This window comes from Myxocyprinus asiaticus, chromosome 39 (genome assembly GCF_019703515.2).
Source record: "Myxocyprinus asiaticus isolate MX2 ecotype Aquarium Trade chromosome 39, UBuf_Myxa_2, whole genome shotgun sequence".
Lineage (NCBI taxonomy): Eukaryota > Metazoa > Chordata > Actinopteri > Cypriniformes > Catostomidae > Myxocyprinus > Myxocyprinus asiaticus.
The window spans coordinates 4,099,052-4,243,230 of NC_059382.1; the positions used below are offsets into that span (position 1 = coordinate 4,099,052).

At 38.6% G+C, this 144,179-nt stretch overlaps 1 protein-coding gene and 1 pseudogene across 2 annotated transcripts; both read right to left on the minus strand.

Annotated features, from left to right (window-relative positions):
- Positions 1-2,329: 2,329 nt before the first annotated feature.
- On the minus strand, positions 2,330-112,206 carry LOC127429883 (sodium/calcium exchanger 2-like). 2 transcript variants are annotated; one of them, XM_051679215.1, is made up of 13 exons: positions 111,940-112,206; positions 34,244-34,713; positions 27,512-27,649; positions 24,238-24,465; positions 23,514-23,855; positions 22,397-22,852; positions 19,556-19,932; positions 16,903-17,006; positions 14,345-14,362; positions 13,542-13,666; positions 11,431-11,530; positions 11,043-11,321; positions 2,330-10,040 (listed from the first exon to the last, which is right to left on the minus strand). In XM_051679215.1, exons 2-13 carry the CDS (start codon positions 34,619-34,621, stop codon positions 9,664-9,666), a joined length of 2,922 nt encoding a protein of 973 aa, XP_051535175.1. In that variant the 5' UTR covers positions 34,622-34,713; positions 111,940-112,206; the 3' UTR covers positions 2,330-9,663. The 2 variants fall into 2 exon arrangements, with proteins under 2 accessions (XP_051535175.1, XP_051535176.1); XM_051679216.1 differs by lacking the exon at positions 14,345-14,362.
- A 20,867-nt stretch (positions 112,207-133,073) lies between these two features.
- Positions 133,074-144,179, minus strand: part of LOC127429885 (glutamate receptor ionotropic, kainate 1-like) — a 48,541-nt pseudogene continuing 37,435 nt past the window's right edge.

The following is a 144,179-nucleotide window of genomic DNA, read 5'->3' on the forward strand; positions in this document are numbered from 1 at the left end:
ATTTCCAATGAGAAAACAGGAGAATCTGTGTCTTTTTGTTCACATAAAGTTAGAAAAAAACAACATATGAATCCAAATTAACATGTATTTATACTAAAGTAATACAAAAATGACTACAAAAGATTTAGAAGTGAGTAGTTTTTCGAGATTTACGATTATACTGTAAATCACTTTCACAAATCAGCCCCCAAATGTAGTCTCCCATCATGTTCTCGTTATACTGTCCTTGGTAGCGGCGTTCAAAATCCAGTATATCCTGATGGAAGCGCTCGCCTTGCTCCTCCGAGTACGCTCCCATGTTCTCCTTGAATTTATCAAGATGAGCATCAAGGATATGGACTCTGAGGGACATCCTACAGCCCATTGTGCCATAGTTCTTCACCAGAGTCTCAACCAGCTCCACATAGTTTTCGGCCTTGTGATTGCCCAGGAAGCCCCGAGCCACTGCGACAAAGCTGTTCCAAGCCGCTTTCTCCTTACTAGTGAGCTTCTTGGGGAATTCATTGCACTCCAGGATCTTCTTTATCTGTGGTCCGACAAAGACACCGGCTTTGACCTTTGCCTCAGACAGCTTAGGGAAGAAGTCTTGAAGGTACTTGAAGGCTGCTGACTCCTTATCTAGAGCGCTGATAAATTGTTTCATAAGGCCCAATTTGATGTGCAGTGGTGGCATCAACACCTTCTGGGGGTCCAACAGTGGCTCCCACTTGACGTTGTTCCTCCCCACTTCAAGGCATCCAGCAAGGTCTTGATATGTATCCACTTAGGCAGCTGAAACTAAACTGAACTGGTGGGCTTAAGGCCCCTGTATTTATACTATTATTTATATTACTGGAACGTTCTAGAATGTTCTAGAAGTTACTCCAAGTTTACTCAGCACTGAATCTATCTGGAACGTTCTGGAAAATAGGTACATTTCAAAATATCATTGTCCTGGTCACAAAAGCAAATTTTGAGGGGAGTAATAGCCATTTTCTATACTTTTGAGACATAAGCAATTAGGAAATAACACTTACTACCCAGGAACCAAAATAATAATAATAATAATAAAAAATAATAATGTGTTACACGGTGTAATGATTGGTTATTCATGCGGAAGAAGGCAAATGTTATGCTCGAAAGGTGATATATTTGTCAATAAATATATTGACTTTAGTGCAAGTAAATGTTTAATGCAACCACCCAGCAAACACAGAACGTTCCCCTAACGTTAGCATGTGGTTCCCGTTTGGTTATTTTTTTGGGAACCAAATAATAATGTTCTAGGAACATTCTCTGAAGTTTCTTCTTCTTCTTTTTTTTTTTTTTTTTTTTTTTGTTTGTTTTTTTTTTTTACCAAAAACTTACATTACCAGAACGTTCTGGGAACCAAAAATTGTTAGCTGGGCCCTTCAAATAAAAATACAAAAAGATGAATGGTGTTGCATCATTTGAATATCCATTTTGGTCTGTCAGCCTTCTTCAGCATTCATGCAGTAATTCAATTTGCCTGGGCTACTCGGCGTGTATTATTATTATTGTAATTATATGCATCTAAATTATGCACATTATTATTAGCTAGCTAGGGCATGCTACATTTTGAATATGGGGTTAAAAGTGAAATAAGCACAGTCTTGGTGGCCATCTAGTGACTGATATATAGAATTACATCGGATCCCTTCAGATCAACGTGCGCAAAAATATATATATTTGTATTAATAGCGGAAAATTGATCCCGTTATAAATTTAACACAGGCTTCACATAGGCAACATGATATCACACCTCAGTATTTTACTGATACATATTTTCCAATGATTTCAGAGAACAGCCACTGAAGCACCAGATCATTCCTGTCACCTCGCGATTGTCGTCATATTGCCGCCTATTTTCATTTTTGGCGCGAACTGGCATACAATAACCTACACACGGAGACAAACCCAAATTAAAGACTTACGATTAAAACTTTAAGGATTTTGTGTCATTATGCAACATCTGGAGGTAAGCAACTAAAATCTTTCTTGCAGTTAAATGTGTCAGAATATTTTCTGATTTGGTGAAAATGTTCATGTGGACATTGTATTTTATCATAACACTGGTATTAGGAAAACACGAATTTCACTCAGAAATGAAATCTTTAATAAAAATAAAACACTCAAGGACAGGAAATGTTTAAAATAAATAAACTATATTCAGTAAGGTCTGCTTGAGCATAAGTGTTTTTTCTTCTTGAGACACACTACAGTAAGCATCATGCCATGTTCTTCAAAACACATCTCATCCACCATTTAGTTTCCTTTAGACTTTTTCTTCCATAAAAATAAACAAACAGAATGAAAACATACAAACATGAAAACTAAAATATTAGGTATAATTCTAGTGATTACAGTATTTGATATTAATATCTCATCTTATTTTTTTTTCCAATTCTGACGGTAAATCAGTCATTATTTAAAGTAATATATAAGAGAGGGAAATGGTCACCGATAAAGGTGCACCAAAACAAGGCAGGGAACAAGACCAGTTTGGTAGGATGCAAACAACATACAAACCTGTTAGGACAAGACAGAAATTCACAACAAGAAAAGTAAAAACTTTTGTTCACATTTCTTTAGGCAAAAAGGAAATGAAGTTGTAACAACCTTTTTGTCAACAGGTTACCTTCCTCGCTTCTAATTCTGTCCCAACACGAGAAAGATGAACTTCGTACAAACAGGTACATCATGCGTTTTGCACATTAAAGGCACATGTACAAAAAAAAAACAAACAAAAAAAAAAAAAAACAGCAGAGCTTCACATTTACAGTAATGAACACAGTCCAACAGCTGGTTGACAGCAGAAATGCAACATCACCACCAGAACACATGAAGACGTGTATCAGAGAATGCCACGGTGGCATTTCCTCAATTAACATGCCTTTCACAAACAAGACAGTTACAACTAGAGTGTAATTTATTCAGTTATCATGAGTTATTAGTTAAAGACAAAGTCTTTTTTAAATAAATTAATAAATAAAATAGCCTTTGGCCCAGTGCACAAGAAACTGTTTCACAGGGAATACATATTTGTAATTCATTATAGACAGACAGACAGATAAACAGATAGACAGATAGATAGACAGACAGACAGACAGACAGACATACAGATAGATAGATAGACAGACAGACAGACAGACAGACAGACAGATAGATAGATAGATAGACAGACAGACAGACAGACAGATAGACAGACAGACAGACAGACAGACAGACAGATAGATAGATAGATAGATAGATAGATGAGTGACAGATTGCCTAATTAAAGTGAGCAGCATTGAGACCAAATATGCTGCAACTAACAAAAACTGCCAGTGGAGTCTGAATTATCGTACAACATATGGCGATTTCTTTCAATCCAATTTAACCTACCAAGGATAGTTAAAGATCTTGGAAACAGTTATCAAAAACCATTACTTCAACAAATATTGAGGTTATTATCAATTTCAGTACACTTGGAAGTAGAAAAATCACCTACTGAAAATGTCTCAAAGTCGTATTCCAAAAAGTTGTACAAATCTTTCGACATTAACAGAGTCATAAAAACAGTAAACATCTGACATTCAGGGCAATAGGTGATTTCGATAAACTGACTCCAACTAAGTTCCTACAGTAGTTACCGTTGGAGAACATTAAAATAACATTGACGATTAAACTAAGAATCAGTTTGGACTATCACAAAATTGCTCCACCCCACAAACTCAAGACTCTCCGTTTCATTTTTCGGATTTATTGCACTTTCTATTTGTAGTGTTGAGAACACGCCCCCATGCACTAAAGGAACCTTAAAGCAACTGGGTCTAGATAGGCACCAAGTATAAGTCAAGGGTTCAATGCAACACCAGTGCATGCACGATATCGCGTGCAAAGGGGATGTTAGCATATTGCATGCTTTGTCTCAATCATTTTGGTTTCTGTTGAAAATATAAACATTATTAACACTTAACACGATACAGTTACAATGGTAATTCAATTATGTCTCTTAAGGCAATAATTGGGTGAAACAGGAAACAAGGAAACAAAAGACGTAACAAGTTTATTATTCTAATGATCTAGGTTCTAGGATATACCCCTACTTTAGGTTTTTAGATATCGAGATAAGTATGAAAATCTCATTTAAAGTTATACCCCCACTCAACAATTTTATATAGATGCTTTGTCTACTTATAAACTAATGATTTAACAGTCCGTTTAAGTTAGAGAATTTCTGATGGCTGAGTTGAGCATACATAAAACAAAAACGTATGCTTCATTCTTGCCAATCAAAATCAAATTTCATGCTTGCCAACGTCTAACTTCTCTCTGTTGAATTGTAAACAAAGGCGCGAACAGTGTTCAGCGTAAAAAAAACAAAAAACACGAAAATGTGAGGCAAAGCAATTCACTGTTGCTGTAATCCTTTTCAGCAAAAGCATTTTCCGTCTTAAAAATTATGAAAATAAAATAAACAGATCACGGAGGAATTTTTATCACAAGACATTCTTGAAAAGAATGAGACATCCTGATCTGCTTTTAAATACATAAATTCTGTTAACTGGATTACTGACAAAATACCACAAAAGAGATTTATAGGCAGCAGAATCTGTCGTCCAATGTAAGTTAGCACACACACTGTCCCTTTTAGTAACGTAAACATCACATGAGCATTCATGCATGTCTTCCGAGTCAAAGCATGCCGTTATAGTTCTGCCAATATGTACTCCATTATGCAGTTCGATTGACTAGACCACAGACAAGTCCAGCCATGAAGTATAGCAGAAGAAAACAGGTTGTACCAAGAAGAACGACACACTGCACATCTTTATACAAACATCTACACAGCGGACAGATGAGTTGCCAACATAAAAATGTTTAGAATCCCCTTAACGTACACATACATACAATCCTGAGTGCTCAACAAGTAGACAACATTTTATTGTGAATCTATCAGGGACCAGCTTTCAGATTTAGGCATAACGAGGACCAATCAACATTCAGCCCCAAGTGTAATTAGTCTGTCATGGACTAATCAGCTTCATTTAATTAGATTATTAATATGTTCTACAACAAGAGGCCCCAGACAGGTTTACACAATGTCAAGAGAAACTGTACAGTAACATTTTGGGATGAATCTCATGGTAAGAACATGTCCGGGACATATTTCACTCCGAAATAAAGAAATGAAAAATTACATTTCGCAATGGCCTATTCATATTTTTGAATTGTGACAATATTTTCATGACAAATTCATTGAAATTGCAATAAGTATATTTTCCCCCACCTGTAAAAATATAATTAATTCCGAGTGGAATAAAAAAGCATATGAATTAATTTGTTACATATTTATAATGATACTATTTGATGTATTGCCTTTAATTTATGCTGATTTAAATATAGAATCATTGTATTACAGTAATTTTTGGCTGTAATATATTGTAGTTAAAATGTTACTGTAGTCATATTAGATTTTAGATATATATGAAGGCATTATCTAATGAGAATATCCATTAAAATAATTGGAATTACAAAAAAACAAAACTTTAGGACGCAATATAGTCATGAGAATTTGGGTGGAAAATGTCATGAAAAGAATAAAATATTAATGGTCCTAAAAATTATTTCTTATTTTGTTCCTTTTAATTTTGGGGTAAAATGTGGCCTGGACATGTTTTTCATGAGATTTATTCTTTGACTGTAGTGTTTTGTAATGAGAACTGTAAAAGTCACTGGATGCATAAATGAAAGTGTACACTTCAATTGTTGGACCGTAATAAAGTTTACACTTAAATCATTTTTCTTCCTATTAAACTGCTAGTCACACAGACTAAGACGATAAGCTCTCACAGTTTGTTTGAATGAGAATGAACCCCATTCAGCCACTGCAAGCAAAGATGGAGACATTATTTGTAATATACTTCGAACAGCAGTAGGAGGTGGTGATTTTTATAACAATGCTGTGGTTACATACTAAGAGAGGAAAAGAGTTTCACATTAATTCCCAATAGGCACACCTGACCGTTGGACAGTCTCCGAGTGAGAAATATGGAAATGACAGTCAGTGTTTTCCTGTGGACTCTTTATAGCCAGACTTTTAAAAGTGGACAGAGAAATAGCTCCATTGTCTTTTGGCAACAGGAGGTGTATAGAATGAATTTTGCGATGACAAATGCATGTCAAAAAGAGATGTGTTCCATTTCAAGAGATCCAAGTTATCATTGTAATGTCATAAAGAGAAGAATTCTATTGTGTGAGATGTTTTCTTTTTGTTTAATTACAAAGAAGTGTAGTGTGCGCATTCATGTAAAATTAGGCGAAATATCATCTTTGGACATGATTTCTCTAAACTAGCAGAGTTTCAAGAGTCTCAACATTTAATTAAATATGCCAAGTTTCTTTTCAATCATGTAATACTTTTTAACACTTCTGTTCATTAGCTATTGCTGCCTCAATCCCATTCTAGCCTAAAGGCAGTTGCACACTGTGCGATTTAATTTTTTCCCGCAATTTTACCTTCCAAGACAAATTTTGTGGATCGTAAAAGATTTGTCATCATAGGGCAAAACGGGAAGTCTTGGATTGCTTAGTGTGTCACATTTAATGATTAATTGCTTGTGCAATGAGTCTTAGCCTTTAACTGACTTCTGGTAATGACAATATTTATGCAACACAAAGATCTTATATATCATTCCCTTCACGTTATGATCTTACTATCAAAATTTTTTGATCAGGCCACAAAATTCCCTTTCACGCAGCCGCAATGAGCGCATTTTCAAGTACAATCTTAAACCGATTATGCTTAATAAGCCAGCACCGTATGTGATCATCTAAACGCCTTCAAAGGTTTTCTTTTATCGGGGTAAGGCCATAAATGGTTTAAGCAAAAACCAATCGAAACAGGTAGATTTGTGCTAATTACCCCGATTTTCCATCACATGGGAAAACCTTTACCAGCTTATCCAATGTGCACAACTGTTGTGCGCATGCCTGTGTACGTTTTGATGTCAAAACAGAGAAAAACCCGATGATTTCAAGTCTCAGGCAAATGCGTTTTTTTACGTTGTCTGATTTTTTTGAATAAGCTCATTTTTGGTAGTTGTCAGCTTATTGTGTGCATGTCCTGGACAAATTTGTCCATTGGCCTGTATCCCTCCTGGCTTCCTAATAATCCCATGTATATATGAATTGGCTACATTACTGTACTCTCCTCTCCACCAATAGTGTGTTGGGTGTTCAGTCGCACTATGGCTGCCGTTGCATCATTCAGGCAGATGCTGCACACTGGTGGTGGTTGAGGAGATTCCCCCAATACTATGTAAAGACAGCGCTTTGAGTGCCTAGAAAAGCGCTATATAAAAGTATCAAATTATTATTTTTATTACCTAATAAATGCGCACTTTGAGTGCGTTTACATGCACAGTCTAACACGGACTATGCTTAATGAGTCGACAACATGTTTGGTCATGTAAACGCCTTAAACGATCTTCCTTTATTGGAGTAAGGTCATAAACCGATAGGCATGTCAATTTTTGCCCATTGCCTCAATAACGAGTTGCATGTAAACACCTTTACCAGAGTTCTGACTGGCTTATCCAATGTGCGCAAGTGTACTGCGCATGAAAGTTAACGCTTTGACGGCAAAAGCAAATAATAATCCGAAGAGTTAAAATCTCATGTAAACACGTTTTTCTTGCATTATCTGATTTTTTAAAATAAGCTCATTATTGGTAGTTATCAGCAGGGACTAAAAACGGTTCAAGGAACGAAAACGAAAGCCGAAATGTTTAGCAGAACGTAACTGAAAATGGGAACAAAGTGATTTTCAATTGTTCCAGAGTGAAAACATTATTTTTAAATGCTGATAACCAGTTATAACAGGTTAATTTTGTTCCGATATTTTTTTCATGAAACTAAAGGCTAAAGGATTTATCACAGTACATTTTTGGAACTACACCACTTCACGTTGCCCAAAAAATGAAAAATGTGCTTTGATATTGAAGGAAACTGCTGCATCACACATTTCTTTGACTAATTTTCCATTGTGGATGTCGCATTCTGTGAATGAAGATCTTTTTCACAGCTTTACAATTACTACATATACATGCACAGCTAATCCAGTTACAAGGAAAACATTATTAGAGGTAAAAAGTAGGCTGCATTTCTCAGTGGTTTACAATAATTCTTCACAAATTATTGTTAGATATGATGAATTAATACAGATTTGATGCTGCCTGGTTTTGACTGAGAAGCAGATCTGTAAAAAAATTATACTTAACTGTTAATTAACTGCTTGTTATGATTTCTATGCCGATCACCACACAGGAAAAAAATTAATTGCTTATTTTCACTTATTTCGGTGTGGCAAGTGTCTTATTTTAGGCATGTTTTTCCAGACCAGGTCGCTTGTTTCTCTTGCGAGATCTGGCAACACTGCAACTGGTGTTTCACCCAACCCTTAGTGCAGAGTACTGTCATTTTAAAAAGAACGTTATTAACCGTTCTTTTATTTTGTTCTAACCGGGTAACCTTTTGGAAAGGAGGCTGCGGAACTTCTGAACCGGAATGAAAAAATACAGTTTTTGCTCAGAATGAACTGAAATGAATTTAATTTTTTGTCCCTGGTTATCAGACCATTGGTGAGCATGGAAACACTCTCATTGCCAACATCAGCGCAACAAGTGCTTGCTATGGTTTGTACGGTACCATTTCAATTTCATGTGTCAATAAGGATGTCAGAACCGTGACACGTCTTGATGAGGTAAAGCGCCCGGTCAATGCTGTCAATCGTGACCAAAGTTAGGCAAGATGTATATCGTGCAGTCTGACATTGATGATGTGACAAAAGAAGATGATATTGTGCAGTCTTTCTTAGCTTTTACCCAAGATCTCAATAGAATCATATTGTATATTGGTAGGCAACAATTGTAAATTGCACAGTGTACACCTGGCTTTAGTGCAGTAATACTAAAACACCTTTGACAACTTTGAAGTGTTTGATATAGCCTTCAAGGTCTGGCCAAAACTACTGATCTGTTATGTTATGCAGCATTTTTCTTTAAAGCATTTTAAATGCTGCACACCTCAAATTTCGCCATCATAATAGTTTGTCTGTTTGTTCTAATTAAAACTTTTTTCTTAACTCTGATTTATTGTGTCCTTGAACCATGCAAAGCTCTGTAATATAACAATGTACAAAATGAGTGCCCACCTTTGTACGGGAAACAAAAGTCGTCTATTAATCGTCTAAAATGTAACTATTTTACAGCATTGCCCTCTCTTTTGTTTTAGTACATTACACTGCCTTTTGGCCTCCTTTGCTACATACTTTGCTTATTTTTTCATAAGCTCCTCTATCCAACACAATCTCTTATCTTATCTCTGTTCCACCTCTGTCCGTGAACCAACCTCTCCTTGTTGGTTTCGACCGGGGTTCTTGGTCACCTCAAGTTGAGTTCTCTCTTTATTAGTGCATTCAACGATTCACTAAAGACATGTTGTGTTTAAATTTGTGTCTGTGTTTGTGTGTACTTAGCTTCTGAAACACGTACCGCAAAACTAAGACCCTCACACTGGCTTCCAGCTTTAAAATCACCCTAAATTTGTTTGGAAATATCAGTATGTTATGTAACAAGTGTTTGCTGTAGTTGCAGCTTCCATTTCTCCTCTGAGTGGTTTTCAGAAGCCCTCGATGTGGCAATAGGCCTCTAGGCTGGAGAAGAGAATATAGAGGAACCAAAGACCCAGAAAGAGGAGGCTAGTAAGGAGGCGTGGGACACGTGGGCCACCCAGTTCTCCGCCAATAGATGGTCGACGGCGGAAGAGTAGTACCGCCATGCTGATGAAGGCAAAAATAGTGAATAGGGTGACGGAGAAGGCCAGCGACCCAGGGTCCACATAAAATCGCTTGCCTTGGACGGCCCAGTAGATGGCCGCTACGGACCAGGCCACGCCAATACCCAGAAACACGTTAACGGCATTGCTGCCAGTGACATTTCCAACGGAGGCGTCTGCGTACTGATCCTGAGTAGCAGCGGCTTTACTGGCGAATGTGTCTGAAAAAGGGAGATAGGGAAGGGAAGAAAATTTAGAGATTAGTGGTAAACCGGTATTTTGAAATGTAATTTTTAGTAAATTTGTGTCATTTACTATTAGTGTCTGATATATAGGCTACAGCAGGGATTTTCAGACTGGGGTCAAGATGCCACAAGGGGGCACTTGGGGGTCTGGAGAAAATTTGAAAGAAAAAGAACATTTTACTAGTGTTAAAGTTAACTTGTTAACCTAAGAAATTAATTATGTTTAGCATGTTCATTTTTAACAGAGTTTTACCAAATTTGACATTATTACCATTCCATTATTTGTTCTAAAGACTGGTCAAAAATCATGAGATTGATTGTGATTGTTCTATAAAAGATACACTGTCAATTTTATACAAAGTAAATATCATCCAGATAATATTTTTATTTAATTTAATATGTTTTGGCTTTAGTAGTACAGTGACAATATTAAAGGCAATTATTGAAAAACAACATGTTTTAGTTATAATATCATGGTAACTATTTTTCTCACACAGTAAATTTGGGTCTTAATACCTGAAAATATATAGCTGCCTTTATAGTTTAGGAAGGGGGTTCCCGCAAGGGGATCATAATTGTTTTGTGGTCCTTGGCATCAAAAGTTTGAAAACCTCTGGGCTACAGTAAAAGTCAAAAGTTTGTACAGGCTACTCATTCTTTATTATTATTATTATTATTATTATTATTATTATTCACATTTTAAAATAATAGTAAAGCCATAAAACTATGAAATAATGTAAATGGAAGTGTGGAAATTATTTAGTGGTCAAATGTTATACAAATAAAAACTATGTAAATTTTTTGTTTTGTTTGAATTGTAACTTTATTCAAGTGTGCTAAAACTTTTGTCTGGTAGTGTATATATGGGTCAACGCCCACTATGGTCTCCAGATATTAACATTGACCATTAAAAACCCCATATTGGTCAACCACTAATAGAGATAATTATACATCATCCAGCACAAGCTCGGTACATACCTGGGATAGAGGTGCCCAGAGCCACAAACACCACCGCAGTGACAGTGTCGCGCAGGCCTACAGTGCAGCCGAAGTGAGATGCCACATCCCCGATGATTGCAGTGAGGATCCCAATTACAGTGATGGACACAAGGAAGCAGGCCCAACCGTTCCAGTATTCTGTGGGTGGAACGAACGCAAACAGAACCTTCCAGAAGACTGTCAGGAAATGCATGGCATAATCGTAGCAGGACGGGAGACGTTCCTCACGACCCTCCTCTTCATCTTCATCACCGTCACCTGAGGAAGCCACACACAATTAACACACTAGCTGTAACCACACTTTCTTTAATACCATAGCACACATGCACACAATCACAAAAAATACAAGAAGGTGTGTTAGACAGACCTGCACTGACGGTCACAGCCTCGACGAACTGTTCTCTCCAAGAATGAGTGCCGATGACCAGCGCCAGGTTAGTCTTCTTGATCAATTTATCAACGGTACTCTGAAACACAACACAGATCACAAACTGTGTCTCTTGCTCTCTTTCCAACGTGCACAATACACTTCTAAAGCATTGGAAGACTTTAACACATTGCCCTTTAAAGCACAGGCATTGAATTTATTTCCATGCTTTCACTAGTCTTGATATTATCATCATGACAAATCTAATAAGCTTGAGAACTGTTCTTCTAGCACCATTGATTTGATAAATAGCACTCTGAAAAAAATTCATTAAGCCCGAAGGGAAGCAATCTTCCCACACTAAGCATAACCCAAAGAAAGCATAGTGGATATAATGTACATTTCAAATTTACAATGGTTTACAAGTTGCCTTAAGCATGGTTCAAACCAGGCTGATCTCAAGTCCAGCACACCTGCCACTGTGCCACACTGCTACAAGCTTCATAGGTCTTAAAGAGACACACCAAGCTGAGACCACATGCAAAATCATTGCTGAGACGTTGCTGTTGTTCTTGCAGGATTGAATGAAAAACTAACTATTTTAAAATTTCTCTCTGGTATTGTCTGATGACTTAGGATAAGGAAGCAATTAATAAATAAAAATGTAGGTTAAATTGACTAAAGCATTTTAAACACTATGTGGCGTTGTCTCCGGACTGTTCAGGTGTCCTCAGGACATGGTTTTGTTGATGCCTCTTTAAATTATGTTTTGATGTGACAATGCATTGTAAATTCAAAATGGTGGACAGGAAAAATGTCTGACCTTGGAAAAATGTATATTGTTGGACTCTGCATGACCCAAGAAATCCAAAGAGAGCTCAATCATTATTTTAGGCCCAATTATTTGAAAAGTTGTAAGCATAAATGTCAATTTTTTATATTTCTTGACCAATAGGTGGTGCTGTCACCAAACTTGGCATGCACCCTCATATCTAATGAAGCATACCAAGTTTTGTTTCAACAATACAAAGCATCTCAGAGATATAGCCTGAAATATGGTTTTGCTTTGACAGTGTTAACTTGGACTGGACAACATTTGTAGAAGAAGAAGTGAAAAAGTGGTTAACAATGTATTTTATGAAATCGCATGAACATAAATTGAAAATACTGGGTTCAATCAATTCAGCAGGAGGAGCAAAACCAAAAGAAAAAACATTTATTTTAGGTCACCGGGTTTAAAATTTGAGGGCAAAGGAAAAGTGAAATTTTGAGCTCATGGTGGCGCCATAGAGTTTGACTGTGAGGCTGCAAAATTGGCCAGATGACTTTTCAGACCACCCCTAATAATCCATTTTCATCCACTGCAATATAAAAATAACATCATGAAGGAGCAATATGCAACTCTTATCTGCACCTGGGAATCTGAGCAGGCCCAGACAAAATCTGTAGCCTTTTTCACATTTTCTGTGCTGAGGGAATTTTGTTTTCTACATTGTCTGTACTTACATTCTGCAGAATGCATATAAATACTGTAGGTTAAAATGTATTAAACTGAGTCAATAGTACTACACTCTTACTGATAGTTGAAAGCATGATCAAAATATTTAATAAAACACATGGGCTTGGGGGATTTTCTGAATTTTATGAATTACAACGTTCCAATTCTGCGAAAATCTGGGATTAAGGAATTTTTTTAAATCTTTTTAAGGAATTTTGTGGCTGCATATTCCATGTGGGCCTACCTATGGGCCAATATCACCGATGGACATGCATTTATCATGCCGTATACCACATGACCTTTATATAGTGCTCTGTAATGCCTCCGCTGAACACTGTTCATGGAGTTCAAATCAGCATGCATGATTTCACCATATAGCCACATGTCAAGCTTTTTCTAAGGCTAGAGAACAGATGGAATAAAGGTTGGGCATCTTAATTTTGTTCAGCCTTTTGGCAATATTTAATATACTGCATATAGTTTCTCTGAAATGGCTTTTATGGGGGTTTTTTAATCAGAGGGACCATCATTTCGACCAAATAACCATTTTAGCAAATTAGATTCAAAGCATATCTACTTTTCACCATAGAATTGAAGTTTTCAGATGCGATACCTTAAATTCGTAGGATTCTTCGATCACCACCTCGAGTCGGCTGTGCTCCCCCAGAATGGGTTTCCCCATCTCTGCTATCTTCCTCGCCTCCTCCTCCTCTGCACTCAGATGTCCCTCTGGATCCTCTGAGAGAGACAGAGATGACACAGGAATAGAGGCAGACAGAAGAGACAGGATGAGATATAACAGGCAGGAAATGGAGGGCATACCCCCTTACCTGTCAATCAGAAAAAGAACAGCTCAACCAATCAATAAGACACTACGGGCGTTACAACACACTTACACACAAACGAAACAGCATGATTTTGACATCAAGCTTTGAGAGATGTACCGGATGTAAGTAAAGCCAAATATTTCAAGGTTTGTGGCAACTGTACCGCTTGTTTTCATGTTAAGAAGATAATGCCATTTGGAAAGTCTTTTCCTTTGCTGCCTTGGTGAAATATTCCTTTGAAATATCTTTAAAAACAACAACAAAAAAAAAAAACCAATGGGGTAAATGTAATTTTTTCAAAGCATTTAAAGAAAATGGAATTGAAGCACTTCAGTTTCAATCCAACTCAAAAGGTCTACTCCATTTCTCAAGGTCTGTTCACTTTGTTGATTTCTTTTAAGCGTTTTGAGCGTTTCACTTTTAACAATGAGTGTTTGATTCCTCTCTTCAGATCATAACCGCATCCCTCACGGTTTCAGGAAAGCTATTAGCGCATTCTATCCTTTCAGCTGTGACCACTGGAGTGTTTAAATGAGGGTTAGTATGGACACATGTCAGAGGTGAATCACAGGTTTATCTGTAACCTTACCTTGGTTCAGCAGCAGGGCTGCGTTGTGTAAGGAGGGACAAGAGAGATGGAGTTAGTGCTGGAGATGAGCTCACTCCATTAACACACACACACACACACATATACACAGACAGACTTCTACATGTATCCCATTGCTATACTGTATGTTTTGGAACTCACTTGTGCTGCGTTTAAAGGCCAAAGTATACTTTGGTTTTTCGTGTTCTGGTACTTCTAGCGCAAATTTCATCATTAGCACTGTATGTCCATGTGCAGTCCAATTTTTCTATACACGCAGACAGTCCGCGTCTTTGCACGTCGTCAGTGCATGCGCCTACTGTTGGCTGTTCTACAGAGTTTCACAAGCAGTTGTACCACTCATGTGTCGAATGCATCCATACGAGCTTGTGGTCAAAAGAGTGTACTTTGAAAGGCTGATCAGTGAGGACTTAATAGTACACAAGATGGAACAGCAAGTGAAAAAACAAAGTAGAGCCTTAATTCGGAAGGCCTTTCCAACATCCTTAGAAATGCAAAATAGAGAGTCACTTGCTGTTGACTAAGCTAGTAGAATTGAAATTAGTATAAAACAGGGGGGACCTAAAATGGCTTGTGGCTTAGCAGCTCGGATGTTTATGTGGCTCAACAGAGGATTTGGCTTTCTGAGCCGATAAGTGCCCACTTGAGGAAGTCTCCTTTGTGTTTCTAAGAAAATTGTTATTAGCATTAGCATATAGACATTTACCGCCCAATGGGAAAACCCTGACTGTATGACATCACGCAGACATGGCGGCACCCACAGAGATTTATCCAATTTACCACTGCATGTAATTGTAAACATTCAGTTTTAAGCGAATTATATGTGTCAATGAGTCCTACATTAGGACCTCATGACAGACCGTGCATTAACAGTCTGATACTTATTGCACACAAAACCGGAAATCGCTTTCTCGATCAAAGAAATCCTGATCTGATTGGCTGATGGAACTTCTGTGAGTAAGAGCACACAGGACTTTTTATCAGTCCTGTCCACAAAGTTCAGAGTTGATATGACGAAATAATCACTGGATTCGCCAGTGAGTAGTGACATCAAATCTTTTAGATACTCATAGTTTCATTTGAGGCATGTAATAGCAAATAATGTGGATACCCATGAGCAAAACTGCATTTGCTGCTTTGTTATGTCTGAAATAGTCTTTACTGAGGTTTTTTGTGCTGTACTTTGACTTTCTACACATTTTCCAAATGTTTTTTCTGTGTGTTTTCTGTACGTTTCTGTGCAGTTGCTCGTAGAGTCTGTTGCACCATTATTGAAATTTTTTTTTTTTTCCCCATGGCAGTCTTTCATTATGGTAAAATATTTCACAGATAGCCCCACAACTAAATGGCACATAACAACAAAAACTGTGATTGATCGCTTTAAATGTCAGTTAAAGGTGCACTCAGTAAGATTGTAGCTGGCTCTTACTCGTCCCATCGGTCCCAGTAGTACTTGAGGTTTAGGACTCTGTACTGACACCCATCATCCTGGATAACTGGAATGCTGTTTGCTATGTGCTTCCGCTTTCCACCGAATATGTTTGCTTATCTTCTGTTTTGTTACTTTTAGTCTGTGTTTTTATCCATCTAATACTATATAAATCCCTATTATAGACATTCTTGTATTTAATCCAAATGAATTTTCATGCGTCGTTGCACTCTGGACTGTGACCGGGCAGTAGTGACTTTCGATCTCTCTGCTGGCTGAATACCGCCTTTTGCTCGCACTTGGCGTTTGATGTGACAGCTGCGGGTAGTAGTGGTTTGTTTCATCACTCCGATAGGGACCTCTTGTTTGGACTTTTTACCTTTTCACTTGCACTCATTCTGTTCGGACTGTCTGGTGGATCACACCATACCATCACACTGGACTATACTGTTGACTTGGGCTCCGTTGTTGTTTGTAGTAAGTATATTGTGTTTTTTTGTTTTCTTGTTTGGTTTGCTTGTCTTGTTTGCATGTAATATTATATTAGAGCATTGGCTGAAAGCGCTTAATAAAGTAAACATGTTTTCATTATTGTCATTATTAGTGGTAGTAACTCAGTCCATTGCAAGACACAGGTTGTCATGTGCTGTCAACATGGCAGTGCCCATGAGGGGGCGACCTGCTTCATGTAAAATTAAACAGATTTTATTGCGTTACTGATATGACTGGAGAAATCTCAACATATTTAAAAAAAAAAAATTTTTTTTAAATGAGCAAAAAATTACTTAGTGCACCTATAAAACAGGGTAAGTTATATTCTCTGTTGATAATGGTACACCTGAAAAACAAATGCTGACATTGACATTTCATTTCTTTATAGGTCATTTTCTGAGCCTTGTACAACACAATGATTCATGGTTAGACAAATCAAGTACGAATCTCCCATATCTGATTTGAATGGAACACAGCATTGAACACCAATAACACCAAATGAATGGCCAAAACCCCATAAAAAAAAAAAAAAAATAAATAAATAAATATATATATATATATATATATTTAAGCTAATCTCTAGTTTTTACAGTGCAACATTACACACACATACACACACCTGATATTCCTCTCTTCAGCCAGCGAGGTTCCTCGAGAACGATGAAGAAATTTTCATGTTTCTCATACTCTTCATCATCAGTGATCCTCACCTGGATGGTCTGACTGCACACAAACACACACACGCGCACACACACAAACACACACAGACACATACACACACATGTTGGTGCAGCTATCATTATGAGGACTCTCCATAGACATAATGATTTTTATACTGTATAAACTATAGATTCTATCCCCTAACCCTACCCCTACCCCTAAACCTAACCCTCACAAAAAACTTTCTGCATTTTTACATTTTCAATAAAACATCGTTTAGTATGTTTAAGTGATCTGAATTATGGGGACACTAGAAATGTCCTCATAAACAACATTTATAGCATAATACCCTTGTAATTACCAGTTTGTAACCTAAAAAGATTTCCTCATAAACCACCCAAACCCGCCCACACACACACACACACACACACACACACTTATAAATACTTAATGCTGTTTCTTCTGGGGTTACAAACATCAGCGCTCCACCCTGACATGAAATCACATAAAAAGAGCTTGCACGCGCACACACACACACACGCACACACACACGCACACACACACGCACACACACACACACACAAATAGGCACAAAAGCGCTCCACCCTGACATGAAATCACATTAAAAGAGCTCGCGCGCACGTGCACACACACACGCACACAGACAAATATAGGCACAAAAACATGCTTGCATAAATCATGGCAAATGTCAGCATTTAAATCACTTCAAAGGATGGCATGTCAATATTTAATCACATTTAAATTAATACATTCATACACACTCACCCAGTCTAACACACTTCTACACTTATAAAATGTAAGTAAAAAACAAAACAAAAACATACTGCTTTGTAAGGATGTTAAATTGTTCTAAGAAATCAGTTTTTTTCTACTATCAAAACTGAAAATGTTTATGCTTGAGTGTTCGATAATCGATATGCAGAACGGATCTATAATTACTGTTGTTTAAAAAAAAAAAACTACATATATGCACCGATCAGCCACAACATTAAAACCTAATATTGTGTAGGTCCCCCTCGTGCCGCCAAAACAGCGCCAACCCGCATCTCACAATAGCATTCTGAGCTGATATTCTTCTCACCACAATTGTACAGAGCCGTTATCTGAGTTACCGTAGACTTTGTCAGTTTGAACCAGTCTGTCCATTCTCTGTTGACCTCTCTCATCAACAAGACATTTCCATCCGCAGAACTGCCGCTCACTGGATGTTTTTTGTATTTGGCACCATTCGGAGTAAATTCTAGAGACTGTTGTGTGTGAAAATCCCAGGAGATCAGCAGTTACAGAAATACTCTAATCAGCCTGTCTGACACCAACAATCATCCATGCAATTATCTAATCAGCCAATCGTGTGGCAGCAGTGAAGTGCATAACATCATGTGGATACGGGTCAGGAGCTTCAGTTAATGTTCACATCAACCATCAGAATGGGGAAAAAATGTAATCTCAGTGATTTGGACCGTGGCATGATTGTTGGTCATGCCACATGATGACCGTTTTGCGGCCCTCTTCAGCAAGTCGTGGCCCGTTCGGTATAAGTCCCGGTTCTCCCTAAAAGTCCCCGTTCTCCCTATGGCCAGTCTGCCCCTGACCTACACAGTATTAGGCAGGTGGTTTTAATGTTGTGGCTGATCGCTATATATATATATATATATATATATATATATATATATATATATATATATATATATATATATATATAGATAGATAATTATTAGACTTCAACATTAGAACTGTAATATGCATTAATAAATGTGTAATAATAAAAATAATGTATTAATATATTATATAATTGTTTTATTCCTGATTTTTGACACTATAACTATTTAACACAAAAACATTATATATATATATATATATATATATATATATATATACACACAGTATATTTACTATTTTGTTCAGTAGGTTATATAATGTTTAATATTCTGTAGTATTCCGTTTTTTGACACTATAAATATATCTAATAATAATATCAATATATTTTATTTAATTATATAATTATATACATTTACATATATATTTATAAATATATTTATATATAGGTCTCTCTAAAATTGTTCTGGTGTTGGATTTACTACCACTGGCTGACAGAGAAAAGCGTAACATTTAGTGCTGATGAATAATGTAGAGCTCTCCAGGAAAAAGAGAAAAGACTCCAGACAGGACGGAAGAGTTCATTTGCAAATTAACTTGCTGACACTAGACATGCAAGCATTACTATTACTGTGGTTCATACTTAGAGTTACAGATTTGAAGAAAAAACAGAACACTAACTTTAGGTACTAAACTTTGACGCATAACTCGCCCCACACATTTTGTGCTGCGTACATGATATGACACCTCATATTGCGGCTCATTGATAAGAAGTGTGCTGTTACTTTTGAATCCAGTTTTATGATTTGTACCTAGTGGACAATAAAACGGACTTCCACTAAAGGATTTCAAAGCAACCATTTAGGAAACCCAAGCTTCCGCAGCAAAACAGTAGAAAAACCGAAAAAAAAAAAAACCTTAGCAACCACATAGTAACACCCTGATAACCACCCACAAGGGCAGGCACCATTTCTTTCACACAAACACACACTCACGTTGTCTGGTCGTTGGTGAATTCCAACTCTCCGTGTGTGTCCTCGTAATCAACCCCTCCCCCCTCGGCTGTTCCGGGCTCCGTGTGGTATGGAATGATGACGGTTCCACGGGCGCCGGAGTTCCGGACCACAGTCACTTCCATGGTTCCCACACTTTCGCTCACTCGAACCAGACGGTCCATAAAAGTGAAGATCCCTGCATGGTCATCATCCAGGATGGTGACCGTGGCCATCAGCGGTTCCACCAGCCGGGCCTTGGGTTCCTGCTCCGTGTCGTCACTCTCAAACATACCCTCCGCATCACCGACACGCAGATTTAGCAAACGCACAAAGAAATGTTCATCCTCCTCGAAGATGTCATCATCGATGATGCCCACCTAGAGAGACAGAAATACTTTTAAAATCTCAAACTTAAGCTTAAAATAAAAAAGTAATAAAAATCTAATTACTTTTTTAATACACATTCCTGGTCTTATTTTGTGCATTTCATCAGTGCACGTTATTTCAAAGAAAAATAAATATGTCTCATAATCTTTCGCCAAAATGTAACACTTGCTCCGCCTCTGAAACAACTTTCCTTTTTTGCTTACATCATCAAGGCCACTTAAGTTTCAACGCATGGGTGCCAGTGATGTTTCAGGAAGGAATAGTTGTCCACAAATAACTGCAAACTTTGGTATGGAATACCCTCTTTTTATGATCATAATTGATCAAATAAAAAGCCCTGCCCCACATTTTTTTCATTAAATATCTTGTTTGACTCGAAAATACCTCACATGATGGCAATAATATGGGTTGCGAATGTTGTTTCATGTTGACTTTAAAGGTGAAGTGTGTAATTTCCGCACCGTTACTGGTAACAAATGGAACTGCAAAAAATAATGACTATTTCAAAACATATTTCCAAAACACTTCTACAGTCCACAGGGTTGCCCAAAAAAACGGTGCCAGTATGTCTGCTCATATCTTAAAAATGCATAAAGGCATTTGCATGATTTTTGGCATACTTCTATGACTTTCTGTAAACTAAAAAATAACTTCACTGTGACGTCATTGTGAGCAACACCTTACTACAAATAAATAAATAAGTAAATTGTTTAGCTATGTTTTCAATGGCATCAAAGGTGCTTCTCTTTCACCATGTGGCCCCATTTTTTCAGGGCCAAATGATGTACTTATTCATTTATTTGTAGCAAGTTGTTGCTCACGATGACGTCACATAATTACTTATATTGTCTCTGCACATTAAGCTAGGATACGAGAAAAGTTTTAACATTGAAAAAAAATGACACTTCACCTTGAAACTAACAAAGACTTAAAGTTTAGCTTCAGTATACAGTAGCTCAGAATCTATCCCTTCAACAAAAAGTACTTGGTAATCAGACAAGTACATCAGTTAGAGTTCAGAATTTTCGGATCAGTGTGTCTGTGATTTTGAATCCTTCCTCACTCTGTTTCCATGGCAAAGAGACTGTCAATCATTGTCACTCAACCAAAGTCAGACAGTACGGCCACTGCTGCTATGGATACACGGTCCTGTCCTTCTCAGTGGAGTGGATGTTTGTCTAGAAAGGAGTTTTATTACATGAAGGATAATTTCCCTGAGGCATATCGGTTCAGAAAAGATCTATGTTAATAAACATTAAACAATAAGAATGAACAGATTAAACCGTTTAGTCCAAGATTAGACTTCATCTGTGTCATGAATGATGTTTTCAATTGCTGAATTCAAGACAAAGCAGTCAAAGTCAAAATAAAACAGCATTCACAACCCATTTTACTTCCATAATGTCACGTATTTCCCAGTGAAAGAATATTCAACAAGAAAAAACTGTAGGATGAGATTTGATTTAAAATTTCTGATTTAATCAGGAATTGATTGGATTGTGAAACTGTACAACAGTACCCTAAAACAATGCTTAAATAGCTATTTAACTGATGTGTAACATGATTTAACACGAGTTAATGTAACGGGAGCCAGCTGGTATGTGATAGTTATGAGGCTGTAGCCTTAAGCCTTCTCATTAGTGCGTCTGCCTCCCATGCCGGCAATCCGGTTCAAATCCCGCTCAGAGTGTGTCGAGCAGGACCGGTTACAGTGGTTCCGTAACCTGGATGGGAGTGAGGTTTAGGGGGGTGAGTGTAATGGGAGCCAGCTGGTATGTGCTATGCAGTGTGTAAACCACACTCCCCTGACCTCAAGAGGGGCACTAGCGACTGACACTTGAGGCTATAGCCTTTAGCCTCCATGTTAGTGCGTCCGCCTCCCATGTTCACGACTCCGGTTCGAATCCCGCTCGGAGCAGAATGAGCGGGACCAGTTACAGTGGTGCCATGACCCGGATGGGAGTGAGGTTTAGGGGGGTTAGTGTAACAGGAGCCAGCTGGTACCTGATAGCTGTGCAGTATGTATAATCCTTACTCCTGTGGCTCAAGAGGTGCACTAGCGACTGACACTATAGGCTGTAGCCTTCAGCCTCCTCGTTAGCATGTCCACCTCCCTTGCCGGCGACATCGGTTCGAATCCCGCTCGGAGCGCTTCGAGCAAGACCGGTTACATTAACATTTACTGTATTTTTACGATAAATTATTGCTGTCCAAATACCTAAGTATTCAGTTCAGGTCTCATACATGACCAGCTAAGAGAAGGTACTGTAAAAACCATGTAAAACCAGCTACAACTTTAAAGGCTCTGTAGAATTTGCGTGTTCGCAAGTTTGCCAAACGAAATTCGCATAGGGTCCAACAGGCGTAATTACTGATTGTGCAGATTCTCATTTTGCCAAACAAAGGTAAATGTGAGAGAGCCTTAAGCTGGTTTTTACTGGGTTTCCTCCTCACCTTTATCTCTTTTCTGGTTTCTCCTGGCTTAAACACCAGCGTTCCTTCACAGTACTTGTAATCTGAACCTGCGTTGGCCGTGCCGTCTTCTGTACAGTAGTCGACATAGAACGTGCTCTCTCCCAGACCTCCTCGACACACCACGGGTATTGCGATCGTGCCGCAGTTCTCCATGCACTGGCAGTGTGCGCTTTCTAAGGAAATGCGGCTGCAGACGGTCAGGTCCTCCTCTTCCAAAGCCTCCTTGCCGCTCGTCACGGCAGCACGGCGAGCATGATCGGCCGCATGTTTCTTCAGCACGTTACCAGCCCCGATCATCATGCGTGTGGCCTGAACGCGATAAAAGGCGCGACTTTTCTGTTGATGGAGAAGGGCGTAGTAGTTGGCCAGCTCCACCAGTTGATCCAAATCCTTATCTGGATATTTCTGCTTTAGATCCTTTAGGATACGGATTCCCTGGAATCGAAACATTCAAGAGTCAAGACATGAAGAAAATGTTGGCTAATTTTTATTATGCATGCTGCTAGTGCAATTAAAATTAATTTACCCAGCCTATTGGCGTTTCAAGCCCACATGATTTCCTGTCTTCCAAAATGTTCAAAATGTATGTTATTCGCTGAAAATTACCGTAGTTCTCAAATCTCATTCCCACTTGTGCATATTCAAACTTGGCACTTCAAAACGTATTGCGGTAGGTTTGACATCAATGAAGATGCATGTAATTGGTGTCTCGTGACCGCAACATTCCATGTTTGAATGTGCACAAGTGTGAATGACATTTGAGAGTTTAGGGTTAGGGCTAGGGTTAGGGTTATAAAAAAGATTTTGGACGAATAATGACTCAATTTCAATCTGTTCCTTACGCAAAGCTATTGTATGACTTCAGAAGACTTGGACTAAAGCTATATAAATTGTCTGGATTACATTTATGGAACTATTTTGTCTGTTTGGAGCTCGGCAGCCACTGTCTACTTTCACTGTATGGAAAGCAGTAGATTGGAGATTGTGCCTCATACCTCCTTTTGTGTTCCATGGAAGAAAGAAAGTCATGCGGCCTTGGAATGGAACTGAGTATAAATGTTTGTATTTAAAAGAAAGTGTGTGTCTCTTTCCTCACTTCTTTACGACTCTCGTCTTGGTCTTTGGCACCGTCCATGTAAACGATGCTGTTGGAGTTGGGTAGAGTTGTCATGGCACCTGTTGTGTTGCTGGTACCATCCTGGCAATTTTCCTGCATACTGAATTCTACAGCTCCACCCCTCAGTGGAAACTTCCCATCCATCAACATCTCCATACTTTTAGGAGTCATCTCCCCCTCTGTCTCCACAACAACCCCCGTTCTTTTGTCGGCACGGTAGCGCTTGGACATGTACTTGTAGAAGAGGAGACGGCGGTCGGCGATCCAAGCCAGAATCACACAGATAGGGAAATAACAGAGAGTAACCAGTGCTTCCCATACCTACAACACACACACATCGATGTAACCATTGCACTAATAAATCTACAGAGTGAAGGGCCACTTATAGCTACATAAAACTATAAGAGACAGAGACGAACGACGTGCAGTAACAACTCACTTTACTATAAACAAATGACTAAATATGGTTTTGTGGTGAGAAGTACCAGAGCATAAACAATATTTATCATTTCGTGTGACTTAGTAAACAGTGCTTTAAAAATACACACACACGTTGACTTGTAAATAATGGTGAATCTCATACAGTAATGCCCAAGTCAAATTTCACTCAAATCAATAGAAAAAAGATAATTCGCCTGGATTACCTGGACGTATCATGTATTATGAGATTCACTCATAAACACAAAAACCAAATCATACACACCTCCACGATTCCCGGTGAGATGACGGAGAGGATCAGGTAGAGCCAGATATAAGCGAAGATACTCCAGAAGGAAGTGATGAAGAAGACTCTGAGATGTTTGATCTTCCTCACCTCGCCATCAGGAATCACCCACACACAGATCCCAATGATCATGAACATATTAAAGGCAGCACTGCCTACAATGGTGCCTGGACCAAGCTCACCAGACTCAAATCCATGACCACATACCTGAGACATACAAAACGCACACACACACACACACACACACACACACACATATGTTGGTGCAGCTATCATTGTGAGGACTCTCCATAGACATAATGATTTTTATATTGTACCAACTATAGATTCTATCCCCTAACCCTAACCCTAAACCTAACACTCACCAAAAACTTTCTGCATTTTTACTTTTTCAATAAAACATCATTTAGTATGTTTTTTAAGCGATTTGAATTATGGGGACACTAGAAATGTCCTCATAAACCATATTTATAGCATAATACCCTTGTAATTACCAGTTTGCAACCTAAAAGAATTTCCTCGTAAACCACCCACCCACCCACACACACACACACACACACACACACACACACACACACACACACACACACACACACACACACACACACACACACACACACACACACACACTAGCAGTGTTAAAGGGGTTATCCAAGGGGATATGCTTCACACATCCAGGAATAAAATAAGACAGAACACATCCGAATTTGATCTGCTTTGATCACAATTACACAATTTGAATTTTTTTCAGATATAGCGCCACCTAGCATGTGCCATTAACTTGTTCTGTTGTCCATGTGCACTAAGTTTTGTTAAGTTTAGATATTGTGCTCACAAGATACAGACTAATTAGTCAATATGGGACACATCCATAAACATATTGGCCCAAACATATATGATCAAATGAATCAAATTGCTTTTGATAACTTTTTGAACCTCTAGATAATACATACCACATTTCATGTAAATCAAACAAATAGCCTAGGACGAATGGTAGAAAAATTTTCTGGTTGAAATAGAAATCCACATGACCAACTGATTTGGGGGCACTAAAGCATTCAGAAGGAAATTACAATTTTTATTCTAGCCCTTAGGGTTCAAGAGATAAATAATTATTAAAGTGTCAGCTTTTGGCCGATTCTCTCAAAATTTGTTACACATCCTTATCTAGACACCCTGCACATTGCCCAATTTCATAATGATCAGCCATTCACAATTTAAGTTATTAGCTGCTGAAATTTGATTGGCTTCTGGTGGCCATTTTTGTTGATTTTCCAACCAACATTAGGATATGATAGCACTTGCACCAAAAAAGATGCATGCCAAGTTCCAACTTTCTTGACGAAATAGGTGCAGAATTGAGACTATTCTGTAGTTCTAACTCAATGTATGGGCAGAATTGGCTGAAGTTTGGTGTGCACAAGTTTCATTAAGTTTGGACTTTGTGTTTAGAAGATGTACAGTTGTAGGTTGATAAGTGAATATGGGCCACGTCCAACCATTTTATTGGCTTGTAACTCTGAAGTGCTTTGACGAATTAATTCTTTTGATAACTTTTTGTCAGGAGAGTAGATGATGTATATGAAATTTCCAGTGAATCAGACAAATGGCCTAGGAGGAGTTTGAAAATTATTTTTATTCTAGCCCATAAGTTTCCGGAGTTATTGGCGAAAATAAGTTATTGATCTTATTATAGCTCCACCTAGGGTTGTATGGGTGTGTGTGGACGCCTGAGTAGCAGCTGAGATTTGGGACCACCCTGGCAAGTTTGGAGTCTCTACAACTAACGGTGTTTGATGCCCAGACACTTTTAGGGTGGCAGCAGCAGAAGAAGAAGAAGATGATTAGGATCAGTACAAATATAATAGAGTTCCAGCACCTTCAGTGCTTGGATCCTTAATAAGATGACAGGTGATAAGATGATATGTGCTATTCCCATTCAATGCATGGACAAGATGTCACATTCAATGCACTTTCTAAAAATATAAATGAATGTCCTTGGGTAAGATAAAGCTACAGAATGAAATAGAAAGCACACAGGTGTCCGTTATCAACACATATGGCTGCTATATTTCTATATCTTCACCAGCAGGTATAGAGCAGCTGGCCTATGGGGTCTGTCTGTTGTTGACAGATAATTCACTCCGCACCTCCTCTCAAACTGAGTTTGCAGTGATATTTCACACATCTGAGACCAAAATCTTCCAAATATTCGGCCTGACTGAATCTCCGGCCTGCTTCCTCCTCTTAAAGATGCAATTTTCCCAAGATGAATGGTGTTTTGTGATGTTGTATGCATAGAAAACACAACAATATTCCTGCATTGCACGTTAAACCCTTGAGTTGAACACCGTGGCCTGACGGATGTCTAAATATATCAGATTGTAATGTAGTGTGACAAATATTAGCCAATAAAGCTCAGCTAGCGCTGCCGTGCCATGCTAAATGTTTGCTAAGACAGCGGTGATCATATCCCACAGGGAAATTCACACAGATCTGATGACAGAGGACATGTTGTTTTCATGCAGTGGACAGCAAACGAGGACTGTTCTGTCTCTTACCCTTATTAATAAATATTATCTGGACCCTTATTAGCTGAAGCAGCGGTCTACAGGCCAAATGATACACGGCATGCATCTCACCATCTCTGAACAATTTATACGCACAACATGATGGGTCAGTAATCGGTTCAAAGACCTCATGAAATAGTTTGATAAACACACTTTTTTTTACTGTGTAGTATTCCACAAAAGTGGGTATTAAATAAAATATTACTCTCTTATTTAAACAGTTTAAACATAACCTAAGTTACATTTTATTGTAAATGTAAATGTGAAAAAGAGTGGGCATGTGTACCATTCAAGGCCATATGGGTAACAAATAAGCCAACTATGCTTTTCAAATCAAACTGTTACTCATTTTATTAAATAAACAACAATTTTGACCATTGATTGGACTTTTCTTGCTAATTAATTTTAAATAAATGGCTTTGGACTAAAAGTGACAAAACTCTTTTTTTTTTTTTTTTTTTTAATTCATGGAGTCTTTAAATTATTAATAGATTATACTTTGATATGCCCAATACACTGCTTAAATTAAAGTACAAATGGTAACCTTGGTAATGAAATAGTAAAAACCTCAGACCACACTAATGAGGGTTTAGCCATCTGGTGAGTGTAATTAGTGGTTATGCAGTTAATGGTTACAAAAGGGTGTTAATGTAGTACATTTGTCATTTTAACGGCTCACCCACCTCGATGACTGACAGGAGAATTTCAGGGGCAGATGACCCAAGTGCCATCAGGGTCAAGTTGGACACGGTTTCATTCCAGATTCTAACAGTGGCCACTGACGTTTCTCCGTTGGGCATGGTGATGGTCACCTCTTTTTCCTGCGTGAACAGAGAGTAAATTATATATATAAGGACTGATGTTCCTAATATATACAGTCAGCTGGTTATTATAGCAAAACAAAAAAAAGAAGCTCTGCCAGGGTTTCGGCTGAACCTTATTTTGTGATACTCTCTGGCTGACTGTGCATTATCCCACTTATTAAATGGCTACCTACCAAATCAATACACAAGTAAATGGACATGAAATATTGATTCAAGTTGAAATGATTTTATTACCTGAGAGGAAAGAGACCAAGGAGTGATTCAAAACATGATACTACTACAGCTACGTACAACAACCACTGAAGTTTTGATCTCAGAAGAGCTGTAAAACCAATCCTCCAAAAAAACAGTCTAATCCTGTGTTTGAGCTATACCACACTTTTAGAGGCCATTCTTCACTGGAAATCCTTTTCAGCCCAGTTCTAGGCTAAATTGCTCCACAAAAACAAACTCTTAGCCAATAACAACTAGAGCTGGAAAAAAAATTGATTTTTCAAATGAATCACGATCCTTCGAGTGATTCTATTTAGATTCTCAAAATCCCAAGATTAGCATAGTCCGAACAAATGACTCCAACGAACTGATTCTTTGAAAGAATCACTCCAAAACGATTCATCAACTCCCAAATTATCGGTCTGAAGAATTCTTCACTGAATCTGACTCACTAACTGAACACAAAGGTACTTAAAGGTTTGTGAAACTTCAGTAATTACGCTTGTTGTTCATATGACAACTGTAGATAAAAGATTCACATTTGCAACACAGTTATTTTTTTAATTTAAATGACATTATTATATCCCTTATGTACAAAATCAACAGACAAAGATGCCGGTTATGACTTGTATTTGACAACAACAACAAATAAACGGGCAGTGAAACTCGAGATTAGAACAATACAAATTATCGAAAAATAAATCAGTTACGTGTTATTCCCGGGCAATCAAGAACCAATCACAGGCCTTCTAAAAAAGACATGAGAACATGAATTTAACATTAACAGAATAACATTAATAACTCTATTTTTATACGTTACAATATTTAAATTTTAATAAAAATTTCAAAAATTAAAACAGTTCCAAAAATAATATTGTGTGTATGTGAAACTGGAATCATATCAAATCAAATCAAATCAAGAGCCCTAAAAAAAAAACTGACAGCCATGGAGAAGTGAAATTGCCCCTGTTTTTTCTCTGTTCCAGACAAGAAATCCTTGGTTCCAGTCTCGTTGCATCACAATGTTGTTCAGTGTAGAAACAAAAGGCCTGCAGCACAGACAACCATCATACTCACTCCCAAATAAATAATGATCCTGAAAACATGGATATGCTGTCAGAGACTGTAACTCTGGCATTGTATTTTTACTGTTAGAGCTGTTTGTTTTTCATTGCACCTAGAGTCACTCACGCTTCAAACTGTCACAGTTCAGTAGTTTCCTCAGCGATAAAGAGACTTCAACTCTAATTTTTCTGCTTGGTTTGGCCAGAGGCTCTAAAGTGTGTCGTGCTGAACTATGATGTTCTGCAGCCTCTGATCCAGCACAACCACAGCACTGGAAACATGCTCCTTTAATAATTTGCAAGACTGACTACCGTTCCTGATGATGTTTCTAAGGCAGTCTCAGCATGCATGGATGAGATGGCCCATGAAGAGAGGACACATCCTATCAATGCTGTTGTTTCTACAACCTTCCAATTTTTTCATTTTCTCCTTTATGACTTTACAGGAACACTTTGACCAATTCCACAACCATAACTACTGTCCAACCTACTCCAATATTCTTTCTGCTGTAGATTGGATCTGGTTTCATGCATGTAAACAGCAAAAACACTTACGAGATCAGACTATTTTGGCATCGTATTTGGCCAACTTAAAAATGTGATTTGAAATCCAACATGTAACGATCATATCTGATTCTTCACTTTTATTTCAATGCATAAGGCTTAGTGTAAAAGCAGCCAGAGTCAGGTCACACATACCAGTATCCATAACACTTCTATGTGTCCATCCTCCACTAACATCTCAAGACTATTTTGGTCTGTCTCTGATGCTGTTTTTACACTGGCCGTGTTTTCATGACCCTGCAGAGGTGTCCTCATGTTTTGACAAGGGTGTATGAGGATACTTTCTAAGGGGCGCTTTGATTAATGAGGTAGACTCAAAGTGCTTGGCTTTGATCTTGCCAAGGACGAAAGGGTGTGTAACACAGCTCAATGGAAAGGAGGCGGCGAGAACCGGCTTGATGATATAAATAATATTTTAATGAGAAACTGAACCAAAAGACACACACACAGGTGTCGGGCAGCTGCCCGTAACGTCTGTCGCACTGCTGTCTCCAGTCACCTTTATCCCTCTCGGGCTTCATCAGCCTAATTATGGGCCGGGTGTGCAGAATCAGGACCCGGCCCCGCCCTCCGCCCTGCCACAGGGTGATTTACTCACATGCGAGAGAAAGAGACACTGGCTTTAACTAGTTCAGAAGCGTGTTGCCCTATTAAGAACATTACAACACTTTTGTGTGTGTAAATGGATATTTTTATTAATGTGGGAAATTGTTGTGCATTAGCAGCTATACACAATCATTACTGTACAGTACCATGTACATTATACAACAACTACAAAAAATAACTCTCAGTAATATTTTCTTGTCTGTATTTTATCACCTACTTAATATGTTTTTCTTTATTTTAACTTTTTGAACACATTTCACAAAATGCAGTGCTATTGCATAATAAATTAATGTTTTTTAGATTTCTACCAGGGGTTAAGAATATTGCCCCTGGCTTTTAGTCCAGATGAAGCAATTATCTCATTATCATAAATGTGAACATGACAATATATCTTACTCCAATAACTCCTAAAATGCAATATTTTTAGCACAGTCTATTGTGTGAAATACTGTAAACAAGTAGCCTGGTTACGGAGCATTGGCCATGATAAAGCAAAAATCCATTCTGACTTAAATCAATTGACTCTGGCTGCCATCTTAAATTAGCATCCGTCTCAAAAGTGCAGTATACTGTATTTAAAATGCTAATGCATGTTGAAAGGTGTGTGACACTGATCTCACAGTTGGGCATAAAATTGACTTTGTAAATGGAGCAGAATTCCAAAGGTTTGTTGAGAACTGAGGCAACATCCACCCTAATTTATTTTGGAAACGCATTGATTTCGCTACGTTTACGCCTCTCATCCACACTAGAATGCCATTTTTTCCTTCACCGAAAACGTAGGTTTTTTAATTGTTTTTGGATGATTTTCTGTTTCAAAAGTGGCTTTTTCTTTGCAATTCTTCCATAAGGCCTGCACCCCTGAGTCTTCTCTTTACTGTTGTACATGAAACTGGTGTTGAGCGGGTAGAATTCAATGAAGCTGTCAGCTGAGGACATGTGAGGCGTCTATTTCTCAAACTAGAGACTCTGATGTACTTATCCTCTTGTTTAGTTGTACATCTGGTCTTCCACATCTCTTTCTGTCCTTGTTAGAGTCAGTTGTCCTTTGTCTTTGAAGACTGTAGTGTACACCTTTGTATGAAATCTTCAGTTTTTTGGCAATTTCAAGCATTGTATAGCCTTCATTCCTCAAAACAATGATTGACTGACGAGTTTCTAGAGAAAGCTGTTTCTTTTTTTGCCATTTTTGACCTAATATTGACCTTAAGACATGCCAGTCTATTGTATACTGTGGCAACTCAAAAACAAACACAAAGACAATGTTAAGTTTCATTTAATGAACCAAATAGCTTTCAACTGTGTTTGATATAATGGCAAGTGATTTTCTAGTACCAAATTAGCAATTTAGCATGATTACTCAAACATAAGGTGTTGGAGTGATGACTTACATTACAATATTGTGGCAGACAACTAAAGTGTTGATTAGGCATTACGAAATGTGGCTTTAGAAGGCAATACATTTATATTGATTATATCCATATCATTAAACATAATCCTATCATTGGCCAACATTCTGCAGCAATACATTTAGCAATTTAATTTGTTTTGTTATGAGGGCTTTTATGAGGATGAGTTTGTGTACACTTTGGTAGCATTGTTTCATAAACACAATGTTTTTAGGGCATTGTGTCAAGATAAATGTAGTCAGAAATTTCGAAAAACACATCTCAAGAACACTGCAATCGTTACGCTCCTTCCAGCTGTGTTTGCTGCCGCTAAGTGAGGTTTGTTACCTGTACAGCTGCAGTTGCGCTTACTGCCCCCTGCTGACTGAGAATCCTAAAAAAATGAAGGTGGTACAGTACTTCAAGCATGAATTGCTCCGAAGGTAGGAAAATCCCTTATTATGTTATATAATAACTATATATTTTTTTATCACACATTATACATTTGCACATATACAGTGAAATTCTTTTTTTCACATATCCCAGCTAAGCTGGGGTCAGAGTGCAGGGTCAGCCATGATACGGCGCCCCTGGAGCAGATAGGGTCAAGGGCCTTGCTCAAGGGCCCAATGTTCCAGAGGCATGATTAATTGCGTGAATTTTTTAACGTGTTATTGTTCATAAGATAATCACATTGAAATTAACCCATTAAATTAACAGCGCTAATAAATAGTAGGGTACAACGGGGCTAAAAGCCCCCCCATGGGGTAAAAGGTATATTTGATTTTATTTTCTCCCATAACACGAAATAGCAACAAAAACCACCACAGTACTTTCCTTAACAACTGTTTGTCACTATACACTACAAAATCATCCTGATCCATGAGATCATTGCATATAATGTTTGATCTAATATTTTATAGTTTTTAAAATGCTGCAAATTTATATACAGAAACTAATGAGAATCCCTGAAATTATCACATTTATTTTTAGGCAAAATACTTATTTATCAAGTTTTGTTTAAGGTGATTAAAACCAATTTGTTCAATGATAGTATTTGGGGTAAAAAGCCTCCCTGTTCAGGGGCTAAGGCCCCAATAAAGCACATTGTTTTTATTAAGTGGGGGAAAAAATTTAATATGAAGAATGTTCAAAGTGGGCTCACATTGACTGATCCAATTACAGTGGAGATTAATTTGTTCTTCAAATACTTTAAATGTTATGAAATGCCAAATGTGATTGAAATGAACAGGAAATGGTTAACCCTGTTCTGAAGTGGTTATTTTGAATAAGCATTATTTTAAATTTGTTAAGATCATTTATTTATGATAAATTATTTGCCTAAGTTGAAAAAGTTAGCCCTATAATTAATGCCCCTATCTACACAATATCACTATAACCTCCCTTTGGGCCTTTTACCCCATATGTGGGAGCCTTTTACCCAAAGTGTCCTTTTACTCCCTCACCACCTTTTTTAAAAAATGAATTTTAATCAAAACAACCTTCGGTTATTATTTCTTTTCACACAAATGATGTTGCTCCATCAATATTCAGTAAAAAGAAATGCACTTTTTCAATCTTGATATACTTTGTGACCAGAAAAAAAGTACACTTTCCTTAAGGTGTGCCTTGTGTTTTACACTTTTCATTTAATTGCATGCCAGATTTAGATTATAGTAGTATTTTGAAGTTAGCATAGGCTAATAACTAAAAGCTATGTCTCCCTAATTCACATTCAACTCATAAAACTGAGCCTTTAGAGTTGTTATTTCTGGCTGTGTAACTTAGCTATTTGAACTAAGTGGCAAAATAAAAGTGCAAAAACTAAAGTTGGGTATTGATTGAAGAGCACAGGAAAACTAGCCTCCTCTATTAAAGCGATTTGGCTAATTTTACTCTTTCGACAGGTTTATGGCGAATGAGTCAGCAGAGGTGATGAGTAGGCGATCTCTTCTCGAAAAGTGTTGACGAGTCAGTTGTTTTAACAGAGAATGAAAGGAAAAAGCATCTAGCACACTGCAAGAATTTGCATCCCATTAAACGTTCAGAGACTGAATAACTGCAATTACTAGTTCAGGTGAATGCTGTGCTTTTAAAGAAATAAATAATTTAAAGATAATTCCATCCTTATTTACTCCCTCCATGTCATGTTAAGCCTGTATGCAGTTATTTATGTAAAACACAAAAGGAGAAATTCTGAACAATCTTTAATAAGCTATTTTCCATATGATCATACAAGTTTCATACAAATTCATAGTGACCAAAAAAAAAAACCTTCAACTCACAATTTACAGTTTTCAGATTCAAAAATGGCACATTCATTGCAACATCATGTTCTTATAACCGAATACATTATATAGTACAACAGTTATATATAGGCTAAGTTTTTGGTGTTTTTTGGTTTTGTTTGGTAAGGATTCTTCAAAACAACAACAACAACAACAACAAAAAAAAAAGTGATGAAAGCAAGTAAGTGAGTTTGGAATGATATGAGAGTCAATAATAAAAAGAACATTGATTTATGCATGAACTTTTCCTTCTGGCTGAAGGTAACTGAAAAAAAAAAAAAAAAACTGTTCTTCATAGAAACCCCAACAACATCCTTCGGTTTTAAGAATCTGTTAAATTATTTAGATCAATTACCAGAAGCACTAAATGTGACTTTAACTCAGATGATCAGATAAGAAATTTCCAAACTGGATAAGGAATTTTGACATACAGGATGTGGGAATGACGTGTACATAGCTTTAACTCACCTGTGATGTGATGACCTCAATGGATGCCATGAATCTGTCTGAGATGATGGACACTCCCAGAAACAGGTACATGAGAGAGAGGAAGTACACAAAGGCTCGGGCGATCTGTTCTCCGAGACTGGGATTAATGGGCTTCCATACGGGCAGGATAATTCCAGGTCTGCACTCGACCAGATCGCTGCACTTCTTGTTAATAACAGCGCCATCGCCGTTATCCGTCAGATTACTGTAGGGCTCTGGAGAAACATCTGGAAAGATGGAGGGCTGGAAAGACGGTTCTTCACGCTGGGACTCCGGGAAACAGGATGGAGGCAGAGAAAGGACGAGGAAGAGAGACAGAAGGAGGACAGGGGAGCGTAGAGAGGAAAACAGAGCCATGGTCTCACTCCTCAAAGGGTTCTAGAGTACAGAGGAGGAGGAGAAATGGACGAGGAGATGCAACGAGGAGAGGAACCAGCCCACTGGGGGACCTAAGGAGAAAAGAGAAGAAATATAAAAATAAAGCACAAGAAGTTTAACTGAAAGGAAACCATCAAACAACTGAAAAGTAGTCTATCTGTACATGTCATTATCTGACAAACAAATCTTAGAAAGCTTGTAGGAGCCATGTTAAGGCTAATTGTTTCATGTCTCTTCAAATATCAGGTGTCCTCTGACTAGAAGGGGCAATGTGTGTCAATCACAATTTGGGGTTAAAACACCTGTGCTGGTATGTGCTCACATGGAGGGAGGGGGTGAGTTTGGATCATATATTTATTGTTGACCATCTTTCATTTGATATTGTTTACATCATACAAACTCATAATCATACTTGTGTCTTGGAATTCATCAGTGTTTGCGCTCTGGATTTTGGAATCGTCAATGAAACTCAAGACGCAAGTATTTTGGACTGTTTTAATTGACGAGTCATCAAACTCTATCTCCTCGCTTCGCCCCTCGGCGGTTTATGGTTTGTTTCTATGAAGCCGCTATACAGCTCTTAGATCAGTGATTCTCAACTGCTGGGTTGCAACCCAAAAACGGGACACAGGTCTGTTCTAATTTGTGGAAAGCAAGAAAAAACAATACTTTATGTAAATAAATATGTATAGTTACAATGGCAATATTAATCAAATAACCAACTTAAAAGTGAGGAGAAAATGATTCCCATATATTTTTGTTATTGACATCAAAGGCTGTACGTCATCAAACTCATTCATCTGTCACTTGGTAGAAGCTAGCCAAATTAGGCAGATGGCAACATGGACCAGTTGCGTGAAATGCACTTATCTTCAAAAACAATGAATGAAACTACATTACTCAAGGTCAAAAAAGAAAGTGTGACCCAAACTAAATTAAACACAGTTTCACGAATTGAATTATTGGCTGCTGAGAGCATGAAACCAACGAAATGACTTTTCCAGGCAGGAAATCACGATTTTCAAATTCCCTTTTCCATCACAGTGGGAAAACTGGTCCAATGTAAAATCTGGGTTCTAAAAGGAATATTCTGTGTTCAATTCAAGTTAAGCTCAGTCGACAGCATTCGTGGCATAATGATAATTACCATAAAAATTAATTTTGACTTGTTCCTCCTTTTCTTAAAAAAATTAAAAATAAATCTGGGTTTCAGTGAGGCACTCACGATGGAAGTGAATGGGGGCCAATCCTTAAACATTAAAACATAGCTACAAGACATAAACAATGTGTATGATAAAATTGCATATTTGCCTTATTGCTGTAAAGTTATAACTAATTTTACAATTGCGCTGCCATGACGAATTAATGCTGTAAACCCTGTAATCCTGGTAAACAATGATTTAAACAGCTTTGCAGCTCAAATAATACACAAGTTTTAACAGAAGAATTGATGTAAGGGCTTTTATAAAATTATAAGCTTCACATTTCTGCCTTTAACTTTGTTCAACCCCGCATCCACATGTGTGGACATTGTATTTTGGCTTTGCTATACGCAACGCATAATTTAAATTCATTTAAACTGACTGAATACTGTTCGCAAGACCCTTGACTCTCATTTAAGGGTTTCACTTACAGCGCACCAAGTCACGTGACACAGCAGTATGACGTTGATTTCCGTTAAGCGCTACTATGGGTGAATAGACAACAAAAGTGCCTCTGAAAAGAAACATCTTTAAGTTTTTTGATTGTAACCTGTTTGGATGTAAAGAGTAGTTTGGTTTGATATGCCACTTAAAAAAATTTATTCATTTTTCGCGTGTCAGTGTACTGACAAACATGATGTCCACATATGTGGATTTTGGGGCATTATTCCCTCAAAAGTACAAAATTTTAAACTCTAACACGTTATATTTTATTTTATTATTACTGTACAATATGGTTCTATTCATTAACATTATTAAATGCATTCCTATATATTTAACTCACAAATGAGATTTTTCTACACATGAACCTCCCTCAGACATAAAGCGAAACAAGGTTCAAAACCAATCTTAGGGGGCCTGGGTAGCTCAGCGACTATTGACGCTGACTACCACACCTGGAGTCGCGAGTTCAAATCCAGAGTGTGCTGAGTGACTCCAGCCAGGTCTCCTAAGCAACCAAATTGGCCTGGTTGCTAGGGAGGGTATAGTCACATGGGGTAACCTCCTCCTGGTCGCGATTATTGGTTCTTGCTCTCAATGGGGTGCGTGGTAAGTTGCGTGTGGATCGCGGAGCGTAGCATGAGCCTCTACATGCTGGGAGTCTCCGCGGTGTCATGCACAGTGAGCCATGTGAAAAGATGCCGGATTGACTGTCTCAGAAGCGGACGCAGCCGAGACTTGTCCTCCACCACCCGGATTGAGGTGGGTAACCGCGCCACCACGAGGACCTACTAAATAGTGGAAATTGGGCATTCTAAGATAAAACCAATCTTAGATCGAAATAAAGGTTTGTATTTCCCCATCATGAACTCCTTCAGGCATGATAACTGTTAGGAAGCCGTCTTCCTGTTTTTGAAAGGTCAGGTTAGGTAACACATCCAGATTTGCCAGCATCCCAGGGCCAACTGAAAATGTCATGCTGTTTTTTAAAGCACACTGTAAATGTGTACAGTCATGCTCAGAGATGCACGCAGGGCCTGTAGCTTTCATTTCCACAGTGGCCCTCATATCTGAGGGAAAGAGTGAGTGCCAGATTTGGGTTGGAAAAGTGATATCCTGCACACAGTCTCTCTGAATGTGTAATAAAAAGGAAAATTCTGGTTAAATACAGTGTCATGCCTACATATTAATGTAACGTTATGGTTATACTTTTAAAACTGTGATATTTCTTTATTTATAATGTGCTTGCCTACTAGGCTTCCGTTGTAAGTTAATTACTGTAATCATGTTTTTAATTAGTTTTTTTACAAACTGAGAGGTGAGTCAAACTTATTGTCTATTGTGATTGACAACATATCATAGATGCTGTTGATGGAATTGAAGTTCCCTGAATGTCTCTTTAATGGCACTTTACAGAGTAAAAGCAAAACACAAGAATATAAAAATAAGATGTATCAATTTATATAAAAAAAAAAAAAAAAAAGCAACAGTAGAACAATATACTAGATACAAAAAAAAAAAAAGGGATGAAAAGAGGAAAGGAGTACTAGCTCCTCTAGAGAGAAGCATTTTCAAGCTACATTTAAAACATGATGACTCAAAGATTTCTTTGGCTATGATTACCACAGTTTTTGGGCATAACAGGAAAAGGCCCCAAGTTTCTAAGTTTCTTCTTATTAAATTGGTAGGCACATTATAGGATGTCTAAAGGTCAGCAGCTGAAATGAGCCATGGCAGTTTTTTTTTCTTGAAAGCATTTTGATAGAATAATTGGTGGCACTTTATTTTACAGTACTGTTCTACATATACATACTCTATAATTACAACAACTACAGTAATTACTAGGTACTAACCCCAACCCTAACCTTAACCCATATTAAGTACTGTACATTTAGTTACCTAATATTACTGTAAGTATACAGAAAGTTCACATACTGTAAAATAAAGTGCAACTGAATAAACTTGTGTTTAGCCTTTGCAATGGCGTAAGTGCTCTACGAGTGATAGTTTGAGTAGTTGCACATGACTTGCTTATGTAAGACTGGATTTATCAGTCTTTTTCAGAATAGCCTGAATAGCCTCAGTGTGTGTGTGTGTGTGTGTGTGTGTGTGTGAGAGAGAGACAGAGAGAGAGAGAGAGAGAGAGAGAGAGAGAGAGAGAGAGAGTGCTGTGGTCAGTGTGTACAGGCTTTGGCATGAGTGCACTAGCTGAAACAGCTAAATGGAGGAATCACTTTGCATGTGGGAATGTTTGTATTTGTGACAGAGAGAGAGAGAGTAAGACAGGATGCATTATTATCTGTGTTCCAATCCAATAATGTAACACTCTTTACTGACTTCTCTCTGTCTCTTTCTTTATGTCTCTTTCTTTCTGCTCCTTTCTTTTGTAAGGGATCACCCTCACCATTCTTCAGTCGGGTCTCTATAGAAACGTACTTGTCATGGGAGGAAAATCTATAATCAGGACTCCTCAGGAGACAGGCCCCTTTCTGTCTCTCTCTCTCTCTCATTTTTAGATTCAGATTCAAAAATTTTCATAGACAAAAAGCACTAATTGGCATTATACACAATAAAGATATCGGATTTAAGTTATTAGTGGTTTTAAGGCAAGCATCACTATTACTGTTGCTCAAGCTTACTTTTCCCAAACCCCTAACCCGAAGTATCAAACTTTGGTTCTTAACTCGTCCTGCACCGTTTGTAACATGGACATTAATAAAATCAGAAATTATGTGGCTGGTTGTGGAGAGGTGTGCGATTACTTTTACTAAGGATGACTTTCACTAAGCTGACGATAAAATGGGCAAAAAAAAAAAATCCCATATACTTACACTGAAGGAGAGACCCAAGGAAAATCGACCAGACTTAGGGTATGCACTTTTGCGAACTCCCTGAACACCATAGCAACCACATTGCAACACCTTGGAAACCTCCCAGAAAACCCTAGCAACCACATGGAAACACCCTGGCAACCTCTCATACACCCTGGCAATCACATAGCAATGCCCTGGTAATCACATAAAACACCATGGCAATCACATAGCAACGTCCTGGCAACCTCCTAGAACACCGAAGCAACCACATAGCAACTCCCTTGCAACCTACCAGAACAGTCTAGCAACCACATAGAAATGGCCTGGCAACCTCCCAGAGCACTCTAGCAACCACAAACCATCACCCTAGAAACCATCACAGAAAGCACCAGCAACCAAATAGCTATGCCCTGGCAACCTCTCAGAACACCCTAGAAACCATATAGCAGCACCATGGCAACCAAATAGCAACACCCTGGTAACCTCTCAGAACACCCTAGAAACCACATAGCAACACCCTGGCAACCTCCCAGAACACCATAGCAACCAAATAGCAACACTCTGGTAACCTCTCAGAACACCCTAGCAACCACATAGCAACACCCTGGCAACCTCCCAGAACACCATAGCAACCAAATAGCAACACCCTGGTAACCTCTCAAAACACCCTAGCAACCACATAGCAACACCCTTGTAACCTCTCAGAACACCCTAGCAACCACATAGCAATAGCCTGGCAACCTCCCAGAGAACCCTAGAAACCACATAGCAACATCCTGTCAACCTCTTAGAACACCCTTGCAACCACATAGCACCCCTCTACCAACCATCCCAGAAAACCCTAGAAACTAAATAGCTATGCCCTGGCAACCTCTCAGAACATCCTAGCAACCACTTAACAACACCATGGCAAACTGCCAGAACACAACAACAACCACAAAGCAATGCCCTGCCACACTACTAGAACACCCTAGCAACTGCATAGTAACACCCTTGCAACATCCCAGAGCACTCTGGCAACTTAGAGCAAATCCAACTCAAGAGCAGATTTTGTGGTGGCAAGTTTTAAACGTGCAACTGGCATTTTCTTCAGAAAATGTTCAAATAGAGTTTTGATTATGGGAACATAGATGCTTTATTTACTTTATAGATTGCTATTTACATATCTGCAAAGACGTAAATTACGTCTCTGGTTGCCCTTTTCATATGACAACTGTAGGTGTCTCACTTTTAGGCAAGGTTTGCATTTTGAAATCAATTGAATTGCATTAAAATTCTCTCTGAAAGTCTATTACTATTTGCTCACACAGGGGCACAGCTACCCATTTCTGAGTGTGTATGCAAAACTAAATTTTTGTGCCAATGTGCTCACATAAGCAGTGAGTTATGTATCTTAATACACTGCTCTCATCCTTCTGTGATCTCTAAAGCATCTGTTTGTACCTCCTTTGATATGCCGTTTAAAAAAAAATAAATAAATAAATAAATGACTTGAGTGCACGTTGCGTCCCTGAGCCTGTTCTGACTTCAGCAGAAACAAACCGAGCTTTAATTTGTTCGCCCCGCTTAAAAACCCAACTTAAACCAACAAGTCCTGTTAAGCTGGTCTGCCTTGCTGCTTTTATATAGGGGTTTTGGCCACATGTTAGCTTGGCCACATTGGGAGGCCAGCTAAACCAGTTTAAACGACTCACACCAACAATCCAGGGCTTATCATTAGGAATGGGAGATCACATGGATGACCAGCTGAAAACAAGCTTTGGCATGCTGGGAGATGAGTTAAAACCAACAAACAAACTTAGGCTGGTTTAAACTTTACTTTTCAGAAGAACTTTCACACAAGGTTATTTTGGCTCAAATTATGACTCACACTTTGCAGGTGTGCTATATTGGGTTTTTTACTCTCCGCAACTGACAAGCCTGCAGTCATTCAAATGCCACTGTGTCAGGAGAGAAACCAGAGAAATAGAGGGATGGACAGAGAAAGAGAGAGGCAGAGAAAGATGCTCTGTTAATGAGGGGATCTCCGGGTAACCCGTTAACATCAGTGCAACCCATTACTGCATGAAACACTGGCACAATGCAGCTCTGTGCTACTGCTTGGTATTCCGGGTGAGAGCAAAGAGAGAGAAAGAGAGCAGTTTGAACTTTGTTTTAAACACAGTGTGGTTCTTTGGAACAAGGCCATTTAGAAAGAAACAGTGGAAAGAAAAGAAGGACAAGTAAATGAGAATAGAATGTGTGCTCCAAATTCAAACACTTTTTTTTTATATTTGCACATTAATAATAATAATAATATTGTTGTATAACAAATAGTATAACAAATTTCCTTCAAAGAGAATTGAGTACTCTTTAACAAAATTAAATTAAATATATTAAAGTTGTATAAATGTTTTGTGTTAAAGATTAAAGTTAAAATAGACTGAAATAATGTTTTTAATGCAAAAAATAAAAAATAATGTATTAATTAATTTGGTAAATCAAAGCAAAGTAATAATACAATGATTTTTTTTAAAGTTTATTGTTTTTATTTAAATTAGATTAAATGAATTATTGAATAATGCATTATTGTAATGATATATTATTGAATATTACTGACAAAATACAGTATAGCGTGATATCCGCGCAGAGACGTGGAGAGAGGGAGGGAGGGAGGGAGGGCAGGAAAAGTGTCTGAAAATAGAGGATAATCTAATAATAGAAGAGAGTGATGAAGGAAAAGTGTCTGATTATTGAAGAGAGTCTGATGATACAACAGTGCCTGGTGATAGAGGAGTGTCTGATGAGAGTCTGGTGCAGGACAATTGTCTGATGATGGAGGATTTTCTGATGAAATCACAGTGTCTGAAGATGGAAGAGAGTCTGGTGAAGGAAAAGTGTCTGATGATAGGAAACATGTCTGTTGATAGAGGAGTTTCTGATGAAGGAAAAGTGTCTGATGATAGAGGAGAGTCTGATGAAGGAAAAGTGTCTGATGATAGAGGAGAGTCTGATGAAGGAAAAGTGTCTGATGATAGAGGAGAGTCTGATGAAGGAAAAGTGTCTGATGATAGAAGAGTCTGATGAAGGAAAAGTGTCTGATGATAGAGGAGAGTCTGATGAAGGAAAAGTGTCTGATGATAGAGGAAAGTCTAATGACAGAACAGTGTCTGTTGATAGAAGAGTCTGATGAAGGAAAACTGTCTGATGATAGAGGAGAGTCTGATAATATAAGAAAGTCTGATGAAGGAAAAGTGTCTGATGATAGAAGAGTCTGATGAAGGAAAAGTGTCTGATGATAGAGGAGAGTCTGATGAAGGAAAAGTGTCTGATGATAGAAGGGTCTGATGAAGGAAAAGTGTCTGGTGATAGATTAGAGTCTAATCATAGAACAGTGTCTGATGATAGAAGAGTCTGATGAAGGAAAAGTGTCTGATGATAGATTAGAGTCTAATGACAGAACAGTGCCTGATGATAGAAGAGTCTGATGAAGGAAAACTGTCTGATGATAGAGAAGAGTCTGATAATATAAGAAAGTCTGATGAAGGAAAAGTGCCTGATGATAGAAGAGTCTGATGAAGGAAAAGTGTCTGATGATAGGGGAGAGTCTAATGAAGGAAACGTGTCTGATGATAGATTAGAGTCTAATAACAGAACAGTGTCTGATGATAGAAGAGTCTGATGAAGAAAAACTGTCTGATGATAGAGGAGAGTCTGATGAAGGAAAAGTATCTGATGATAGAGGAGAGTCTGATAATATAAGAAAGTCTGATGAAGGAAAAGTGTCTGATTATAGAAGAGAGTCTGATTATACAACAGTGCCTGGTGATAGAGGAGTGTCTGATGAGAGGCTGGTGCAGGAAAAGTGTCTGATAATACAAGAGTCTGATGAAGGAAGAGTGTATAATGATAGAGGAGAGTCTGATGAAGGAAAAGTGTCTGATGATAGAGGTGCTTCTGATGATAGAACATTGTCTGATGAAGAGTCTGACGCAGGAAATGTGTCTGATTATAGAAGGGTGTCTTGATATAAGAGTGTCTGATGATAGAAAAGTCTGATGAAGGAAAAGTGTCTGATGATAGAGGAGAGTCTGATGAAGGAAAAGTGTCTGATGATAGAAGGGTCTGATGAAGGAAAAGTGTCTGATTTCACAGTAGAAGAGAGTCTAATGATATAACAGTGTGTGATGAGAATCTGATGATAAAACTGTGTCTGATGCTGGAAGAATGGTTAAAGATAGACAAGCCTGATGCAAGAAAAGTGTCTGATTCATGAAAGTGTCTGATGATGCAACATTGTCTGATGCTGAAAGAGTGTCTGATGATAGAACAGAGTTGCTAGTTCTGATTTCTTATTTCTAATATTTTAATTGGTAAACAGGCATAAACAGAGGCAAGCTCTTTCAGGCAACTGTATTTTAATTAATTCATATTGAGTTGCACTTTTGACACCAAACAAATAGGCTGAATTTTTTAAACACTGAGCACTGTTAGCTGCTTGTAAACCAGAATCAAAGCATCATTATGTTATGCTGTTTTCTTTTTTCCATCATGCTTATATATTATTTGAGCAGCTGAGACTGGATACATCACATGCCAGCTGTGAGAGATGAAGAGGGCTTCACATTAACATGCTAAGCTGTAATCAACAGGAAAACAGAAAAAAAACATTTGCATTTGCTAAATATAGATTACAAATAGCCTAGTAAAAAAGAGAATGCAATGTACTTGCAACATAGACTGTAAAAGAACATCAACCAGACAAGATGCCCTAGGATTCATAGCGATGCTCTTCATGTGCCCTTCCATCATAACTACAAATGTCAGGGTTCTGTTAAATATAGAATACTTCATTAATGCTCATTAACAGGATTAATGTAAAGTTTGAAGTCATTACACTGTAGAATACAACATTGAATCTTCACAGCCCCCTCACAGATGTAACTGAAGAGTAATTATTGTGTCATTGAACTGATTAAAAAGAACACAGGTCATCTGTTTAATCTCATATTAATAAAGGTTTAAATATTTGATGTTAACGTGAATGGATGGGATACTGTATGAGGAAGCTGCCGGGAGCTGCTCGCAACATGAGGAGAATGATAGATATTAGAGGGAAAAAGAGAGAAGATAGAATGAATGTACAAAGTCAAGGATTTTAAAGACACTGAGACTGAATTGCTTCTGTTGTTTGTTTATTTTAATTGCATGTGCTGTCTGTGTTGTTTTAGAACATAAATCATTAAAATAATTATGCAAATCAGGTAAGGGCACAAACACACCTATAGAATCTGTGCTGAATGCAGTTTGCATGGTACAATTCCCATCTTGCAGGGCAGTTCTGAGTATAACCACGATCTGGCATACCTTTGTAATGTCACTCCACAACTGTGATCTAGACACCTGAATTGGCTCTTTTAAATGCTGGAAGTTCACTTGATTACACTTTTTCTGGAGATAACCTCTGTCCATCATTTGATGATCATTTAATGTATTACTACTGCCATGATCGCAAGAAAATATACACAAACATCCCTTTTAAAGGTACAGTTCATAAAAACAAAAAAAATAAAAATAAAATAAAAACTTGTTTACTCAACCTCATGTTGTTCCAAACCCATATAATTTTCTTTATTCCATGGAAGAAAAAAGTTTTCCTACTGAGTAATTTTGTCTTATTTTCCATTAAAAATAACTAAACGAAACAAACAAAGAAAAAAATCCTTGAGAAGCAGAATGACTTAAGAGATTATTATATTAATTAATTAATTAAGATTTGTTCACCCAAAAATGAAAATTCCCACATCCACACCTCACTATTCTGAAAATATGGATTAAAACTCTGGAGTCATATGGATTACTTTTATGATGCCTTTATGTGCTTTTTGGAGCGTCAAAATTTTGGCACCCATTCACTTGCATTGTATGGACCTACAGAGCTGAAATATTCTTCTAAAAATCTTAATTTGTATTCTGCAGAATAAAGAAAGTCACACACATCTGGGGTGGCATGAGGGTGAGTAAATGATGAGACAATTTTCATTTTGGGGTGAACTGTTCCTATAAGTCTGGTTTTCACCTAAATCTAACAAACATATTTGTGGTATATGCTTTAAAAAAATAAATAAAATAAAAATAATTTGCCAGTGGGGTAAAAAAAAATTTAATGTTTTTTTAAGTTAATTATTTTTTTCTACATCATTGGCAAAAAAAATAAATAAAAAAATCTTGTTGAAGCATAAACGTTACAAAATTTTATTAGATTTTTCCAATTATTTTTCAAAATAATTTGTCATTTGACTTCTTAAGTAAACGTTGCATTTGAGATTTTTTCACTGGTAAATAAGACAAAAATACTGATAACAATTATTATATTTGTAGTGTAGTCTTAGTCACCATTTACTTTCAAAGCATTTTTTTTCCCCATACAATGAAAGTGAATGGTGACAAAGGCTAATTCAACATCCCCTTATATGTTTCAGGGAAGAAATAAAGTAATACGGGTTTGGAACAACAAGATGTTGAGTAAATAATGACAGTTTTTTATTTTTTATTTTTTGAGTGAACTGTCCCATTAAAGAAAATTATATTTACCACCTGTTCTCCACTGGCAGTAATAGTTTCTTTTTTGGCCAGGATTTTCTATTTTCTGGGGGCATTTTAAGAAATTTCATCCCCACAAGAATAGGAAAAGCTGAGACATAAACACACACACACACACACACACACACACACTTGTTTATTTAATGTGCAAACAAAAACCTTCATTGTGTTACTGACATCAAATCCAGGAAATGCACACATTTAGAGTCAATGTCATTGCAGTTCTAACCAACTCACAAGATTCATTAAATTCCTGGAGAAAACTCAGTTCCAAACTCAACAAATCTGATGCTAGAGATACTGCAGTGCAGAAACCTGAATTGAATTTTCATGCATCTTCTTGATTTACTGAATTTAAAACTAGCACCAGACTGGATGAGTGACTGTTTGAGCAGATGGCAGTAGAGTGTTCGATTTACACACAGACCCTCTGGTACGATGCTTCATGAATTTTGCAAATGCTGATTTACTGCTTTTATGCACCACAGTCAAAGTAAAATCATAAAAGCGCCTTAACAGACTCTGACAGCAGAGATTAGTAGATGATCTGTAGAGAAAATAAATTTTAAGTGGTTTTCCTTTCTGCAGATATCTACATTTTAACATAGTCTCTCTCCTATTAATGATAAGAATTCAGTTTTTATCCATGATAATTGCATAGTTTCAAAGATAAACTATGCAAGCTACTGCCATAAAACTCTTTAATTTTGAGATTATAGAAATAATAAAAGATTACAATGATCATTATTGGCTACAATGACTGCCCAACTCAAAGACATCAGAGCTGTTACAGCAAAAGAAAACTTTGAAGATTTGAAGATATTTAAACCATGAGCATCAAAGAGGAATCGTCCAATCAAATCTCATGGCGTATCAAAGAAGAACAGTCCAAAGAAATCACTGAGAATATCAAAGAGGATTTGTCCAATCAAATCATGCGGGTTTCAAAGAGGAATCATCCATAAACTCTTGGCAGAAGTTAAAGGGATAGTTCACCCAAAAATGATCATTCTCTCATCATTTACACACACTCATGCTGCCTCATTTTCAGCGGAACACAAACAAACATTTGTTTTTTATAAGGAAGTGTCATATATCTTTGTCCGTACAATGCAAATCAATGGGGACCAAAACTTTCAAGCTCCAAAAAGGACATACAGGCAGCATAAAACGAATCCATACGACTAGTCTGGTTTAATCCATGTCTTCTGAAGCAATATGATTGCTTTGGGTGAGAAACAGACCAAAATGTAACTCATTTTTCACAATAAATCTTGACATCTGCAAGATTGTCTCCTCAGAGAATTTTCATTTTTGGGTGAACTGTTCTTTTAACATGTTGGGTTAGATCAAACAAACACAGAACAGAAAGTGTTTACACAGTAAGTGAACCTAAAAATCTCCAAATCCATTTAAAAATGATTTCCATCGAGTTTAATTTGTAATGCATTGAATGACATTCTGAATTTGATGCCAGGCACAGACAAGCTGGCCAGAGCTGACAAATGTGATACACCACCCACAGTCTTCAATTTTCACATGCACGCACACAAACCCCACACTGCAGTCTGATGAAAAAGATTATCTGAAAAAAACCTCACTCATAGAGAAACCTAACCATTTACTTTTAAATATAAAAGCCAATCAACATTTCCATTTTACAAGGAACAGTTCTGAGTTACTAGCTACCAACAGGTTTCACAGCTTCATTCCTGAAGATTCATTATCATCTGAGAACAAAACACTGCTTTTCCCTGAATGTGAATCCCTGGAATCTTTATTTTCTGTCTTTCCTTTTTTTAATGCCATGCCAGCTTCTATGGCTATATTCATGGCAAGAGCCAGTTTAGTTATTCAAGAGTAAAACTAAAAAAGGTGTTTAAGATAATTTTTTTCTAAAAACCTTAAAACTAAATTTGGATTTACTTGGTTAAAAACCTTTTCAAAAGTGTCAACAGAATAATACAGGTTCCTCAAGTGTGTAGAAGTGTTACAGTCCAGTAAGACATGTTTAATGGATAGTGGGCTCTGACAGGATGGGCACTTTGGTGAATATTCTCCAGATAGTAAAAATTGGTGTGTAAGCCTTGCGTGTCCTATCCGGCATCGAGTGTAAGTGACTTGATCCCAACGATTATTAAAAGGGAATACGTGTCTTGTCCCAACAACAGGATTTATTTCCCGTAATTTGTTGGTTAAAACACTGATCCCATTCTGACTGCCATTTGTTTTTAGTGTATACGTTTAATGTTGGTTTTAGGTCTGTGAATGGAATAGAGCATTTTACTGGTTCTGAGGATAATGCTTCTTTGGCAGCTCTATATGCTTGTTCATTTCCAGAGATTCCTGAGTGGCCAGGTACCCAGCAGAAAATAATACTAAAATTCTTTGATTCAAGAGATGACACTTTGTTTAAAATCTTCACGATTGTTGGGTGATTGGTTCTTATAGAACCTATCTAACGCTTCCAGACATGATTTAGAATCAGTTATCATTAAAAAGGAATCAATGAACTTCAGTGCTAGTAATAAAGCATTTGCCTCTGCAGTAAAAACTGAACTTAGGTTTCAATGCGCATGCCTTGACACAGTTGACTTGTTGCAATGGCTGCTGCCACTTTTCTAGATTTGGATCCATCTGTATATATTGGGATATGTTGTGGGAACACTGCTCTTATATCCAGGAATTGTTGTAAAATTCATTCGGATAAGTTTTTGATTTTTGGTTTCTCGTTAAATACAGATGGATTTTGGGCTTTCTGAGATCCCATGGGGGGATTTTGCAAAAATGTGTCTGCTCCAGAATGTTTAGATTCATTTTCTTTTTTTTTCTTTTTCCCCCAATTTGGAATGCCCAATTCCCAAAGTGCTTTTAAATCCTTGTGGTTGCGTAGTGATTCGCCTCAGTCCGGGTGGTGGAGGACGAATCCCAGTTGCCTCTGCGTCTGAGATCGTCAACCCACGCATCTTATCACGTGGCTTGTTGAGCGCATTGCCACGGAGACATAGCAGCCACCCTCAACTCACCACGTGCACCACCGAGAACAAACCATATTATAGTGATCACAAGGAGATTTCGCCATGTGACTCTACCCTCCCTAGCAACCGGGCTAATTTGGTGTCACTCAGCACGCCCTGGGATTCAAACTAGCGAACTCCAGGGGTGGTAGTCAGCGTCTTTACTACTGAGCTACCCAGGCCCCCTAGATCCATTTTCAGATTCTCCAGATGCGTTTTTACACGTAGGCCAAATGGACAAATGTGACTTGGTTTTCTGTCATATAGTAATGAATGTTGAGTTGAGAAAACTACTGGATAGGCTGGATTTTCTTTATTTGATTGCATGTTGTAGGGTCAGCTTTAGGCATCTGATTTCCAAGGAAGGTTCATTGGCTTCCACATATAAACTTTGAATTGGTGATGTTCTGTATGCTCCTAAGGCCAGTCGAATACCTTGGTGGTGAACAGTATCTAGAAGTCGTATATATGATCTCCTGGCTGATCCAAAATGATGCTTCCATAGTCCAGCTTTGAGCGAATCAAGGTTCTGTGCAGATTCATAAGAGTTGAACTGTCTGCTCCCCATTTGGTTTTGGATAAAACCTTTAAAATGTTCAAAGCTTTAAAACATTTCTTTTTCAATAATTTAATATGAGGGATAAAAGACAGCTTACTATCAAAGTTGATACGGAGTGGTGGTGGCGTAGTGGGCTAAAGCACATGGTAATGTTTTTGATTGAACCAGAAGGTTGCTGGTTCAATCAAGGTTGCTGGTTCAATCCCCACAGCCATCACCATTGTGTCCTTGAGCAAGGCACTTAACTCCAGGTTGCTCCAGGGGGATTGTCCCTGTAATAAGTGCACTGTAAGTCGCTTTGAATAAAAGCGTCTGCCAAATGCATAAATGTAAATGTAAAATGTAAATGATACCAAGGAACCTGTTCTCTTTAACGACTTTGATGGGGACTCCATCCATAAACAGCTCTGGTTCATTGTGCAATGAATGGAGCTGACAGAAATGCATACAGACAGTTTTTGTTTGTGAGAACTTGAAACCATTCTGAGTTGACCAGGAGTGCATTTTGTTTATCTTCAATTGGATTGTTTGCTCGATAGTATGCATGTACTTGCTTCTGTAGCAAATGCAGATGTCATCTACATATAAACTACAATGAACATCAGAACCAATGACTTTCGCAATGCTGTCCATTTTAATACTAAAGAGAGTTATTGATAGAATACTAGCTTGAGGTACTCCAAGTTCTTGTTTATGTAGATTGGACAAGGTGTTTGCTATCTTTACTCTAAAAAGTCTGTTCGATAACAATTTTTCAATGAAGGTTGGCAGGTGACCTCTAAAATTCATTCGATACAGATCCTTTAAAATGCCACGTTTCCACGTCGTGTCGTAGGCTTTCTCCAGATCAAAGAAGACAGCTACAATATGCCCCTTTCTAATAAAAACATCACGAATATAGCTTTCAAGACAAATAAGATGATCTGTAGTGCTTCTACCTTTCCTGAAACCACATTGGCATTACTTATGTGATGTTCAGATTCCAGTATCCAGACCAGGCGATCATTGACCATCCTTTCCATTATTTTACATAAGCAGCTGGTTATATCCCATATATTTATGGGATCACTATGGTCTTTTCCTGGCTTTGGAATGGGTATTATTTCTGCTTCATGCCAAGCAGGTGTGATTTTTCCAGATATCCAGATGGAGTTTAAAATTGTAAGAAGCATTTTCAGAAAGCGGTGGGGTAGATTCTTTAAGAATTGATAGTAGACTTTATCTGGTCCAACAACTGTATCGTGGGATTATTTTTATATCTCGCTGTAGCTCATCCATGGAGATGGGTTGGTTGTAGGGCTCTGCATTGCTAGAGCCAAAGTTAATCTTCTCTTTTTCTTTTTGAGCATGAAATATTCCAAAAGCAGGAAGACAGTTCTGAATAGAATAATTGCTTTCGAAAGTTCTTGGTAAAATGTTTGCAATTTCTATTGCACCATGCTGTTTGATGTGTTGTTTCTATTGTACCATTGTTTTTTCCCTTCATTACCCGTATCAAGTTCCATATTTGGTTTGATGAAGTACTTGTTGTCAAGTTGGAAAATAATCTTCTCCAGCTTTCCTTTTTAACTTCATTTATGATTCTTCTTGCTCGTGCTCTACTCATCTTGAGTTTGATAAGATTTTCAGTTGACGGGTGTCTAAAGAATATCCTTTCAGCTTTCTTCCTCTCTTTTATGGTTTCCTTACATCTATTATATCAAAAATATTAAGAGTATAACGGTAGTATACTATTTTGAAGTTCGCTTTCATAAGCCAACTGAATAGTTGCAATCTCAAAGTATACATACTACAGATAGTAAGAGTAGTAACAATTGATTTGAAGCAAAAATATATTTACGAGGGAAACAACTACTATTCCAAAAAAGCATCGCAAATGACGTGATCAAATCAATTAAATTAAAAAATAAATAATATTAAAGGTGCAATATATAAAATTGTTCATGTAATATTCACCTTTTTTTGCCAATGTGTGAACGGCTTGTAACGTAACTTAAAAAATGAGCCCTTCCCTGACTTCCTAGGTTGCCTATTAAAGACTGTAGACTGATTTTTATGCGAAGGGAGTGGGTCGCTTTTGCTGGGAAAATCCAAAGGATGTAACGATTATGCGCGCTCCAGAGAGCCTTGCCTCAGACAGTAGCTTCTCTTCCGCTATTCAACAGCGTCAACAGACAGTCTGCAACACTAGGTAACGTTATCTTAGAGATGGAATCCAGCAAATGTCTGGCTCCCAGCACAACACCAACTCCTACACAAACTCTGAGTAAGCCAAAAAAAACAAAAAAAAAACACATTTTATCTACTGAATCCCATCTGGCTAAGCGGGAACGTGATCGTGGTCGAGCGAAAACTAGAGTGAACATCGGCAGGACATTTGATTCCTGGAGGGACCTTCGTTTGGTTTTGGGGATCAAAACCGACCCTGAATTGGCATTCTTCTTATTGGACAGGTAAGCTTACATAACTGCAAAGCATGTGAAATATAGTGCCATAAGGATTGAGCTGAGTCATTTTAGCTAACTTGATCTTGCCTGCTAACGCTGACGAATTGCAAGCTACCTTGCTTCATAACTTTCAAATAATTTCAACGATCTTCTCTTTATACTAAAAGTCAGGTATGCTGATTCACAGTAACTGACATAATGTTAATCTGTAATTATTCAGCAAGGTAAACTACAATAATATATTAAATGAATGCTAGACAATGTTCAAGATAATGCAAGAAGCTCCATTCATTCGTGTAACGTAACTTGGTTTTTACAGAAAATATATACATTCTATTATTATAAAACAATAGCGCATCAATATATCAAAATGACAGTTATGATGGAATCACATCAATACTGAATTGTGTCAACATATTTATAAAGTACAGTCTATTTTATAAACAGCTACTGTCATCATCCACCAAATTTAGCTAACAGCTATTGATAAAGCTGGCTATCGTATAAATGCAGTCAATGTATCATGCAAAGAAAAGTGATTACTTCAAACTACAGTCTCACATAGTCAGACCTATATCCACACTTTGTTTTAGCCCTGTTCCAGCAGTCTCAATGTTTTTAGTAAAACAATCATAACTGTGTAATTTTAATTATGCTACCTCATCTGTCAGCATGATGTCGGTGAATCACGTTCAGACTCTTTGTACGTTACGTCATTGATTTGGTCGATGCTCGCATCCCTATGGAGTGTGTGCACGAGCACGAGCCACAGGTAGCTGGCTGCAGTTTACTTAACGGCCACAGGTGTCATTAATAACAAGAGTTTCTGAATCTTGCATACTGCACCTTTAATAATAATACAAATTCAAACTTTAATTTACACAAAAGTAAATAAAAAAAAGTAAACATTCACACACACAGACAAATACATACATACATATAGTACACACCTACCTACATGTCAACCATGTCAACAATTAAAATAAATAAATAATAATAAAAAAATTATAATAATATTCTATTACATTAAAAAAAATTAATGTTGAGATATCGTCATATTCACTCACATACACAAAAAGACAAAAGAAAAATACTGTGTTTTTAATTGGTCTATCTTGAAAGGATTTCACTATGTATAAAATAGGATGTTTATTTCGGTTACTTTACTGTTGCGATCTATGCCTGAAAAGGCCACTCTGTTTTTCTAAGAGGATAAATCTCATGGAAACAAACTGAGCTATTTTCCTAGAAAGAGAATTTCTGGATGTTGGATACACAATTTTGCCTATAGTTAGAACATGAGCTTGACTCAAATGTTTTATTTTGGGTTGGCTGAAAAATGAGAAGTTATTCTGCAATGACAGTTACAGAGAAACTGAAAGTTTTTCCTGTTAGGTAAAGTTTTTTTTTTTTTTTTTTTTTTTTTGGCCATATGTCTCAGCTTAGCAGTGTCAGCAAGAATAATCGTTCTGATTGTTAAAGGCAGCAGTAGAGCACAGATGCATCTGTCACAGCCAGTACACTTCTTCTATTCAACCTTTTTGACAAGGAGTGCCATTTTTTATTTTCCTGGTCAATGGCTGTGCCGCCCTTTTCTGTGAATCACACCTGCAAAATCCTAAAACTTTATTTCCAGGTTTAATTTATATTTTGAATAGACTTGAAAAGATTTTTGAACCCCACAATGTGGGTTTATGTTTTCTCTTTTAATCATTTAATGTAATTTTGAATGTGACCATGGTTTAAGGAGGGTGTACCTGTATGCTGGGTTGGAAATCTCAAGGATTAATAGTGGCGTTTTCCTTATTACATCACGTGTTGTTCTGAAACCAAAAAGGAACAAATGAAACATGGAATGTAGGCTGTCATCCACGCAGCCTGACCGAAGCAAAGAGGGTGTGTTTACTCGTGCGATTAACCGAAAGTGAAGCGCTGCCAGCTTGTGATGTGTGAATGGCTTGCACGAGCTGCACGAGTCTTTTGAGTATATTGCAGTCTCGTCACATTTTAACTTTTTGTTTAGCCTCCCATTCAACTCATGAAAACACACTGCGTGATCACGAGGAAGGATTACATCAAGATGTAGATTGTAAAGCAGGTGCAGAATTTAAATAAACAAAATAGTCTACTCCTCTCTTGCCATTGCTGGCATGCCAGTGATTACCCCTCCACATGTGCTGTACATATAAGGAGAGAATGAGAGGAGATGAGCTAAAATGAGTCGAGATGAGACGGAGGAGAAGATGAGAGGAGAAAATGAGATGAGACGAGAGGAGATAAGAGGAGAAGATGAGATGAGTTGAGAGGAGATGAGAAGATCAGATGAGACGAGAGGAAATGAGAGGAGAAAATGAGAGGAAATGAGATGAGATGAGACAAATGGAGATGAGAGGTGAAGAGAAAATAAGAGGTGATGAGAGGAGAGGAGATGAGATAAGAGAGCAGAGAATGAGATAATACGAGAGGAAATGAGAGGAGAAAATGCAAGAAAATGAGATGAGACGAGACAAGAGCAGATGGGATAAGACAACTGGAGATGAGATGAGAAGATGAGATAAGAGGACATGAGACAAAACGAGAGATGAAAGGAGAAGATGAGATGAGAGAAGATAAGAGAAGATTAGACGAGACAAGACAAGATGAGAAGATAAGATGAGAGGTGATAAGACAAGATGACACAAGGGGAGATGAGAGGAGAAGACGAGAGCAGAGATTGAGGAGAGACGAGAGGAGATGAGAGGAGAAGATGAGATGATATGAGGCGAGTGTAGGTAAGAGAAGACAAGACAAGAGGAAATGACACAATACAAGAGAAGATGAGAGGAGATAAGACAAGACGAGAGATGAGAGAAGATGAGATGAGATAAGATGATACGAGACAAGAGGATATAACAAGAGAAGATGAGAGGTGATGAGACAAGAAGAGATGAGATGAGGTGAGGGGAGATGAGAAGAGAGGAGATAAGAGAAAAAGATAAGATGAGCTGAAAGGAGATAAGATGAAACAAGGGGAGATGAGAAGAGATCAGATGAGAAAAGATAAAAGGAGATGAGAGGAGAAGACAGAGGAGATGAGGAGATTAGAAGAGAAGAGAAGATGAGATGACAGGAGATGAGAAGGGATGAGACGAGTGGAGATGAGAGGAGAAAATGAGAAGAAACAAGATGAGAGATGAGAGGAGAAGATGAGCCGAGAGGAGATGAGATGAAACGAAGGGAGATGAGAAGAGATGACATGAGACAAAAAGAGCTGAGAGGAGAAGATTAGAGAAGATGAGACGAGGAGAGGAGATGAGGAGAAGATGAGATAACAGAAGATGAGAGAAAGGATGGAAGATTAGAGGAAATTAGACAATTCAAGAGAAGATGAGAGAAGATGAAATGAGATGAGATAATACAAGAAATGAAAGAAGATGAGATCAGAGAAAATAAGACAAGACAAGAGAAGATGAGAGGAGAAGACGAAAGCAGAGTTTGAGGTGAGACAAGAGGAGATGAGAGGAGAAGATAAGATGATATGAGGCAAGTGAAGGTGAGAGGAAAGGACAAGATGAGAGGAAATGAGACAAGATGAGAAGACGAGAGGAGATAAGACAAGACGAGAGATGAAAGGAGAAGATGAGATGAGAGGAGATAAGATGAGACAAGACAGGAGAAAATGAGAGGTGGAGAGACGAGAGGAGATGAGACGTGGTGAGGGCAGATGAGAGAAGATGAGAGGAGATGAGATGAGAGGAGATAAGAGGAAACGAGGGGAGATGAGACAAGATAAATTAGATGAGAGGAGAAGATTAGAGGAGAAGAGGAGATGAGTTGAGTTGAGAGGAGTGGAGATGAGGAGAGGAGAAGAGGAGATGACAGGAGATGAAGGGAGAAGATGAGAGGTGATAAGATGAGATGAGGAGGGATGAGATGAGACAAGATGAGATGAGGAGAAGATGAGCCAAGATGAGATGAGACAAAACGAGAGGAGATGAGACGAGAAAAGACGAAAGGAGATGAGAGAAGAAGGTAAGAGGAGAGGAGATGAGATAAGAAGAGAAGAGACGAGAGGAGAAGAGATGAGTTTACAATAGCTTCCCAAAGCCAAACAGACAGGCAACTGAGTATGACTGCAAATAATTTTTATACAGCTGCTTCATGTCTGCCTCACATCTGTTAGAAACTCAGCTGTTATATTTAGTCTCCTTAGTGGAGAAACACACACAGACACTAATGACTTGCATATCCATTCATCAATGCTTGGATGGGCAGCCCAGAGGCGCTGTTAATGAAGGAATCTCCAAGCATGCAGTACAACTGGAAAACAAAGTACAGAGGTGTCGCACACACATGCACACTGTGTTGGTGAGAGGATTGCTCTTAAGCAGACATCATCAGTTAATGAGACTCTAAACCATCCGACAGAAATAACATCAGACCTGAATGCTGTTCGAGTTACTGTGATTGGAGATCTGTTTCCCATCAGTCAAACACAACTAACAGTGATATATCAAAAGTCACAGAGAAATTAAAAGAGTCATTAGTTACAACACCATTCCAGTAATATATGAAAGGTCATTGGGAGCAGATTTATTTCTCCATAGGAATTTTAGCAGAAACATCCAAGTCACAGTTGATCCTTAAATAAAACATAACTGAAAACTCCATTAGGTCTCCAAAGATATGAAAGAGCAACCTCTGAGCAATAAATATTTCCTTAGTGTGGGTGTAAGACACCTCTAAAAGTGATGACATAAACATTATTTATTTCAGAGAGAGAGGAGAGGAGGTGAGATAGTTGTCAGCTCATCTGTTTTGCTGCAGTTAATCCACTGCAATAATTCAAGCATCTGAACTCTGGATTAGTCACCGCTTCCATTATTTCTGCCACCGTAAATTGCCTAATTCGATTTTTGAGAGTTAATTCTAAGCTACACCCGTTTAAGGCTGAAATTTGTCCAGGTGCAAGTGTTTATGATTCAGAAACCTCATTTGAAGTCTAACCGCCCTGTCTCCGTACACAGGATGAGCTACTCAATAAAAAAACTGCTTCTAGGATTGACACAGACAGTTTCCATTAACATATCAACAAAAATAACGGACAGTTAGGCCTCTCCACTCTCAGTCTGGGATCAGAAAAGATCAGTATATCCCTAACTGCTCAGGTAATGACTAATGATGCATTGAGCTCTGGGTCTCCGGTAAACAGAGCGTTGAGTTCAAAGCAGACAGTCCACAACAGTCCACAACAGCAGCAATGTAGTCTGAACGTGGCAAATCAAGTGACCATTCACTCTACATCTTATAATGGCCATTTAAAGGGATGTTTTATCCAAGCGTTGATGGTTGTGATACATTTATTTAATTTTCTCTCCCCTTTTTCTCCCTTGGAATGCCCAATTCCCAAAATTGCAGGAACGCCCAAAAACCCGGATTGGTGGCGTAGTGACTTGCCTCAATCCGGGTGGCGGAGGATGAATCTCAGTTGCCTCCGTGTCTGAGACCGCCAATCCACGTATCTCATCACCTGGCTTGTTGAGCACATTACTTGGAGTGTGTGGAGGCTTCACACTATTCTCCGCGGCATCCACGCACAACTCACCACATACCCCACTGAGAGCGAGAACCACATTATAGCGATCACGAGGAGATTACCCCAGGTGACTCTACACTCCCTAGCAACTGGGCCAATTTGGTTACTTAGGAGACCTGGCTGGAGTCACTCAGCACACCCTGGATTCGAACTCACGACTCCAGGGGTGGTAGTCAGCATCTTTACTCACTGAGCTAACAAGGCCCCTATGGTGGTGATACATTAAGATTCTATTCTAGTTTATTTCAACCTAAACTCAAAGCATTCCTCTGTTTTATTGGTTATTCATATTAAAGTAGTAATTCACCCAAAAATGAAAATTCCCTCATCATTTACTCACCCTCATGCCATCCCAGATGTGTATGACGTTCTTTCTTCAGCAGAACACAAATGAAGATTTTTAGAAGAATATTTCAGCTCTGTAGGTCCATATAATGCAAGTGAATGGGTGCCAAAACTTTGAAGCTCCAAATATCACACAAGTTAGCATAAAAGTAATCCATATGACTCCAGTGGTTAAATCCATGTCTTCAGAAGCGATTTGATGGTGTGGGTGAAAAACAGATCAATAATTAAATCCTTTTTTAGTATAAATTCTCCTCCCTGCTCAATCAGGCTGCACTTTAACTTTCTTCTTTAACATTCTTCTTCTTCTGTTTTTGGTGATTCACATTCTTCATGCATATCGCCCCTACTGGGCAGGAAGAAGAATTTCAAGCAAAAATGTACTTACATTTTTATCTGTTTCTGACCCACACCTATCACATCGCTTCAGCAAATATGGATTAAAACATTGGAGTCGTATGGATTACTTTCATGCTGCCTTTATGTGATTTTTGGAAGGTCAAAATTTTGGCACCCATTCACTTGCATTGTATGGACCTACAGAGCTGAGATATTCTTCTAAAAATCTTAATTAATGTTCTGCAGAAGAAAGAAAGTCACACACATCTGGGATGGCATGAGGGTGAGTAAATGATGAGAGAATTTTCATTTTTCTGTGAACTACCCCTTTAACTACAATATTGGGTTACTCTCCAAATCAGTTTATTTTGCTTTGACCCCAGTTCCAGGACACACTGCAGGATGTAATCACTACACAGACTTAAAAACAAGCCATCTCCTTCATAAATGAACTCACACGACAGAGGGCTGCATCATTGAGGGTTTATTGATGCTTTTTCTCTCCTGTCACAAAACATTGATTTAAAGGTAATTAAATCTTCTAAGCAAATAAAAAATCATTGCACATTTATGTTCACGCTGATTAATGTGTTTTTTTGCTGCTAGAGAAACATATTAGTTAATATCCTACAGGTTGTTTGTTGAATGCAGGGAATAGGTAATCCATGCAATCCATACTTTATTTAGAAGCATAATAATGACTCCAATGTGATTTTTGGAGGGGCCAAGGACTTTACATTGGAAGTCATCATAAGAAAGACACATTTTTACTCTGAAGACAATTGTGCTACGGAAATGTTTTTTTTTTCAGTATGTTTTTGTGATCAGTGTTCTAAACATAAATAACTAATATTGGCATTATATTCATTCATTTTTTGTAATAGCGTAACTTCTTGTACAGCTGCTTTGAAACGACGCCTGTTGTGAGTAGCGCTATACTGTACAAATAAATTTGACTTGACTCCATGCATTACGTACAATTTCAAAATCTTCTCTGAGTATTGATGGAGGTTACTGGGTAACTGTGGCTTAAAGTACACATTGACATGCTATTTTGTCTTACATTTAGCCTTAAAACTAGTTTTAAAGGGTTAGTTAACCCACAAATGAAACTCCTGTCATCAATTATTCACCATCATGCTGTTCAAAACCCTGGCCTTATACCGTGGAACACAAAAGGAGATGTTTGGCAGAATGACAGCCTTAGTCACCATTCACTTTCATTGTATGGAAAAAAGATGGTGACTGAGCTATCATTCTGCCTTTTGTATTCAATGGAAGAAAGAAAGTCATACGGGTTTGGAACAACATTCGTATAGATGAAGTAACTGTTTACAAACAAATGCTCCGCTCTGGCACTTCCGGGGTTTTCTTTTAGCAGCGGAGAAAAGAAATGCGTTCAATGGCGCTTCGTTTAAATTGAGCTGAAAAATGCCTAAAAAGTGCTAGTTTCCAAAAGATTTTTGGAGATTTGGGCTTCTTTAAATTTCCCTCATGATCGGTAGATCAGGATAAACTCAGGATTTGACATAAATGCTGATACATCACGGATAACTGTCATTGTTATCGCATCTGCTCTTTTTTTACGACTCTTATGAACAACGATCTTATATAAACAAAAATCAATGGAAGATATAACGGGAAGAACGGGACCCGTCTCCACCATTGCAGGGCATAGGCTGCTGTTTGTGAAAGGATATGTGAATAAAAGTAATGTCCTACAGCTAAAATTATGTCTTTGTATTTGTTTTGAATGCAGTAAGTAACAATCGTCAATCGAAAATGGCTTAAATTAAGTTTGAACGAGGAATCCGATGGTATTTAATTCAAATATTTTATTTACTGTATGTGGGTTAATAATTTAAGCAGTAAAGACGTATTGTATGTCTGGTGGTAGTTTTCATTTTAATATGCCACATTTGTCAGTCTTTAGAATTGTGTTGAAAGTCATATTGAAAGTCGCCCCCAATTTTGCGTGAGTAATCATCATTTAACATGTGAAAAAGAGATCTCATAACTCCTGGTTATTATAGAACTGATAAATATTTACTTCCCCGAGCTCTGATCTTTCAATTTGTAGTTTGGAATCCAGATGACCACCAACACATTTTAACACAGCTAATAAAAAAAGGACTATAAGGAAATACGACTGCTCCCTTAAAGAGACAAGTTGAAACTAATCACAACCAAATTAAATCTGTAATAAGTCCTTTGAATGCATGATTGCTATATAAAAATTAAAAAAATCCAATAGTGGCACCAAAATGGTATGGCAAAAATAACGACAAAAAGGAAATCCCACCCTAAACTCAACTCATTGGTTGACATGTCAAACAAACAATGTTTTGAAAGCAACACAAAGTCATAATGTTTACACCCTTTGAGGATACCCACCCACAAATTGCTTACTTAAGAGTTGGGTCAAAAATACATTACAAATGCAATTCACACAAAAGCAATTACTTAAATACACCTCTACAATGATAATTATGTTTTCAAAGTCATTTTGATATTTTTCTGGTGCTTAAATTATAACATTTAAGTGGTATAACCATCTAGAGTTATAAATAAATAAATACAAGTCAATAAAAAGCTGAAAATCGAAAAAAAAAAAAAAAAGAAAAAAAAAGTTAGGGTTATCATAATTAGTTTGGAATAATCTTTATTTATTTATTTATTTATTTATTTTATTAATGATTAAGTTGTGTACACTCCATTTACTTGGTAACACTTGGCATTATTAAAGCCATTATTAATTAATTAATTATTTATTTTTTTTAGAAAATGCAATAAAACTTGGGCACAGTAATTAGATTTCTATTAACTTAACGTGTGTTTTAAACTAGATTTTAAAGATTTCTCATTTTTATCACCTCTGACAACAACCCAGTTGTCTTTGCACATTAAAGTGAGATATAGGAGAAAATATTTAGTACTGAAAAAATAAAGCTCTGTACCTTTAAGTTTAAACAGCTCCAGTTTAAACCAAAGTTCCTTTCAAGGCAAGTCAGTCCACTCGGCGGCCATCTTTGGAACGCTCTCGGTCAGGCTGTGCAGTTATTTTTCTATGTAAACAAGCGACATACAAGTGCAGCTCCTATCTACTTGAATGGGGAAAGACCAAAGTCTCCAAAACAGATTTTTTAGTCAAGATTACGATCAAATAACATATTTCAAATCAGCAGTAAAATCGGACAAGCCTGGTTTCCTAAATTGTGCTTCCTTACCTCAGATTACGTAAAACAAAATTTCCAAAAATGCACATTCTTGTGTTGATTGACAGGCAATGTCAGTATTTAAAACATGATTGGCTCTTTTACCTGTAAGGCGGGACCTCCTTTTCTACATCCATTGGCCGTTGGACCTTACATTATCTCCCATTCATTTTAATAGGAGTGGCCCGTCTCTACTAAATAGTCTCTGCTTAAATCCATCAACAGTCCCTCAGCAACCTCATATTAACTTATAGAGCATCGATAAATCATTAGATTTCCTCAAGAATTATGATTCTCTTCAGATATTGAATGCACTATGTCAGGGATCAGGCAGCTGTATCATTACAGCACGACACTAAACTTAATCAGTGTTGACCAGTGAGCCAGCAATCTTTCAGAGAGGTGAAACGTCAGTGCTCTACTGTGGAAACTCAATGTCATTTGCCAGGTAAGCAGATTCCTACAGCTAAATCTCCAAAGCAATAATGAAAAATGATGAATGAACATTCATGTGCTGATGTGTTAAGTGTGGGGAAATAACAGCTGACTGACTAAAATCACCTTAAACACACCTTTAAAGGTGCACTCAGTAATCTTTTCCTCATCAAAAAAGTTTAACTCCTAAAGACATGAATTGTAATTTTGCAATATATGTAGGAAATTATGAGCACTCATATTAAAATGAAGACACCAGTCATATCAGTAACCTTATAAAAGCTGTTTTATTCTACATGGAGAGGGTCCGCACATGGGGGCTGCCATGTTAGAATCACATGACCAGCCGAAAACTATTCACTTGATCTGAGTATCCGTCCTGTTATTGGACACTTTCACTCAAAGTAAACATAGCTGACTGTGTATAATAAATTTCTACAATGGCATCTGAAACTGAACACTATTTATTTTAAATGATGCAGCATCCACACCACTAGGTGTCACTGTAAGTCCAAGATGACACAAAGACAAAAGTTACTGAATGCAGATGTTTTGAGAGTTAAACTGGAATGGGGGGAGGGGTGACACTGTATTTATACACACACACACACACACACACACACACACATGTGAAAGTTTATTTTTTATTTTATTTTCCGTTTACAACCATTTTAATCACATTTTAGCCTTTAAAAAATTTACAAATTAATTTTAGAAAGTATAATTGTAATTTTCTTTAATGTTGAACTTGCATGAATAATAATACGAGCTGTCACTGTTGGAAATTTCATATCAACTACACACTTTAACACAAATTACCTAAAAATTAAGCAGAATAACACGTATAACAATTAAACGCTTGTATCATGAAAAAGTGCAGTGTGTCTTAGCTGTCTGAATGTGATCTGCCAGGTCCAATTTACCTCTGTGCGTGTGGTAAAAACGAACATTTACAGTGACAGAAAAAACACCTCACACGCATTTTCACATAGTAAAGGATGCTGTAGACCCACACCATCAGCTCTTGGTGAAAAATACTTTCATTCATTTTGATCAACTCTTCACAGTAGATTCAATACAAACAGGAAGTTTGATGACAAAATTCGGAAGAGCGGAGCGCGGAAAAGGGGCGGGGATGAATAAGGTGAATAGCGACAACCTAGCAAGTAGCAACCATCCAAAACACCCTAAAACCACAAAGTAACATGCTAGCAACCATTCAGAACACATTAGCAACTGAATAGCAATGCCCTAGCAACCATCCAGAACACCCTAACAACTAAAGCAACATGCTAACAACCACTCAGAACACATTAGCAAATGTGTAGCAATGGCCTTGAAACTATTCAGAACACCTTAGCAACCAAAGCAACATGCTAACAACCACTCAGAACATTTTAACAACTGAATAGCAACAGCCTAGTGACCACCCAGAACACATTAACAAGCAACGCAACATGCTAACAACCACTCAGAACACATTAGCAACTGAATAGCAATGGCCTAGCAACCATCCAGAACACCCTAGCAACCAAAGCAACATGCTAACAACCACTCAGAACACATTAGCAAATGTGTAGCAATGGCCTAGAGACCATTCAGAACACCCTAACAACTAAAGGAACATGCTAACAACCACTCAGAACACATTTGCAATTGCGTAGCAATGGCCTAGAAACCATCCAGAACACCCTAACAACTAAAGCAACATGCTAACAACCACTCAGAACACATTAGCAAATGTGTAGCAATGGCCTTGAAACTATTCAGAACACCCTAGCAACCAAAGCAACATACTAACAACCACTCAGAACATTTTAACAACTGAATAGCAACAGCCTAGTGACCACCCAGAACACATTAACAAGCAACGCAACATGCTAACAACCACTCAGAACACATTAGCAACTGAATAGCAATGGCCTAGCAACCATCCAGAACACCCTAGCAACCAAAGCAACATGCTAACAGCCACTCAGAACACATTAGCAAATGTGTAGCAATGGCCTAGAGACCATTCAGAACACCCTAACAACTAAAGAAACATGCTAACAACCACTCAGAACACATTTGCAATTGCGTAGCAATGGCCTAGAAACCATCCAGAACACCCTAACAACTAAAGCAACATGCTAACAACCACTCAGAACACATTAGCAACTGAATAGCAACTATCAAGAACACTGTAGCTTCATGGTGATGAGTTTTATGGCCATTTGTCTTTAAAAATGATAAAAATAGATTTGAGTTTAGAATATAAATGGAAGCATTTTTGGTTAATATTATGCTAACCATATGCTAACTAATCTGTTTGACTATGACCTGAATAATATATTGGGCACACTATAACACATATTTGTGGTTGTGTAAATGTCATCACCACAAACCAAAGCGGACTGCGGCACAGTTTTTGCAAGGTGCTACACATGCACCGATTTGCATTCAAAACAGGATTCATCGCTTTGTACCATCGCTAAACAACGCCGCAGTATGAACAGGCTTGATAGGTGTTGAGAGTATTGTGTGAAGGCTGTGATACGATTTGGCTGAAGTTCATTTTAGCGGATGTGGGTGGATAGAGATGAAATTATGAACACCCCTTCAATACGCTCCACGAAAGGCACCAATTTAGTAATCCATAACCGTACCAAGTGCCTTTATTGCATAATAAATTCAGATGAGGGCCTGTAGCTACAGAGACACCACTAGCATTTTCAATTTTACACCTCTGCTTTTTCTACCTTGCATACCCCCAACCCCCACCATCTCTCTCGTCCTCTTATCTATTTCTAAATCTGCCGTAGTGCGAATAATGAGATTATTGTTGTTGTCCCACTTTAAGAACTGAACCCTTTCGCACTTTCTTGCTCCTTGTCTAAAAACATGACTATCTCTCTCTCTGTCTTTCCTCATATAGGTTACATGGTCAGAATGGCCCTTGGGGATGATAAATAAGGGACCTCAGATTAGCTTGGTCTACATAGGATGCTGCCTTCTAATAGACACTGTCAGTTTTAAAACAGTGGACCAATCAAATGAATCCGAGGGCGGGATAAACATATTTACATATGGCCAAGCATACTGAGGCTTTAATGGTGTATGGGACTTCATGCGGCAATAAACACGCCTTCTGTTCAATTCTATTGCGCTCTGCAGTAGAATTGAACAGATTCCCCCCCTCCCCCGAGGAAAATGAAAAGATTGGCACTTACCGTCTCACCCAGAGCACAGCTTCTTTCTTTACAGGAACGTCATTTTCTCACCTCATCACACACAAGTTTTTTCCTCCAATGTAACAGGGACATTTTGCACTGTTAATAACTAATCAACATTTTATTCATCAGTGTTTTGACCTCTTTTGACTTTTTTCTGCTATGAAAATATAATAATAAGGCATGAAAGACAGGGCTTTCAGACGAATTTGGCTACTTAAGGAGACAAATGGACATCTTAAAATGTTACATAAAATGCCACCCAGCACATTAATATAGAGCATCTCATGATGTACTGATATACTAGTTTATTCCAAGGGAAACTACAGTATATCTTATATGTAACTATATACCTACAGTATATGCGCATACAATAGAGCAGTATATTGAACGTTCTGAATGTGTGTGGCAGGTCTCCACAAATAAATTATGGGATTTTTGAAAAATTCTTAAATTACATTTATAAAGTTACATTCATTTAAGTTATGATAGGGTAAACTTTATGTTTGTGTCTGATTGTATTGAGTCCTGAAATGGGAAAAAACGATAGCCAAGACCGTTTTGTGTGTGTGTGTGTGTGTGTGTGTGTGTGTGTTCCTGTATATTGTTGTCATTAGTCAGGTTTCCATCCAAGTTGCAAATTTAATTCATGTGGAAAATCTGAATATCACAAAAACAATTTTAAGAATAAAGCAGGTATGTCCACGTCCACACAAATCCGTTTTCAGTTTCCTAACGTCCTCTTTTCCAAAACTATGCGGTAATGGAGAGTGTTTTCCAAAACAGTGGAGGAAAACAACGTTCTAGTGTGGATGAAAGGCATAAACGTGATAAAATCAATGCGTTTTAAAACGAAAAACATATTTGTGTGCACGTAGTGTGGTCGTGTGGTTGTAGCCTGTGTTCAAGAAAACAAAACCATCACTTCCGGGGAGACTAGCGCAAAATAGAAATGGAAATGGAAGTTGTGGCCACTGAGGATTCCGCAGTGACTCTTTTATTAAATGCAATAAACTACAGACAAAACGTTTGTTTCTAAATAATATATATTTTTCACATCTCTGTGTTTCCATTCAGCATTTTTTATGCTATTTCCCAAAATGTGCATAGAAATATGTTGGTGGAAACGCAGCGATAGTCTCTAGATTAATAGTTCTTCCATCCTAGAAGGATCTGTTTAACATGCAAACCATCTAACAAAACAGTAAATAGCATACTGCCACTATTTATGCCTTTGTATATATTTACATATCACAAATAAATCACAGAAAATGTAGTGCTTTGTTTAAAAAGTCTTTAAGATTGGGATTGCGCAAGAACCTCAACGCAGCGAAAATGTATATCCCTTCAAAAAAGTCCACCCCTTTGAAAGTCATTGTATAATCTGCACACCGATTGTAATGATAATATTTATTACGAAATCCCTATTCCTAACGCTGAGTGCCAATATAGTTTGGTTCTTAAGTGTTCTACAATATAGGATTCTACTGTAATCCCTAGTACAAAAGCCTCTGCCGTATAATATTCTGTCTCATTCTTTCATTATCTCTGTCTGGCTGGTGATATTGCTGATGAAGACGGTCACTTACAGCAGCAGAATTTCTTCATAATGTCTCTGAACCGTACAGCTAGGGCCTCTTAATGTGTCATGACTGTGTAGTACTGTATTTTCATTTGCAGCTCGCTCCCAGGAGCTTAGGGGATTTCACAGCCCTGCCAAACGCCAATGAAATAACTCAAAGTGATAGTTCACCCCAAAAATTAAAACTCTGTCATAATTTGTTCCCTCACATATCATTCCAAACCTTTATGCTGTTATTTTTTGTGAAGTTCACAAAAGTAGAAATTTTCGGAAGAATGAAGAAGATCTTGTAGATCTTTTCATCCAATGACAGTTCATGGTGACCAAGACTGGCAAGCAACCATAAAATTAGTCTATATGAATCATCCGCTATGTTCCAAGTCTTCTGAAGTCATTGGATAGCTTTGTGTGAGGAACAGACCAAAATTTAAAGCATTATTCACTGTGACTTCCTGTATCCTAAGTTTGTGTCCATGTTTGTATTTAAAAATGGTGCATCATGTTCGGTTACTACACAAGCAAAAAATAATGCTGTTTTGGCGTCAATGACTTTGAACGCACCATTCTGTAATATGAATGTGTGAGCTTGGTCAGATGGGAAAATCATAACTAGACAGCTTCAATTCTTTAGACTAATTTAAATGATACTTGTATGGTGCTTTTTGTGTTTGTAGTCCAATTTATTGTTCAATTTAAACTGTCAAAACAGATCTTATGGAAACACACTGATTACACTGTGAATTCGGCTGAAATTGCCGAAATTGAAAACCACTGCCCCCTGTGGCCGAAGCGGGAAGTGTTGTTGAGGTGAAATGTCCACAGGGTGGCGCCAAAAGCAAGTTGTATTTTAGTTGTAAATTATATAATATGGTCAACAGGAATGCATATTTTATATATTGTTGATATCAGGAAAGCCTATAGATGAAGTTACTGTTTACAAACAAATGCTCCGCCCAGCCACTTCTGGGTTCTTTTGGTAGCCCAGAAAAGAACCGCTGTCTATAGGCACTTTGCTCAAATTGTGCTGAAACTGCTCAAAAAGTGATGTTTGCGGGGTTGAAACACCCTGTTTTCCACAGATTATTGGAAAATAGGGCTTCTTCAAATTTCCACCAGATCGTTGCATCAGGAATAACGGATTTTACATAAATGATGATATTTCACGGGTAACCGTCATCGTTTTCGCGTCTGCTCTATTAGACACAGTTGACCCGCAGCAGCTGTTAGTGGATATTAACCTTTTTATCGAAGAAATCACACAAACTCCGATCGCAAACAGCTGTTTTTAATTTAATTTTTAAAATGTGACAGATATGAGGTCAAATATGATCTAACAATGATCTTATTTGATCAAGACCACCACATACAATATAACAGGAGGAACAGATCCCGTCTCCACAACCCCAGCGCATGGACTATTTTTCTGAAAAGGATAAGTTAATAAAAATACTGTCATACTGCTAAAATGATGTTTTTGCATTTATTTTGAATGCAGTAAACAATATTGTTCTATTGAAAATGGCTGTTATTACATTTTGATATGGAATAGGATCATACTGAAGTAAGAATATTATTATTTATTGTATGTGGGTTAATAATTTAAGCAGTTGAGTTGACTTTTATTAACATTAACAGACACTATTACATTCTATAAAGCTTAAAAGATTATTAAAACTGCAGTGCTGCCTATTTCCACCATTGAAATCTGCTGCTCGAAAGAACCCGGAAGTGTGGTTTCCTGTGGTGTGACGTCAGAGTCATTTCATCTATTAAGATGTATATAATTACTCTTCAATTTATTGATATTTGAAGTCAATTTCCAGATATCTGAATTATCAAATCTAACATGTTCATATTGTTGATATCAGCAATGTATATTTGTACTAGACAAAATGTAATTATTGTCATCAAAAGGGATAAATTTACTAGTAAGAAGTGTATTTGGAATTTCGACTAGTAAGAATTTAATTATACATATCTGTAATTGCATTTTGAACAGGAGTGAATGACAGGACAGTGTGAAAGTCTACTGGTGAAAAATTCAGTTACAGATATAAAAAATGACATTAAAATTCTATTTTTGATATCAAGAATGGGTATTTCCACAAGTAATTATGTCATTTTTGATATAAAGATTTATTTATTTTTACTAGTGCAAACTTAATTACACATATCAAAAATTAACATTTTCACAAATAGTATTAATATATACATATATATATATATATATATATATATATATATATATATATATATATATATAGTATAAATTCTATTCCTGATATTAAGAATGCACATTTTCACTAGTTAAAATGTAATTACAGATAGCTATCATTTATATCCTTGCTATAAACCCCAATCCTAAACCTACATTTTATTTTGTAGCAAAAATGCAACCTCCAAATAATGCTCACAATTGTTTATGTTAACACGATTATTTCCTGGTTTCCATTGGACCAGAGAATTGAGCTATTCCTTTGCAGTGCCTCCAAAGAATATCTAGCGCTCCAGACATGAGAACCGACAGTATTTGCCAGCAAGACTGTCTTATCTTATAAATATGTATGGTGCTCATTGCCAGTGAAAACAACCAGATGTTTGGAAATGTAAACAGGAAATGAGGTCAGAGATGAAGAAGAGATTTATCTGGTTTAGATGTGCACGAATAAACCATAGCAGAAGAAATGTATGCTCTTTCATAGCAATGAAACTTGGCCGTTTCATTCGGGTCTTGCAGAAGGCGCCATGTTTAAATAAAGACATTTAAATTTTAATTGGATTTTTGGCTTGCCATGATGACTACTCAATAATAAATCTCCCCAGGCTTTTTGGGTTCCGCCTCACTAATTGATAACCAATCACAGCGTCTGTTCGGTCTGAAAGCAGCGGTGTCCAGGGGCTAGGCTATACATCAACGCTTTCTTGCAGAGAAGGCGAAATTATTTACATGCACAATTCCGGCCACATATTCCCCAACACACACACAACATCTCAGCATATGTATCTGTGTGTAAGTCAAAGGCAGTCTGGTATTATTATGGTACATTAAGCTTTAGGGCTGGTTTGAGGTTTAGAAATGTAAATGAGAAAAGCATATTTACAGTGTTGGGAAGCTAATTTGAAATCAGAGCATCCTAAGCTACAAGCTACTCGTAATTCAAAGCCTGACCAGCTTGACATAGCAACACTGGCTAAACCAGTGGCGTGAGTTTGGGATGGAACCAATGAAAGACAGCGGAAATGTTTAGGAAATCTGTTTGAAAACATATTTTTGCAATTCTGTTTGGTGGCACTAGTGACGTAGAAACTGAACCGATAATTTTACACTAAATACAAGTAACAAATCTAGAAAAAGGATACATTTTAACGCTTGTATTACAGACTCACCTACTTTTACACACTTATTCCAATCTGATTAGCTTCTGTGGTACCTCATGTGATAGAGTGTTGGACTTTGGACTGGTCATCTCACGTGTCAACAAGCGGTTCAAGACTATCGGTTAGGTTTAGGCATTGGTTTAGGGTAAGAATGTCTGTTTTGTTCACCTCTCATTTGCTGTTAGGACACTACTGGTTAGGTTTGGGTTAAAGTGTTAGGTTAGGGAGGTATATTTTACTCATTAAAACCTCCATCTAATATTCACATTAAAAACCTCGTCTGATTACAACACCATTTCACTCGCTTTTGGCGCCATCTGCTGGACATTTCACTGGGAACCTGCAGCCAAACCTGTTATAACGCACACAGTTTCGTTTTGCAAAAATATTGCCATGGTCTGGTAATGTTCACTAGACCAGGCTGAAAGTAATTGGTGACTGAGGCTCCATTCATACAAATGTTTTGCACGTATTTTGCATGTATCTTTAGTTATTGGATTATTATTTTTATTTATTTTTTTTCATTTGTTTTAATAATTCCACTTCATTTTTTTTAATTTCCTAAAATATATGGGTTTCAAGAAATTATTTAGCATGCTTTTTTAATGTCCCTCTAAGGAGACATTAAAGGAGGCAATGAGCTACTCTGCTGATTGTAAACAAACTGAACCTGATGCATCTTTATGTGTTATCCTGTAGGCAATCACTTGACTGATGGCAAAATAAATGAAGAATAACCAAAATAAATAAATAAATACATACAGATATCCACATATACATAGCAGGTGCAAGAAGCGAAATGTTTATTGTGTATTTATTTTCTGTCGCCACCTTCTTCTTAGTTTTATTGCACACAGCATGGTTTGTGGAAAACAACATTTATTGCCACCCCAAATATGTGACAAATAAACTTTAAGGACGGCAAGAAATTTCTTTACTGCTGATGTAATCAAGGCTGCATGGGTGGGGAAATATATAAACCAGCAATATCACAGTCTACTTTTAATGATCCAATCAAATCCCAGTGGATAAAATCAAGTCCCGCCCTACAATATTTCCCAGTCATTATTCTATTTCACTAGGAAATACGACACACTATTTAAGTTAAATACCATTTAATTAAATCAAGAATGTATTTTTACTTGCATATGTGAACAATATGAAATTAAATGTAACAAAATTCATTGATATTTCAAAAGGTTTTAGTCCCTTACATGGTGTACAAACAGACACACACGTACTGTCACACACACACTTGTCACTCTTTATGACAGATGACTGGCAGATGCATTTGACAGAAAGGTGACTAACAAACACCTTTAGCTATGCAGTGTTCTGTCACCCTGGGTAACACCACATCACCACGACAATGCATTTGACAGCAGATAATTCCCAGAAGGAAGTGTCAGCAGTTTAATCTGTGCTGTTAATTTAGACTTAAAACTCCTGTGTTTATTTGTGTGAAAGGGAATAAAAGTCATGGTTTTTGTAGCACCTAGTGTTCATTTCATCAGAAAACTGCCACGATACATCAAACGAGTCACAAAAACTAATTAAGCAAAAATGTAGGTATAGTAACATGATTCTATGAGAGGTTGCAAGTATAACTGTTACTTCTACTCATACATAGGGTAAGGGATTTGTTTTTAATCAAAACTAATTTTCTTTACTAAATCTAGTTCATAGTTGTTCATTTTTGTATTATATTTTTATTTAATTAATTTTTTTATTTTATTGGAATTTATAGAATTCTATAAAGGTGCATCCTTTATAGGACTTACTCCACGTAAGTAACTGGATGCAAACACTTGCTGCACATGCTAAATGTTACACATTGTTATATTACAAAATGTGTCAAAACACAGTTCATAACGGAATGCAGTTATGCATTGCATTCTAGCCGTTGCCACAATGGACACTAGCATTAGCTGGCATTAGTGTAAACTGTCATTAGTTAAACAGTCTACATATTTATAGCTAGTTACCTGAATAATAACACATCCAGTTTAATGGCACAGACATTTGAAGGAAACTCTATCGCCTCCTTGAGTTCTGAGGGTTGTTAAGGTGCCTCGGTAAGGGGCCGATCAGACCGAACGAGTTCTTGTGCTAAAAAAGATAGATGCAGTGCAACAGATAGAACAGAGCACAGGTGTCTTTACATGCATTTAAACAAAAAAAAGAAGTACTTTTAACTTGACACGGCCTCTAAAAAATGCAGCGCTCCTGTGTAAGACTTAGCAGCGCAATGGTCATAGATGGGCAGGTTGCATGTTTGCATAGAAAGACAATTGAAAAACAGTACAGACAGACACAAAACTGCATTGAGCGAACGGCCCCATGGTATGTACAACGGGCCACATTCTTGCAATGTGTTGGTCAGTCATTCATCTGAATCTGAATCTGCATACTTACAGTACATAGAGTGTATATCTGGCCTAAAACTTTAAAGTAGACCCCAAAAGCAATGTATAGTATCTTGTTAAAGCAACACTTGAGTAAACTAGCATTTTTGGCAGCGATTAAGATCAGGAAAGAGTACAGCAAAATTTCTCCTCTTGGAGGCAAATCATTTGTTTCATTATAGTGATTACAAATTAGAGAGAGAGGAAATCTTGAGAAAATAGAGATACACTGGTGGCCAAAAGTTTGGAATAATGTACAGATTTAGCTGTTTCGGAAGGAAATTGGTACTTTAATTCACCAAAGTGGCATTCAATTGATCACAAAGTATAGTCAGGACATTACTGATGTAAAAAACAGCACCATCACTATTTGAAAAAAGTCATTTTTGATCAAATCTAGACAGGCCCCATTTCCAGCAGCCATCACTCCAACACCTTATCCTTGAGTAATCATGCTAAATTGCTCATTTGATGCTAGAAAATCACTGTTGAAAGCTATTTGATTTGTAAAATGAAGCTTAACATTGTCTTTGTGTTTGTTTTTGAGTTGCCACAGTATGCAATAGGCTGGCATGTCTTAAGGTCAATATTAGATCAAAAATGGCAAAAAAGAAACAGCTTTCTCTAGAAACTCATCAGTCAATCATTGTTTTGAGGAATGAAGGCTATACAATGCTTGAAATTGCCAAAAAAATTGAAGATTTCATACAAAGGTGTACACTACAGTCTTCAAAGACAAAGGACAACTGGCTCTGATAAGGACAGAAAGAGATGTGGAAGGCCAGATGTACAAATAAACAAGAGGATAAGTACATCAGAGTCTCTAGTTTGAGAAATAGACGCCTCACATGTCCTCAGCTGACAGCTTCATTGAATTCTACCCGCTCAACACCAGTTTCATGTACAACAGTAAAGAGAAGACTCAGGGGTGCAGGCCTTATGGGAAGAATTGCAAAGAAAAAGCCACTTTTGAAACAGAAAAACAAAAAGAAAAGGTTCGAGTGGGCAAAGAAACACAGACATTGGACAACAGATAATTGGAAAAGAGTGTTATGGATTTTAACCCCATTGAGCTTTTGTGGGATCAGCTAGACTGTAAGGTGCGTGAGAAGTGCCCGACAAGACAGCCACATCTATGGCAAGTGCTACAGGAAGTGTGGGGTGAAATGTCACCTGAGTATCTGAACAAACTGACAGCTAGAATGCCAAGGGTCTGCAAAGCTGTCATTGCTGCACGTGGAGGATTTTTTTGATGAGAACTCTTTGAAGTAGTTTAAGAAGTTCAGATTTTTTTTTCAAACTGTAATAGTAATTTTTCACATTATTAATGTCCTGAATATACATCGTGACCGGTTGAATGCCACTTTGGTGAATAAAAGTACCAATTTCTTTCCATAAGAGCAAAATCTGTACATAATTCCAAACTTTTGGCCGCCAGTGTAAGTCGAGAAAAAGAGGAATGAAATAATGAGTGTAGAGGCAAGAAGAGGGAAGGACAAAAAATGGGGACATTAAGATGCTGAATCACATCTCTACTGCTGTGACTGTTTCCTCTCTTAGAATAAATTACTAGAGAGGATATTTCCACTCTAACACTGACCAGAGATCAGATGTAGAGCATGCCAATCTTCTTTACACTGCTCTCACAGACAAGAACATCCCCAGACAGTGCAGTCCAGAAACATCCCCTGTATGGCTGACTGGTGTGAACGCTACCTGAAATGGTCACTGACTGCAGGTTCGACAAAGATTTTAACAATCAGCATAAATTCTGGTCTACTTTACAGTTTTTCTCTGGCCAAGAACCACCCACTTTGACCAACCACAATCGTCCAAACACAGTACAGTTTTTTACATGATGTTTAAGGTCAGGTAAAGTAGAAAATTGGATATAACCCTGAGAGCTATATACTTGTGTGCTATAGGATATCTGTTTTATTTTCTTATAAATGTCTCTTGAATATGTTTCTAAAATTCATTGCAACAAACATTGTAAACTTTGTCAAGTGACTACTTCCTCGCAAGCCTTCACTGCAGCAGTCTGAGAACTTATAAATTAAAATTTATTGTATTTTCCAGAAGGAAAACCTCTGCACCCTGACTCCATAGAACCTGATTTTTATATGTAGTATGGTATTTAAATGGTATTCAATGTACTTCAAAGAATACCAAGGTACTACCATAGTACATGTTAAAAAAATGTTAAAGGAAAGAAATACCTCACTCTTTACTCCTAAAAACAGGGCTGATACTGTTCTGGTGATGCTGTGACTCAAAATGAGGGATAATTGCTTGGAAATAAAGACTAAACACTACACTGATCTCCTGGACGACACTGGTCACCATCTGCTGCATTAGGATGCTGAACCTAGATCAAAAACCCGACAGCAGATCAGCTCTCATGACAGCTGAGACACTCAGGCAGCAAGAAAGGCAACATGTCAACTGCCCTGGTAAATGAGAGCTGAAAGCATCATGTAGTCCGCCAGGACAAAAAGATACAGACACCCCGGAAAATGGATCTGGCGGGCAAATTTATCTCAACGTAACAGAAAAAGAGTCTTACACAGTTTCAAAGTTTCATATTATGAATTAAGGTTGTTGAAGTCTTATGACTGAATTTATAAGTGAGAAATGGGTTAATACTAAGTTAAGCATGAGGACATGCTGCTGCTGCACAATTAGACAAAACGCATGACATGCTGCTGCACAAACTGACATTACAAACAATCCCCATGAAGCAGATCTAGACAAGTGAAGCTGGGGTGGAGGTGGGTTTCAGAGAAAAAACTAGCAGCACGCTGCAGTGAAACCATCTTGTCTGCAAAACTAAGCAATTTAAATGTGACACAAAGTGAGAGACGCAAGTTGATTGGTCACCCGATTACATGTCAAAGGACCAATCTGCTTACACCATGTGAGCCGATTGGCTTAACATATCACATGTGAGTGAGCCAACTGGCTAACAGATAACAAGCTCAAGAACCTATGAGCTAGGGGCCTGGGTAGCTCAGTGGTAAAAGACGCTGGCTACCACCCCTGGAGTTTGCTAGTTCGCTAGTTCAAATCCCAGGGCGTGCTGAGTGACTCCAGCCAGGTCTCCTAAGCAACCAAATTTGGCCCGGTTGCTAGGGAGGGTAGAGTCACATGGGGTAACCTCCTCGTGGTTGCTATAATGTGGTTTGTTCTCGGTGGGGTGCGTGGTGAATTCGCCATCACTAGGGATGTACCAACTCTCTAAATGCACCATGAGGAGGTGAGGACCAAGGATGGATGATGGATGTAGCTTATCGAGGACGCTTGAGTGAGAAAATGCTGGAGCATCCTATGTGGAAGACTTTTCAGTTGAAGCACCTGATGCACATATAAATTCTCCGCCCCCTTCACATTTCACACAACAGTTTTAATTTATGTTTCACTTAACGGGGGATACTTAACGGGGCAAGGGCTGCCTCTGCGACCTTCGTGAAGACACGAGGGGACAAGGACAGGCTGAAAGGGAGGACCTTGTACTGATACGCCTGACCCTCGAATGCAAACCGCAGGAAGGGTCTGTGTCAAGGTAGAATCGAGACGTGGAAGTACACGTCCTTCAGGTCTTCCGCCGCGAACCAATCTTGATGCCGGACGCTCGCCAGAATGCGTTTTTGCGTCAGCATCTTGAACGGGAGTTTGTGTAAAGCCCGGTTCAGTACTCGCAGGTTCAAGATTGGTCGCAACCCACCGCCTTTTTTCGGAACCATGAAGTAGGGGCTGTAAAACCCCTTCTTCATCTTGGCCAGAAGGACAGGTTCTATCGCACCCTTCCGTAGGAGGGTGGCAATCTCCGTGCGCAAAGTAGCAGCGTTTTCGTCCTTCACCAAGGCGAAGTGGATACCGCTGAACCTGGGCGGACGCCTGGTGAACTGAATCACATAGCCGAGTCGGATGGTCTGGACCAGCCATCGCCACGGATTGGAAAGTGCAAGCCACACATCCAAGCTTCGCGCGAGGGGAACCAAAGGGACAATCTCGTCAGATTAGTACTGGTGGGTGGGGCCTCATGGCGGGGCAGAGCTCGAGGTGCCACACCATGTCGTGGCCATGCTGAGTTCAGGGACATCGAAGTACTTACCTGGTTCCTTATGATCACCCCCGGAACAGCCTGGGACGGGGGAGGAAGAGGCCTGTCCTCGTGACCCGTGGAGACTGTCACATCGGGGGTTGATTTGTGCCACTGCAATAGACTGGTGGACGGTGGTCGTGATGACGGCCGTGCACACCGGATACGTGACCCAGGGAACAAGGAAACCGCTCTTGCTGAACTCTTGGGTACTGTAGCCACTTGGGCATGCAGCGCATTTAAATGCAAAGGTAACAAAAAGATTCTCCTCCCGGCCCTCGACCGGGGGATGAGTGGTCTGCTTACCAGCTCCAGAGCAGCGGGTTTCGTCGTCCCTGGGTCGTCCGTCTCAGGGGCACTTTGAAGCCTTTCACGGGTTCTTTGCGGCCGTGAGACAGGTGGCATCTGCCTCCTGCGGTGGGCTCCACGCCGGGGCCGGGCCGAAGGGTCGGGCTGCGGCGGAGCCGGTGCAGTCACTGCAGGGGGACGCCCTTGGTGACGAGCAGACAGGGTGCAGGATCTTGAGCCGCGCTGGGGCAGGATATGCCGGATAGCCTCCGTCTGCTGCTCCACCGTCGAGAAATGCTGGGCAAAGTCCTTGACGGTGTCGCCGAATAGGCCAGCCTGGGAGATGGGGGCAGCAAGGAACCGTGTCCTGTCGGCCTCACCCATTTCGACCAGGTTGAGCCAAAGGTGGCGCTCCTGGACCACTAATGTGGACATCGTCCACCCGAGAGACCGCGCCGTGACCTTCGTCGCTCGGAGAGTGAGGTCAGTTGCCGAGCGCAGTTCCTGCATCAATCCCGGGGCGGAACTACCCTTGTGCAGTTCCTTTAGTGCCTTGGCGGACTTGCAGGAGAGCCATAGCATGCAGGGCGGAGGCAGCGGCACCGTAGGCCTTGGCCGTCAGAGATGACGTAAGCCTACAGGTCTTGGAGGGGGGCTTTGGGCACCCGCGCCAGGTGGCAGCGCTCTGCGGGCATAGGTGCACCATGAGCGCCTTTATCCACCGGGGATTGCCGAATAGCCCTTGGCCGCCCCACCATCGAGGGTAGTGAGGGCGGGGAAGCTGAAAAGATCGGGACCGGGCAGTAAAAAGTGCCTCCCATGACCTTGTCAGCTCTTCATGCACTTCCGGGAAGAAAGGAACGGGGGCGAGGCGTGGCTTTGAGCTGCGCCGCGAGCCCAGGAACCAATCATCAAGCCGCAAGGGTTCAGGGGAGAGCGGAGTTCCATACTAGCCTGACGCTTGCAGCTGCCCGGAAAAGCATGTTGTCATCTCCGCGTCAGCCTGTGGCCGGGCAACCGCACCCAAAGGGAGGAGCCCAGCTGAGGCTTCTGCATCTGACTGGACGAGCCCGCTCTCCGATGCTGCACTCAAGAGCTCATCACTTTCGCGGGCTCTGAATAAGAGGTCGAACTCCCCGTGAGACGAGCCGGCGGACTCATCTGGAAGCCAGATCGGGGCAGACGAGCGTGCTGGGGAATGGGAAGTCCATGGGGGGATACCCGGCGGAGGTGGTCCCATCGGGGTCCCCAAATCGCCCCCAGTGCTAGCCGCGCTGGCCTCATGCCCGTGGGTAGAAGGACCGAGGCGGGGACCCTCTGGGGTGGCTTGCTTTCTTACAAAGGTAAGCCGCGACCACATCGTTGCCATGGACATGTTCTCTTGCAATGAGCAGTGCCCAGACATGAAAGACAGTGATCGTGACCATCAGAAGGCGAGAGATAACGAGCGCAACCAGGAATAACACACAAAGGAAAGGCATCTTTAAAAAGACGCGTCTTTAAAAAGACTCTTTCTCTTTTAGAGAAATATACTCTTTTAGAGAAATATCCTCTTATTTCTGCCGAAGTGCCCAGGGGCATTCTCTGCAGTGCACCAGTGCAGAGGAGGGAGAAGCCGCTGAAATGCGCCGTCAGATCCAGCAGAGGTGAATGAACAGTCGTGGGAATTCAGCTCAGTGAGCTTGACCGTTCGGCTCCAAAGAGAAAATCTGAATGAGTGGCTGCATACCAGCTCCTTTTATACCCGTATATCCGGGGGAGTGGCATGCAAATACCACTCGCCAATTTTCATTGGCCTTTTATGAAAGACCAGAGGTCTCGGGCTCCCAAGAGTGACCCCTAGTGTCACTACATCGACACAACGTCGAGTGCGTGACAAATAGGGAACTATTGATTTTGAATGATGCTGCATCCACACCACTAGGTGTCACTGTAAGTCCAAGATGACATGAACAAAAAGTTACTGAGTGCACCTTTAACTTCAGCACGTAACTCATCCTGCACCGTTCGTGCCACAGATGTGAATGATGCATCAATTCATGTGGATTACTGAGAAGAGGTGTGCTATTACTTTTCTACTTCTGATTTTTCACCCTAGTATTTTAAGATAGAAAGCACTGCTCATATTTTCTTCAGAAACACACACACATATCAGAGCTCACAGGTGACATGTCAGTAATTGAATCATTTGGTCACACCTTGGGAAAGTGTGCGGGAAGTGTTTTACTTCATCTGTGTAAATGTGTGAATGAGTGTGTTGATGGTATACTGCGAGTGATATTCGCTGTTTACAATCCTGACTCAAGTCTCACCTGTTGTCTACATAACATAACTTCATAAAGTCAACGTAAAATGTCATTCACAACACATTTCACTCCTGTAATGTAACATATTTCTGTGTGAAAAGGTTATTCAGAGTGATTATGATTTTTATTACCATAGTTTTGCTTTTCCTTTATTATTACTATGGGTTTACTATAAATATCAAGGTTAAAATATGGTTACTGTAGTAAAACCATGGTAAGGTGTGTGTGTGTGTGTGTGTGTGTGTGTGTGTGTCAGGGTTGCTGGTAAATGTCCCAGTAGTTGTTGTGTTGGTTTAGAGGTGTACCACACACAGAAAGAGAAAATACACAGACAGGAAGAGCAAGTCTTTAGAGGCCACATGCATTGAAGCATCAAAACATGCACACACATGGACCCAAACTGAATACTGATTTCAGCTCTTTGTCAGACTGAAATCTTTGACAGATTTATGGCTGAACAAAAATGACTTGCAGAACAAAATTCTCAAGGACCACAAAGCCATCAGATAGATAAAAACACATAAACATAATATAAACAACAATGAAGAGTTTACATTTTCTAAAGACAGAAATGTTCTTGCCAATGCAAAACTCACCATACTAGAGGGTTCAGGGTGGTTGCCAGGGTATTGCTATGTAGTTGCTAGGGTATTCTGGTTGGTTACCAGGGCATTACAATGTGGTAACTAGGGTGTTCTGGGTGGTTGGTAGGGCATTGCTATTCGGTTGCTAGAGTGCTCTGTGTGGATTGCCGGGGCATGGCAATGTTGTTGCTAGGGTGTTGGGTGGTTTCTAGGGCATTGCTATGCAATTGCTAGTGGTGGTTGTTAGGGCATACCTATGCGGTTGCTGGGGTTTTTTTGATGGTTGCCAAGGAATTGCTATGCAGTTGCTAGAGTGTTCTAGGTGGTTGCTAGGGCATTGCAATGCGGCTGCTAAGGTGTTTCCGAGTTTTTTCCTGCATTGTATTATGGTTGCTAGGGTTTTCTGGGTGGTTTCTATATGGTTGCTAGGGTGTTCTGGGTGGTTGCTATGGTGTTGCTCTTCAGTTGCTAGGGTGTTCTGGGTGGTTGCAAGGGTGTTGCTATGCGGTTTCTAGGGTGTTATGGGTGGTTGCCAAGGCATTGCTATTTGGGGGCAAGGGTGTTCTGGCTGGTTGCTAGGGCATTGCTATCCGGTTTCTAGGGTGCTCTGGGTGGTTGCCAGGCCATTGATATTCAGATGCATAGGTGTTTTTGGGTGGCTGCCAGCATGTTGCTATGTGGTTGCTTGGAATAATGTGGATAGTGTTTGCCTGTGCAAAACTCACTGCCACAATGCTAGGGCAAAGGTGGTTGCCTGGGCGTTGCTAGACAGTTTTCGGAGTGTTTTTTCCCATATTGCTTTGTGGTTGCTAAGTCATTTTGGCAGTTGCTAAGGCATGCTAGAGGGTTGCTAGGTGGTAGGCTAAAGTCAAAATAGCCCACCCTCAAGTCTCTATGATATTCTGGTCTGTAGAAATGTCTCAGGTCCCTCCATCAATGTCGATGAGACCTTTTCACTTGTTGCATCATCCACCAAGCCAGAATCATAAGTCTGAACACTTCGAAAAGTAAAAGCACACCTCTCCTCAACAAGATACACAATTTGAGGTATCATTCATGTTTGTAGCGCTAACAGTGCGGCACGATTCATACACCATACAATGTAATACTGAGTGTTTGGGGTTTGTTCTATTCCCTAACCCCAAGTATGAGCATTATAGTGATGCTTGCCTTGGTAAAGACTTTCTCCCCTCTCTCCCTCTACCCATTCCTCCCTTTCAATCAAGCCGTTTTGTAATTAAAACTCATTGTGGAAACACCCCCGCATGGCAAGTTTCCCTCACCCTGTTGTTTAATTAAACCTGCCAAGCACAGTGCTTTTACCGGTTACATAACCCTCAACCCTCTGAGTAGAACTTCATTTAGTCATTGCCAGAATAGCCAATAACTAAAATTCAAACAAATTCCACCAAGAGAGACAAAAGGACTATGAAACAAGCTTTGGAGATGAGAATATCTTCATTTATATGCTGATTCTAATTTGTAGATGATGTTACGTGGCATTACCTACTGCTTCAATTTATACAGCCAACAAATGCTTTCTCCTCTCCAGAATGTTTATTTATTTTCTTTTGTAATGAGGGTTAAGGACATTTCGATTTTTTTGTGGAAAACAAAACAAAGATATAGAGTACGAAAAATATTTTTTGCAGTGTAATTATGTTGTCGCATCAGGCCGCCCACGCTCAGTGCAGATGGAGTGTATTGTTCAGTATTTATTATTAACGAATGAAGACCTTGAAGAAAACACAGTGAGTTCTGTGAGAATTGGGTTTAAAACAGCTTTTTCTTCTTAAAGGAAAGCAGGGGTGAGAGTGGATATGCTTGAATATTTTTCATGAATTGTGAAGAGCTGTCAAGATTATGATTGGCGTGTGTGTGTGTGTGTGAGCCACAATGAATTTTCTGTGTGTGTTGTGCGTCATGTAATCCTAATGGAACTGAATTAGGCTACTGTGTATGGTATTTACAAACGCAAAAGTGTAGTATATGTGTGTGCAAAGCGTTCTTCCAAGTGTGTAATTGAAATATGTTCCTTCACGCTCTAACGGCTGTCTAACTGCCTTCTACAGCTAATTAAAGACACAAAATTCAAAGTGTCTGAAATATGAGATTAAAAATGATCTACAATCATCGCTTGATGTTTAATGTCGTGTGTGTGACAGCGTGGTAGCGAGTGATTGATGTGTTTTCCGCATAAACCGTGATGCATGTGTGTACGTTCAGGGCGTAACTTGTTGCTCAAGGTTACTGGATGGTTGTTGAATGACAGATACACCCACATTTATAATGATGCATTATAAATACAAGGGGTTTGTGATGTTTGTTTTTGGAAAGAAAGTGAAGGACAATTCCATTTAAAGGAATAGTTAACCAAAAACAAGCTTAGACGTCTAGAAATTGTATGCTAAACATTTCTTTTTGTGTTCCACGAAAGAAAGAAAAGTGGGTAAATAATGAGAGAAATGTTATTTTGGGGTGACTGTCTATTTCTTAACATGGAACAATTTAACTAAATAATACTGACTAATGAAAGTTGTGTTGTGTTCACTTAAAAAAGAGGGACAGAGAGAGAGAGACCGCCAACATTACAGAAAAAAGGTTAGATGACAGCACAGAGATGAGAGAGAAAACAACAGACTGAAGCAGTAGCGGTTCTAGCTTGTATGGCGCCCTGGGCGAAACCCACTTCCTCCCGCCCCCAAAGTTGTTTGGGTGCCATGGGCCACCCCCCCACAACATGCCGCCCTGGGCAACTGCCCATGTCGCCCATGCCTAAATCCGCCCATGGACTGAAGTGAAGTGTGAGTCTGCCCGCCATGGCTCATGTAAGCCCTTATTAGGAAGTGAAGAGTGACACACACACACACACACACACACACACAGCCAGAACACAACCATATTTCACCAGAGAAAGAAGAAGGGAAAAGATGGAGGAAAATCACTGATTTAGCTTCACTGTTTTATGAAATAGCAGTTTGCTTGTCTCTTTTCTGCAGAGCTTTAAGTGTAATCGACTTAAGCTAATTCAATAGAGAAACTCTAGTGCAGTCTATGCTGCACTTGATCCAAGGGAGTAAACAACACATGCAATCACCTAAACTGTCCTTTTGCCCTGAAAAATCCAAATTGGTGAATCGGTTCTTTTGATAGTTCATGCAATGAACTGGTTACGATTCACTTATATTTAGCGTGGAGAACACTGATTCATTTTAGTGAGTCAGTTCTTTTGGACGGTTCAAGTAAATTAACTAGTTCACATAAATGATTCACTGATTCACTTGAGCCCCTGTACAGCCGAAGGGACTTTGAATTATTTTTTTAAGGGAAATGTTTAGCATCTTGCTGCTGCTTATCACTTTTTGAATAAGTTATATATAGGGTGTTTTCTAGTTTTATAATTTATAATTTAGTTAATATTTAGTAATATCTTCAATTTAATGTTGTCACCCTAACAGAGCTATTCAGGTTGTATTCCAAAAACTCGAAAGAGAATTAGCATTTTTTTTAGCCATGGGTTCCCTCTGGATTGTTCTATGGGTTTTTATAATGGCAGTTTTATGAGTAAAATAAGGTCTGTGGTAAACATTACTTGAAGATACCTGGGCGTTTTGTTCTACAACATAAATTACACACAGTCATGCCTCAAATGTGCATTTTGAAACTGGTGTTTTTTTTTTTTTGTTTTTTTTTTTTAAGTATATTGCTACCAAGTTGCTAGATAAGAACAACAATGGTTTCATCCGGCACGTTCACTCGCATTCTTCTAGTATTTGTAGTCCTTATCTAGCAACGCGTTAGCTACATTCATTTTTTATTTAAACACGGCAGCTTCAAAATTCACATTTCAGAGATGAAAATGTGTACTTTATGTTGTAGAACTAATCGTCTAAGTATCTTCAAGTAATGTTTACCACAGACCATATTTTACTCATTAATTGCTTGTTGTGTTCCTCATTTGTAAGTCGCTTTGGAAAAAAGTATCAGCTAAATGACTAAATGTAATTGAAAAACACCATTATAAAAAAACCCATAGGAGATCCAGAGGTAGTCTTCTGAGTTCGCCTACAAATTCGAGTTACAACTGAACAGCTTTGTTGTGTAATGTAACCCTAATTAAATAATATCAAAATAGTTCAATGCAGTAGCTATTTGTACTTTGTAGTGTAGCTAACTACTTTAGTAAAAGAGTAGCTTTTCTGTAGTTTATCTACTTTATGTTTTCAGTAGCATGTAGCGTCCACATTATTCCCTAACACTGTTCCTGTCATTGTATATCCTTAAAAAACACCATTAATAGCAGTGAACCATGATTTGCTACTTGCTAGTCATTAACATGAGGAACATTTGCATTCTAGAGAGCATGTAATAGGACAAAAAGTTACACACACCTGTAATTCTATGATGAGTGATCAATATTTTTGTTTCATTTTCCTGGAAAAGATTTGTACGTTAAATGCATTTATAATATACTATATATCCTAAAAGTTTCTTTTGTCAACTTTTAGGGGTCCACTAACATATGGCTAGCCTCAAAGGCTTGGACATCAACCAAAAGCCACCAAACTCCAATTTAATATTTTATAGGATCTTTAAATCAAGATACATATTGCATATTCTTTGAATATTCCCAGATAACACACGCACATCTCCAAGATGTCTGTTTAAGAGCATTTTATCTGGAAAGAATTGCATTCTAATTAACATCTGCTAAACATCTTAAAATAATCAGATTTGCAAACATCCTAAATCATTACACGTCTCAAAGACATCTGCTGAATGTCTTATTGACTTTAGAGAGGAAACGTCTTATAGACGTATTGCAGATGAGCAAACCGGAAAAATACGTCTTTCAGATGTAAACACACACATCAAATAGACGTCTGGGTGATGTAGGTGTGTTATCTGGGCTGTTTACCACACTTCTGTTTATCTTTGCGGCCACATACACACACACAAATATCTGGTAATGCCAGGCTTATTTCTTGTAAATTGTTGTTGCTACCAGAGTCAGTGGCTGCATTAGAAAACAGATGATTTCTTTTACGATCAGCCTCGCCTCTGCACCATTCTTCTGGGCGAACAGACAGCCAATCTGAATCCAGCTTCCTCACTTAGCGACCAGCTAACCGATGCGCGCACATCACATAAACGCATTACTGTCTACAAAACAAAACAACCACATGGTTAAAGAGCAAGAGAAACAGATAAAGACAGACAGAGATGTTGAGAGAGAGGAAGAAATATAAGTAGACAGGAAGAGAGGTTCTGCTTGGTGATTATCACACCAGGGAAACAGCTGCTACCAAGGGGTCTCGAATAGCAAATGAAACATGTATGTGTGTGTGTTTGTTTTGTTGCCAGCTGCCTCTGGGCCCAATAAACCAGAACAAGTTGCCTGGTAGTGATCACGCTCCAGAAAAGAACGAATAATGAGATAAACGCCATTTAATAACTGGTTTTATTAAAGTCAAAAATATGGTTTAATAAGACTGAATCAACCTACATTACTACATTAAGGCCTTGTTCAGACTGCCACTAAAAATCAAATTTTTGCATATCCAGATTTTAAACCACATGAAATCTGATTTTTACGAATCTGATTCAAACCACATCGGGAGGTGGTTTCAAATGCGATTGAAACCTGATTTTTTCAGATGCGTCTCAGTTTGGACGCTCTGGCTGCTCAATCGGATTTGAAATGGTCTTTTGCGTCACTCTTAACGCGACACACATCGATGACATCAAAAATCCGTGACTGCAGCACAGAACATCACAATATTTACCAGTCTCCTCCGTCGCTGAGTTTTTCTTGTGCGACGAAGGAGTTCTGCACCGTGACTGGACAGGGTGCTTATTTGGAGAGCGAGATGATGCACCTCAATTTTTCCCACATCTGTTTTGAAAGCATCGTCACTTGGGTACGCCTACATCGTTACCAAAGCAACCCATGCAGATAGGTTGGTTATGTCTGAACGCGCAAATCTGATTTGATCACTTGCGATTAATAGTGCGGACAGTCTGCCTGAAAAGATCGGATTTGAGAAAAAAATCCGATTTGCCTGCAGTCTGAACATAGCCTAAGTTGCACTAACAAAAATAATATTTTAGGGTTAGATCAAGTAGAAATAAATTCTTAAGGTAACAATTTTTAGATTACCACTTTTTACAATGTGTATGTGCTTGTTTGCTTGCCAATCAAAGAGGCACCAAAATCACAAAAACGTCCATCTTCCAAAGCTCCATCAGTATTCCTGAGTGCTATTCCCTATGTGTCTGTTTATTCAAACTGTCTGTGTATATGAGCTCTTTGCATGCCATTACAATGACTCTGACACTATCCCAGAATTCCAAATCACATAGTTCATGTACGTGTAAGAGGATTGAATATCATGGCATTACCACAGCACATGTCCAAAAAAATATGGTAGCACCCTTTTTTGTTGGTATAAGGGCCAATGACAATGACACTCACGATTTGTCTGGAATTATTAATTATTAAAAATGCAGTTCACACAATTTGTTTTCAAATTAATTTGTATCTTTTTTTTCTGAGACTTAAAACGTCTAAGTGATGTAACCATCTGGGGAGTATAAAAAAATAAAATAAAAAAAAATCTAATTTAAAGCTGAAATTCTTTCAAAAAATTTGTCACCAACATGCAGATAGCCATTCTGTTGTCATGTGACCATAAAACATAAAATAGATAGGACCCCATTAGACCCTTGCAACTGTGTGAAGTTTACAAAAAAAAAAAAAAAAAAAACAGGAAAGCTTGTGAAAAATTTGTGAATGAAAAATCTTGATATTTATAACAAATATTTTTTACCTTTAACATTTTGTAAAACTTAATAATTAAGTAGTGTACACTCACATGTAAGGTTCAAGGCTATATGTAGTATTTTAATACCGTTGACTTGATGGTTACACAAAATGACATTTGAAAGTTGTTAAATATAATTTTTGTAATATCGATATATACTGTATACACACACACACACACACACACATATATATATATATATGGTAGAAAAATAAATGATTATAGGCATAAACTCTTATCAACTTGCCAACTTATTTTGAACATGAAACACCCACTCAACACAAAGAAATTAAGAATAGTATGTGCACTAAACAGCAGCACTGTGTAACGTAAACAGCAAGTGGGTTGTATATATTGTATGCAGATTGCCTATCACACTGTTGTTGTGAGCTGTTTAAAACACAGGCCTGCCCTTGTCATCGTTGCTTTTCTGATGGCTGTGTTTATTAATATCATTAGTGCATGTTTAGACAAAAATACTCTCTCTTGCTTCTCAGGTGACTCAGTAGGACCAACAGGTTATCACGGAGACATGCCCACGTGCTGCTTCATTACCGCAAGGTTTTGAGAAGTTCAGAGGTAATATGAGTTTACAGATGATTAAATATTCTCTCTTTCATTCGGTTAACTTGCTTTTTTTAAGGTTACGTGTATGTGTGTGATAATAATTTTTCTATCAACAAGGCTTACCAGTCTTGAAATATGGACATCACCAACATGTTATGTATTTGTAAAAAGAGCCGAATATTACAATCAATTAAATAATCAATAAACCAAATAACTATTAACATGGCTGCCCAATTTATGTCTCTGTATAACATCATTATTATCCTCCGTACTGAAAAAATCTCTCAAATCATATTTTGTTAACTCTTTTATGGAAAGTACAAATAAATAACTTATTATGGAAAGTACAAATAAATAACTGATATACTGGAAACAAATGTTAAAAATGAGTAATATTAATTACTAATATTAATAATTTAGTAATAAAACATTCATATAAAATACTACTCATAATAATTGTATTTATAAATATACATTTCAGTTATTCAGTTTTAACTAAGCAATTTAGGCCATGTCCACACAAATCTGTCTGAAATCACAGTTTTCATGTCCTAACGTCAGCATTTTTCCAAAGTATGCGGTTATGGAGAGCATTTTCGGAAGTCTCCATTTTCTGTGGAAGAAAACACTGTTCTAATGTGGATGAGAGTCATAAAAATAGCGTAATCAGTGCGTTTTCAAACGAAAATTTGTCTAATCTGTTTTCGTTCAGTAATTTCGCTATACATTTACGCCTCTCATCTACACTAGAACAGCGTTTTCTTCTACCGAAAATGGAGTGTTTAAAAAATGCTCTCTATTATTGCATATTTTCGAAAACAATGATGTTTGGAAAATGAAACAGAGTTTTAAATAAAAACTAATTATTGTGGATGTGGCCTCATAAGACCATTCCATTGGTATAAATACTATAATCACCAGCGGAAATCCACTTGCTTTATCTATGCCTGTATGTACGTATATGTGTGTATGTCCAGGCATGCACATGAAAGCACTTGTCTCCTTTAGGGTAAAGGGATTTGAATTGATTTCAGATTGATGAAGAGGATTGTGGAACGAGAGATTCCCATTTTTTAATCTCTTTCTCTCTTTCTCTCTCTTTACTTTTTCATTTCATGCTTTACCATGTTAACATCCCTGGCTGGGGAGAGTAAAGGAAAGAAATGAGGACACAACGAGGGCACGTCTGTTTTTCCATGTTCCATTTAGTCATTTAATGACTGCTAAAGGCAAGATACATTTATACCTGCTCTATCAATTTATCTCTCTGAACTTTCATTAAAAAAAATCACAAAAATCTAACCTTTATTTGACGTTAAACAATTGAAAGAGGGCAAATATCTTATTATAAAATAAATATTTTCTCCAAAACGCATTGGCCATAATTATTGGCACCCTTTTATTCAATACTTTTTGCAACCTCCCTTTGCCAAGATAACAGCTCTGAGTCTTTTCCTATAATGCATAATGAGGTTGGAGAACACATAACAAGGGATCTGAGACCATTCCTCCATACAGAATCTCTACAGATCCTTCAAATTCAGAAGTCCATGTTGGTGGACTCTCCTCTTCATTGGTTCAGGTCAGGGGACTGGGATGGCCATGGCAGAACCTTGATTTTGTGGACAGTGAACCATTTTTGTGTTGATTTTGATGTTTGTTTTGGATCATTGTCCTGCTGGAACATCCAACCAGGGCCCATTATAAGCTTTCTGGCAGAGGTAGTCAGGTTTTGATTTTTTATCTGTTGGTATTTGATAGAGTCCGTGATGCCATGTATCCGGACAGATGTTCAGAACCTCAGGCATAAAAACAGCCCCACAACATTAAAGATCCAGCACCACATTTAACCGTGGGCACTGGGGAATACTTCATATCTGTGTGCGACCAAACCCATCTCTGGTGTTTGCTGCGAAAAAGCTCTTTTTTGTTTCATCTGACCATAGAACCCGGTTCCATTAGAAGTTCCAGTAGTGTCTGGCAAACTGAAGATGCTTGAGTTTGTTGTTTGATGAGAGAAGAGGCTTTTTTCTTGAAACCCTCCCAAACAACCTGTGGTGATGTAGGTGAGGTCTGATATATTTTTTGGGACTTTCTGACCTCAAGACCCAACTAATTCTTGGAGATTCTTTGGCCACTTGAACCATCCTCCTCACTGTGCGTAGAGACAATACAGACACACGTCCTTTTCCAGGCCAATTCTTAAGATCTCCAGTCGATTGGAACTTGTTAATTATTGCCCTGATGGTGGAAATGGGCATTTTCAATGCTTTGGCTATTTTCTTATAGCCAATTCCCATTTTGTGAAGCTCAACAACCTTTTGCTGCACTATATTCTTTAGTCTAACCCACTGTGATTGATGATTAAGGGAATTTGGCCTGTGTGTTACCTCATATTTATACTCCTGTGAAACAGGAAGTCATGGCTGAACAATTTCATGTTCCTTGTCACCCAGATGCACAAAAAAATGTAAAATATGAAGGGGAATATACTTCAGATATATATTTCTAGGGGTGCCAATAATTGTGACCAACATGTTTTGGAGAAATACATTTATTTAATAATGAAATATTTTTCAATTGTTTAACATTTTTGTGCATTTTCTTTTAATGAAAGATCAAAAGGATAAACAATGCAATTCAATATTTTTGGCCACCACTGTACATGAATGGGTGTGTTTTCATTTTTCTTACCACTGAGACATTATCAATATACAATTGTTCTTTAACTGCAATCTAACCAGTGGAGTTCCGTAAATCATGGGGCCCCACCCACAACACAAGTGATGACACCATAAACAAGCGTTTGTATCAGAGGTGAAATAGTTTTTAAATACTATTAAAGACTATCATCTTTCTAGATTTCTGTAATTTCTAGAATGGATCTCTATTCTAAAAACTTTTCTACGCATGGAAAGCATTTGGACTGGCAAAGGGTCCAACAGCATCTTGCAAAAGTGCATGCAAATCAATAATCAACGAAGCACGTGATACACTGTTTCCTGCAATTGTGATCCCATTGTAAATGTGTTTATGTTGCACCTGTGCTGCATTAAAAAGTCACCTTCTATTTCTGAGTACAATCGCTTTAGATGTAATATAATTGCCTTATAATGGAGTGGGATGCGGGGCCGTCCTATACTCTTGTGGATGTAATCACCAATACTGCATCTACAGTACAAACGCCACAAATACAATTACACAGTAGTGTAATGTATATATGGGATGATATGTTTGTAAAGCATTCTGTTTTATTTGTGCGCTCCATTACTCACTTGAATGCTGATCTAGCGTCATCATCTATGAAGTTTCATTCTCAAACTTCAGCTCTTTTCAGAAGGCAAATTGTGAAACAAGTTTTAATTGAGCAAAATACACAAATTCTCATTACTATGCAGCATGTCAGATGGTGCGCCCGTGGCTATGGTAACAAAAAATGTAAAAAATAAAAATTGTGGAAATTAAATGAAAGCACCTGCAAATGCTGGAATTATCTCACGTTCATACAAAACAATTAGCTTACAAATAGGTCTTAAAAACTCCATTAAATCTAAATTTAATTTTATCTTAGTTTGCCAATTAGCCTATGAGGTCGTCTATATGCAAGATTACTTTTTATCTGCTTAACATTTAGCAGATATACACATTTAAAATGTACAGTTTTTATCTTCAAAAATATATGAATGACTCATCTTGCACTACACAGATTTTTGTGCAATGAAATGTTCTCTAGAACAAGAAAGTCCCTCCCCCTAATATCAAGTAGCAAATAATGTTCACAGGTTTGGTGCAACTAAAGTCTATTGGCAAAATATTTTTGTTTTAAAGGACAAGCGTCCCTATGTCCCACCAAAACGTCCTGTTAAAACATGAAATACATCAACATAGGGGAAAAATGGATTTATAAAGAAATGTAAAGACTTTTAAGGACTTCTTAAATACTGACCCAACTCCGCACCACAATAAAATGAGGTCACTGATTATACTCTCTCCACGCTTCTTTTTTTTAATTGATTTCTCCTTCTCTCCTGCAGTTGTGATCCACCAGTATCTTCATTTAACTAGAAAACACCTGGGGAACAAAAGAAACCTGTGACCCGCATCCATAAACAGCCCACAGGGGCTCATTTATTCATTCAATTGATTTCCACAACACACCATGACTCTTTGAGATACCACTGAGCGAATGAGGGACATATTGGTAAAATAGCTTGCTTAAAGACAAATGGACTTTGTTTCTTGAGACCAGACCAGACTTGTGCAGGTTCCCTGGAGATCCGGAGGGGCTCAAGACAATCCAATCTGAGTTCATATTCCCTTGTGTCCTGCTCAGCCTGCATTACTTTCACTTATCGGTCTGTTCTGCTGGGACACTGAGCTACAGGATGTCATTGCAGACTGATGTTGCATTGATGTGTTTCTACTAGTTCTTAGCCATGTTAGAATTTGAAATCACACTTGAGATGATTTAAATTAACGTTACATAGGGCCTAAGTGCAGCAGCATTTCAGTATCAAGTCTGGGTGAATCCCATATTTTTACCCCATAATCAAAAGGAAAACAAAAGTGATAAACATTACATTTTGCATGAGGAAAATTAAGCCTATATTTAGGATCATTAATATTTTTTGCATTACAGCATTATTTATTGCACTCCTTACTTCCCCATCATTACTGTAAAAGAGATTACTGTGATGTGAAAAATTATTATACACACAAAAAATATTTTAGCCTATTTTTAATAAATTCCATTAAGTTTAATTGTGTAATTTTTCATAAAATTAATTGGTTAATTGTATTAATATTTATTTTCTTTTTTAAACTATTCTTCAATTCAATTTGATGGAATATTGTTATGAAAATGAAATGCGTAAATATTAAAATTAATTTTTTGAGTATACATTATTTAAATTGTAAAGTACAATTGTAAGTGTACATAATACTAGTATTTATTTATTTTAATTTTTTTGGAGTTTCTCCCCTTTTTCTCCCAATTCCCAATGTGCTTTTAAGTCCTTGTGGTCGCGTAGTGATTCGCCTCAATCCGGGGCGCATTGAGCAAACTTGTTGAGCGCGCTGCAATGAAGACATAGCGCATGTGGAGGCTTCACCCAATCCACCGCGGCGTCCATGCTCAACTCACCACACGCCCCACCGAGAATGAACCACATTATAGCGACCATGAGAAGGTTACCCCATGTGATTCTACCCTCCCTAGCAACTGGACCAATTTGGTTGCTTAGGAGACCTGGCTGGAGTCACTCAGCACGCCCTGGGATTTGAACTAGCGAACTCCAGGGTGGTAGTCAGCATATTTACCACTGAGTGAAAATGGATACTTTTTTATTATTCTATTTTTTCTTCATTCATTTTATTAATACTGTTTCTTTTTTTATTTTATTTTGATTTTGGGGTGAAATGTGACCCAGACATTTCTTTGTAATATTTACCCATCTATGTAGAATAGTTATTTTTAGTCAAAATGGGAACAAACTTGATGTATGCATAACTTGAAGCATGTGTGATGACAAGCACATCTTCCATAAATGTTTTAGGCATTACACAAATGCATCATGGGAGAGTGCAAAGAACCTTGATGAAAATGATGAAAAGCACAAAAGAATCACAAACCTGGAAAATCATGACATTTCAAAGTCATTGCTTATTGTGAAATATGAGCTTCCTGTCATCCAATTTCCTTTTGTTCAACTATAGGTTGTTTCCAACAACGGTTTCTCTGAGGTGAAGTCTCATGTGTTATTTTTGGAGATTAGCTTTCATGGCCATGACACAGAATTTTTCACAGAAATAGTGAATATACATATTATTAAAAAGACAAAATGTAAAGGATAAATTAGTCGAAAAATAAAAATGTCCTCATTTACTTACCTCCACATCTTTCCAACCCCATTTGACTATGAATGACTATGAAAGAGTGTGAATAAATAATGACATAAATAAATTTTGGGGTAAAAAATTCCTTTAAAAACAAAACAAATCACCCCAAACAGTTCATTATAATGTCTTTTTGATGAGACAAATGCTTCAGCCTCATATGTTACAGAACAACGCTGCAAGATATCTACTCTTGCTGCTGAAACTCACTGTGCCAACTCTTAATCAACTTAGTCAGGCTATAACCACAGCAAAGAGAGAGAACAGTTGGATTAAGAGAATTAAGACATTACCCAATGTTTTAATGAAATAGCAATAAAACTTCTCTGTTAATTTATCAAATAATCACTCACAGAATGCCAGACAGCAGAAGCCTGACACTGCATTCGTTTTCAATTTCATTTGAGTGGCAAATGGACGGGTTTGGAGAGGACATGAAAGAAACAGATGGGTGTGATGGAGAGAATAAAGAGGGATTAAAAAAGCATGCAATCTATCATCTACCATTCTTTTCATGTTTTTAAGGGTCATGAGGTGCCCTGAAATCGTACCTGACATTAAAAACTCATATTCTAATGCACTTTAATAATAACAAAGCAGACAATAAATCTACTATGTAAGTGCTATTGAAGACTGGAGGCTTGCTTGATTATGCCCAATGTTGGCAAGTGAATGCAGTTCATTACATGTACACATTACATATTAGTTTTATTAAGCAGATATTTAAATGCACCGTGATTAGAATGCATCTCAGGTGCTAAACAAATAAAATCGCATAAGAAAAGGCAAGCATCATGACACCAAAAAAAAAGCAGCTACATCTAAGAAAGAGAGAGAACATCTTATGAATCTACATAAAGATTAAATCCTCATATGCACCAGATGAGGGAATATTGACCTGCTTACAATCTGTTAACATGCTAATCAGGTGTAATCGACTCGGTTCCAATTAACTGTCTGCGATCAATCAGCTTAATTATTCGGAGAGCATCGCTCGTGGGCTGAAGGAACCAAATAACAGGCGTAATTGAAGTAATGGACACTGATCATTCCATGTGTTCTAATTAGTATAGATATCTAATTATTATTGTCCAATTGTTCCCAGTCTATTCTATTCTATTCTATTCTATTCAGGGTTGTGTACCATTCAGACTTGAATTGACAATGCTTTTTAATGTCCAGTTCCACATACACAACATATAGGATATTTGCAGAAACATATATGATATTAGTAATTAATATGAGAAATACCACCAATAGAAATTTGTATTACATTTATTTAATTGTATTTTTTATTATATTTAATGCATTCACTTTCATTTTATGGACCATGGTAGAAGAACACTTCATTTGCTAGAATGTTCTATTCTATTCTTTCTTTGTACTTGTACTGGCATGTTTATCTGCAGAAAGAAGTTGGCTGCACAGCTGTTTAAACTTAAATTTGCTGTTTGACTGCGGTCTGGCAAATAGTGAAGGACTTTACAGGCCCTCGTACTCCATAGCAACAAACTACAGGGCTTGCTGCACAAGTCTGCAAAGAGAACACTTCCTAATAGTATTTACCTACAGAAACCACACTGACATCACAATACTGACCACACTATTGACCATTATGCTACTGAGCTACTAAAAGCACACAACTAACTAACTGACACCAAGCTATGCAATACAACTCTGTGACGAGGAGGAGGGCATGGCCTGGCCGGAGAGCCAGAGGCACCAGTTCGAGAGAGAGAGACGCACACGGCAGCGTTGTGTGTGTCTGTGTGTCTTATGTTTTATGTTGTTTTAAGTTGAGTTTTACATTAAAAGATTATGTTGACTGTTCAGCTGGTTCCCGCCTCCTCCTCACCTGTCCTTTAACTGTTACAGTGGTGCTGAAACCCGGGAAGGAGGAGGGATGTGCTGTCGCGGAGCCCTCGCCGCTGCCGTCCGCCATAGGAGCAGCCGCAGCTGTCTGCCTGGGGACAGAGGGATCGCTGCCATCCGCTGAGAGCCGGAGGAACCACTGCCGTCTGCCGAGAAGGGGAGGAGCGGTTCCATCCAACAGGGGTCGGAGGGCTCACTGCCATCCGCCGGGTGAGGAGCGAGCTGTCACCCGCCAGAGGGCGGAGGAGCAGTTGAGGACCGGGTGACAGCGTGTCCGGGGACCAGCGAGCATGTTTTTCTCTCTCTCTCTCTCTGTTTGTCTCCTGCTCACCCTTTCCCTCTCCCCACGTCTCCCTTTCGTCTCTCCCCCAGATTCCCAGGAGGCGGGGTGGACCACCAGCTGACAGAACGGCCGAAAGGGCAGCATTTCCACTCCAGAGATGGAGGGGTGGGGGGTGAGGGGGTGTAGGACAGTCCGGTGGTGCTCCGGTCTGAATCGGGCAGGGGAGGAGTGTGACAAGGAGGAGGGCGTGGCCAGGCCGTGAGGGTGCAGGGCTGGCGCCAAATCAGATGATCAGCAGGAGAGCGAGATAAAGGGGATCCGGAGGCACCAGTTCGAGAGAGTGAGAGTGAGAGAGAGAGAGAGAGAGAGAGAGACTCACGCGGCAGCATTGTGTGTGTCTTTGTGTCTTAAGTTTTATGTTGTTTTAAGTTGAGTTTTACATTAAAAGTTTATGTTGACTGTTCAACCGGTTCCCACCTCCTCCTTGCCCATCCTTTAACTGTTACAAACTCACTTGTAAAACTTATTCTGTCAGGCTTAAACCAGCTAAGACCAGGCAACCAGCTTTGGCTGGTTTTAGCTGGGGGGGGGGGTCAGCAGGAAAGTATGTTGCCATAGTCACTTGCTTTGCACCACATTTAGTGGACTGTTCAATACAAACAAAAGTCAGTGTAAAATAAAGCTTTCATTTTGTTGTTGTTGTAACAAAAGAATCCCAGTCCGACTGTTTGCAGTATCACCCTGAGATGTACAGTATACTCTATAAATTAACTCTAGTAATACAGGACACATTGTTGCATTAAATAGTTATTAAATATTCAACATGGATCTATTTACAGCTTCATAAAGAATCGTCAAGGGAGCAATAATTAAATGCCATCTATGGGATCCAGAAGCCCTGGCCTGAGACTCCATCACACACACACACACACACACACACACACACACACACACACACACACATACACACACACCTGTAATTACTACCACTGGTGATAATAGTACAGCTTCATAACCTTTTCTTAATGGTTGTGAGACCAATCACCTCCCAGGTCACAGTGTCATTAGATCCATTAGAGATCACAGTTAGATTAGAGCGAGAAACCCAGCAGAGCAGGATTAAGAGACAGTGGCTGGGTGGTTGAAGACATAGGGTGATGAAGAGTATATGAGCGCACAGTGATGCTTGGCTAATCAGAATGCAGAGCTGAGGAAAGACACCACATTTCACAGAGCTGCCTTGTGGAAAGAATGTAAGCCAGAAAAAGACGCTGTCTGAAAATCTCTCTCCATCTGTCTTACTCTGTGATCTCAGTGCTGAACTTGCTGACGGGAGACGTTCATTAAATTTCACTGATTAATTGATCAGTTTTCCTTTCCTAGCATTTTCCTTCATTTTTTAAATGGAGCACCAAAGCTCAAGGCAAAAATGCCCCTGAAAGTGGAAAAAAGGAGGACATTTCCAGTATATACTGTACTGTAACTGTATATATGATGTGTGTCCCCACATTTAAATATATATATATATATATATATATATATATATATATATATATATATATATATATATATATATATATATGATATTTAGTTTATTAAAGTATATAATTTTTAAGAAGCACAATTTATGATACCATTGTTGTCAGATTTTGATGATTTGAAATATATTATTTGACTGTAATCTTGACCAACAGTTTTGGAGATTTCTGTCTTTCCCCATTCAATTAGATAGGGGCTTTATAGTCATGTCCACAGTAATATGCTTATGTTAAAAATTCATTGATTTTGCAACTTGTACACCTCTCATCCACACTGAAACAGTGACAAGAAAAATGACATTAGAAAAATTAAAACTGAGTTTTCTAACAAAAACGGATTAGTGTTGACATAGCCTTAAGGCCCAAACTTTCTCTACGCAAGTTCATGAATGCAGACGCTTCTAGCCAAGCAAGCGCGATTACATGCGTTGTTGCATTCTAAAATAACAATTCATAACACAACGCAAGTATGCATTGCATTCTCAACGTTGCCACAAGAGGCACTATAGCAAGATTAGCATGAGCTGTCCACTTCTAAGGTGAGTTTTCTCTTTCAGCTCAGCAACTGTTATGGCGGAGCAACAGTTTTCAGAGTATATTTCTGAACAAGTGGGTTAAAGTCAATATATGTATAGCAACTTACCTGAATAATAACACATACAGTTTATTGGCACAGACATTTGAAGGTAACTCTATTGCCCCCTTGAGTACTGAGGTTTGTTACCACCACAATAACGCAAGAACGCATATAAAGCATGTTCAACTGGACCGTGTGTTTGTGTAACTGGTCCTGCTCGACCTACTCCGAGTGGGATTCGAACCGGCATCAGCCGGCATGGGAGGCGGGCACGCTAATGAGGAGGCTAAAGGCTACAGGCCCTAGCGTCAGTTGCTAGTATGCCTCTTGAGGCCAGGGGAGTGAGATTTACACACACTGCACAGCTATCACGTACCAGCTGTTCCCATTACATTGGCAATGCAGTGACCAAGCACTCACATCTGTATATGCCTGAAGTATGTTAATGTATTATACATAAGTATGCGTATAGTATGTTTCTCGCCTTAGTCTTGCATTGCCAGACCTTTGACTTGACGGCACAATTTATTGACTGTATTTCATGTTAAACTGCCAAGAACTGCCCACTTTAAAAGAAAGTCATTTGACTTACACATAAAGCAATCAATCACAGTAGATTTCTCATTATGTGGCATTTAGGGGCGGGGTTATCTGAGATATATTATACCAACATAAAATACCAGCGAGGAAAAACATTTTTAATTATGGAGCTGCAGTTTCCATGAGCGATTGCACAGAAAACACACACAAACATGTATGTTGATTTTAGAGGGAACAAGCACAAGCCTCATTTTTCAGACTGAGAATTTCTTTATGACATATTTGACATAAATGGATGACATGCTGTGTGTTTATATAAGGGGAAAATGCCCTCATAAGGTAAAACAAAACAGAAATCAATTCCAAGAGGCAAATATTGGTCCTTAATAAAAAAAAAGTTAATTTGTGACGCTGCCCAGCACACATCGGTCCGATCCATAAATATCACATGAGACTGACAGGGATGTAACAGATGGATAGATGCAGTGAGTGAAATGAAGGAAGGATAGAAGGATGTTATAAAGGGCAGGTGAGGTGAAAGAGAACAAAGAGAATGAAAAATGAGGATGATAAAAAATGCCATTAACGGTTCTCTCCCCAGAGAGATGTTCTAAAGAAAATGGGAGAGATGGCGATCTCATCCAGACAAAAACAAACAGCTGGATGTGGGAGAGAGAGAGAAAGAGAGAGAGAGAGAGAGAGAGAGAGAGAGAGAGAGAGGAGAGATAGCTGGATGGATGGATGAACATACTGTATGGAGTGAAGTGAACAATGAATGATTGAATTAATTAATTAAGGGGTCAACATTTAATAAAATAGCTTTTACAACCCAGATGAAAAAAAAAATTAAACCAGCCTTAACTGGATTGCTGGTTTTCTCTGGTTTAAGCTGGTCTCCCACCCTGGCCAAGCTGGTGCTCAACTGGTCTCCTATAACCAAACCAGCTGAAAGGAATATTCCGGGTTCAATACTAGTTAAGCTCAATCGACAGCTTTTGTGGCATGTTAATCACTACAAAAATTAATATTGACTTGTCCCTACTTTTCTTTAAAAAAAAGAAAAAAACGAGGTTACAGTGAGGCACTTACAATAGAAGTGAATCTGTAAATGTTAAAATACTCACTGTTTCAAAAGTATAAACACAAGACAAAAACAATATGCATGTTAACATGATTTTAGTGATAAAATCGCTTATTAAAATTTATAAAAGTTATATCCAATCTTACAACTTTGTTGCCATGATGACGTAACACTGTAAACCCTAAAACAAACATTTAAACAACATTTTGGCTCAAATAATACACAAGTTTTAACAGAGGAATTAATGTAAGAGCTTTTATAAAATTATAAGCTTCACATTTCTGCTTTTAAATCCTCCAAAAATTGGCCCCATTGACTTCTATTGTAAGTTCCTCACTGTAACTTCGAGTTTTGCTTTTTTAAAAGAAAAGGAGGGACACTTACTGTATATTGCAAATACGTTCTTTATAAACATTAATTTTATATGCAATTTAGTTTTTCAGGTAAATGTATTTTGTTTTTAAGGATGCTTAGATATGTTTATTGGAAACAATTACTTTTTGCAGCAAGTCAGTTAATGATCAATACATTCTGCACAATCAGTTTAACAAGTTATGTAACACTGCATGTTTTGCCTCAATAATCTCCCTGATGCTCGGGCTCGGGTTACTGTATGTGTGAGCTCAACTGAGTCAATGTTTGACAATCCCAATGAAATTCTGACTTTTCTTTCTGTTACATGCTGTCAGATCTGGAGAACATCACCACGTCTTTCGACCTCTGCTTTAGCGGACTAAAAAAGACAGACGGTGCTTACAAAAGAAGTTTGTGTGGGTACATTTCTGACCCGGCCCCGCCCTCCTCCTCATCACACTCCTCCATCGCCCAACTCAGGCCGGGGAAACCCCTCCCTTCCTGGAGGGGGGGTGTTGCCCTTCTGGCCGTGCCTGCCGGCAGGTCTTCCCCTCCTTTAGAGCCCTGGAAGAGACGAGGGGAGGGAAAGTGGAGAGGGAAAGAGCGAGGCGAAGCAACAGAGAGAGAGAAGAACTTGCTTGCCGGCTCCTGGACATGCTGTCACCCGGCCCTCAACCGCTCCTCCGCCCTCTGGTGGACGCCAGCTTGCTCCTCTCCCACAGGATGGCAGCATGTCCTCTGTCCCCTGGCAGATGGAACCGCTCCTCCCCTTCTTCGGCAGACGGCAGTGGTTCCTCCGGCTCTTGGCGGCTGGCAGCGACCCCTTCGTCCCCAGGCAGACGGCCGCGGCTGTTCCCTTGGCGGATGGCAGCAGCGAGGACTCCGCGACAGCGCATCCCTCCTCCCTCCCGGGTTTCAGTACCAATGAAACAGGTAAAGGTTGGGTAAGGAGGAGGCGGGAACTGGCTAAACAGTCAACATAAAGTTTTACGATAAAACTCAACATAAAACAAACATAAACAAACACAGACACACATGCAACTCAGCCGCGTGCGTCTCTCTCTCTCTCTAACTGGCGCTTCCGGCACGTCTTTATCCCCCTCCCGGCTGATTAGCCCGATTCAGGGCTGGCCGTGTGTCCTCACGACCCAGCCCCGCCCTCCTCCTTGTCACAAGTACATCCCAAGAAATCTCAGAAAAATGTCTGTATGAAACATATGTATAAACTCCAGCCACTTTTCTTGCATCTACCTCTCGCGTTGACGTGTTCTTATTAACGTGACCATCCCTTCAAAGACAATTACCCTCCAATGTTAGAGCTATAGGGGGCTGAAAGGTGATAATGGGCATTCACAACTCACTTTTTAAGGGTTTTTTACTGGAAATTCTGTTTGGAACAACCTACAACATAGATTGTGCACCCTTTGAAGTGCCCTGCGAGGGCATCATCAGTGCAGGTGAGAACACAGCTATGTGTGGTGAAGAGATGTAGGGGGAGGGTGACTTTTTGTTCTAGACAGTATTTGATTGGATAAAGTTTCTCAGACTCTGTGATGTTATGATTTTGCCCAGGGTTTTTTTTTTTTTTTAAGCTGGAAGAGAGAAACTATAGACTTTAAATGCTCATATTTTCTGAAAACATATTTCAGAATGGTGCCAAAATCTAAAATCATCCAGTGAGTGGCAGTTCTGTTGAAAGAATTAAAGAGGTCATCGGAGAATGGCCAGACTGGTTCGAGCTGACAGAAAGGCTACAGTAACTCAGATAACCACTCTGTACAATTGTAGTGAGAAGAAAAGCATCTCTGAATGCACAACACATCGAACCTTGAGGCGGATGGGCTACAACAGCAGAAGACAGCGTTGGGTACTTTATTAGGACCATAGTATTCCTAATAAAGCACTCAGTGAGTGTAAATTACCTTAAAGCTAATGGATTTGGACTAAATGCAGCAAAACTTTAATTTTGATTTCACGGGTTCTTTAATGGTACAGACTTATGAAGAAAACTCTAACGCCCCCTTGAGTTCTAAAGTTTGTTACCACCACAGTAACGCAAAAAGGCACGTTAAGCATGTTCAACTGGATCGCACGTTGGTCATGCGCTCCCATCTGCAAAAGTGTGCTCCCTTATGCTGTTCCATATACATATGCTGTTATTTTTCTTCATGGAAAAGGATGGATTGGAAAAAAGGATTTTTGGGTGAACTATCCCTTGCCCAAAATAAATGGATACCAGTCGCATCAAATACAATTTTCTCTTATAAATTCATATACATTTTAACCAAACATCCTAATGCTGAAAACCAAAAAAAAAAAAAAAAAATTTGTGTCAATGTTATTTGTCAACTTCCATGTATCATTTATGATGTTCTATTATCTAATGGGAACACACAGTGACCCATACACACAAATGTTATGGAGTTGTTTTCATTCACAGTTTTTACACACACCAGCCCTTGTGATGAGTGGCAAACACAATTCAACTACAGGATGAGGTCATATCCATCCCAGAGAGAAAGACAGAGAGGGAACAGACAGTGTGTCCTGTTTTGTCCCTGGAGAATGTGGCATCTCTCTGCTCTCTGTCCCACCTGCATTTCCTGTGTCTGACATCACTTTACAGCCATACTAACCTATCTTTTTTTTATCTTCACTTTTTCAATACCCTGGTGTCCTTCGCTGTCTCTCTCTATCTGTCTCTGCCTGTAAAGCATACCTCGCTGAGTCCAGGTGAAACTGAATGAAAGATATGTGTTTGGACTTCGCTCGTGTTGTGTCCAGCAGTGTTGGGGAGTAACTAGTTACATGTAACGGTGTTATGTAATTTAATTACAAAATAAATGTAACTGTAATCTGTTACAGTTACTGAGAAAAAATGTGTAATTAAATTACAGTTACTTATGAAAATGTTAACAATACAAAGAGTGTTACATCTGAATATTTTCTGTAAAAAGCTAGGATATGTTGAATAATATTAATTTGTTGCTTTGCCTGTTTTCGATGTGCACAATGCCTCCTGCCATTTAAAGGCTGTTTAGTAAAGCGATGCTATTCTGATGCTTTTGATTGGTTCTCTTGTTTGAATTTGCAGCGCACCACGTCTGCCAATTACATCAATCCACATTGCCAATGAAAGCTTTAGGCTACAACCTGTCTGAGAGTTGCCACCATGGCAAGTGATAAAAATGTGTTCTAGTGCTGGAAATTTAAAAATCATTTCATCCAGAAATCAGAAAAGAGTGCAAATATAACAGTTCAGTGCAAAATATGTTTGCCAACTATTAAAATGCTATCGAAGGTTTCAATGTCGAACCTGAGGAAGCATCTGTAGGTATGCAACTTAGCCTATAGTTAACTGTAAGCAGTCATTAAATAAAGTAGTAAAGGCATTGCCTACTACCACCTGCCACACCATGCTACTAATGTGTATTCAAGATGTATTTTAGCTCTGTATTGCTTGGTGCATGTCCAGTAGTTTATTTAATGATGATAATCTCCATTCATAACAAATTAGCTAGTCTGCTAGCTAGCTAAAGACGTCTTTACCAGCCACACTTCTATTTATGAACACTTTGAGAGAAAATATATAGCTAACGTTCTTCCTCCTTGAATAAGGTTGATAACCATGTCAGATCTAATATTACAGTTATTTCAGCATTGTAGCATAACCTACATTAATTACTCACGAGGTCATCGAGTTGTGAAATTCAGGGCACCAACAGATTCCCCTGGCCAAAGCAACTTTACCACTAACCCATTTTAATTGGTATCTTTTGATTTTAAATTTTTATTTAACCTTAGAACGATCTCAAAGTAAAAAGAGGTGCTAAAGTCTGATTTTGTGGTGGCTGTGCTTTAAAATTAAATTATTATAATCTTAATTCAAGTGATGAAGGATTTTGAAAGTCTGACAGTAATCAGTGTTGAGTACTACTGTAAGGTTAACCCTTTAAATGTTTGAAAATGATTAACAGTTGAAAACATTTGTTAGAAATTTAGAAAAGTAATTAGTTACACTACTTATTACATTTTAAATAGGGTAACTTGTAATCTGTAACCTATTACATTTCCAAAGTAACCTTCCCAACACTGGTTTCCAGGCTCTGGTGTGGGAGACATGCTTCCATCACATTCTCAGATGCCGTTGCCTCACTGTTTTGTGCTCTGTTCAGTTAGTCTGACATTTCAGGTACACACTGTTCCAAAAAGGGGCGCCAGCAGAGCCCCTAACCTAACCCTTTCCCTAACCATGTGTAATGGTAACGCCACCTTTTGGAGTTGGCACAATCCGCTTTTGGAGTAATCCCACCCTCTTTTGGAGATTCAACCCCATTAAGACATCTCCGGCCTGCAGCTATACCTACTTGGGTTCTGCTGTGAGCTTTAAAAAAACTCTGAGATGGTGGTGAAAGTTTGACACTGTGAAGGCCTGCTTAAAGGCAGAGTCAGCACCAGGATGAAACATGTAAGATGGAATTTAAAAAAAATAAATTGTATACCTTTCAAATATAAAATCTGAGGGGGCATAGTGGTCTAAGTGAGCGGGCACAGCCCCCCATAGCACTGACGCTGGTCCCAACCAGACATGATGTGAAAAGATCCCAACGAGCAATTTGTCTGTCCGCACAGAACGCAAAAATATAGTCTGAAGATATTTGATGTTTAATGTGCTGTTACAAAAGGGGAAGGTTTTCGGACCAAAGAGCATTCACTGTGGGAAGGGCCACATTGTGAAACATTGTGTCTTGAAGCTACAATATTTGATGTAGTTATATATTTTAATAGATATTTTTATGATTTGAACAACCATGTGATGTTGGGTGCTTTCTTACTTTCTTTCTGCCTCTTTTCCATTCTGAATTCCCTCACTCTATTGCATCAAAACTGAGAGAGACAGAGAGAGAGAGAGAGAGAGAGGTCATGCTCTTTGACTGGTGTGAGTTGGCCCGACGGGGTTGTAAAGAGTTAAATGTGCAGCGCACTCCGCAACACAACACAACACAACAGAATCACTGCACGCATTACTCTTGGCTAAGAGAGAACAAAACAAGAGAAAAACATGAGCGGCATGCTGTTGGAGCACGTGTCCAGGTCCTGCTCTGTCATGATGACCATATGAAAGCCTATGGGCTTTATTTTCTGACCAGCAGGATGAACAATATGACAGAGAGAGAGAGAGAGAGAGAGAGAGAGAGAAAGAAAATATATCACTCTGTCCAACCCTGACATGACCTCTCCAGAGTGTGTATAAGCTCTTGCCATGTTTAAACATCAAGGTGGGATTTCCATTAATTTAAAGCTTTTTATTAAGCCAATTATATTCACTATATATAGCATTTTAAGATTTTTACTTGATTATTTTTTAACTAGAACTAGTGGTGCTTGCCCATGCAAAACTCACCACCACAATGCAGCATAGCACAAGAAAATCAACATGTTGCTTCTGAAAGTTCATTACCTTGAAATCAACCCCACTGAGCTGAATTACTGACAAGTGCCATCCCCCATCAGACATCTCACAAGTTCACTGGTTTATAAAGTCCTGGAGCTCATTATGGTAAACTGATTTGGCGTGCTGCCTATAGTTAAGGTGTTTTACTCTACTGATGGTTAGGTTTAGGATTTGGGTTAGGGGGAAGAGTAAATAAAACATGCAATCCTGTCGACTGTATTACATCATTGACAACTAAAAATACAGCTCGCTTTTGGCACCACTTGGTGGACATTTCACATGGAAACACATGCCCATACGTTTCACAACACTTCCATCTTTGGCCACTGGGGGCAGCATACTTTTCGCCTCAACTAGCCACATGATTTGACTAGCCACATGAATAGTTCACCTTTACTCACCCTTATGCCATCCCAGATGTGTATGACTTTCTTTCATCTGCTGAACACAAATGAAGATTATTAGAAGAATTTCTTAGCTCTTTTGGTCCATTCAATGCAAGTGAATGGGTGCCAAAATTCTGAAGCAGTGGTTAAATCAATATCTTCAGAAGCAATATGATAGATGTGGGTGAGAAACAGATCACTTTTACATTCTTCTTCTTGTGTTTTTGTTGATTAACCTTTTCAGGAATATCGCCCCCTACTGGGCAGGGAGCAGAATTTCAAGCAAACCAAATACTGATCGGTTTCTCACTCACACCAATCATTTCACTTCAGAAAATATGGATTAAAACACTCGAGTCGTATGCATTATGATGCCTTTATGTGCTTTTTGGAGCATCACAATTTTGGCACCCATTCACTTGTATTGTATTGTGTGGACCTACAGAGCTGAAATGTTCTTCAAAAAATCATAATTTGTGTTCTGCAGAAGACAGAAAGTCATACACATCTGGGATGGCATGAGGGTGAGTAAATGATGAGAGAATTTTCATTTTTGGGTGAACTATTCCTTTAAGGTTAGGGGTTTTGCACAATTATGACCAATAGCAGTAGTGATGCCCTTTAGTAAGATGTTACCCTTGGGAGGTCCCCACAACGTAGGTGAGGACATGTAGTCCCAACAACGATCTCAAAAATCTGCTCATTTCTCATTACTTTTTCCACATATGTAATACTAATTTCACTTCCAAAACTGTCATCTGAACAACCAGTCCCAGCATGCTCTGGCCAGAAGAAACATTCGTTCTATCAAAAGTTATACATGTTTTTCAGCAAGTTTGGATCACAAACTGGAACGGCTCGGCTTTCTGCTCGTGGCCCATAATTTCACAGAAAAGTAGAGTGGGATCATCTTAGCAAAGAGAGAGAGAGGAGCCCCGTCATGACGACAGATGAATCGACCAACTGCACGACACCTGCTCCCACGGCGACGGGCTGCTGGCCAATGGGAGCGAGAGGGTGGGCGCAGTGGAGGTCTCGGCACTGAGTGTGTGTATGCATTTGTATAAGTGTCAGCAGGCTCTGAATTTGTTCTTGTTCGTCATACTGGTGTTGCACAAAATTACTAAGCACAAGCCAGGTTAAACGGTAAGGAACAGGGTATCATAGTAAAGTATCAGACTAGACATGGATGCAAGATGTGATGCCCTGCTTTAATTCTAAATTCTGAGCCAGTTATAACCTGACGTTATAATTTTCATAGACGTGGAGAAAACATAGAACAAAAAATGGCCTTAAAATGGTGAAATGATTGAAAATAAAGAGCTTTCCTGATATTCATAACTTTTGGATGGATGCATGGATGGATGGATGGCTGAAATAGAAAACCCTACAGGTTCCCTCTGTATACACATGCTCTCATATCTGTCCCTTAATTATTAGAGCAATCATTTGCATGTTCGTTTTGGAAATAAATACGAGCAGCATCAATGCAGAGGAGCTTGAAAATTTTATTCACAAGCATTCACTTTGCTTTAATTCAATAGGAACTGCTTCAGGGCAGGGGATGTTGACTACACACACACACAGCATCATTTAAAAGATAGAGCAGGACTTCCTCTGTGTGTGTGTATGTGACTGCAGTAACTGCAACAGTAACTGATTTAAACTCTTACTCGCATCTGAATGTGTTGAGCACACACACAGTATTGACTACCAGCCAGCAATGGCAGACACACAGTCCTGGGACAATTTTATTTGCGATAGTGCAGTCAAGCAGGAAACTAAAAAAATAAAGAAATAAGAGCACACGAGAGGAGAGGAGAGGCTGTGGAGACTGAGGCTGACTGATGTGTGAATACGATGAGAAGGTCAAACAGCACGAGTACACACATGCGGCTGCCTCCACGTCTGCAGATTGCATGTATGTCTTCAGTTCAGACTCAGAGGATTCCAATACTGATGAGGATTAGAAATGATTGCACTCTACCTCCTTCTTTAACATATGTATGTGTCTGTAAAGCTTGATGACAATTAAATGTTAATTATTTAATGAATCAAGAGATGCCTCAAGATTTCCTCCTTGAAGAGTCAGGATTCATCTATTAATCCAGAGGCAAGATAGTGCATGCATGGCACACTGTATTTAGTGGATTCAGAGACTAAGTACAGAACAGCTTACTACAGTAATACTCTGCAGTATAAAGTAAATTTTAGGGTTTCAAACCCATTTGAGCAATGAATTTCCCTGATGTTTCCTGTTGTACATGATTACTGGATAAGTATTTTTAGAAATTATTTTACAGAGACTGCACTCACAAAGATCAATTTCTAGCTGATTAAATATTTTAGAGCTGATCATAACAAAAATAAATAAATATATATACTGTATATTGACTACAAATAATTCCATATCTTTTAAAGATTTTTTTCAAATTCATGACATATCCATTCATTCATTTTCAACTGGAAATCACAATTTTAAAAGACAATTTTACAAAAATGTGTATTCAACATGCAAAATAGCTCTTTTTATGTCTGAAATCATGACTATGCCACTCACTAAATTAAACATGCAACATAATGGCATCATTTGACAACAATGTTTATAAAATACAATCATCTCAATGAGAATTCACAGCATTGTGAATTTCGCATGATGACGTATCGGTGGCGTTCAAGTTTGGTAAAGTTTGACAAGCGAATTCGCTGCATTGACCAATACACCAACAAGGTTCACCAGCCTCTGTGTGGGTGGTGCTTCACAGACAGCTACACCAAATATTCCAAATGGACAAGGATATAATTTTAGCAGTGAGTTTCTTTTCAACTTCACTCTCACAGAGAATAATGTGCAGCATTGAAAAGAGGATGCTTGGGAATTAGTTTTTTGCTGGTTTCATACACACTCAACGTCCGCCCACGCCTTCATCGCCCACGGAATTTTGCAGTGCAAAGGAAAATGTGACCGAGACTTTATAAGGGATGGGCAGCAACCTCAGTATTAAGACATAACTTCAATCATTTTGGTTGCTTCCCTTAAAAAAAAAAAAAAGCCTGCCCTCCAAAGCCACATTAGCCAACCCGATGTTTTGCAATACCATCACACAATATGATTGACAAAAAGAGGGCGTTTCTGATTGGCTATCGTAAACACGAATTCAGGCATCAGCAAGGACGTAAGAACTGGGTATACTTTGGTTTTCCATGTTGCTGATGGCTCCGCGCACAGTATGCGTGACGTAAATTTCGTCATCAGCCAGTCTGCACAGCCTGACCGCGCGTAGCCCAGATTTTCTCGACCCGCGGACGCGGTCATCATCTGTGAGCATCATTGACGCATGCGCCGGCCATTGACTCTACTAAAAGAGTAGCACAAAGCAATCATAGTACGCATTCGTCGAACGCGTCCATCTGCACTCAGGGTCAATGGAGTATACTCAGGTAAGCAACGCGGATGAACGGGCACGATCCGATCCGGAACGCATACAATTGAAGTATACCAGGGCCTTTAGTCCATTTAACACTGGGACACTAATGATTGAATTGACTTGCTTTTTTTTTTAGTCTAGAACAGTCACAGAGACAGGTGTGATTTCTCTGGATACCTATGCAGAGATTATTTAGCAGAGATGGACACATCTATTGAAATTAATGAGAGAAATTGGAACACTCATCCAAGGAGCTCTGAGTGCCCAATGGTCAACAAATGTAGAAAAGAAGTCCCGCCTTACAGTTAAAAGAGACAATCACCTTTTAGATACAGACATCACCTGCCAATCACCTCTAGAATGTGCATGCGCATTAGTCAAGTAATTTTTATTTGTATAGCGCCTTTCACAACACACATCGTTTCAAAGCAGCTTTACAGAAAATCATGCATTAACAGAAAATGAAACCTTAATATCTACAAAGTCTTAGAGTTATCATTGTGTAGTTTGATCAAATACAATTATGAAGTGTGTATAAAAATAAGTATTTAAATAATAAGTGTATTTAGAAACCCAGTGAGCAAGCCGAAGGCGACTGTGGCAAGGAACACAAAACTCCATAAGATGTTTTTTAATGGAGAAAAATAACCTTGGGAGAAACCAGGCTCACTGTGGGGGCCAGTTCCCCTCTGGCTAACATCATGAATATAATGGCAATATTACTTATGTATTATGCAAGTCATGGTTTAAAATTATTAAACTAAGTAAGTGTTAAGGGCCAGTGTTTAAACAAAGATTTTGTAAGAAATGTAAGATTAATGACTAATGTCTTTGAAGTCCATCCTGGATTAACTGCAGAAGTTCACATAGAGGCAATTGTCCTTGTTAGTTGGCTGATGAAGGGTTTTGTTGGCAATTAATTGATAGTCTATGTATTCCATTATAAGAGTGTAGTCCATCATTAGACCGAGGTGATGCAGGCCGAGATCAGTGAGGTGCTTTGCAGTTCAACCGGCCGGTAATTTCGGTGAGGTCTATCCTAAATCCAAGGTTCAGGCAATGGCATATGAAGTATCCCATGTCTTATGGTTGGAGTTGGCATCAGTTCAGTTCAGTTAGCTATGCAAGGGGGGAAATTCTTTTTTTTTTTTAGCATAATATGAGGTAAAGAATCACAATTTATGATACCAATATTGTCAGATTATATTGCTGATTTGAAATATGTTCTTTGATCGTAATCTTGACCAACCATTTAAAAAAAAACAATTTTTTTATCCCTTTTTCTCTCAATTTGGAATGCCCATTTCCCACTACTTGGTAGGATCTCATGGTGGCACGGTTAATCACTTCAATCCGGGTGGCAGAGGACAAGTCTTAGTTGTCTCCGCTTCTGAGACAGTCAATCCACGCATTTTATCATGTGGCTCGTTGTGCATGACACCGCGGAGACTCCCAGCACTGGAGGCTCATGCTACTCTCCTCGATCCACACGCAATTTACCACGCGCCCCATTGAGAGCAAGAACCCCTAATTGCAACCACAAGGAGGTTACCCCATGTGACTCTACCCTCCCTAGCAACCGGGTCAATTTGGTTGCTTAGGAGATCTGGCTGGAATCACTTAGCACGCCCTGGATTCGAACTCGCGACTCCAGGGGTGGTAGCCAGCATCAATACTCACTGAGCTACCCAGGCCCCCTTGACCAACCGTTTTTGAGATTTTGGTCTCTCCATTCAAGCAGATAAGAGCTGCACTGGTATGACTGGAAAAAGCCTCCCGAAAGCATTCCAAAGATGGCCGACAGTGGACTGACTTGCTAGAAAGACTTTGACTTATGTCAGCGAAATCTGCCAAGTAAGGCAGACATTTTATGTGTGGTAAAAATCAAGCTAACAGTGCTTCCATGAGTGCTGTTTAACTTGCTCCAGCCAGGAACCGCTGTCATGTCTGCGTGTAATTTTTAATTCTGCATTAGTTAGCGCAGTGATTGGACGGAAGCGCAGTAGTGATTTGAACCACCATGCAAACCATGCAAAACCACTTCACTAGGAAAGCTCCGCAAAAAAAACAGAACACTTGAGGGGTAACATGTCACATGTTGTTCCAGGTACACACGCGAATATGCTGTTGTCAGGGCTCTCGGAGCCATTCACGTTAGAGGTCTGCCGGGTTCGGGTCAGTTTTTCAAGTAGGAGTTCAGTTTGTAATTTATAAAAAGGGGTCCGCTGCCCCCTTTGGCATATCGCGGCGCTGTTTTGTGGCCTGTTCTGCATAACGGGGCGGTTCATTTCAGCTTAGTCCCAGTTCTCCCGATGGCCAGTCCACCCCTGATCGGCCCCAAAGTGCGTCGGCCCACCGGGAAAATGCCCGGTGTGCCAGATTACCAACCTAGCCCTGACTGTGAAGAAACGTTCAGAATCTAATGACGCAGTAGCGTACTCTACCACCAATCAAAACTCAGAGTTTACGCACATACCTCATATTTTATGACATTGCTTCAACTTTCGTTTTTAAACTGGAAAGAACGAAATGGTTAAAAAATAAAGAAAAAAAATAACCACCTTACCCTTAACAATAAACAGAATAAGTGCTATAGTCTAATTGTTTTCAATGATGTGCAACCTCTACATATCTGTTAACATCTCATAAAATGTGTTTTGGGGATTTATGATCCTTTAAAAATAAAACAGTAGGCAGTAAGCAGTAAGATAGTATTCCGTCAACAAACACGAATGCTGATTTTAAACGGGAGGGGAGAAGAGAGGAAGGAACCTCCATCTGCAGAAAAACCGAGGAAACCCCGCCTGTTTGGTGGTGCATGCCCGTCAGGTCCCGAGTGTTACCCTGTGAGTGCCCGTTACGCATCCGCAACACACTGATGATATTTAACCTCTATTGGATAAGACCTGAAGGCACTGGTCTGGTTTATAAATATCAGATTCAGAATTTGAAGCAAATTACAACAGTGGTGCGTCCCGTTTATAAACTGCAATAACATCGTTTACGTAACCATCAGTACGAAAACATCACCAGCAGTCAGTTTACAAGGAAAGCAAATAATAATGGTTTTTGTGGTTGAAGACATGTCACAGAAGCAAAACAATGAAAGTGGACCAATGCACACATGGACTGCTTTCACACTTAATAAATAAAGAAGTGGCAACAGACACCAAGGGATGCCCACATGTGCCCATATAAAGTATAACGGCCATAAATAATTATTACAGTTCTGCATCAGTCATACAGGTTAAAGCCTGCATACAAAAGCAGCTGATAATGCACTACTGTAAAACTCCCCAAATACAGTCCAGGTTTGGTCATGTTGTCTAACGCAGGTATATTTAAATTAAATTCACACAGATGATAGAAATTCACTACTAATAAGCTACTTTGAGAACTATCAAACAAAATAGAATTATATTAGTTCCAGTACATCCGTTATTAGGGATGTGTATTCTTAATACTGTATCCAATAGTCTACAAAAGCATAAACTGAAGAAGAAAGGTTCTGACATTTAAAAGAAATATTGACTTCAATCCCACTGGCATGCACCATCATACTATACAACCAAACAGACAGTTTGTCAAGTTCAGGAACAACATGAGCTCGCCATCACTACGTACAGTAGTGCAATATCAATTCGAGGACATGTTTCATATATTGTCATACCTTATATCCTAGTTTGTTGTGTTGTTCAAGGCAGGCGTGGTTGTGAAGCGCATGTTGCTGCTGTGAAAAGCTTCTTCGCCTGCTCTGATTTCTCTCACTCTCTCGCTGAGGTTTGACTCTGCTGTAATTCACTCTCCCGTGCAATAGAAATACACTGGTGTGTTCACTCGCATCAGGCTGGCGCATGCTGGGTGGGAAGGGTGGTACGTGAACGAGCGTTGAGATCTGAACGCGAGAGCGCGCATTGTCAAAAAAAAAAAAAAAAAGAACAAAAAAGAAAAAGAAAGATACCTAAAGTCAGCGACTTAACTAATGATATTATTGCACAAATAAATGTTAAAAATAAACAAACGTTAAAAGAATCTAATTATTCTGCCACATCTATCTATCTATCTATCTATCTATCTATCTATCTATCTGTCTGTCTGTCTGTCTGTCTGTCTGTCTATCTCTCTGTCTGTCTATCTGTCTGTCTGTCTGTCTGTCTGTCTATCTCTCTGTCTGTCTATCTATCTGTCTGTCTGTCTGTCTGTCTGTCTATCTATCTCTTTGTCTGTCTGTCGGTCTGTCTGTCCGTCTGTCTATCTATCTGTCTGTCTGTCTATCTCTCTGTCTGTCTATCTATCTATTTGTCTGTCTGTCTGTCTGTCTGTCTGTCTGTCTGTCTGTCTATCTATCTATCTATCTATCTATCTATCTGCCAGTCTGTCTGTCTATCTTCTGTCTGTCTGTCTATCTATCTATCTATCTATCTATCTATCTGTCTATCTGTCTGTCTGTCTGTCTATCTATCTATCTCTCTGTCTGTCTATCTGTCTGTCTGTCTGTCTGTCTGTCTATCTCTCTGTCTGTCTGTCTGTCTGTCTGTCTATCTATCTCTCTGTCTGTCTATCTCTCTGTCTGTCTGTCTGTCTGTCTGTCTGTCTGTCTATCTATCTATCTCTCTGTCAGTCTGTCTGTCTATCTATCTGTCTGTCTGTCTATCTATCTATCTCTCTGTCAGTCTGTCTGTCTATCTATCTGCCTGTCTATCTATCTATCTATCTGTCTGTCTGTCTGTCTGTCTATCTGTCTATCTCTGTCTGTCTGTCTGTCTGTCTGTCTATCTATCTCTCTGTCTGTCTGTCTGTCTATCTATCTATCTATCTATCTATCTATCACTTTTAAATTAATGTAATTTGGTCCAGTATTTGCCAAGACACACTTAGCAGTCGTTGAAAGCTATTCGTCAAATTCACAAAATAAATTTCCCTGTAGATATTTTCAGACTATATTACTTGAACATAAAGATGATTTTTTTTGTGGTAAATCCTCAAATTAAGCTCTTGTTCAAGGCAAAGCTGTATAGGCTACTGTCCTCTGCTGGCTAAACAGTATACTGTATCAAGCAGGCAAGTCCAGCCACACCTAAACATAAAATAAATGTTATAAAATAAACTGCAAATAAAAAAGAAGTGGAAAGGAGAGTTAAAAATCTAAATTGCTGAGTGCAGCAAGATTTAATTACAGCTTGCATATGGATATTTGTGGATTGCAGAATTATGTCACAGCTGAATGTAAGCACTTGTTGTGGATGAATGATAAATACCCGTGGATAAACATGTGTAAATGTTAATGAAAGTGAATCTGTGATATACTCTGATCCAGCCTCATAACTTCCACAACATTGAGTATTGAGTAAGCCTTGCAGATCAAAATAGTTTGCATTCATTTGCTATTGAATGATATTAATCTCAAATGCAATTATACCCATGTTCATTGTGTAAATACCTACATGCTAAAAGAACAACCAACAATCACAATAACCTGTCACACATATATTAGATACATAATAGTTATGTGGTATTGTTGTAATAGTTGTCAGATAGATAGACTTAGGCTAGATAGGGAACAATTCAATTTCCACACAATTTAGAACAACCAAACATAAATGCTGTCCAATTTAGCAGATAGGTGAAACTCATAACCTATCAGTTCTCAAACACATTTATACTGCAAGTGTAAGACTGAATTTCACAGCTGTGGAATATGGAGCAGGCAGGCGACAGACAGGGGCAAGAGCCTGCTTGTGCAAGAGAAAGGGGCATTAGAGTGCAGGGTGGTATGGCGAGAGGGAGAGGAAGAGAGAGAGGGCACAGAGGATGAGGAAGCGCCAGAGAAAGGCAAAGAGAAATCTCAAATGAGATACGGGCAACAATTATTGACCATGTCATCAACCATGGCCTAAGTATGACCGAGGCTGGTCGGAGAGTGCAGCCTAATCTGGGCCTGTCCACGGTGTCTTCAATAGTCCAGACATTCAGGAGAGAAAACAGGTGTGTAATCAAATATTGTACACTGGTATTCCAGTAAACTTGGCCAATGCATGTCTCAGAATTTATGAAGAATACATTGACTTTACTATGCTGTATTTTCTGTCTAGGATTGAGCGTCTACCCCATGGTGGTGGCAGAAGATCAGTTTTCACTGCTCAGCAAGAACTTGAAATTTGTAATATGGTCGTAGCAAACAATGCTACTAGACTAAAAAAAAATTCAAAGTGCAGTCATACAAGATGATGGTGTCTTTCAAAATGTCAACACCATCAGCCTTCCAACAACTGAGAGAGTGCTGAAGAGAAATCAGATTGCAATGAAGCAACACTACAAGGTACCTTTTGAGAGGACTGGTGAGAGAGTGAAGGAGCTGAGGTACCAGAATGTACAGGTAAGAATTCATCATTGTACACTACACCATGCTGTAATCTCCTTGTCTTTCAGTATTGACAAGTACAACCTGTATATGCAGAATGTTACACAATGTGGGATATGTGTAACTGTATGATTTACAATATCTACTGTAATTCATTTCCTAAATTGCTTTACTATCTTTAATAGAGTGATGGAGCTGGAGGCTGATGAATCCCCACACATTTTTGTGTATGTTGAAGAGGCAGGATTCAACTTGACCAAAGTCAGGAGACGTGGCCACAATATTAATGGTCACCGAGCCACTGTTGATGTGCCAGGCCAGCGTGAAGGGAACATTACAATGTGTGCTGCCGTATGTGGGAATGGTGTACTCCGCCACATTCCCATCATAGGGCCCTATAACACACAATGTCTCATTTTCCTGGAAACTCTTTACAGGGATCTCATTCCTGAGAATGAAAGATTCCATCATTCAAATGCAGTCAGGAAATGGTTTGACCACCCACGTTTTTTGGAGTTTCTCCCACCATACTCCCCATTCTTAAATCCCATTGAGTTATATTCTGCATGGAGATGACAGGTCTATGATCACCGTCCTCATGACCGGTTGTCATTACTGGGTGCAGTGGATGCTGGTTGTGAGGTTATCACATTCATACTAAGTCCAAGTGGTAGGGTCTAGGGAGGGAAGAAAACAATTAGTCCTGCTCTATCAACAGTTAGGTAAAACAGGATACAGGAGAAATATGGGTAAGTGTAATGCTGGTAGTCCACACCTCACCCTGTTCAACAATGCCATTGGTTGGTCTCGTTGTCGTAGATTCTTTCAATTCCTATTGGTGGATGAGTGAAACGGTCACTGCAGCAGCAGCTTTTACTGAACAGTGGCCATTTTCCCCACTCTTTTCCCTCCTCACAACTGCTGTATCCTGACACACCCTTAAGTAGCTTCAAGTAAGTGAATTTTTGGATTTTTAAAATCCTTTTACTGATATTCAGAAAAAAAGGAACATTATCGATATATATATATATATATATATATATATATATATATATATATATATATATATATAATATAATATTATTATTATTATTTTTTTTTTAAGCTTAGGATCAAAAGTGGTGTGTGTGTGGTGTTTTTCAGGTTATAAAAAGTGACTGATATGTGAGAATCAATCTAATTTTGAAATTATTTTCTTCCAAACAGGTTGTGAGTGAAAAAGAGACTGCCCATGGGTGAGTTTTTTTTTTTTTCTAATGACTACCAACTTTAATACACTTTTCGTGTGTTATGTTTAACATCTTAAATGGAAAAATAAAAATGAATGCAAGTACACTTGCATCATACATTAGACAATTCTAACCACTTCCAAAATTACTACCAACATCAACACACTTCTGTAATGTTTACCATGTTATTTTTACTTGAAATAAAAGATTGCGATTTGAGGTTTGTCTTATTTATTGTACAGTAAAATAAAGTATTGCGTAGGCTTTGTGTTCTTCTGGTTAAAGTCTGGGAGAATACTGGCATTTAGTCTATCAGCCACATAAGGGCCGTCAGGCCTTAACAGAATTACATACAAGGCCCATGTATGGGCCATACAAGCTTGACTAATTTGGCTTTCTACTTGTGGAGTTATGGCACCGTTTTGGTTCAGTTCTGGCAAAAAATATCTGTACCAGATTTGGGCCGTGATTCACTTTCTGAGCTGGGTCACATTTCAGCAGTTTATATGGGCCAAAGCTGTGCCAAAGGAAACTTGCTGACTGGGTTACAGTTCATTTTTCATACCATGCCAATCCAAATATAAAAACGATTTGAAGTTGTTATTATTATTGAAACCATTATACATTTTTCCAGATAACTTACATTTTCATCTCCTTTTCTTAAATTTTACTTTTTGTAAATTGTGACTTAAGAAATAATTTTTTGAATAAATTACTTATTGGCTTTTTTTTTTTTTTTTTTTTTTTTGCGTCTTGCAATTTGTGTTGTGGGCTTTACCATTATCACGGGGGTGTGGTTTGGGGAACGGACTGCTTATTACTGCATTGACGTTCTGGGGTAGTTTAAAAGGCTGCAGGGATTGGAAACCTATGGCACGCATGCCACCATTGGCAGGCAGAGGGTGATTATTGGCACACGGGCAATAGCAAGAGAGTAGACCACATTCGCGAATCGCACGACAGAAAGAGTGCCAAGCACATCTCTACATATTTAGTTGGGCACAAGCATAAAAGTTTGCGACGTTTGATCCCGGAGTTGAGTGGATGACTGGGGTTCAATCTCTCATCTTTTCTTATGCATTAAGGACTTTATATTGAGCTTATAATTCATCAGGTTGAATGAAATTAATTTCTAACAGGAAGAAAACTGTTGCTCATGGTAACTGGAGTTCCAGCTGCTATCCGCTGAACAGCTCTGAAATTTGTGCACCTCCTTCCACTCTCACTCCAAGGAATTGAATTATATTAATCTATTCTTGTGCATTAACGCTTTTTGAATGGAATTACCTTGCCAGCCTATTAATAACAAACTGCCACTCGTAATGGTTGGACAGTCCAGCCAGCCACTATTTTGCACTTATCATTTTAAAATAAATACATTAATTTATTCTTATGAATCAAGGCAGTTTTTCTTCCCATTAGGAATGAATATCATACAAGGAGAAATTAATTTGCAACAAATAATCTCCATACAAAGGCCTAAATACATACATTTTTAATAACCCTAAATATTGGGGGCCTGGGTAGCTCAGCGAGTATTGACGCTGACTACCACCCCTGGAGTCGTGAGTTCAAATCCAGGGCGAATCCTAAGCAACCAAATTGGCCTGGTTGCTAGGAAGGGTAGAGTCACATGGGGTTACCTCCTCGTGGTCACAATTAGTGGTTCTCGCTCTCAATGGGGCGTGTGGTAAATTGTGCATGGATCGTGGAGAGTAGCATGAGCCTCCACATGCTGGGCGTCTCTGCAGTCATGCACAGTGAGCCACATGATAAGATGCACGGACTGACTATCTCAGAAGCGGAGGCAACTGAGACTTGTCCTCCGCCACCTGGATTGAGGTGAGTAACCGTGCCACCACGAGGACTTACTAAGTAGTGGAAATTGGGGATAAAAAGGGGATAAAAATATTAATAAGAATAAGAATAAATAACCCTAAATATTAAAGTAAATTAATCACCAAAAAAGGAAGAGATCACCACCATTATCTTCTTTCAGCTGCTCCCGTTAGGGATCGCCACAGCAAACCATATTTGACTTGGCACAGGTTTTACAACGGATGCCCTTGCTGATGTAACCCCCAGTGGCTGGGGGACTCTCACTCACACCTACGGGGCAATTATAGAGTCTCCAATTCACTTAACCTGCATGTTTTTGAATTTGTGGGGGAAACCGGAGCACCCGGAGGAAACCCACGCAAACAGGGGGAGAACATGCAAACTCCACAGAGAAAGGCCCAGATGACTCTGGACTTGCTGTGAGGCAACAGCACTAACCACTGAGCCACTGTGCCACCACAGATCACCACCGTTATATACTTCATAAATAGAAAAAAAACAATCTCGGAAGAGGTAGGTGGACTGACACATGTGATCCGTCAGTGGTGGCTTTTCGCTATTGCCTGTGTGCCAGTAATAACCCCTGACCCCTCTGCTTGCCTATGGTGGCACACATGCCATAGGTTTCCGACCCCTGCAGTCTACTACTCCTGAAAGTCAATGCAGTAATAAGCAGTCCGTTCCCCAAACCACACCCCAGTGATAATGGTACAGCCCACAGCGCAAATTGCAAGACGCAAAAATGGAAAAATAGAAAACTGGCAATAAGTCATTTATTCTAAAAATAATTTCTGAAGTCACAATTTAGAAAAAAGTACAAAGGGGAGGAGGGAAAAGGAGAGGAAAAAGTCAATTATCCATTCATGAAGTAACTGGAAAAATTAATAATGAAAGTTTCAAACCGTTTTTCTATGTTTGTATTTGGATTGGTAAGGTTTGTAAAATGAACTGTAAAGCCTTACACGGAACGATATCCATTAGGTATTACCAATCTTATTACGATTAAAAGTAAGATCAACAAACCTTATTCAATAATTATACATTTTTCTTAATGACTTCTTTGCCATTTTTGCTCTAGTGCTGGGATATACTTTACAAAGACTTCTTTGTTTTTTCTATGATTGCATTTATTTATTATTCAAAATGTTGGTAGCTTCAGAGAGAACCTTTTCTCTTTCATCACTGTGAATTTAGAAACAGATTCAGGATTTTTCAGATTCAGCTAATTTGTGGATCAATTACTGTAACTCTGTGCTGTTTATTTTTCCGAGTTAGTGTTTTTGTCATTATTAACTGAGAGACAGTTGCTAGAGATCAGACTCATCTGATGTACCTGTGCAGCTCCATCATGGACAACACACAAACATCCAGAGTTGGAGATTATTATATAGGATTAAGGTACAATCTTTAAAGACTATATTAAAGAGACTTTATTAATACAAAGAGCATTTGTATTTGGATCAGTAGGTTTTTTGTTGTGTTTAAAAAAAATAAAAAATAAAATAAATCCATTAGCATACTATGGATCATCCGCATACATTTACGTTTCAACATCTCACCATTCTTCAGGTGAACAATTTTTGTGCCAGATGGGCTGGTTTGAGTATTTCTGTAACTGCTGATCTCCTGGGATTTTCACACACAACAGTCTCTAGAATTTACTCCGAATGGTGCCAAAAACAAAAAACATTCAGTGAGCAGCAGTTCTGTGGACTGAAACGCCTTGTTGATGAGAGAGGTCAACAGAGAACGGCCAGACTGGTTTGAACTGGTTTGAACTGACAAGTCTATGGTAACTCAGATAGCCGCTCTGTACACTTGTGGTGAGAAGAATCTCAGAATGTTTTGGCAACACGAGGGTGACCTACACAATATTAGGCAGGAGGTTTTAATGTTGTGGGTGATAGGTGTAATTTTATAAAAGTAATTGCATTAATTCTTCTGTTAAAACTCATGTATTATTTGAGCTGTAAAGTTGTTTAAATTATCATTTTCGCAGTCGTTTTAGGGTTTGTTGACATCGTCATGGTAACGAAGTTGTAAAATTGGCTATAACTTTACACAGAAAAAGTTAATAAGTGATTTTATCAGACTAAAATCATGTTTACATGCATATTGTTTATATCTTGTGGCTATACTTTTGAAACAGTGAGTATTTTAACGTTCAAAAGTTGGCCCCCATTTACTTCCATTGTAAGGGCCTCACAGGAACCAAGAATTTTGCTTTTTTAAAGAAAAGGTGGGACGAGTCAAAGTCAATTTTTGTGGTAATCAATATTGTGCCATGAATGCTATCGATTGAGCTTAACTTGTATTGAACCCGGAATATTCCTTTAAGGGATAGTTCACACATCTTTTACTCACCCTAATGTTGTACCAAATATGTGTGACTTTCTTCTGAGGAACACAAAAGGAGATGTTAATAAGAATGTCGGCCTAAATCGTAGGTGCAAGTTTAGATAGGGATGATAAGGACATGTCCCTTTCAACTTTCAGAAAGTCGGAAATGTCCCGACCAACATTTGGGCAATTTTACCACACAGAAACTTTAACTTTATACAATGTTTTCGTTTTTTTATTTTACCATTTTACTAATTATTAATGTGTAAATGATTGTCCTACCTCTTCTGTAGTGGCACATGTTAATTTTATCAGTGTTGTTGTGGATGCACCAATCACGGTCATCTGTAAGATTTTTTAAAAATCATTTTCGGGCGGTAAGCGCCCACTTGAGGAAGACACATTGTGTCAGAGGTGCAGGATTTTAAGATGCTGGTATAACACCCAATAAATGTTTGATTTTGCATATTGAAGAAGAGCATCGGGATTAGAATATAAAGTTTGGCTAATAAAATAAGGCATTTGTGATAAAAATAAAAAATAAAAAAGTAAGTATACATACAAATAAACAATATGAGAAAAGATTATGTGGGAGTGAGGGAAGCTGGAAAGCAGAAAGTGGCAAAAAATGTCAATGTTCCATTCTCCACATAATTTTGTTTATTTTGTGATGTCATTTTGCACATGTTAATTGTTAATTTACCCTATGTTTAGATTTCCATTTGTTTAATGCTGGATAATACATTTTACAGAATGTAAGCTTCTTGAGCTCAAACAAGATTTAGTACTCCGTTTGTAATTATAATCCCAAATTATCATTTTATTTTCAAGTGGACTTATCGAAAAGCCTGTTTGCTCACAGTTTAAAAGCAGAATAATAATTTTATTTGTTTAAACAACAATAACAAACATGCTCTACATTGTAAAATAAAGTGTTTTTTATTCATGAAAAAAAAAAAAATATTATGTGTTTTACCTTGACTCCAAATTATTTAGGTTCATTTTCCACTGACCCCTATTGTTCCTAATAAGCCCACTGAGCAAATAACCCATTGAACCTCATATTAAACTGAATTCATTGTCAGCTCTATATACCGAATCTGTTTTCACTGCAGGGAGAAAATGAATAAAGAGAAAACTTATAAGGACTGTCAGATTCAGAAATTAAACTTAATTTACTGGTTATGATGTTTGAAGCCTAAATCTATAAAAAATAATCAAAATTGAGGCGTTTATTTAGTAAAATGCTAAACATTTACATTTTCAAAAGCATAGTGGGCTTATTAAGGACACATGTGGACTTTAATGGGACACGTTTCTTATAAGCCCACTCCAGACTTTTCACATTTGCAGTTAAATAAAATAACTTAATTTTATCAGTTTATGACAAAACATACCATGAGTGTTTAGATGAGAGATTAATCTTTGATTTAATACTCACTTTATTCGAAGGCTGTTAACATTTCTATAAGAAAACATGTAAAACTTAGATTTGGGTGGGCTTAATTGGGTCACTTCCCCTACCATTTTATTTTAACCCATTAATCTTAGGCTTATCGCATTGCATATCGCTGCATATTATTCAAGTTTATGGTATATCACATTTTTCCTCCTAACTGTGCAGCCCTAGTGGTCAGTTCTTAATTGGTTTATTCTTTAGAAATTCTTAAAAAACTGGCTAATATTTAATATGAGACTTGTTATATGAGCAGACTGATTTTCCTGCATTTTCTTAATAACATTTTGAATATTATCCTTGCTATATGTAACTTTCAAACCAAACCTACGCTCTTGGCCTAAATCACTATTCACTTTCATTGCATATTTTTTTCATACAATGAAAGTGAGTGGTGAAGGAGGCTAACATTCTTTTGCGTTCCACAGAAGAAACAAAGTCATACTTGTTTAGACACTATATGTTTGTTTAAATTTTTTGATCAAAAACTATAACAGCTTACAAACAGTTGACTTTATTCAATGAAATGGCATATCTGTGCCACAAATAGGCAACTTACCACATCTGCCAAACATTTCACTTCAGTAAACTGTGTTTATTCATAATAATTCAACTTTGTGAATGGGCACATAAACTGAATCTGTCATGAAATAAACTTGGAGATTCAGGAGTGAAGCTGCTCTCTGCTGGACTGGAGCATCTTCAATGTGAACTGGAGAAAATGAAGTAAGATCATCTCTTTGATTGTCACACATGAGCTGGGACTGAGTCAGTAGTGGATCCTGGCATAGGCGATATAGGCAGGCGCCTAGGGCGGTAACGCTCTCTGGGGTGACACGACAGGGTACCTGATCGATCGCCCCTGCACAGAGCTCGCAAGATCGCAATGGGAGAATTCCGCCCCTGGCTTGCGATGGGTGAAAGGTGTCCCAAATTGTGCCACCCCACCCCCGCCTTGAGCTCGCAAGATCACGATGGGAGAGAGGTGCCCCAAATCATGCCACCCCATCCCTGCACAGAGCTCGCAAGATCGCGATGGGGGAAAGGTGACCCGAGTTGTTTCTAACAGGCTACTCAGCCCAAAAGGCTCTAAATAGTTAAGATTATAGATGTTCATAATGCATTCTTACATTCTGATCAAACATAAGATAACCATAATCAACAGTATAGGTACACTGTGACACAGGATCGACTCAGTGGTCTTGAGAAAATAAGTAGCAACCATGTGATTGCTGGGCAGATTTGACAAAGTCATTGATGATTTTGCATCAATGAAAACTAGGAGGGAAGGGTTACATTTGAAATTAGGAATTATGTGTAATAGCAGAAGCAGCAATCTGTAAGTATCCTGCCATTATCTTTATTTATTGACTGTAACAAGTTTGAAATGGGAAAGGAGGAGGCAGGAACTGGCTGAACAATCAAAGTAATATTTTAATCGAAACTTAAACAAAAAGACACAAAAACTCTCTCTCGAACTGCCGCGTTCCACTGCACTTATCCCTCTCCAATTGGGGGCCGGGCATTCATAGTCAGTTCCCAGACCCGCCATCGCCTGGTCCTCGATCACTCCTCCACCCTCTGGCGGACGACAGCCGCTCCTCCCCGCGCGGACCGGAGGTAGTCCTCTGACCCCTGGCGGATGGAACGCCCCTCCGCGTTTTGCCGGTCAGAAGGGAACTCCTCCACACCTGGCAGTGGACCACTCCAGGCGGCTGGCAGCGAGCCCCTTCTCCCCTTGCAGACGGCTGCGTTCCTCCGCATCCAGGTGACCGGCAGCAACTCCTCTGTCCCCCGGCGGATGGCCACGGCTGCTCCTTTGGGTGGATGGCAGTGGCGAGGACTCCACGACAGTGCATCCCTCCTCATTCCCTGGCTTCAGCACCAATGTAACAAGGGTTCAGGATGGGAAAGAAGGAGGCAGGAACTGGCTGAACTGCCAAAATAATATTTTAATAAGAACTTAAACAAAAAGACACAAACACAAATACACACGGCAGCTGCATATGGCTCTCTCTTTCCCAAATTGCCGCATTCCGCTGCACTTATCCCTCTCCTTGGCTGATTAGCCGGAATGGTGTGCGTAGTCACGGCCCGGCCCCGCCCTCCTCGTCGTCACATTGACTCTATAATTTAATTGTGCAATTTAAGTTCTGTATATATAATGTACATGTTAATATAATTTGCCAAATATATATATATATATATATATATATATATATATATATATATATATATATATATATATATATATATATAGATAGTTACTTCATTTATATATTCATTGTCTAGTTATACCCATAAAGGAAAATTCTCTCATCATTTACTCACCCTCATGCCACTCCGGAAACATGGCTTTCTTTCATTTGCAGAATGCAAATGAAGATTTTTAGAAGAATATCTCAGCTCTGTAGGTCCATAGAATGCAAGTGAATGTTGACCAGAACCTTGAAGCTCCAAAAAGCACACAAAGGCAGCATAAAGTAATCCATAAGACTCCAGTGGTTAAATGTATGTCTTTAGAAGTGATATGATAGGTGTGGATGAGAAATAGATCGATAATCCCTTTTTACTCTAAATCTCCACTTACACTTTCAGAACTAGGGGTTGGGAAGTTAAGGGGGGCGCTACGTCGGATCTCGCCTAGGGCACCAAGTAAGCCAGAACCGCCACTGGACTGAGTAAGGCGATTACGAAAACTCCTTATTTTGGAATTTAGGGGCAGGGTGCATGATTAATTAATATCATTTTTTTTTTTTTTTTTTTTTTTAATAATCACAATAAAGTGTTAGTGTGTTCAACTGAGAGCCCTACTTCTCAGCACAAAATATTAGATATTCATAAGAGTTCATTTAATTCTTAAAAGGTACAGTATATATATATTTGGCTTGTTGTCTGTATTGTTCATATACGTTTATCATTAAAAAGTCTTTTTTTCAGCATTTTTATAATGGATTTCTGTAACATCAGACAAGACCTGTTATTCATTGTAGCATTGTTTTCTTTTATAATTACATTCTAATAAGAGTGAAGAGTGTGTCATTGTTCTCTGCAGGTTGAAGTATTGTGTGTTTCTGTCACAGATGAAGGTTGTGCTGCTCAGGAGATTCAGGTGTGAAGCTGCTCTCTGCTCTAAAAGATGATCCACATTATAAACTAAACAAAGTAGAGAGAGCAGATCTCATTTTAATAAATCTTTATCATATTTCATTTAAAGTTCACACAGTTCAACAACTACATTTGCTGATTAGAAATAAATTAAAACTGGTCTGGTGCTGTTGAATTAAATTAACTTAAGTAACAGGCCTGTGACTATCAGATAATAAAGGTCATAAATTAATTTCTATTTGCATGTATAGAACTTATGAGTTTAATTCTGTTCATTGTGATAATGTTTCCACCCGTGTGTGATAAAGAGAGATTTAATGTGTTACTGTTTTTTAGATTGAATTAATAGGTATCTCTGACTTTAGTCCTAATAATTTGTTTTGATGTTTTTCTAAGTATGTCCTGAACAGATGTGACAGCAGTAAATCTCATTCTCTAAATTGTGTGTGGCTGTCTGTGCTTAATTTTGTATTATCAACATTAGATGTCATTCTGGTCCTCTACAATCAGTTAATTGTGAATAAGGACCCGAATGCAGAGACTGAAGACACAGTGACCCCAAGGTGAAAGCACTGTTTAAACACAATAATTCAATCATATTTCAGTAATATTGTAAGACTGCTGAAGTGACAGTGAAACATCTTTTATTTCACAAAACTAAGGCGCATTTCCTGAAAACTAACACTCAAAGAGGCAAACATAAAACCCTTAAAAAACTCTTTATTCTATAATGTTCTCATCAAACACACCCTGTACACCCTCCAACACACTGCGGGATTTATTTAAAACAATGTGCAGGTACATGTGCAGGTGATAAAGAACAATCAAACAATTTCAAACAATTCCTGAAATTGCAGATTTGTTTTTGTTAAGTTTTGGGAAAAGGCATGTCATTGGAGAAAATGTGTCATAAATATCGGACAAATCTTTTTAAAAAAATTTTTTTAAGTTTGCATGTAAACTAATACAATATAAAATGGCCAAAATATCCTAATGCTCAAATTGTCTTATGCCTTCCTGTCAAGACTGCAAGATAACATCCTTACACGGCATCTCCATTGCAATTGCAATGATGCATGTTATTCGCAGAAGAACAAAAATAATTGTGTGTGTGTGTGTGTGTGTGTAGTTTTGCTTATAGGATTAGTTTTAGTGTACGTGATTAAGTAAAACTGTAATTTTGGTCAATTTAATTTCAGAAAAGTTTCAGAAGTTGAGGTTTACAGGATTATTGAGAGGATAAAATGTACAAAATTTGTTTGCAATGGTTTACCAGCAGAGGGCAACAAAGGCAATGATAATATAAGGCGCTTCACTAAATTGTCTTTACTGCAAGACACTGCAAATATTCAATAAAACATTTACAATATGAGCATGGAATTTGTCCAGAAGGTCTTGTCTGTATAATGTATTTCAAAGTCGTTTATAATAATGTAATTTGTTTGCTTGCATTAAAATCATCATAAGAGACATACAGTGTTGAGTTCAGATGTGTAGTATTTGTAAAATGCAGTTAACAAAAACTGATTAATAAAAAATGTCTTGTAATTTCTTTTATTTGTATACATTTTCAGTATTGGGAGTTTATAACACAATTGAAGATAACACTTTACAATAAGATGCCATTCATTAACATTATTTAATGTATTAGGTATCATGAACTAACAATGAACAATATATTTTTAGAGCATTTATTAATCTTTGCTCATGTTAATTTACAATAATGCAGCTGTTCATTGTTAGTTCATAGTGCATTAAGTAGCCTAAGGGATAATGTACAGGCTTCAGTTTATTCTGCGATTACATCTGGCTGACAGTACATTATCTGGCTTATTACAAGGCTACTAACCAAATAAATAAATAAATGAACATGAAACATTGATTTGCATTGAAATAATTTGATTAGCTTACTTGTACAGATCGCACAGTGATCCGAGAAGTAGGAAAGATGACTCACAATTTGGTCGATATGTCATAATCCCCAGATGTACGGTTATTACTCGGAAATATCACACCGCTAGATGGCGCCATTGACCAATCAGAATCTAGTATTCCAGAGACCAGTGTATTAATTGTTAACATAAAATTTTTGGTTTTAAAAATGTATATGTTGAAATTAACATTAATGATTTGAGGATTTATGAATGCTGTAAAAGTATTGTTCAATGTAATTTATGTTAACTAATGTACTTATGTTAACAAATGGAACCTTACTGTAAAGTGTTGTTTGAATAGTGGGATATTTCCTCTAAATATTTAAGGGATAATGTAACGCATCGCATCGGGGTTTATTTCAAGATAAATAAGAGCTGTGCATTGTTCTGCCTATTACAAGTTTACTTACCAAATAATGAAATACATGGACATGCAATGCTTTGAGTTCAAATTATTTCATTCCGTTAATACCATTTTTTCAAATAAGTAGCCTAACAAAAGTTATACACTCTAATATGCACATGCAAAAAGACACAAAAGAGAGTCTGATTATTCTACCCAACACAAGCACTATGATGCAAAGATCTGATTTCAGGAGGAAACAGCTGTAATGCAGCACAAGGTCATTCTCCTGTAATCCTTCTTAGATTAAAAACTCAGAGTTTTGATTAAGCAGGCAGGGTTAGAGGATTACATTCCAGTGAACAAAAATGAAAGCAGTTTTAAGACCAATCCCAGAGTTCATCAAAATACACAACCCTCAGACTATCATCACAACTGCAGATTAATGAAAACCCCTTTGAAGCCTAATGCTGCCCAACCTCTTAGCCATTCTGAAAATAAGAATCAAGTAACTATTCCTTTTTAACAATACAAGATTTTATTGTTGCTGTGCGGTCACAAACAATTGCAAATAATTATGATATCAAATTCAGGAGCGGGTTTACGATTTCTGAGGCCCCAAGCAACCGACCAACAGAGGCAGAGCCGCGTGGAAAGCAGAGGCGCGTGGATACAAAAACGGAGTGGAAACAGTGACACCCGGGACGGAGAGGTGCGGCGACCTTGATGTGCGCACACGTTAAGTCTCCTGTGTGTTGCGGTTGTACAGAGGAGGTTCCACCTCTAAAAAACTAAATTGTGCCCAAGACAAAAAATTACCAAAACGGCACAACGGACAAAAACGAAAGCATTTGCCAAAAATGTTTTCATTAATCAAGAACGAAAGTCGGAGGTTTAAAGACAATCAGATACCGTCGTAGTTCCGACCGTAAACGATGCCGACCCGTGATCCGGCTGCGTTATTCCCATAACCCACCGGGCAGTGTGTGGGAAACCACGAGTCTTTGGGTTCCGGGGGATGTATGGTTGCAAAGCTGAAACTTAAAGAAATTGACGGAAGGTTACCACCAGGAGTGGAGCCTGCGGCTTAATTTGACTCAACATGGGAAACCTCACCCGGCCCGGACACGGAAAGGACTGACAGATTGATAGCTCTTTCTTGATTCTGTGGGTGGTGGTGCATGGCCGTTCTTAGTTGGTGGAGCGATTTGTCTGGTTAATTCCGATAACGAACGAGACTCCGGCATGCTAAATAGTTATGCGGCCCCGTGCGGTCGGTGTCCAACTTCAGCCACGTGAGATGGAGCAATAACAGGTCTGTGATGCCCTTAGATGTCCGGGGCTGCACATGCGCCATAATGGGTGGACCCCACTTGTGATCGGGACTTGGGGTTGCAACTATTTCCCATCAACGAGGAATTCCCAGTAAGCACGGGTCTTAAGCTCGTGTTGATTAAGTCCCTGCCCTTTGTACACACCGCCCGTCGCTACTACCGATTGGATAGTTTAGTGAGGTCCTCGGATCGGCCCCGCCGGGGCTCCTCGCGGGCCTTGGCGGAGCGCCGAGAAGACGATCAAACTTGACTATCTAGAGGAAGTAAAAGTCATAACATGGTTTCCGTAGGTGAACCTGCGGAAGGATCATTAATGAAGGCTGCGGTGGCAAGAGGCCCAGAGCGACTGAAAAGAAGGCTGAGGCCGAGGCAGGGGTGGTGGCGTCCCCCTGTTCTCTGTTAAGGGAGGTCACCCATACCCTCGGGTCTCCTCCGCGCGCCCGGCCGCCGATGCGCACCGCCCCCCAGTGGGTACACACCTGGTCGGCCTCCTCGGCATCCCTGGCCACCCCCTAGCTCCACCCCTGCCGACCACCCCGGGGCCCCATTTAGAATTTTTTTTTACATAAAATTGATTTTAAATCATCATTTAAAATTCATCCTATCAGCCGTTGTAGCCAAGTACATTCAACATTTTTAATGAAATAGAATTCTAGTTCAAAAAGATTAATGCATGTTTTCCAGTTTTTTCAACAATACAGTGATTAAAAAGCAATATTTACCTACATATATTTTTACAAAACACTTTTTTTTACTTTACTACTTCACTCACTAACATTTTGGAATGCAATTGTTATTTATTATTATTATAACCCAAAAATTATTCTTTGTTGTCCAGTTTTTCATTATAATACAGTGTGATACAGTATTATTATTATTACTTTGAGGATTTGTTGTATAAAATAGTCATATATTTCTGTCTTATTTACTTTACTTTCACCTGGAGCTTATATTCTAATATTGCAGTGTATTGTTCATCATGTTGCAAAAGGCTGTATTTTATGTAAGCATCGTAGGCAACATTCGTAACAGCAACAGTAAACATACAAGGCACGGAGGCCCCTCAGCACACTAGAGCAGAAGGGAAAAAAACATTGCCGTTTATCAAGCGCTGAAACTTTGCTTGGTGCAGAACAATCTGGAATAATGTTAAACATTGTAACAGTCCCCTCTTGGCAACCTGAACTTGTTCAAAACATTAAATCATTGTGACACCTGCGCTAAAAACAATCTAGAAACAGCACAACGAATGAAACAGAACACAGATGTCTCGACGTGCGTTTTTGAGACCTGAAGTTATTTTTAACTTGACACAGTGTCTAAAAATGTGCCGGTCCTGCGTGAGACACTGAAGAAACAGCGAGACACGGTGCAGCAGTCAAGAACGTTCATCCAGCGTGTATGTACATAGGAAAACAATGTAAAATCAGAGCAGACGCACGCAAAAACGTGTTCAGTGTGAACGGCCTTTAACTCAGGGGTGAAACAAGTTTGGAAGTCCTATATATTTTTTCATAAATCACAAACCCGAACCCAAAGTCCTACTTGAAAAACTGACCCGAACCCAGCGGACTTCTAACGTGAACCGGTCTAAGAGCGCTGACAACAGCGTATTCACGTGTGTATGCAGAACATTAAGTCATCCCTCAAGTGGTTTTTGTGGAGCTTTCCTACCGGGGCGGGGCCCCCCACCCCCGACGTCCGGGGCCACACGCAATTGCAGGGTGGTTAAAACCGCTACTGATCAAATTGTATGACTGCACTGAAAAAATTAATGTCAAAAATGCGTAATGAACATTTATTTAATCAGCGTATTTAGTTGAAGACTCATCAACTCATCAAACTTATCAAAGTATTTAAAACTCATCAACTAATCAATATATTTGTTTAAATGGATTTATTTCAGATAATGTACATCCCACTTTACCATTATAATGTTAGTAGACTTCTGCTTTAAAAACATAATTCCTAATAGCTAAAATAATTAGTACCATACAAAGGCAAAAACAATATACTAAATGAATCAATATTAAAAGCAATGATGAGATACAGTGGCCAATATTACTTAATTTTCAAGTGTTGTGATAAAGTAAATTGTGTGGCCGTTTGTAAGGCAAGGGTATACTTTGTTTTTCTGCGTGCCGTTCCGAAAACATTTACTGTGCTGAAATTAGAAGCATGCAGAAAATCAAAGTTAACTTTGGCCCTAACACTCTGACTTCTGTTTATTAGAAAAAGGACGCTACCACAGTCAACTCAGGTTGGACTTCAAAGACACTTAATTAATCTTACAGTTCGATCAATATCCTTTAGGTTTAAAAACATTGCCCACCAAAAGTCCTCAGTTTACTCAGTTAATATATGACTTGTACTACACATAGATAACTATTATTGGCATTGTATTTATGCTATATTGCCAGAGGGGAACTGGCTACCCCAGCTGAGCTTTTTCCATTTACTAACATCTTATGGAGTTTTGGGTTCCCTGCCACATTCGCCTTTGGCTTGCTCACTAGGGGCCTACAGACAAATAATTTTAAGGCGTAATTTTCAATAACGTTTTTCAATGAAACTGCACAATGGGGACATTTAAGACATTACAGCATGATTTTTCTGGAAAGCTGCTTTGAAACTATGTGTATTATTAAAAGCGATATACAAATATAAATGACTTGACTATTAATGGTCTGAATTTTATTAATGTCTATTAATGGTACAGTTATGTCTGGCCCTTACATAAATTCTCACACCAAAAGATGACCGGTAGATTTGTAGCAGTATGTGGGCTACTAGGAAAATGGTCCCCAGTTTTCCCATCTTTCAGAATGAGGAAATTTAAAGGTGCACAGAGTAATTTTTTCCCTATTAAAAAAGTTTTACTCCTAAAGAAATGAAAAATAATCTTGAAACATATATAGATTGTCAGGAATAGAGAGGCTCAGGACCCAAACGCAGAGTGAAAAATAAAGGTTTATTTAATACAAACATAAAACTCCCACAAGGGGGAAAAACAAACACAGACTAACCCGTAGGGGAATTATAATTCAGGGCTGGGGCAGAGGGTAACAGGGAATCAGGACCGACCTGACTGGACCGAACCAAACCGAACCGAACAGGATTAGGACTGGGACTGGGACTGGGAGCAAGACCGACCGGAAACACAAGACACAAGACTGGAAACAAGACGAACTGGCACTGGACAGCAAACACTGAGACTAAAATAGGGAGAGAAATCAACAGGTTAACAAGACAGGGCAGGTGTGACTAATAAACTAATAACTGGCAAACAAGGAGGCGGGGTATGACGTAAGACAGAGAGACACGCGGCAATACAAAAACAAAGGCACATGCTCTCACAAGACAACAAAACACCCGAATGGCATGAGCGCACATCACCAAGACAATAAGGCAATATATGCCCATGCCAACCAACAAACAAAATGAGAGAATGCGTAGCAACACCAAACAAAGTGCTGCCACGCATTCTCACACTAAATAAAACCTGAGCATACATCGCGAGGCAAACGCCACGCGATGCATACAACAGGTGACAAAAACAAGACAGGACACCTGTGCGAGAGTTTGGCCACAAACACACCCGACACCTTAGACTGAAGTGACCGCACCTCAGCACAACATGAAGAGAGCTTGCGACCTGGGCGCGCAACGTGATGAGAGTGTGACGCAAGGCGCACCCACGTTCGCGAGAGCCAGACAAACTATTGACGCGAGTGCATGCTGCCAAGATGACATAAGTGCAATGCAACCACGTCAATAACAGACAGATATGGAGTGTCCGGATCCCGACACAGACCGAAATCGAACCAGACAGGATCCAGACACCATGCTCCCGACATGAAACAAGACGGACCGAAGAGCACACGGCAGGGAATACAACCGAAACTGACGTAAAGACAGACAACGAAACACAAGACAGACATGGGACGATGATGCCATGGTCCTGTCAGACCAAAACCCAGACTGACAGAGTGATAGGACCGTGACATATACAGTATATATATAATCATGAGCTCTCACATGAGATGAGGACTCTAGTCATATCATTAACATTATAAAAGCTGTTTTATTCTACATGGGGCAGAGGCGCCTCATGGGGGCTGCCATTTTAAAATCACATGACCAGCTGAACACTACTCGCTTAATTTTGTTAATCTTAGTCTTGTTATTGGACACTTTCACTCTTGGATTAAATTAATCATGGCTGTTTGTGAATAGTGAATTTTTACAATGGCATCTGTAACTGAAAACTATAGATTTTGAATGATGCTGCATCCACACCACTAGGTGTCACTGTAAGTCCAAGATGACACAGACAAACAGATACTGAGTGCACCTTTAAGGTGAAATGTGAAATTTTAGGGTGGGTGACAAACACTTTTGCTTAGGGATCACTGTCTGTCAAATATGTAAAATTAACTAATTAAAAAGGGCAGGAAACAGTGCGAGAAAAAATAAGGATGGGTGTAAAATGTTAAGGCTGTTTCTCAATGTGCATTCCTGTGCGTTTTTATGTTCTCGTGGACTCGTTCGACATCATCGTTCACTGACAAAGTTCAATTCCAACACTCAAGAATGCAAGTACCGAAAATGCATAAAATTACACAGATATTTTCTTGATCAGACCGAATATCGAGAATGCAAGGACCCATTTGAAGTCCAAGAAGTCACAGCAGCACTATGGTGGCAGACAAAGAACATTTATCGTTGTGTTTTCCCTCAATAGTTTCCCATTGTAAGCTCACGTCGTCATACTCCGTCAACATTTGTTGTTTTGTTGGGCATTATTTTTAATAAAGTGAAAAAAAAAAAAACACATGGAGGAAACAAGTGTTAACAGACTTTATTATTTCAATGTATCACTAGTCCTGCAAAACTTTACTGGTGTGATGATATGCTGTTACTGTTGTGTTATAATGCCAGTAGTTCTCTCGCTGGCAACAATGCACTGGGACAGGCAATTGTGCAAAAGGAAGATCGCAGCACATCTCAAAGCTTGCAAAAGGTGCGTTCTACATCCTCCTTTCCTTCTGAGTTTGTTCTTCCACGGTAGCTTGTCAAGACTGATTTACATGATATCATTTCACAGTTCTCTTATGCATTTGTAGATTCTTTTGATGGGCCGAACCCTGAAGCCAGCGCTTATCATTATATGTAAATTGTGAGTACTGGAACACTGACATCTGAAAAGCATGTGCTCTTGTTTTGTCAGAGGTCTCAAGGAAGAGTACTTTATCAAACCTGAGTGGAGGTGCTTGACATGTAGACTTCAGTCCAGTGGTTACCTAGTGGTGTATGAAGTAGTGCTTTATCATTTCTGTAGTTTCAATCACTTGAATATATTGATAGAAATCAGTGATTTGGTCACATTTTCTCAGCAGAAGTCCATCACCAATGTGGATCAATAACAAAATATTTGGATTCACAGTCCATGTTAGTTTCACAGGTGAGATGAGTCACTGCAGTAGCTATGAGTCTGAAAAAACTGAATGTCCGTTTGTGAAAGAAACTTCGTCTGCAAACAGATTAAAGCCCTGATTAGACCATAAAGAGGCAAATAAGTAATAAAAAAGGAAAAGCACATATACTGTATTGTTCTCACATGTTTATCACAAAGAAATGATTTTAACGTGACAAAAATGTGTTTCTGCATTTCAAAAGTGTCAAACAGTAGAAGTTATGCCAATGCAAAACAAAGACTAAATCTTGCACTAGTGGGTGATTGCATTAAAAATGCTCTCAGATTTCGACAATTTGCAGCGAAACAAAGCCATAACACTGCCCTAACCAGGCACAATCTCTTGTCACATTATGCCTGGTTTGGACAGGTGACGCTGACAGTAACTGCACAACCCCATCTCACGACATGTCATAATAATAGTACGAGATGGTGAAATCAGACAAGTTTGCTTGTACAAAAGTACGACTTTTACTCCCTAGAGAAGAATACATGAGCAAATGAACCATGTAAAGATTTTCATTAGTCTAAATGCCAAAGTATGACTTTGCTGATCGCTCTGCGCACAGTATGCGCGACGCAAATTTCGTCATCAGCCCAGTCTGTATGCACTCTCCGCATGTCATCCAATCCTCGTCTGTGCGCATTGTCAGTGCCTGTTGTTGAATGTACTAAAAGAGTATCACAAAGCAGTCATAGCGGGCAAGCGTCGAACGCGTTCGTATTCGGTTGGGGTCAAAAGAGTATACTTTGAAGGCTATCGACTAGGCGCAATCTGATCCAGAATGCAGAAAAACTATGTATACCTGGTCCTTAACCCCTAAACCAAAGCCTAAACCAACCATGATTGTAATAGGAAAATAACCTTAGTGTACCACAGAACAAAGAAAACATTGGTGTTTGGAACGAGATGAGGGAACCATGTTACACGTTATTGACATTTATCAGTTGTTTGTATTGCATGAATAAATATGGAATGAGTAATCAAATTTGTTAACAGAATTTCCTTTCTTAAAGTGTTGGGTAGGAGGCTAAATTTGATGCCTGTATTGTATCAACTTGAAATTATGATTCCAGCATCTTGTACAAATCATTACAAGTTGTCATGAGACTATGCTGCATTGCACTTTAAATCTGCATTATAACATATGTTTGTTCTCACTACTTACTGACTATTGAAAAAGGAGGGTTCATGTAACACACTGCTTTAAGACAAACGTTACAAACAGTCTTAAGTCTTTAGATAAAATAAAACATTTTAAAATTACACACTGCACCTTTAAGAAAACCCTCAGACATGTCTTATCATAAATTAAAGAAATATTCTGTGTTTGATAGAAGTTAAGCTCAATCGACAGCATTTGTGGCATAATGGTGATTACCACAAAAAGTAATTTGACTCGTCCCTCCTTTTCTTTAAAAAAAGCAAAAATCAAGTTTACAGTGAGGCACTTACAATGGAAGTCAATGGGGGCCAATTTTTGCAGGGTTTAAAGGCATAAATGTGAAGCTTATAATTTTCTAAAAGCACTTACATTAATTCTTCAGTTAAAATTTGTGTATTATTTGAGCTGTAAAGTTGTTAAAATTGTCATTTACTGGGATTACAGGGTTTACAGTGGTATGTCGTCATGGCAACGAAGTTGTAGCATTGGATATAATTTTACACAGAAAAGGCAAGCGATTTTATCACACTAAAATAATGTTAACATGCATATTGTTTATGTCTTGTGGCTATACTTTTGAAACTTTTAATTTTTAATGTTTACAAATTGGCCCCCATTCACTTCCATTGTAAGTGCCTCACTGGAACACAGATTTTTGCTTCTTTTTTTTTTTTAAAGAAAAGGAGGGGCATATGGAAATTATTTTTTGTGGTCATCAACATTATGCCACAAACGCCATCGATTGAGCTTAACTTTTATCGAACCTGAACTTTTCCAATAGGAAGAAAGATGTCTGTAAAAAATGTTCAAGTCTTTTAAATCTAAATACAAACTACTTTAGTATATAGTAACAGTTGTACTACAACTCACCCAACACGGTTTCAAACATCCTGTCTTTCTTATAGAACTTACAGAAATATATTATATATTTCACTGACAAAAAAACAAACAAACGTACATACAGGTACCTTTCAACTCCTCGTTCGAATCAGAAATCACCATAAAAATTAAAAATGTAAAAAAGCAATGTTGATGACTTTTTGAAATTTCTGCTCAATGTCCAACTTTGTCCCTCACATAAAGCACAGCCACACCAAAGCTAATGTTCATTCAGCGTTTGCCTGAGTTTTGGTGGGTCGGGGAGCAAAAGTAAAAAGCAAAAAGCAAAAACTCTCAAGTCATCCGTTTATAATAACCACCTTACGGGCAAAAGAAGTTCTGTAATGTCCTACATCGATTCTTCCACTGTCAGTACTTGTTATGCCATTCACAATGTCCCACGCTCACCTCCTCGATGTCCAGATTCTTCCTAGACTTATAGATAAACTCCCCGATGGCCACAAACACGGAGAGGACGAGTCCGGCTGCCAGTACGATGAAGATTCCTCCAATGTTCTCCACACCAAGAGCGCTGGCCTCTTTACTGTCCTCCTCTGGACAGCCGTTCCCTCTCCACCATTTCTCCTTCATCATGTGCAGCTTCCCTTCCTCCTGTAACTGCAGGATGGCGATGGTGACCTTGTCTCGATATGGAGAACCTGAGAGAGAACATTGCAGAGATGAACTGAGCAAATATTATAATGGTTTCCAGGATTTGGAATTAACTTCTGAATATTTCAAAATGGAAGAGGTTTTAATTTAACTAATAAAATTAAACAAATCCTCCAACAAATGCAGCATTTTAATCATTTCAATAGTGCAGTATAAGTCTATGGAGAGCAGCTCATTGTCCATTTTTAAAAGACTCTAAAGTGTTTATGGAGGCCACTGCATGGGATTTTACAGATCAGATTTTAAATGTTTTAGTAAAAAATTACTGTAGGTAAATATAGCTATTAGTACGTTTATACATATAAATAAATATAATTTTATATATTTCTTCAGAGCAGAAAACATGCCTTCATTTTTACCAGATTCTTAATTTCTGTTTTCTTGCATTTCACTTGTATTAAAGCTGAAGTATGTCATTTCTGTATTACACATTTTTGGACAAATCTGTTTTATCTCGACGTACCGATGGGGGTGCCGACTCCGTAGCCCTTTGAGTCGATGAGTCCACCGATCTGTGTGAGGTTACAGTTTCTCTGACTGATGTATTCAATGCTGGTTGACTCCATCAGTAAAGCGTAGTCTGTGGTCAACACACGCTGAATTCCTTCTCTGTTGTTCTTTACCAGCGCTGTGTTCTTCCTACTGCTCATGAACGCCCACATCTTCTCATAGGTGGAGATCTTTGATTTCTGGAATCAGAAATCAATATTTGATAAAGTCTACAGAAGGCTTTATTAATACGATTAGACACTAATTGCTGTGCATTACAATGATTTTACCATGTTTAAGGGGTGTTTTTCAGTATGATGCAAAGTCCGAGTGCTTGAAACCCCATTAACCATGGTAAAATCACTGTAACACACAGCCTCAAGTGGTTTATTGCTTTTATAAAATGACAGCAACAGCAATACGATCACAGACAGCACATAAAAAGAATTCAACTGATGTGCGATCAATTGATATACTATAAGTGCATCAGCTTTTATAGGATTTTACAACTTTGTGCATCTAATTAAGCATATATTTAAGCATTTTCATTCCAATGTTCTTTAAATTCATTAAGTGCCATCCTTTCATTAGAAGATGCAGATTTGTTCTTTTGCACCATGCAAATGCACTTCGGCCCATGCTTCAGGATGGTAGAAAAAGCAACTGTCCTAGGCTAAGGCCACACCTTCTCATGAATATTTAAGAGGAGGTACATCTCCAGAACATATCTAGAGGCCTTTAATCATTGTTGTTTTCAAAGTTGGATGAAACAGTAGTCCAATCCCTATTCCTTTTTTCCCCAAATAACAAAAATTCTCTCAAAATTAAAAACACATGCATGTTATCATCATCTTCTACAGTATATTTGGTAACAAAGAGTTTGTTTTTCCCTTTTGTTTTCCTTTTTCAAGTACCTTTTGTTTTACTCGGCGACTGACTAATACCGAGTTCCTGTTTGATTTCATATTTACTAATGTTTTATTAAATGAGTGTTAATTGGTACTTAAAACATTTTAAATTAATGATTAGATGTCACAAAACATGCAATATGCAATAAAACAAATAATCTGATTATTGTACCTAAAAAGTGTAATCTAAAAGATTACATTACTGATTACATTTTAGTTGTGTAATTTGTTGGGTAAGTAACCTACCCAACGCTGGTGACACATAAACAATAACATGTTCTCTATGGGTGCTGCACAGTGATACAGTATACACAGTATCTAGATAACTAGGTTTTTCAATTAGCTGTTACCAAATTGTGTATTTTAGCATGAGTGGAACCCTGAACTGGCCAATCAGCATCCAGGACCAGATTAAGGAACCAAAATCTGTTTTATAAGAAATTAGGTTTACCTATCTTGTCTTTCAAAAAATATAGAAATATCTCTCCGAATTTTACGTTTGAAATTTGAGGTTTTTTAAAAAAAGTTACAGCTGTAAATAAGCTCACAGTGGACTTCCTGTGCTTATAGCTGACATAAAATTCTTATATGCTTTTCTAAATCAGTGATGTGACAGATGTCCTCAAAATTCTCTCTCATTCTGTCTCTCTCTGTAAGCTGCTTTAATATGTTCTGTATATGTGGAGTTCCCACTAGCAGAGATCTCAGTCCTGTAATCTTTCTTGCCAATCTGTGTGTGTTTAATCACAGGTCTTACTATCTGTAGGTGTAACTGCTGTTCTCCGTTCAACCCTCAAACTGCGCACCTCTTAGTTAAAAGCCAAATAAACTCTTATGCTGTAGATTCAAACACTTAGCACAAAACAACCAGACTGCTATGGGACGACGTAACAAAAGAGATTCCAACAAACAATAATGAAAGGGTTCTTAAACAGGCACAGATTCTGTATGTGGAGACAATGACTTCGAGACACAAAGACTGTGTCTCCAGAGACATCGTTTTGAAATATAACCATTCTTTCAATGAAAACGGTTTGGCACAATCATAATTTTGGCTTATACTTCCTGGAAAGACCAAGAACAATCAAGGGACATTCCTGGTAAAAAGGTTTTCACACTTGGTTTGATTGCTTGGTACTAGCAACTTTTTACTACTGTAGTTGAGTAATGATTCAGGCGAAGATGTCTGCTTTACTGTCTTACGTATTTATCCCTTTAAATGCAATATACAATATAAAAATTACAAGTCATCAACAGCAAATTTATGTTCAATCCACACCAAAAGTGTGTGAAAACACCCAAATTGATAATTTAATGCAATTCTCACAATGAAATTCTACACAATTAGATTTTCTGAAGACAGAGGTTGAAAAAGGAGCTTGTGGTTTGCTTGAATTCTGTATATCTGATGGTAAAATACAAGAATATATAGAAAGTAGTCTAATCAGTCAGAAACATAGCATGGAAAAGGTGCAATGTTGTGTCATCTAACCTTAAAGAAAGTCATAGTGGATCCGTCCCTTACGGCACCATACTCTATTTTAGTTTGTTTGGCCAGATCATCGGCTGAGTCTATAGGGGAGTCCATTCGCTCCACAGTGAGGAAGGCAGCCAGGTTAGCTGTGTAGGACGAGATGATGATGAGGGTGAAGAACCACCAGATACCTCCAACGATCCTGGTGGACAAAGCCTTTGGCATCAACTCTGATCCTGGAATATTCAAACAGTAAATACAGTTACCAAATGAAAATGTTCAAAATTAAACTTGATAGTTGATGTATTATAGTTATCGTATTTCCATTCAAGTTCTTGGAGACTAAAAATCTTTTCTTCGCTTTGGGGTTTAACGGCAATGCATGAAGGATGGATAAAAACTCAAAACAAGAAGGAGATTTAACTGTGTATCTTTTCCATTGTAACAGCTGCTAATTACCCAAAATAAGTCAACCATTTGCATAATGATCTGGAAAGTTGAAAATTAATACTCGCATCTTAGCAGATGGAAGTCAAACGTATCTGTTCACCCTCCTACCAACATTGTTCACCAAGGGAACATCAGGGGACATAAGGGGAACTACTCTTAATTGGTCATAATTAATAAGTATTATTATGAATTAATTCATAATAAGACCTCTTCTTGCACAAACAGCTGAAGATGCTTGACTTGTGTCTTTCAGGCTATTAATTACACTGGCGGACAAAAGTTGGGAATAATGTACAGATTTTGCTCTTATGGAAAGAAATTGGTTCTTTTATTCACCAAAGTGGCATTCAACTGATCACACTGTATAGTCAGAGTTAGTAAAAGTTCTCATCATAAAATCCTCCACGTGCAGCAATGACAGCTTTGCAGATCCTTGACATTCTAGCTGTCAGTTTGTCCAGATACTCAGTTGACATTTCACCCCACACTTCCTGTAGCACTTGCCATAGATGTGACTGTCTTGTCGGGCACTTCTCACGCACCTTACAGTCTAGCTGATCCCACAAAAGCTCAATGGGGTTAAGATCCATAACACTCTTTTCCAATTATCTGTTGTCCAATGTCTGTTTCTCTTTGCCCACTCTAACCTTTTCTTTTTGTTTTTCTGTTTCAAAAGTGGCTTTTTCTTTGCGATTCTTCCCATAAGGCCTGCACCCCTGAGTCTTCTCTTTACTGTTGTACATGAAACTGGTGTTGAGCGGGTAGAATTCAATGAAGCTGTCAGCTGAGGACATGTGAGGCATCTATTTCTCAAACTAGAGACTCTGATGTACTTATCCTCTTGTTTAGTTGTACATCTGGCCTTCCACATCTCTTTCTGTCCTTGTTAGAGCCAGTTGTCCTTTGTCTTTGAAGACTGTAGTGTACACCTTTGTATGAAATCAGTTTTTTGGCAATTTCAAGCATTGTATAGCCTTCATTCCTCAAAACAATGATTGACTGATGAGTTTCTTGAGAAAGCTGTTTCTTTTTTTTTGCCATTTTTGACCTAATATTGACCTTAAGACATGACAGTCTATTGCATACTTTGGCAACTCAAAAACAAACACAAAGACAATGTCAAGCTTCATTAAATGAATCAAATAGCTTTCAACTGTGTTTGATAAGGGCAAGTGATTTTCTAGTACCAAATGACCAATTTAGCATGATTACTCAAGGATAAGGTGTTGGAGTGATGGCTGCTGTCTAGATTTGATCAAAAATGACTTTTTTCAAATGGTGATGGTGCTGTTTTTTTACATCAGTAATGTCCTGACTATACTTTGTGATCAACTGAATGCCACTTTGGTGAATTAAAGTACCAATTTCCTTCCGAAACAGCAAAATCTGTACATTATTCCAAACTTTTGGCCACCAGTGTAGATTCAAACCCAGGATCTAAGCAGCACATGTTTTATGGTGAAACATCAGTAGATTCTTTCACATTTGTTAGCTAAGTAGGTGTTGTAACTCATACCTTGCTGCATAAGGGCTCCGACCCCAAACCAAACACTGTTGATTAAGGTGAAGTTGTTCTCTACGACATCAGAATCAGGGTTGCAGGGATGAGGGTTGTACCATTCATATGGCGTAAACCTGCAGAGAGGCCGTGCAAACACAATCACATCTTTAGCAACACATACAGTATATAATCAAGTCAATAAAGTCTAATGTTATTATTTGTAAAACACTTCATAATTTTGTATCAAAGCAGCTTTACAAAGTGCTTTAATACCTCCAGTGAGCAAATCCTCCTCTGGCTGGCACATATTTAAAATCTATTTCAGAATATCGCTTAATGACATTATGTTTTTATTTTTTTATAACAATCATCACATTTCACATGATAATTCTACCTATAAAATATACAGTATGTCAAGTTAAACCACATATATTCAAGAGAAAAAAAAAGCTAAATCAAATAGCCGTCATTTCTACTGTAAAAAATCTTAAATTACTCAAGTAGACAAACCCATGAATCTAAAATCCAAACACTGAAATCTCAATATCGATACAGTAGATTTTCACAACACCTTTGTGAGAACTTTTTTACATCTACAGAAACCTTTTCAACTTCTCTCCATCTTCAAAAGTTAGCTTAGTCAGGCTAGCTTAGCCAAAAGACAAGGTTAGCATGCTAAACAACAACAGAAACATTCCCTAATAGAGTTTGAAGTAAAAAGATTCTTTGATCATCCTCCAAAATAGTTTTATCACTCTTAAAAGCATGAATACACCAACAAAAGTTAAAGTAGTTAGCAAACTGGCAAAGTCTGCGGATCTGAGCTATTGCTGCTGTGCAGGAAATGCAGATATATTTTAGAGCTAATTTACAGCAATCCTACATGATATAATAGAGACATGATAGCCAATCCAGCCAGTCTGAAGATTAATGTGTGGAGAAAGAGACTGAACTTAATCTAAAGTAGTGTGCAATTAGCAAAGACTTCAAGTTTGTCCGATTTTTTCCCAATTTTTTTGAGGTGCAATTTTTTGAGGTTCGTCTTGCACAACGCAAATTTGACAACATTAGAAAAGATAGGCAGAGGTGCAAAAACCATATATGCAATGTATACAACACATAGGGGTGCCATATTAAGGGGGGGGTGGGGGGGTGCCAATGTAGGTTTCGCATACATCCTCAAAAAAGGGTAGTTGTGCCCCTGCAGTTAGGCTAATGTCAACTATCTATAAGACTTAATAAAACACTATTGTATTTTGTTATATATATTTTTAATTAATCATAACATTTATATATGGGTCAATGACGTGACACTCATTTTTTATTTTTTTTTTGGTCTGCGTTTAATAAATTATTAAAAAACACATTACAAATGCAATTCACACGCTTGGCTACCACCCCTGGAGTCGCGAGTTCGAATCCAGGGTTTGCCGAGTGACTCCAGCCAGGTCTCCTAAGCAACCAAATTAGCCGGTTGCTAGGGAGGGTAGAGTCACATGGGGTAACCTCCTCATGGTCACGATTAGTGGTTCTCGCTCTCAATGGGGCGCATGGTAAGTTGTGCGTGGATCGCAGAGAGTAGCATGAGCCTCCACATGCTGTGAGTCTCCGCGGTGTCATGCGCAACGAGCCACGTGATAAGTCACCGAATCAATTTTTGTGTATAAAATGCTATAAATGTTTTTTAAACAATTTGTAAAAACATCATGAACTCAAAGATTGCATGTCTACGAGCTTGACACGTGTCTTAAACCAGATTTTTATAACAAACTTGTTTGTCAATGACCCATATATTATCACAATTTTGTTTAATATTTTTGTGATGTGAAGATCTGTAATAAATAATGACAGTACTGTACGTGTCATACTTTGTTGACATACAGCCTTATATTGGTCGCAATGCAAAGCGTGAGCAGCAGTTTCCTTCTCTGGTTAACACAACTTCTGTTTACTAGCATCTATTTGGCAGCATGTGAAAATATGCACTCTGACTAATTTGTAATCACTGTTGAAACATATACATGTTCCTATGTAAAAACAAATGGTGTACTTCTATGCCACATTTTTTTTCAAGCATTATTTAAATCTTCAAAGTCTATTTGAAGTTATATCAAGTGTCCATTTAATTATATTATGCAAATGAACAATTGTACCATGTTGCACTCTCACAATGTTTTTTTATTTTATTTTACATTTTACATTTGATTTACTGCTCTCCCTGTTCTGAGCATGCATGGCTACCCAGATAGGAACCATATGGCAAACACCAACAGATTGCTTCAAATTGTCTATAAATCAATAAAAGTATTCATTTGACGGAGGTGGTCCTGACTAAAATGGATTTTACCTGGCAATGACAAAAAGCACACAGCTGACTCCGAGGCAGGCGAGGAGCACATACATCCAGATGTCTGGAGAGAGAGGGTTGAGAAAGGAGAACACGCCTGGGTTGGTGCCATTGGGTTTGTGGTAGAGAATCGAGATTCCCAGAGTCATGAACGGCTTTGAGAAATCAATTACTTTCTCTCTCACGTAAGTGATAGTGAGGGGCGCCACGGCCAAATCTGCCACCTATAACAGAGAAGACATTTGATTTATTAGTTTGTTAATAAATCAAACCAAAAAATGAAGTTGAGAACTCGCTTAAAACCTAAAGACCCCATTAAATGACTTGACAAGCAACTGAAACAGGATTTGAAACAAATCGAAAAGCTTGTCACCTTTTGTAAATAGTTAATATCCTTTAATATACTTCACTATCTTGAACCATGATTTGCTACTTGATATTACTCAGTGATTTTAGGTGGTATTAGGAGAGACAATCTCATTCTAGAGAGCATTTAATTGGACAAAAATCTGTTTTATTTTGATATTTTTGGTCTGTTTTCCTGGAAGAAATAGAGGTTTAGATACCTCAAAGCTAACAAGCATGGACTAAAAGCCACAAAAAT

Bases quoted from the DNA above. Each gene is read 5' to 3' on its own strand.
- LOC127429883 (XM_051679215.1), bottom strand. From the start codon at position 34,621: ATGGCTCTGTTTTCCTCTCTACGCTCCCCTGTCCTCCTTCTGTCTCTC. The intron at 23,856-24,237 runs GTGTGTATGATT...TGTGTGTTGTAG, and splicing joins TCTCACCGGGAATCGTGGAG to GTATGGGAAGCACTGGTTAC. The intron at 22,853-23,513 runs GTGAGGAAAGAG...TTTCGATTCCAG, and splicing joins AAGACGAGAGTCGTAAAGAA to GGAATCCGTATCCTAAAGGA.